Source organism: Daucus carota, chromosome 4 (genome assembly GCF_001625215.2).
Source record: "Daucus carota subsp. sativus chromosome 4, DH1 v3.0, whole genome shotgun sequence".
Classification (NCBI taxonomy): Eukaryota; Viridiplantae; Streptophyta; class Magnoliopsida; order Apiales; family Apiaceae; genus Daucus; species Daucus carota.
In genome coordinates, this window is record NC_030384.2 from 46,492,222 (window position 1) to 46,604,508 (window position 112,287).

Here is a 112,287-nt window from a genome sequence, read left to right on the forward strand (position 1 = left end):
TTCGTGTTTATATTGAGATAGAACACGTTAAAGTTAAAAAGAGTTATATGAATGTTCTTGTTAAAAGAAGATATTCAAAATTGTATATTTATAATTTTATTCATAACATCATTATAATATTTTTAATGAAATATTATATGATAATGGATTGTTATGAGTGTTTTTAGTATTTGAAACTGTTTAACAATATAATACTAATAGACTCCACATTTGTAGACTTATAGTACCAAAAGGAGAGTACCAAACCAAAAAATATAACTAAAACCTTGGACTACAAATTATACCCATGTTGGCTTATTATAGTATAGTATAGATATTTTAAAGTTACCTAATTTTATTGTAAAAATAAAATTATGATAGAATAACATGGTTTAATAAATTTTTTACTTAACAGTTGGATAAATTCTTCATAGTTAAGTCCGTCAAATGGCTAATTGAAAATTAGGTCGAACATATATATTTTAATGAGAATGTTAAAATATTTTCTTTTACCTGTTATAATTATATATATATACTAGCTTATAACCCGTGCAATGCACGGGCGGTTAACATATTTGTTATTTTATTATATATATTTTAAAGTTACCTAATTTTATTGTAAAAATAAAATTATGATAGAATAACATGGTTTAATAAATTTTTTACTTAACAGTTGGATAAATTCTTCATAGTTAAGTCCGTCAAATGGCTAATTGAAAATTAGGTCGAACATATATATTTTAATGAGAATTTTAAAATATTTTCTTTTACCTGTTATAATTTAAGGTGGCCTATAAACTCAGATATAAACTAACCAATCAACCTTTGATATTTAGTTATTAATAATTAATAATATGATATAAAACATACGCATGAACCAAATACCTCCCCATCATACTAACCTAAATTTAATGTTTTGGTTTAATTGATAATAAAAAATATACTATAACATGTTATAAATTTAAGAGCTCCGTGGGTCGAATACCAAACGATTCACCAAACTCAACTAACTGACCAACCAAGTGAATTTTTATTTTTGGCTTTAATAGTGTAATAATATATAGTATATGACAGATTTGTAATATTTCTTTTAATATGAGATCATTAGAGTATTTAAAAATAATGTTATTAATGTATTTTGGTTGAATAATATCACATGTTATTTATTAATAATTATATTTAATGATATTATATTTTTATATATATGGCGCCCGTGTTGATTGTAAAAACTCGGTTTTTTTAGTTAGAAAATCTAAAAAAGATAAAGCGTTTTGATTAAAAAGACAATTACTATGTTGCTCGATATTATTTTAGAAGATTGATTTTTTTTATCTAAAAAATATATAAAAGATAATTTATTTTAGTTAAAAAGAATAATTGGTTATATATATAGATAGGCCTGTACTTCGGCCCAAGTACCGACCGCCCGACCAATATAATAATACTCCCTCTATTTTTTATTATTTGACTTTTAGACTTTTGGCACACATCTTTACGTATAAATATGTCGCCCATGTCCGTATTAATTGTAAAAGATTAATTTTTTAGTTGGAAAATTTATAAAAAGATAATATATTTTAGTTAAAAAAGTAATTACCATGTTTCTCAATGTTATTTTAGAAGATTAAGTTTTTTAGTCAAAAATATAAAAAAGTAATATATTTCAATTAAAAGGATTATCTGGTTATATAGATAGTCCCGTACTATGGCCCAAATTAAAAAGAATAATTGGTTATATAGATAGACCCAGAATAATTGGTTATATAGATAGGCCCGTATTTTGACCCAAGTACTGACCTACCAAACTTTTAATGTTTCAGTTTTAAAAGGATTATTATTAATTGGTTATATAGATAGGCCCGTACTTTGGCCCAAATTAAAAAGAATAATTATTTGTATAAATAGGCCCAGAATAATTGGTTATATAGATAGGCCCGTATTTTGGCCCAAGTACCGACCGACCAAACTTTTAATGTTTCGGCTTTAATAGTATAGTTTTGGCCCAAGTACCGACCGACCAAACTTTTAATGTTTCGGCTTTAATAGTATAGTATAGATAGGCAAGTGCTCAAATACAAACTCCTTACAGTACAAATATACAAACAATCACTACATGTGTTGAACATAATCACTAAACAATCACTACATGTGTTGAACATAATCACTAAATGTTTGAATAGAATCACTAAATCTACCAGGCGGGTCTGATGGAGAGATAAGGGGAAGGAAGCACTTACAGAGCGGCGTAGCCGCGTGGTGATGCAGCGCGGCCGGCAGCAGCCCCGACGCCAACACGGCTGCAGTGCTAGAAACACGATTGAGGGTGAGGAGAAAAGCAGTGATGATATCGTGTGCGTGTATAGCACTGCTCAATGAAGACAAACCACCAGAGAGAGAGAGCTGCTGGCATTGGTGGTGGTGGTGGGTGGTTGAGAGAGAGAGAGAGAGAGTGTGTGTGGCGTTGGTGTGTGGTGCTAGTGGGCGGTGGTGTTGGTGATTCGAGGTGATTGTGGTGGTGATGGTGATGGATATATGTATGTATTTGTTAAATTAAAAACTGTTAATCACTAAATATTATTGTCATAATCACTGGTTTGTACGTTTGTACAGTAAGGAGTTTGTACTGGAGTAGAACCCTATATATATATAAAATAAACTTTTAAATTTGATTTTTTTATTCAAATAGGCTCATTATATCCTTGAAAAAGTAAAATTTAACTGAATTACAAACTTTATATAAAAACTTTAGCTGTGTAGCATTTGTTTGTGTTCAACTACAACAAACTAGCTAACCTTTGATTACTTTATTTAAATGTAAAAGTTTAGTGGTTGATAATAGAAAAACCCAAAGAAAATACTGGAAAATACTTGTAAGCGTGACAAAGTGGACTTGAAAAATATAAAAATAAAAATGGTATAAAATATAAGAAGCCAAAACTATCTAGGGCTTACCTCCCCTCATTCACCTCCCAAATACTCAATCGCAGATTCACACTCCCCCCTTTCCTTCTCTCATCTCTCTACACATACACACACAGTATCTATGGAATCTGTTGTATTATAGCTCTCTCTCTTTCTCTTTATCTCTCTCTCTCTCTCGCCATCTCTCTCTCTATCTTTCCGTCTTTCTCTCCCTGAAACAGCTGCGTAGTGGAGTAATTATACTATTATTATGCCCACTATGGAAACAACTGCAAATTCAAACCCCACTCAAGCTGCCGAAGAAATCAAAGTCTTGGCTAATGATGCTTTCAAAGGTATTCTTTTCTTGTTTTTGTATTTTCTTGTTTTAGATTTCTTGTCTCTATTGTTGTGTTTGGTTGGGGTGAATGATTTCGGAAGGAATGGAATGAAAAATGAACTATCTTATGGATGATTTTTAAGAAATTTCATTCCTTCCTCCATTCAATTCCCTACCTCATATGCTAGATATCACCCCTTCCATTTGAGATGGAATGCTCTATTCTCTCTCATCCTCAATTTCTTCTCAAATCTCATCATAGCAATTTTGCACTCTTTCAAATTTTTTCAAAACTTTCTTCCTATCTTTATTATTTTCAAGTATTTTTTACTCATTTCATTCCATTCCATTCCATTCTCCCCAACCAAACACAACATATGTGTTTGTGTGTCTGCAAGACTTGATTTTGAAGTGACAGAAATTAATTATATATTAGTTAGGGGAACCCATTTTGTGCAATTTACTAATTAGGTTTATTTTCTCAAGTTGTATATTATTTTAGTTTTTGGGAGTGGTAGGTGTTTGTTAAAGATTGAGTTTAATGGATGTTGATGAAAGTCTTTCAATTGGTTTTAAATATGCTGTTTTAATGTTGATGGTGGAGTATATTGACTCTTAATGCAAAGTCAACCCAAAAGATTATTACTTGTAAAGACCCATCTGATTTTTTATGTGAATTTGTGTCTTTCCAGCTCACAAGTATTCTCAAGCTATTGATTTGTATAGCAAAGCAATTGAATTAAGCAGTGAAAATGCTGTTTACTGGGCAAACCGTGCTTTTGCACACACTAAACTGGAGGAGTATGGTAGTGCCATTCAGGATGCGACAAAGGCAGTTGAGATTGATCCTAGATATTCTAAGGTATGAATTGTCTTATGAATCTGTTTTGCATTCTATCCTAATTTCCCGTTTTGTGTGCTGAATCTGTCTGTTGGGGGTTTGAACGCGTCACAGGCTTATTACAGACGGGGTGCGGCATATCTTGCAATGGGGAAGCTCAAAGATGCATTGAAGGATTTCCAGCAGGTTCTTTTACCACTCTTAAATGCCTTTTTATATAAATAAAAAAAAAGAATTTACAAATTACCCAGGCCTTTGTTATTCAAAAGTTTTGCATTAAAACAAATGATTGATTTGCTATAAATTAAATATGATATAGCTGTAATAAAACAGTATACTTTCATGTTAAAATGTTATAAATGTACGTGGCCCTGCTGAATGATAGTTTTTCTTGGTGGACTCATTAGTTTCACTGAATTCTTGTGTAAAGCTTTTCTTTTGAAGCCATTACGTGTTCAACAACTGCAATCTTGTACCTTAGTAATGTTAATTAAAATATTCCATCATCCTTCTTCTACATGTTATAAAGTGATCAAGTATATAATGCATCTGTAATGACTTATAATTTTTAATAGAGGTTGCACCCAAGTTTGCATGCCACTTCTCAGAAACATAATAGGTTTTGACATCTATATCCTGTATTCTTGTTTCTTTTCTTTGATTAGGTAAAGAAAATCTGTCCAAATGATCCTGATGCGACTAAGAAATTGAGGGAATGTGAGAAAGCTGTTATGAAGCTCAAATTTGAGGAAGCAATTGCCTTACCTGTTACTGAAAGACGTTCAATAGCTGATTCTATAGACTATCACACTATAGGTATAGAATATCAAACCTTTTCGTCTTCATTTTTCATTTTTTAGGAGTATCTGTTTTCTTATTGCTATAGTGCTTTGTTAATGGTTTTACCTTTTAAAAAATGTTAAAGAATACGTTCATCATTGCCCTGGGAAACTTTTGCAGAGGAAAAATATGGTGAAATGCATGTTAATATAATATAACTGATGGTATTTCCTCTGTTTTGTATTTCTTTCTCTATTTAAAATTGTTTGTTGCCATGATTTTTTCCCTGTACAAGTTTTTACTTCAAATGTTGATTTAGAAGCTGCTTTTTGAGTTACTGGTGCGAATGAACTGTAACAGAGTGTTGTGAGTCTAGAGAGTTGTAACTATGTGGTTTTCTTTCAAAAGAAGGCAGCCATTTGGTTTATACATATTATCAACCTTATGAATCGAGAACAAGAATCCTAGATACTTTCAGTGATATTAATCCGGCAAGTATGGTATTTGTGGTAACGTTATTGACCATTACAATACTCTATGCAATACACTGCTATGCAGTTCTTTTGTTTTTCCTTCTGTTGTATATTATCTATGTCACAAACTCCTCAAATATGAACCTTTGAGGTCTTGTCGAGCATTGAACAAACCCTGGCTCGGGTAATGCAAGAACTTAGATGATTAGAAAAATAAAGTTTTTGTTATTGGTGGTCATAGTTTGTTGTGATATAATGATGACTATGTTGACTTATCTGCTCTGCTATTTGGTTTTTCACATCGGGGTTCATTAAGGGAAGAATTTGATTAGTCAGATGGATATTGCTGCTTCGAGGGCTGTATCTTAATGATTTAGCAGATAAATAGAAACTTAACTGACAATCGAAGAGTCAGCATTATCTGCAGCCTGCTATATTTAAATCTACTGAAGTTTCACTGGTACCAAAGTGACTGTTTTCTACAGACTTTGGCTTGATATTGACCTTGCTGTAGGATTCAGGTTTTCGGTATCTATTATTGTTTAATCCTTAGGCTAGAACGTGCCTAGTAAAAATTCTGGATCACTTAAATAATACGTCTTAAGTATATCTTAGTAAAGGCATATTGGCTCATGCTAATTAATTAACTAGTTATGGTTACGAGACCGGATGCATTTAGTTATTACCATTTTACCTATCTTATTATTTTAGGGACACATCCAGAATCATCATTATTTTCCCCCCAAGTTGCTGCTGTAGCAGTTGTACTATTGGCGGTACTGGTCATAATGATGGGAACACAAGCAGCCACAGTGGTGGCGACAGCAGCAATAGCATCATATTTGTTGTTCAGGAGGACATGGTGGGGTGGCTACATGGGCAATATCTTTACGAAGAGTCGAGCGCTTAATCTAGGTGTGAGCTTTTAGAATTTAAAATGGGATATCCAGGAAAGAGGAGACACGGGTTTAAAATCTAGAACAGAACCACTAAACTTGTAATTAGAAACGATTTCCAAACCTTGCTGAAACTTTACGAGTTAAAAGATTGTACCTAGCTATGAGTTTATACTGCATGTGATATCTGATTTGTCACAAAATTACCATATTTATTAATGAGTAGCTGTTCTTCGAAATACCATTTCAAAGGTAGCATGTCGAATTGGGTTGAAATTTTGCTGTTAGTCTTCAGATCCAATAGCAATCTCCTTGAACTTTCTTATTACTTTCATAGGAAAAATAAAGTTATTTTGACACCTGAAATGGACAGATATTGGTGCAAGTTTTGAGATCATCAGAGTATTATGGTTTGTCATAGGGTAACATATGTTTTAACCTAAAATCAGATAACTTTGATAGATGCTGGGGAGTATTGTTTATGAAAAATAGAACTTCGAAAAAAAAGGGAAAGTATATTGATTATTGAACATGTGTTTGTGAAAAGAATGGAAATGAAGTTGTTGCATTTGTTTCTCGATGGATTTCGATTATGATACATATTGATGCTTTTCATTATAAGTGAATGAAAGATGTCAAAAAATAAATTGGAACTCAATCACCTTTCTATAATGCTGTTTTTTGGTTTAACCTCCAGATGTGGAATCACAGTACACTGGGGCAAGAATAGAGGGAGATGAGGTAAGTTTGGAATTTGTGAAGAATATGATGGAGGACTTCAAGGCTCGAAAGTGCTTACACAAAAGGTTGCTGGTTGAATACATCAACAACGCCCCCTCCCCTCCCAGCACAAGAACTTCAGTCATATCACTGTTCACCCACTAAAGTTTGTTTTTTATGTTACAGATATGCGTTCCAGATAGTCCTACAAACAAGAGACATGCTGCGAGCATTGCCATCGCTTGTTGATATACATGTTCCTAATGGAAAACATTTTACTGTTTGTGGTGATGTGCATGGTCAGGTAGTGACTTTATGTTAATGTTTTGGCTTACGTTGTATTATCATTTTGCTGTATGACAGAAAATCCTTTCTTTGATTGATGAAACCTTATAACTATATGATATCCAAAACCACATGTGAGAATAATACTCAAGGCTTAAGCACGCTAGTATTGTTGGATCTCCATTTATCGAATTTAGGAGCTTGGTGCCAGGATTGTGAATTTGATGACCGTCCAATAAAACACATAATTGGTGCCCTGTATTAATGAATATATAGATTCTTCCCTGACAAATTTTCTATTGTTGTCAGTAACACAACTGATACCTACATGTTTTACTGTATGTTTGCAGTTTTATGATCTAATGAATATTTTTGAGCTCAATGGACTTCCATCAGATGAAAATCCATATCTGTTCAATGGAGATTTTGTGGACAGGGGGTCATTTTCATTGGAGGTCATACTTACACTGTTTGCATTTAAATGCATGTCGCCATCTGGTAAGCCTACAAAGTTCTTGTTCAGTCGATCTTTTCTGTTTGGCATTATAAACACATTATGCAATACTGGTCTCATGAATCAAAAAAATGGAGGACTGAACAATTTTTATTTTTTTATCATTTGTGATTTAAGTTCTGGCTAAGGTATTGCTTGGTTTTTTTAAGTTACATCAATTCTGCATCATTTGTTAATATTACTACTGTATGTGCTGCAGTCAAGGTGACCTTTGGTTTGGGATCACTGCTACTGATATTATCATATTAGTACTTGTTTTTGTGTATATATCTATGTACCTTAGTTGCATCACATCACATTGAATTTTACAGCTATACATCTTGCTCGTGGCAACCATGAGAGCAAGAGCATGAACAAGATATATGGTTTTGAAGGCGAGGTCAAGTCTAAGCTGAATGATACCTTTGTGGAACTATTCGCAGAAGTTTTCTGTTGTTTACCTTTGGCTCATGTGTTAAATGACAAGGTTTTTGTGGTCCATGGAGGTCTTTTCAGTGTTGATGGGGTGAAACTCTCTGACATTAAAAAGATTGATAGGTTTTGTGAGCCTCCAGAAGAAGGTATGCATCTAGTGCACTTCTCACATGATTTACCTTCTAGTAATAAGTTGAAAGATGTCCTCAGATGGAACTTATTTTTTTTGACAAGAGGATAATATTTCCATTGATAAAAAGTATCGAGAATACAATGTCCGTAGGAACAGAGTTTCTTTCACTCAAAAAAGTATATCATCTAACCAAAAGTAAGCAAGTACTCCTGGACATTTAGACAATATTGCCCTTAATGTTTGAAAAGATAATACACCAAAATAAGGCCTCGTTAACCACTCTCATCTGATCAATTATATTGAGAGTGGTATCAAATTATGAGCCTGTCTAGATAAACTTAAAGAAGCTGGCTTGTGAATTGAAATTTCTATAATGAAATTTAAAATTTAGGTTAGTTTCCGTTTGGGCAGTTTTCTTGTTGCATAATTTAATACTTGTTGAAATATAAAAACTAAATAAATTTTATAAGTCGTACTGCGAGTGATATTATTAACTTTAGTTAAGTAAAATTATAGAAAAAATTAAATGGTCAAAAAAAGTACCTTTTTACCTATTTCTGGCTTTAAGTTGTTATTTCGACTTAAAGTCACTTTTTAACTTATTGCACAAACACATAATTTTTTAAGTTAAGTCAAAAATGAATATTAGTCTCTGGCTTTAAGCTCAGACAAACAAGCTCTATGTCTTTAACTTGTAAATTAGATAAGTAAAGTGATAATTACTAGAAATTTATATTTCACCTTCTCAAAGTTTCACTTCATTCATGGTAGTGGATTTAATGCAAAGAAAATTAGATCCTGCTCTGAGGAGCTGAGGTTTGGTACCCTAGTTCATGTTGGGAACTAGGAACGAATGAATACCCTGTGCTAGACTGGCCAAACACCAGAATTTATAGTAGCAATGGTGGAACTATGTTGGTGCAGAGAGGGGGGGGGGGGGGGGGGGGGTTCACTGGCCCCTATCATAGCATATAAATACTGTTTTAGGTGGTTAATAACATCTTTTAACTTCATATTCCATTCATGACTTCTTCAGTTGATCCTTTCTGTGGAAAACTGGGTTAGACCTTCAATGATGTGTACCAGATGAAGCCAGTCAATTCTGGCTAACAAAGAGGGTCAAATTTTAATTAATTGTTCAAGTGTTCATCGATACTTGTTATAAATAAAGCCAAATACTTCTCTTGATTAAAAAAAACTTATATACAGGATTAGCTGTTTTTTGGATTTTATAAAGTGTTACTGACGGTTGTGATTTCTGCAGGTTTGATGTGTGAACTGCTGTGGAGTGATCCACAACCTCAACCTGGAAGAGGACCTAGCAAGCGTGGTGTTGGTCTTTCTTTTGGTGGAGATGTCACTAAAAGATTTCTACAAGAAAATAATCTAGGTATGTAATTCTTGTTCACACTTCTTTTGTTGTAATGGTAGGTATGCTAATGTTTTGTGCATATGCCAGATTTAGTCGTGCGCTCTCATGAAGTGAAGGATGAAGGGTACGAGGTTGACCATGATGGGAAGCTTATTACTGTATTTTCTGCACCAAATTACTGTGATCAGGTAATTTTGCATTTTCTAGAAAAAATAATACCAAATTAATAACTATATATATATATATATATTGTTTTTTTATGGTTCTGTTTACATTCCATGAATTCTCGAGCTCCCATGTACAGTTTTTTCCTACTCTTACAACTGACATGAAAACCAATCAAAACTTTTGAACTTTTGTGACATTGAAGAACTTAAAAATATGCAGCAACCACGGTGATCAGAAAATAATATCTGATTTTTTGACTTTTGATGTCAGATGGGTAACAAGGGTGCATATATTCGTTTTGAGGCCCCTGATATGAAGCCAAAGATTGTTACTTTTGCTGCAGTGGTTAGTATCTTCTGCAAATGTTATTTCCTCTTTCACTTGCTATTTTATATTAACATTGCACTAAAGTACATAGGTATATTTGTTCATAATTCTAATTCGAAATGGTATTTATTTGATATTGCAGCCACATCCTGATGTCAAACCAATGGCATATGCCAACAACTTCCTCCGAATGTTCTCTTAGTTATTGGATTGCTAATACGTATCTGTGTCCTGTCAAGAAACTGGTTGGTCAATGCTGCTGAAACACAATGTCATCTCAGCTAGAAAGTTGATAATTGCCTATTGTGCTGTGAGCTTGATCAATATCTAAACTTTTATTGGCCGTCTCAGATGTTCCAAGACCCATTAATTTTAATTTTGTTGGTCAAGGGTAGTGTTAAAGGTGAAAATGAAAAGCACGACTGGTAGTCTATATAGTCTATAATGGATGTCTTGTCCATCCGTTTGTATTTATCAACTTGCGTTGTTATAGATTTTCTTATTAGTTGGTGCTATGATATTAATCAAATAATATTATAATTCATTGCAAGTCTCTGAAAATTGGGGAGATGCATTTCTTACTAGGAATAATTCAGGACTCTTGGTAGACAGGCACTTTGAACATTTTATACGGATATGACATGCTGGTCGGTTGTAATAAATTTTCGCGACTTGAAAATTGCAATTGGGTGGTGGTGATTGGCAATTGTGTTAAAGCAATCTACAATTGTATGATATGCTTAATTTGATAATTGTGCATGGTAATGTGGTACTAACCTTTTTCGACAAAACGCATGGCAACAGTAATATTTTTTACGTTGAAAGACATTTTATTGCAAATGATATTACTTTTTCTTTGAATAAAAACAACATTTTGTTCTCTTAAAGACTCTCTTTGTAGTTGTACGGACATATTGTTAATTTGTAAAAATTAAAAGATCTTCTTTATTTTAGAAGTATTTCACATATTTTTTTATTTTTAAATTATTTCAGACATAAATCATCAATCATTCAATATCAATATATTTATATAAAGAAGAAGAGAGAGACGTTTAGGTGGCGCCTCTCAAAGCTTCATATAATTTCAATATATATATAAACACGGATTAAATTGAGAAAAGGGAAATAACTATATATATATATTTTTTGAAATGGAAAAAGAGGGATATCTAAATCTAAAACACAAAGTTGTAATTTTAATGAATCAAGCATGTAATAAAGAATAATTTAATTGTTTCTGCTCGTCTTTATTGTATATGAAAGAGCATTACAAAAACGACATCGTTTAGCGTTTTAGAAATCAGAGAAAAAGAGTTGTTCCCAGAAGGCAAGAGCCCAGCAGCTAACTCCATTAATGGCGTCGAAGCTTCTGACCCGGATCCGAACCGCATGTCGTACCCGAACACTCCCCGCCCCGACCCAAATCTCTCCTTGCAATTCACAAACAAAGAGGCTTATTCAATCGAGGCCTTACTCGAACGATATCAAATCCGAATCAACAGCTTCTTCCTCTTCTTCCCCAATTTCTTCTCTGAATCAAACTGAACTCGTTAAATTCTCCGCCATTGCTGATTCCTGGTAAATGACTAATTTACCCCCGTGTTTGTTGTTTTTGATGATTTTGTTGTAATTATATTGATTTCTGTTGTTATGATGATGATGATGAACAGGTGGGATGCTGATGGACCGTTCAAGCCGTTACATGTTATGAATCCTACGCGTCTCGCTTTCATTCGCTCAACTCTCTGCCGCCATTTCAGGTCCGTGCGTTCGTGCCCCCTTCTCTGCGTAGTCTATTCATGTTCTGAAGATTTTAATTAATTCAGTTAACTAATTGATATTTGAAGAATAATACTTGTTAGTTGTTACTCACTTGATGTACGTCGCTCAATTAGGTTTCCTCTCTGGCTGATCGTCGCAGAGTGTGATTTAGTTTAGTATTTTACGAGAAATTTGCCTAAGTCCAAGTATACATGCTTATACCTATATTAATCTCAAGTTTATTTAGTACTAGAAAAGTTACAGCCCGCTCCCGAGTCTTAAAAAAAGGCAAGCAGGAAAACAATTAATGTAATTTGTGTTCCTATTGATGCTCCCAAGTTTTTTTTTTTTTGAGGAATCCTATTTAATGAATCATGAACAATTTTGAATAATATGGTGTAAATAGTTTCAATCTCTTTCTTCCTGCCCTCCTGTTATTGGACCAAAGCTGCATTTGCTCAATCCATGCACCTAGAACAGATCAGTTCATGTTTTCCCCTTCAGAGTTTAAAGTTGAGCCTTCTATGGAAGTTACTGATCTATCATTATCATCTGAGTCATAATTTATTGTCTTTTTTTTTTCTGTCTCTGTTTGAGGCTCTTTGACAAGCGACTAAACCCATAAAAGATCATTGGTATTGATGGCCCAGTCTCTTACTTCGTCTCCATGTCAGGCTCTCTGACTTGGTACTATTGCTGCTGTTGGCCGAATTACTTGTATTTATGTACTATTACATATAAAATAATGTTAAATTTAGATTTTTATACCTTCATACATAGTCGTTGTTTAAGAATCAAAGTATAAACTTTACTCTATGTTAAAAAGAGATCTCGAGATATTCAGTTAGTCAACAGAAACTGTAAAACCATCATTGTTTTTATTACAGTTGACATATTGCTCTGTTTCACTGGTCCTAATATTAATTATTTTTTCAGTAAGGATCCGAACACTGCAAGGCCTTTTGAAGGATTGAAATTTGTGGATGTTGGTTGTGGGGGTGGAATTCTATCTGAGGTATGTCATATTTTAAGCTATAGGTGATTCACCACTGCTTTCTTTTCTATCCTAAGGGGTCTACTTGTATTTGCAATGTTGTATATCGATTTGCAGTCCCACGCCTTGTATATGGTTTGTGCTTTGCATATACACTTATATTTACAAAATGTTTAACTCTAAAGTCTAGACATGCTAGTTTGGTAGAGATTTACAGGCAAATAATCAGCAAGTAACCTAAAGTTTCTTTGCAGAATACATTATCCACATTCTATTGTTAAGGAATCTTGTTAGGTCTCTTAATCAAAACATCTGTAATATATTCAGTTTGTCAATGCTCATTTGCTATCTTGCTTTTGGTCTCATATAATTTAGCCTTTGGCTCGCATGGGAGCTACTGTGACAGGAGTTGATGCCGTGGACAAGAATATTACGATTGCCCGCCTACATGCGGTATAATTACTAACTAAATTGCTCATGAATATATTCTTTAGCTCTCTTGTAAGTCTCCATAAACAGATTTTCTCATCAAAAAATTAGCCTCTGTCTTACTTTGTGTTAAAAAAAGAAGATAACCTTTGTGCTTTTGAGCAATTTATTTTTGAACTGATTTAGCTATGCTTGTGAACATGTATACTCCTACATGTACAGTGCTTAGCAAACTGTCTTCACTGGTGGAACGGTGGACTTCGAAACTTCTACATATCAAAATAGTAAAGTAGCTAGTCATCAATATAATTTAGAATAAAAACTGAACACTTTTCTACATTCTTGTTTCTCACACAAATCTGATGCTGCACTTTTTCTCCTTTTTGACATCTATATATATTTGCTGAACATATCACACTAATAGCTGCATGGGCAAGTGACTTTTTCTCTATTTTACAATTGACTGCATGCTTTCTGATGCTATTATCTCAATTTCTTTTTGGATTGAAAATATGTACATTACTTTATGATTATATTTCTAAAAACATTGTTTGTTATCTGTGCTTTAAAAAAGTTTTTTTTTAATGGATGATAGTTTTTACCTAGACACATTACTTCATGACCATTTTTTTGTTGTCAGCATGTTCCAAATGTATCATTTTTTATGTAAATATATGATAAACGGCCTATCTCTTATCTCTAGAGCACTAATATTGTGCTTACTTTGAATATGGCCAGGATTTGGATCCAGTAACTGCATCAATTGAATATCATTGCACAACAGCTGGTACAGAACTTAAACTTATAGAACTGCTAGTACTTGATTTGTTTACTTCTTATAGCTATATATGTTACAGTTAGCTTTTTAAGTTTCAGTTTACAGACTTAGGTTTAGGAGTTTTTGGTGTCTATTTATAGCCATTCAATACTGGCATTGATTTAACAATAGGAATTCGAAGTTGTCATCGTTTTGTCTCATAATATGTATGTGTATATATAATAATTTGACTTTTAAGAAAATTTGTAGATACTTGAACTGGAACTTAGTCTTAAGTTTTTTGTATATAACTTTGGTTTCAGTGGCTCTGGTACAGATGAACTTTCAGCTTCTGTATTCGTGTTACTATGTCTAATACAGTTCTGTTGAAATTTGAAACTAATACAGGAATATGATGCTTTGGGAGTAGACGTCATTTGCTATTGTTTGTTTTCCTTTTAACTTTATTTTTAATATTGTTAATCTGGTACATGCTTGCTTTCTTTTGAAAAATAGGGCTTTTGTTTGTTTTCCTTCCACTAACGCCAGGCTGCTTTCTTTGTACTTTTTCTAAACAGGCTTTTTTTAATATGATGTCTCCCTCACATCCTGTAATTTCTTTCTTACTACTAAATATTCTTGTCTTTCAATTGACTTTTAATGAATCTTGTCTCCCTTGTTAAACAAGATTGTTAGCGTGTAGTGGTAAAGATGATTTTCGTAATTTAGATTTTTTATATAAGAATAGTAGAAGCAATGTGTATATTATATATGTATATCCATTTGACTGCAATTTTGTTCTCTATCTGCTGGCTTTGCCTTGTGCAACTATTTCCTTAGGCGGACTCTTGTAAATTATCAAGTATTACCATTTTTAATTAATTGCTTCTAATTTTTTGTGTTAATGGTTGCTATTTATGTCTACCTATATCTGAAAGCCTTTTAAGTTTGTATTTTGGGAACACTTTTCATTCTGATTAACAGAAAAACTGGTAGAAGAACAAAGGGAGTTTGATGCGGTGCTTGCTTTAGAGGTATAGATTCAAAAGCCCCATGTAGAGTATGACTTTTTAATTTTACATTTGGTATATGTTTGTTCTGTTCTTTGTTTTACAAATACAATAGAGATCTATGTGCTCTTTTGTATTCATGGTTTCAGACTCTGATAGTTAAACTCTTTGTATTTGGAATAAAGGAAAGTCGAAAAATCTTTCTCACTTTTAGTTCAGCACCTTAATCTCAAAATTCAGACTAGTCATTTCAAAATAATTGGTGGTAGCTGTCACCGTGATTTTTGTTTGCATTCATTCAAAGGAGGTCAACAGCCTTGTATTTTAGATGAATGGTGACTAGCATTCTAGAGAAGTCATAAGTAGTAACCGAAAGCATGCTTCTTTATTATGTATTTGTCTTGACTTGATTCACTCAATGCTTGCAGAGTTGCAGTCCAGATTGAGTATATATATGTATGTAAAACATGGACTAATCGTTCAGTAGTTAAATTGAACCTCCTTAGTTCCGCTCCTGTTCTAATGGTTTAAGCTCCATCGTCTTTTCTTGACCAGAATTCATATAGAGATAGTATTTTCATTTTCAGCACTTTATATGTAATCCAAAAGTTCCCTTTTTGATGCTCTTGCATCAGTGAGATTCCTATTTTGATTTTTGAATCTAATTAGGTCATTGAACACGTAGCAGATCCTACTGAATTCTGCAAATCCCTTTCGGCACTAACTGTTACTCAGGGAGCTACTCTGATCTCAACTATCAGTCGTTCTATGAGAGCCTATGCAACCGCTATAGTTGCAGCAGAATACCTCCTCCAATGGGTAAGTTTTCCTTTCCTCATACTTGCACCTTTGTGTTTATTACCTATTTTTCTGGGCGACAAAACTCGTACCTCCTTATTTTGGTTACACAATACATAAGTTCTGTGTACTTGACTACTTGTGTATGAGCTGTGTTTGCTTTTTTTCTAAACCTTTTCAATTTCTTATTGTGTGTACATAATGATGCTCACATGTCCATAGCCTTTTACCTTATATACCTATTTACCTGGATTTGTCACATTCAAAATCGTACTGATAAACAGCCATGATCAAGTTATTTAACTATTTCTTAGTATTCTGGTAAGCATGTGAATATCATAACGGTAGTGCTATTTGTCAATTGTGTTGGATGACATTACCTTGAAATACCAGTGACCGGCCTATAATAGGTTAAAACACTACATTTCCTCAGCATAAGTGATATATTTGATTTTATCCATTTTTCTTTTCTTTTGGAACGAATTCCTGCTTGAAAGGAGCAGGAACCTATCAGATTATAGCTTCTTCACTCAACAGATAGAAGCACAGAGCAATGCTTGCATCGCTGACTAATATTGATTAGTTATGTTTGTATATACTATTTTGTGTGATTACATAGATATCAATCTAAAGTCTAGTCTCCTGTTGAGATTTATGGTTATATTGAGCTCTAACTATTACGTAAAATATAGCTTCCCAAAGGTACACATGACTGGTCGAGCTTTCTTACTCCTGAAGAACTAGTACTTATTCTACAACGTTCTTCTATATCTGTAAGTTAAATTCTAGATATATATTTGCTGTCCTCTATATAATGTCCGGACTAGTGTCTAGTGCCATTGATTGATAATTTTTTGGTCATTCTTTGCAGATCCAAGAGATGGCTGGTTTTGCATACGACCCCCTGAGTGGCCGCTGGTTTCTAACAGATGATATTGGTGTAAATTTCATTGCATATGGTATGAAAATGAACGGATAGAAGCAATAAATTTACACTAGTTCTTACTAGTTATCGTGTGATCTCTAATATTGTTGGATCACGTCGCTCACTGTTGGAATGAGACTGGAAGAAGGTTGCAGAAAGGATAAGCTTTGCAGCAAGATATGTATCATTTTTGAAGGTGTCTTGTATGGCGATGCTGTATTATACTAGTGATATAGAATGTTAACATTTGGCCAAAATTTCACTGTTTTGCAATAGAGGAAATATATATTAATTTTTTTATTTTTTATTTTTACAATTTAGGCTTATATGCCGTACAAGACTATCTGCTCTTATATTTCTTAGGTTGACCCGAGATCCGGAGACAGAGGATAAACCCATCACTTGGCTATCAAATCTCGCTCAAATATATATTAATCTTAGTTAGAAAGGTAAAGATCAAGTACATATTATCGTATTCATATTTTTTCTTTGGAGTAAAATAAAAAATACATATGATTAAACACAAAGTTTAATTTCGGATATTTACAATAACTAAAAGTAGGAGATGGTATGGAGGATAAACCATGCAGTTTGATAAAACAAAATTCACAGTGAATGTAACAGATTGTGTGTTGGTGTATATCCAGTGCATTAGAGTGAATAGTTACGTCCTAGTAAACAAGGGATTAAAGCTAAATGATATGCACGGACTTTCGGGATAAATTTTGTTAGTTCGTTCTCTATGCACGTATATATGAGCACCATTTTGACACTTAAGTTGTATGTTTATTTACAGTTCATTAAAGAAAACTATGTTAAACCAGAGCTTTATTATCCCCCTTGCTACCGTGTTTACCGTTTGGCTGTGTGTATTTACAACGTTCGGAAATGCTTCTTCCTTGCATGATGATAATGAATACACTCAATCAGCTCTAACAGCAACCAACAGTTATCCAGATCCTGGAAATATAAGAGGGTTTCCGATCAGCATTGGTGGTGGTGGTAACAGCAATGGTGGAGATGGTTGGTTACGTATTTGGACTCCTTTCGGATGGATAATCATCCGTGGTGATGGTGATAGGCAAGGCGGAGGTGGTGCTGGTGGGTTTATCCCTTTTTTTCCTCTTCCGAGTCCCCCTAAGTCTAATGTTCCGCCACCAAGTCCTTCTAATCCCATAACACCAAATCCACCGAGTCCTTTGGAACCTACACCAAAACATCCTTCTAATCCTGTAACGCCGGATCCACCAAGTCCTTTTAATCCTGTAAAGCCGGATCCACCAAGTTCTTCTAACCCAACACCGGAACATCCTCCTAGCCCGAATCCTTTAATCCCTACACCACGACATCCTTCTAACCCCATAACACCAAATCCTTTTATCCCTACACCACAACCTCCTCCAAGTAGACCCCCACTACCACCCTGGTTGGCCCCTTTTTTCGGTGGTGGTGGTAAACACCCTTCACCGCCAAGTCCTTTATATCCCCACATACCACCATGGTTGGCGCCTTACATCGGCCATGATGGTCGTCTACATATGCCCCCACCTCCACCACTCCAAACACCAAAATGGCTACTTCAATATATTGGAAGTGATGGTCGTCTACACCTCCCTGACCAACCATCACGCCCAATGCCAAAATGGCTAGCACCGTATATCGGCAAACCACCCCACAGTTCATTACCAGCTCACCTCAGAACTGAATCCGAAACAAGTGACCTTAAAAGCAGCAAGACATCATCAGAAGGCACACATCATTACTACCAATGCTGGTCAAGACTTGAAAAGGTAGACAAGTGTGTGAATGAAATTTTAACAGCCTTTTCATCCCGAAAGTTTGAGGTGCTAAGTTCAGCTTGTTGCTCAGCCATTCAAAACATGGACAAAGATTGTCATGCAAAGACAATTGGAAACTTCCATGATCACTTCTTTTCTGCTTCTGTTCACAAGCATTGCTCAGCCAACTAAATTATATTACACTGCTCTCTATATATTAGTTTCATTCGGAAATAAAGTTGTTGGTAGTCTTTTTTTTACTCAAAAAAGATCTAGCAACAGTATTTTAGTCTTTGTTTACGGAGATGTAAAATTTAATTGTCCTTAATGAATCAGCTTCTTCATCGTGTTTAAAGTTTAGTTTGGTCCTGCCTCCAGGGTTCTTACTTTAAACGAAGAGAATTTATCTCTATCACTCACAAATTAGAGAGTAATACCTCTCATTTTTTTTCACCGCATTTCTCCTTAAAGCTACCGAGTTCATCACCTCTTGGCTAGCGAAGATTGACAAGAAAAGAGAACACATTATTACTTTGGTAGTATGAACAAAAAAATAGTGTCGTCGGATAATGCGCATGTTTGGATCACCTCAAACATAAACTTAATAACTTCTGATTAATTCAGTTTTTATTTTAAATTAAATGTTGATTTATTTTTATTTTTTGAAAAAAAGTTAAATTTTGATTTATTATTCAAACAAATTGACTTTCAATTTAATATCTAAAAATAATATTTTTTATAATATAAAACACTATCACATGATAAACTTAAGGGGATGGAGTCATGGAGAGGTATATATAATTTACCGTCTCTTATTTGCTTTTATATATTTATTTGAAAATTTGGGTTCTAATTTATTTTTAAAAATCTAAATATTTAGTTAACATTTTACTAACTCAAATCATTACTTGTAATTTTTGGAAAAACTAAAATAAATAATAAATTTTTTCAGTCAAATTTCTATTAAGTCCAACCCTCTAATTTATTCTAATTTATTTTCATATCTCATAATTTCCATAACAGGATTTGAATTCTAATTTATTTGGGTTCTAATTTATTCCAATTGGCTCAATGATATTGATTCGAACTCAATCATAATCAACAATATTTGTTATATTTTCAACATGTTTGTTATGCATTCTTCACAAGTACGTTTAAGCATCTGCCTTGTTTTGAGAAACTATAAAACACACAAGTTGTATGTTATGAATCCGTCTTGTTAGCTTATGTGCCATTGTTCAAGAAGAGTGCCAGGTTTTACTCAACATAAAACTGATTGAAAATTTAGATCATTTCTTACGCGGGAATACAATATAGAGCACAAAGTTGCTAATACCTTTTGAGAAGATCTATTTTGAACTTCTTCATCAAGCTGTTTTTATAGCTGTCAATTATACCATTATGTCCCAGCTAATCATATCAGTCAAAAATCAAAATGTTATATCAAGCAAACAAAGAGTAATTGTTTGAAAATATTACATCAGCTACATCTGTTCCGAAACAAAGACATCGGTTTCAAATGATTAAAATGTAATTGTGAAAATATTACATCACCTGCATCCTCTGTTCCGAAACAAAGACATCGGTTTCAAATGATTAAAATGTAATTGTGAAAATATTACATCACCTGCATCCTCTGTTCTGAAACAAAAATGGTTAAAGTCAAAGCACACAAAATTATAAGGAAGGACTAATTATAAATAAATTTATAGGTACTCTACTCCACTATATTTATTTTATACATTAAATATTAACCAGCCCATCACTAATCTCAGCACAAAAGAATAATCAAAATTATTACAAGATATTCACTTAATAATAGAAAAGTACAATAATATTACCTACACTAGTTTTATACTTCTCGCACCCACACAGCTTTTCATACAAATCTTACTTCAAAAAAAGAAAAGAAAAGAAAAGGCTTTTCATACAAATCGATCGTGACCCTAATCTCAAAACTGCATGAATTATTGATTAGCGCTGCTAATACCAAGGTCCTAATAACTATTTAAAATATATTTATTTCATATTTTATTTAAATATATATAAATTAATTATTTAATTAATCATGTTATATTTTTAGTTAATTATGTTTTTTTGAAGAGAGTCTAGTTAATTATATATGTTATATTATTTTTGTTGTAATTATAATCCAGCATGCATGCCTTCTAATTGTGATTATAATTACTCATAATTAAAATTTTGACTATTCAAAAGCAACTTAACAAAGGAGTCCAAAACAAATGAGTGCGAATCCTCATCGCCTGCTTGTGTCTCTTTATAAGTTTTTTTTTTAAATTATTATTGGTCACTTTTTTTTACCTCTCTCAGGTGGTCTTTCTCTTAGTTGCAGGATTAATCAGTTATTTTGTTTATTCTCAGTTTACACTTCAATTTTATAAATTTTTTTGTTGCATAAAATATCAATATATTTGCTTTACAGGAAATCTTTTTGAGATATAGAGAATCTTTTTAGTAGATTAAATATTATATACAAAAAACATCTCAATATTTTAATATAATTTTAGTCATAAATAAAGTATTTTTTTTGCTTTTAAATTTAATAATATTAAAGTTTTCAAAATTTTAACTATTTATTTAATATAGAAATAAATAAAATAAAATTACTATATAATATTATATGTATATCATGCAAAAAATAGTTTTAGTATATTTTGTACTATATGAAAAATACATTTAAATAATGAAAATATTACGAATTTAAATTTGGAAAAGTTTAACAAGTTCTGATGAGGAACTATCCAACATAAAATAGATAACAAACATAGATCATGTGCTAAGTAAATATCTTACCAATAACAAAGAGGGGACATAGGGAGACAGGAAGGGGAGTATCCGGACTCAAAACAAATTTACTCTACAGCAGAGAAATAGTGAACATTGTTAAGTTTTGAAATAACAGGATTTGACTAAAACTACTCTGTGCCTCCATAGTCCATACTGGTTCCTATATTTCATGACTACCTGCGCTAAACTTAAGTTAATTACGGATATTTATAACTAAGAGTTGAAATAATATATATTGAGGATAAACCATGCAACGTGTTAAAGCCAAATTCTTATTGAATATAACAGATTTGTGCACAAATTAGGGACCAGAATCCAGTATATCCAGTGCATGAGAATGAGTAGTCATATATAACTTCCACGTAAACGATGGATAGAAGATAAATGATACATGCATGGCTTTCTGCATAAAACTTGGTAGTTCGTTTCTGTGCACACAATATATAAGAGCACCAGTTGACATTTAATTTGTGTGCTCATTCACATTTTAGTGAAGAAAACCATGTTGAGAAACCAGAGCTTTATCCCCCTTGCTACTGTATTTATTGTTTGGCTTTGTGTTTTTTCGACGTACGCAAATGCTGCTTCCTTGAATGATGATAAAGGAAACACACAATCAGCTGTAGCAGCAAGTACTAGTGGTTTTCCTGCAGGTCCTGGAAATTTCCCTGGGTTTCCGAGTGGCGGTGGTGGCAACAGCAATGGTGGCGGTGGTGGCATGCGTATTTGGACTCCTTTCGGATGGATATCCATTGGTGGTGGTGGTAATAGGCCTGGCGGAGGAGGTGGCGGAAGGTGGTTCCCTTTTCCTAAGCCTAACTATTCACCAGTGACTCCCAAGCCGTTTAAGCCAAAGCCGTGTCACCCTGTTACACCCAAACCGGTTATACCTACCCCTAAGCCTAACCCTTCGCCAAGTCCTAAGCCGGTGATACCTACCCCTAAGCCTAAGCCTAAGCCTAAGCCGGTTATACCTACTCCTAAGCCTAATCCTTCACCAAGTCCTAAACCCTTTAAGCCAAATCCGTGTCACCCGAAACATCCTTCTAAGCCGTTTATGCCTAATTTCCCAGGGTTTCCGAGTGGTGGTGGTTCATCTAGACCCATAGTGCCACCATGGTTAACACCATTTATTGGTCCCCACAGTTCAAAGCCAGCTCACCTTCCATCAGTAAATAGCATGGAAACTCAATCGGAAACAGGTGCTGTTGAAGCCAGTAAGACACTAGCAGAAGGAAGACATCATTACTACCAATGCTGGTCAGTTCTCGAGAAGGTTGACAAGTGTGTGAATGAAGTTTTAACTGCATTTTCATCCCGAAAGTTTGAGGTGCTAAGTTCATCTTGTTGCTCCGCCATTGAAAAGATGGATAAAGATTGTCATGCAAGGACAATTGGAAACTTCCATGATCACTTCTTTTCTGCTTCTGTTCATAAGCACTGTTCTGCCAACTAAATTCTATTCGATGCAAAGATAGTTAGTCTCATTTGCAAATAAGGTAGTTGGTAGATCTTAGAAAACATCAGCTTCTGCATCTTGTTTAGTAATAAAATCTTTTGGTGCTGCTTTTTGTTTACTGATATTTCAGTGTCACTATGTGCTGACTAATGTTTACTGCATACCAGGAACTAGAAATTCACAAAGGAATGAACAGTCAGAACAAGTCCTTCCATACTTAGCTGGATAGCAATGCTGACTAATAGTAATTGTTTAAGAGCAAGCAACTCAAATTTTGTGTACATGTAAATAAAGCAGAAATCTTTGTTTTTACCCAGGTTTCTGGAAATTATCAACTATTCGGGAATGGGGATGCATAAAATTTTTTTTAACATTTTTGTATCTGAACACTATTGTATTGCTATGTCTAGAAAAATCCTAAAAAAGCCTAAGATTTCCCTTGATAGCGGGGAATCCTGTGAATTGTGAAGCATAAAATGAGCAGGATGAGCTCTATTACAACTTAAAACCGGCTTTTAACAGCTGGATTACAGCATATCATGAAGCCATTGCATTTAAAAATATACTACAGATTATAAACACAGACCAAGGAGAAACTGAAATTCTATAGACCCCCGCTTTTATCTTCTTTGTAATTCTTTGCTTCCTTGGGAACTTGAAGAAGAACCATTAGAAGAAACGCCTCCATACTCCCGTATACACAAGGGCCTACAAAATTCAAACAAAACAATTAACAAATAATAAGATTAATGTTGCAGCTTTTAATAATCTTAGACACTAACACATACCTGCCATTCTTTTGAACCGCATTTTTCCTCAAAGCTTTCAAGTTTCTTACTTCTTGACTAGTGAAAATTGACAAAGGACAGATTAGACACATTATGCTGGAAGCAGGAACAAAAAGTATATGTCGTTCTATAAAGAACTGTCATAATTGATCATGTTAATTTTATTGTCAACTCGTGTGTTGTTTATTCTTCACAATTTCTAGCATCTGACTTTGAGAAACTCCAATACACACAAATAGTATGTTTTAACTGGTATAACTTATGTACACTGTTCAAAAAGAGACCAGGTTTTACTCAACATAAAATTGATTGAAAATTGGATCACTTCTTTACAACACAGTATAGAGCACAAAGAACGACCTGAAGAAGCCAAATCCTGTTAAGATGGTGATATTTTATTTCACAACCGAACAATGTTCAACTGCTTCCTATACAGAACTAATACCTGTTGACAAAATCTTCTCTGGACTTCTTCATCAAGCTGCTTTTTGAGCTGCCAACAATTCTGCCAGGTCCCCAACCTAATCATATCAGTCAAAAATTTAATTATCAATAAATATTAGAATATTACAATTGGAGGCCATGATGGATCATCATTACACAAAAGGTGATGCCATATATATTGATACCTCCATAACAATTTCTTTTGTGGCTTGAAGGTGGCACTTTTGTACACGGCTTAACTTGTCTACTCTTTTTTTCTGATCAAGCGAACAACATTCAAAATTTAAAAAAATAATAGTCAAAAGATTACATCGAGTACACGTATTCTAAAATAAAGATATCCATTCCAAACTCTGAAAGTCCAAGAACACAAAATTGTAGTGAGGCATTAGTTGAAATCCGCAGGTCTTGACTTTTGGCCATTAATCATTTCTACATGGACAATTTTGGAGCTATATCCTAAATAAATGATACATACAACATCAAATTGTTTCCTCAAATCCAAAGTGTCGACGGACTCTGATTTTTGTATTAATGTTTAAAAGTTATATAGCACTTGTTTAGTATATCAAAAATAGGACCAACACGTAGTCACTGAATACTTGAAGTACGTTTACTCAGAAACAGAATGAGGTAGTGATATGCAGGCCGGACAGGTTCGAAAATTTTGGGATTGGGAAGAGGGGGGGGGGGGGGGGGCATATAGATTGTCTTATAAATAATTATGTGATAGTACTTGATTAAATTCATTAACAAAGCTCAGAGTTTCACTCAAATAACACTGAATACTTAAATACATCAACCTGTCACCCATTTTAATCACAGAACAAATTAAACATCAATTACCCACTTATATTGCCGGAGATGGCAATCGACGGCCTGAGATGGTAGTAGAGGTAGTAGATAGTAATTTTATATTCGACAACACAATTTATTACTATTTATTATTTTCTAACTTGTCTAATTACCCAACCAAAAAAATCTTATTTACATAACATAAAGTTAAAGTCAAAGTATGGCAATCTTTTGCGATTAAAATACTCACGAGCATCTTCATTTTGATACAGTTGCCTTATTCGCTCAATTGATTCTTGTTCAGCCTGTTCTACGTTCTTTAGCTTTGCCTGCACAATAAAAATAATAGTGATAAAGCATGAAAATGCAAAAAATATTACAAGTTAGCAGTGATAATCGTTGTGATTATTGACAAAGTCGATTTTATTTTTGGATTCTTAAATTAGTTATAATTTAAATTGCAATATGGTAGCTACTGTTAAATCCTTTCTAGGAACTAACCGATTTCCATAGTAAATTTATAATTAACGGGGTATTGTAGGACCCTCGTATTACATATCTCAGTCAACGATAATTTCACCTAATGCCTCACTCTTTATCAGAAAAACTCTCTATTATATACCCTATCTGTCATAATCACACAATATCAATCGCCTGCTCATTTAGCCGATCTTCTTCTCTCCAGCCCTCCCTCATTTCACGACAATCCGTTTCAGTTTTCTTAGTCAATTGATTTCTCAACCTGGTCCGTAACCCACCTTATCCTTTCTTTTCTCTAGCCCTCCCCCCGTTTAACGAAGACCATTTCAATTCTCACAGTCAATTTATTTTTTGACCCGGTCCGTAACCCACCTTAACCTTTTTGTATAGTACCCCTCCACAATAACTCAACCTCCAGATCTCCCAACTTGTCCCACATCCAATTTTTAAATGGTAAGCTCATGATTGATTCTCTTGAGAAGCTGTGGTGGGTGTGAGAAGATAAGGAAAGATTACAGGGCATTACAAACTTGTTGTAGCCAACGCCTGACTGCTAGTGGTGCCAATGATGGCAGCGGTGGATAATTAAACTAATGATAGTCGAGAGATATCTGGATCTGGGTTGAATCACAGTCTTGATGACGTGGATGCTTATGTTTGTTTAAAGCTAAATCATTGAAAAAGGTACGTATACATTTCTTGAAAGAGATGCACAATTATTTTTTCAAAAGAGGCAGGTATATATTTCACAAATTTAAACACTGATTAGTAAGATAGCGACACAGAAGAATAATAGTACCTCGTACAAGTCTTTCCATCTGAAAGTTACATTTTTACTACTGATTTTCTCAACCACTGACTTGAAACTCCTCTGACCAAATCTCTTCTGATAGAAATTTTGCCAGAGATAGTTAGTCAAGTGGCTAAGGTCTGTTCCCTACAAAAGAAATCAAATAACATGTCAGTATCCAGCCACAACTTCTTGTTCAAATCAAATGACTTCTCTTACCTTGTTCCTCTCCTCGATGTTCTTCAACTCCTCAGCGTTGCAGTGAGGTAAAATCCGTTCCAGAAACTGGTCCGGTATTCCCGCAACATTTCCGATGTGTTTAACATTATCAATAACTTTTCGGAAACACATATCCTCCAAGGAAGGAACTTTAACTGTCTCATTTCTTTTTCTGTTTCTGTTGGGTATGGATCTATCCATTCCTTCTGAAACGTCTGTCATGATAACAAAGTAGTTATGATAACAAAGTAGTTAGTACAAATTAACTTTTCAAACAATCATAAAGCTAAGTGAGTAAGTCTCGCTGCACAAACTACTAATATTAATAGTTACTGATTAGTGATTCATAGTTCATGTTCATAATACATAATTTCATTTATTCTTGCAATGCTTATCAAAAGATGCATATACAAGTGACTGTATTTGAGTGAGAATGGGTTGAAATCTCCAATTCATGTAATATTAGTGTTATAAATTTCAATATCTAACATATATCGTTATATTTGGACCGACAGGCTCTTTATTGATTTTAATTAATCGAACTAAAAGTCTTAAAGGTGAGACCTTTTCACCCTGGGCTAAAAACATACTATCTGCCCACATGCACAAACACAAACCAACTATCGGTCACCCAAAACTTGTTCTTCTCTTTATAACTAACTACTCACTGAAGTATGTCCTAAGATTTGATTAACTCTTATATAAACACAACACAAACACATATAAACTCCACTCTATAGGGATAGAACCAGAACCAGAAGGGAAACAATTCTTTGTCTTACAAGGTTCACAAACATCATGAGGATGAACCAAATCAATAATTCAATAAATCGTGTTTCATAGACAAATTTAATATCAACATGAATGTAAAGTTTCAATCTTTATAAAAACATGTTCGACTCAACAAAGAAAATCAACACACGAAACGAAATTCAATACAATTACCCATTTCCAACAACCAAGCACTCATAAAAACATATAAACATACAGTAAATTCAATGAAAACAGAGCACAAGAACTAAACTCACCAACAAGGGGTTGATTACTTGATTAGGCGAAGAGGAGAGTGCACAATTGTTGTGAATGATGACTTGCTGCTGTGTGTATTTTCGTATTTATACTTGAATTTATAAGCCCATTTTAACTTGGACAGAGCTCTTTCTCGTGCTGGGCCTGTGACAAAGCCTGTGGAAACAGCCCCTCAAAATCTGCTTAGCCTTAACTTATATTTCTTATTTACCATTCGTCCATTTTTAATAATATTATCATCAAATGATATTATATATTTCATATTAATATTTAATTTGATTTTGTTTGTTATTAAGTTATTTTATAAACTTTTTTATCGATTTACTATTTATTTTTTGTGGATAATTCATATATAATCTTTATTTTATTATCAAAAATTATTTATTTTTCTATATTATATATAGATAAAATTAATTGTTTAATTTTTCAGAGAGACTTCTAAATTATTGAGTCTTCTCACATCACTTAATTTATTTTCTCATTAGTGCTACTTAATCTTTCATACTTATTTATTGTGTAAATTTTTAGTGTTAAAGAGGATAGCATAAAAATAATATACAAGCATGTTTAAATTAAAATTAAAGTAATAAGAGATTTAAAAATTTTAAAATGACTTAGTATGATAAATTGTTAAATATTTAGGATGACATTGTTTGGATAATTTTAATTTATGGATGTGTAATAATAAAAATAAATTTGATAAATTAATACATTTAATGGTGAGGTTAAGATAATTATAATAATAAAATGACTATGAGCTCATTCTTTCTCTAAAATTTCATATAATTTTCTGACATTCTAAAGAGATCTTCTTGTTTAGATTTTGTATCAACTATTAATATTATAATTTCTCTTGATCTAGATTTTACTATAAATTATTTTTCATGTCTTATTTTTAAAACTATACTCCCTCCGTCCCTTTGAATTCTATACACTTTCTTTTTAAACGTATATAACTCAGTGGGACGGAGGGAGTATTAATTCTTCTGGATTTTTGTCTCATTATAAATTTAATTACATATTTCCGGCCATTTGATTGTCTAGAATACTTTTCATATACTCGATCAGGTGATTAAATTTTTTAAAGAAAGTCAATCCATACATTCATGTTTCTGCTGAAAAAAGTAAGAAACTTCCTCCTAAGTTTTATTACACACAGAACATTTTTCAGCCAAGTCTCCTGCCTCAAACTTATACAAACATTTTCACCCAAGTATCCTGCGTAAAACTTATGCAAAGATTGATCTTACAGTAAAGATGAATCATACTCACTACGGCACTCTAAAGCTCTTATTCATAAGAGCTAATGACTAAAATGCTTTGGGGGCAGTTTTGAGCTTATCTTATTTTGTCAATGTGAACTGAGGATTGCTTGTCATAAATCAAGAGGAATGGGGTGAACAAATAGAAACAACAGACGATCTTTGTCACGAGAACCTGGGGCACCATGTCCATCTCCATATAAATAAACACATGAGGCTATCTTTGCAAGATTTAAGCAATTTTCAATAAAAGGCTTGGACATAGGAGACTCTGCAGACTCTTCATTTAACTTCTTCCATGTCTCAGTTATCAAGTACTTAATGTGTTCTCTGGCTTCGTCTTCCGAAACACCCTTGTCATTCATGTAGCATTGAATCGATTTTGGATTGTCCCCCCTCTCCATTTCATGCTGCAAATTCCACATCATTCAAACTTATGTACATAAATAAGATGTAGGATAACATTTGACAAGAAGAGTAAATAATTAAAGAATTTGTACCGATGAAGTTGCCATATCATCTGCAAGCCTCAAAATAGTTGCTGAATGACGAAGTATGTTTGGACAAGCCATTAAGCATTGTAAGTCTTCGTGCTTCACCGAATTTGGTTTCACGAAGTACAGATGAGTTAACAGCACGGCACCTGATATTGAGAGCCATGCTCTGTCGAGGTATTCACTGAGACTTGGTTTATATCCGCTGTGGTACCACTTGGCCTCCACCAAATAAGCTTCAAAAAGATCAGTCCACTGCATAATTGTGTCAATTGAGTCAAAAGTGATATTACTTCACACATAATGACACAAGTACACAGAAACGTTAGTTTCAGGGTCCTTTAAACTTGCCACTTTTTGAAAGTAAGGAAGGATGAAGACACCATGTTCACGTTGGAAAACATTAGCTACTTCATTGATCTTATTATACAGATCCGTAAAACAGATCTTCATAAAATCTGGGAGTTGGTCCAGCTCTGCCGCATCCCAACTAATCAAGTAACCGCAGACAGTATATGTATCAGTGTCCCAACAATAAATCATTACAAATAATTGTAATAAGTTTTCAGTATATATAATACATGCAATCAACCTTTTTGTTAATTTTGTCAACAGTTCAAGTTCCTCCAAAGTACCATACACATCATAGATATCGTCAATAGTAGTTATGAAGGCATTAACAGGAGTGAGCACGCTCCTCGCATATTGAAACTCAGGCTCAAAGTTGGAACCCAGGCTCCAGTAGAAACACTCTACTAACCTTGCCCGCGCAAAGCTTAATTTCTCTGCCCATTGTATGCTTTTCCACCATCTGCACATAAATCACGATAAGATGCACAATTCTGAAATAAGGAGTTTGCCGATTAAGGAAAAATGAGATTAAAAGAGCTACTAATACCTTGACGACTCTTTGAGTTCATCTTGATAAATCGCCTGGAGCATGTTATAGTCCAATTTTGCAAAACGGAGCAAATCAGAATAATTTGTATCTTCTGCTAGTACTGATGTCTCAAAGTAGTCAATGTACCACCTTGCTTCGTGCCTTGTCTCCGTCCAATGCAGTGGAAGTTCCAAGGCACGGCTAACAAGTTTACTAAGTTTCTCGTCTTTACTGTTGTTATTATTTACATAATCTCTCATATGTTTGGTTGTGAAATGTTGTGCCTCGTCCAGTATCTTCTCATTCGTTTTTGAGTGGTATGAGGCCTCGTACAAGTATAGCATACCCTTCATGTCACTGGTGAGACTGATCTTGAACTTACCTGATTCGTTCAAAAATCCATTGAAAGCCTCTGCATTTTCCAGTCAAAGAAGTTCCAATATCAGTTGTCATCTATTAGCATGCATATATACACTTGAGAACAACATACTCACCTTGAGGAACTTTAAAATAATGTTGCCTCAAGAGTCGGAATTTGAGAGATGTGGCATGCAAATTATCTTGGCCGTCCCACTTCTCAGTACTGTACACGGCTTCCAGAATTCTATTAATTTCATTCTTGAAGTGATAACCCACCCCAAGCCTCTGAACTGAATCAACTAACTCAAGCTTCTTGAGGCTGTCTGTATCTTCTTTGTTGAGCAGCATCCTCACACGTTCCTTCAAATCCCCTGCATATTTATTGAATATTTCTCCCTGCATGTGTAAACAATATGAAATTAAAGTTGTGAAGAACAACTGTCCACTATATTTACACTAAAAAACATGATTCTACCTTGAAATCACTTGCAAGAGATTGCACAAAATCATCATCCCAGATGGGAGGAGGATAATTCCCCGATCGACGAACAATTGATTTGCCATCGACACATGCATCACCTCTACTCACCAATGCAGCATCATTACTAGTGCTGCGGATACTAGTATTATGGATGGCCTTTGTGGATGGTGGCTTAAGAAGTGTAAAAGATGCAGCTGGTTTCACCATAAAACGAGTTGCAGAAAAACTCATACCAACACTCACAGTGCTAACTAGAACCATCACTCTAATTAGCTAGTACATGCAAACAACGCTTAAGCTATGATAGAATGGCAAGTTCAGAACCTGTTTAAATAGAGACTTGAGTGGCTTCGAACGTAGGTTCACTGTTTAGAATTCCAAAAGTCAATATCTAACAAACATGCAAATTCAACGTTCGGCTCCTGTAGACAACTAAAAAAGTGAAGAAAGAAGACATGTAAATCAATCTGAGCCTTCAATTAATAGTAAATTCAATGTTGGACTACTAAGATATTATTATTTTTAGGATTAAGTCAAAATATTAAGTCATTTAAAAAAATAATTAAGTATCTCATTTATACAAATAAATAAGCAATTTTTTTTTAAAAGCAGAACTTCTATTAACATCCAATCTCCAACGAGAGAAAGGAGAAAACATTACAGGGAAGCTGAAAACCTAACTACATAAACCTAAATTCCAGAACCTGAACAGAACTACTAAGACCGGACCTAGGAAGAAGATTCTAAATTGTTAAGCATTCATTAAAATTATCTAATAAAAAATATATTATGTAAATATGAATTTTGTCGTCCCACGAAATAAGGTTTAAACGTGCCATGTGAAAAAGACTTCCTTAACGGAACATGTTTTTTAAGTTTTCCTTTCTTTTAGTCACGATAATCTTTTAACAAAAATGTATGCATTTTAACACTGACGCGTAGCTATTTATGACAAAGACTTGCTATAGCCCTCTTTTTATTCATTTCGCGGATATTCTGTTTAATGTTTACTAGTTGAAAAACCGCGCGTTGCGGCGGCCTATAAAAATTATATAAATAATTCAATATTAATATTTGTAGAATAAAATAATTTTATGGCTGTTTATAAAAAGTATATTAATATTTCAAAGTTAATATTTGTAGGATAAAATAAATTTATATTATAAAAATCTTGTTGTAATATCAATACTAATATATAAAATTGCAAAATTGGACTATAATTCATGATGAAAAAATGAAAATAAATTTATACACGTAATTAACAATTTAAAGCATGACGAATCTTAATTTTTTTTGAACAGTAATCATGTTTTTACATTATCAACTTCCTCCAATTTTTTTGGATTTATTGTGCACAAAAACATCTAACTTAAATCTGTGAAATAGCGGTCTATAACTACCCTCTTAAAGTTGCTTGAACGGAACAAACAGATAATGCATGAATAATTTTTTCTAGTATACAAAGTGAATCGTATAAAAATTAACAACAAACATGTCCGATGAACAAAGTTTGTTGATATCAACCATCAATGTCATGTCAAGACTACTTTTCCCGTATTTGGATTTGTCGACTCCAATATAACGGTATATAACTATCTTTGCTTGCAACAACCTTTGTTTTTTTAATACTGTATAAACAGTCTTCACTTATCGTTGCAGAAAAACGGCACCTCCGAGTTAGAAATCGAGCAAGAGAAAGATAGTTCTAATTTTTGATATTTTTCATCCAAAAGTTTCAGAAAATTAGAAAAATAGAACGGAACGATGTGAGAGGCGCCACCTACACGCCCCTAGCTTCTCCTTTAAAAATCGAGTAAAAGAACTATCACCAAAAAGAGTTAAGTCTGTGGTATTGAGAGAGGAGGTTGTGTTTAGATGATTCAAAACCCTACGATCTATACGGATATTTATAGTTGCAGAGAGACTTGTTTGCTACTCTTTTGCATAATTAAATAATCTGAACAAAATCAGATTAAAATTTTCAAACTACTATATTCCATAAATAATCTGTCTTTGCCATTATTAAATAATATGAAACAAAATCAGATTAAAACTTTCAAGATATTATATTCCATAAATAATCTGAAACAAAATCAGATTCTGAAACTTGTTTCCAATATACCCGAAACTAAAAAAAGTAATTCTAATTTTTGATATTTTTCATCCAAAAATTTCAGAAAATTAGAAAAATAGAACGGAGCGATATGAGAAGCGCCACCTAGACGCCCCTCGCTTCTCCTTTATATAAGTATATTGATGCTTAAATTTTCTTATAAGTTTTTTGACAATAATTTTCCAATTATTTGGTTTAATTAAAAATTTAGAAAATCGCTGTCATTAAAAATCAAAAAATTGCGGGAGGTATAATTTAATTTATGAACAAAAATGTGGCAAATTTGAGAGTTACAAAGTCGGAAATTAGTTACCTAGAACATGTCTATACTGGGTGTCAAATGAATTTTTTTCGTCACACGTCTAAAAGGAATTTTAATTAGACGAATTTTGAATTAGAACAATCAATCATCAATCAATACACTTCGTTCTATTTTTTTAATTTTTTGAAATTTTTGGATGAAAAATATCAAAAATTAGAACTACTTTTTTTTAGTTTTGAGTATATTAGAAGCAAGTTTCAGAATCTGATTTTGTTTCAGATTATTTATAGATTATTATGTGGGAGTTGACAAATCCAAACACGGGAAAAGAATATGGTCTTGACATGATATTGATGAATGATATCAATAAATTAACTATTAGTGATGTATCTTTGTTAGTTATTCTTTTATAATATTTATTTTTTTCATCGGACATGTTTGTTGTTGTTAATTTTTATATGATTTACTTTGTATACGAGAAAAAATTATTCATGCATTATCAGTTTGCTCTGTTCAAGGCTGTTTATACAGTATTAAAAAATAAAGGTTGTTACAAGCAAGGGTAGTTATAAACCACTATCGCACGAATTTAAGTTAGATGTTTTTGTGCACAATCAATCCAAAAAAATTGGAGTAATGTGACGGTGTAAGAACATGATTACTTTTTAAAAAAAACACAAATAAAATTAAGATTCATCGTACTTTAAATTGTTAATTACGTGTATAAATTTATTTCATTTTTTCACCATGAATTATAGTCCAGCTTTGCAATTTTATATATTATAAAATTTATTTTTTATCCTACAAATATTAATTTTGAATCATTAATATATTTTTTATAGATAGCCACAAAATTATTTTATTATACAAATATTATTATTAAATCATTAATATAATTTTTTATAGGCCGCCGCAACGCGAGGATTTTCAACTAGTTTTCATTAATAAGAAAAAACTTAATGATGCCCGGAGGAAATAAACTTTTGCTTAAGCGCTTTTATATGCCCCAAAATTGTCGGGTGTCAAAACAACGGCATCAAACGTTCCCACCACACCGCAAAATGTAGTAGTTTTTAGCCCGTAAAGGTTGGTTCAGCTGGTTAAGGAGGTGAGGATCAGAGCCTGTCGCGTTTAGATGCGGTTTACCTTGGTTCACGTAGTTTGAAGGCAATTGCGTGAGCGTGGTTTATCTTGGTTCACGTAGTTTAAAGGCTATTGCGTGAGCTCGTGAGTTTACTAGTGCGCACCCGAAGGTTAGCGGCTGCGGTTCCTGCGTACCTTGGTTCACGTAGTTTGAAGGCTATTGCGTGAGCGCGGTTTACCTTGGTTCACGTAGTTTGAAGGCTACTGCGTGAGCTCGTGAGTTTACTAGTGCGCCCCCGAAGGGTAGCGGCTGCGGTTCCTGCCTTTAAAAAAATGTAGTTTTTATTTTTTGTGATGTAGTTGCGGATTTTAATTTTAACAAATCACGTGGTGCGGTACGGGACTACGGGTTGCGGTTTGACATTATATAAACGCGGTCCAAACCGCACCGTTATTTTCTAATATATAAATATTTATAAATATTTATATTATATAGATATATTATTTATTATGATGTTATCTTCTATGTGTATGTATATATATGTTCAAGTTGCTCAACAAAATTTTAATAATTTTACAATATAAATTAAGGGTAGTTGTAAGATGACAAATTAATATTATTATCATATTTTTTTCTCATAATATAATTTGTTAATGTTGAAATTTTCATCATTATCATACTTATATTTTAGTTTGTATTTTTTTTTGATAAATATCGTAACTCTAAATTTGTGTGTATATATATTATAAAAATTATTTTTAAATTCAAATAGTTTAAAATTATTTATATATTGTCTTCAAAAGTATAATTTTTTTTAATGTATAAACAGCACGAACCGCACCACACAATCCTTCTTTTTTTTTACCCAGTTTCTGGAAATTGTCAACTATTCGGGAATGGGGATACATAAAAACATTTCAAACATTTTTGTATCTGAATACGGTTGTATTGCTTTGTCTAGAAAAATCCTAAAAAAACCCTAAGGTTGTGTTCACTTGGATGGAATGGAATGAGGGGAGAATGGAATGAAACATTATATAGAAATTTTATGGAGAAAAAAGAAAGTATGAACTAATAGTGACTAGATATGAACGAGTTCAATTATTTTTGTGATCAAGATTGTAAAAAAATATGATGTAGAGATGGAATGAGCATTCCTTCCAAAACATGTGGGATAAAATTCTAGTTAAAATAGTAGGAATGGAATGATTGAAGGAATGAAAATTGTATACATTTTCTTTGATCAACACCATTTTTTAATACAAAATTCATTCCATTCTCCCTCCATTCCATTCACTCCAAGTGAACACAACCTAAGATTTCCCTTGAGAGCAGGGAATTCTGTGAGTTGTGAAGCATAAAATGAGCAGGATGAGCTCTGTTACAACTTAAACCCGGCTCTGAACAACTGGATTACAGCATATCATGAAGCCGTTGCATTTAAAATTATACTACAGGTCATAAACACAAGGGCCTATAAAATTCAAACAAAAGAATTAACAAATAATATAACGAACCAGTAAAAAGAAATCAGAACCAGTGTTGTAAACACAAACGGAGATGTGATCCATCAAAGTAAAATGTGTGAGGTCCTGGTTCATATCTAACATCAATTTTCGCGAAAAGGAAATACTAAGGAGTTATGAAGAGTACGGCTGATGAGTGATGATATCCTCGTTTGGATATATATGTACTTGCCAAGGGCCTAGACGCGGAACACAAATTTGATGCAGCTCATTATAAATAAACATGATCACATTTGTCTCCACTGAAATTTGAACCTTCGTCCTCTTGTTCCTGGGTGCTACATGCTTATAATGTACCAGTTCAGGCTGCTTATGATTCACAAGTGTGTACATATGTGAGTAATTTTTTTGGCGATTGACCTTTATAAAAAATTCTGTCTTATTTCGTTGGCCATACCATGGGAGCTTTTGTGAATGGACCATCATACTATGTTTTTAATGCAATCATGCGACTATGTCGATGAGGCATATAGCTGGTTTCTTCAAGTGTTTGAATGTTCATGACTACTTCCCTTGGGTAAAGAAGTCTAAATGGTATTAACTTGACTTTAAAATCTGTAAATGAATAGCTGTTTGATTTACTTACCATCCCATGTCTGGGATGCTTCCTTACAAGGCATAGTCGAGAAAACCCACCTATAAACACCTCCTCCCTTTCTTTACCTCAACCATCACTCTGATCAACATAGATAATAACCCTTAAAGATATATAATAATCATTGACAGATCTCCATGGCTCTGCGCCAAGCTCTGTAATCTGGGGAACCTTGTAACTTTTCAACCTGAATGGACTGAGGTCCATCAGAAGGATGAATAAACAGTGGATTTAACATATCCTGATAAGTTAGGCGTCCTGTCATGATTGATCTTTAAGAGATTTGAAAGATTTAAGATTGTTTGAAGATGAGTGAGGATATTAACAAAAAAATGCTCAAACTACTACTGCAAGAGTGGTTCTGATACCATGATAACAAGATATATGGAAGGTGAAGCAAAAACATTACTTGTAGATAGAGAATGAACAGAAAAAGAGAAATCTCATAACTTGATAATATCTCAAACATGAAAATGAAGACAACACTCAATTTTATATGCTTACCAGGAGCAACTTTATTAACCAGTGATATAGGTTCAGGTACAAATAAAGTAGCCTAACAAACTGCAGGTGCACCTAGACAAACATTAACCATTGACCACACTCAGGTTTATATGCTTACTAGGAGCAATTTATTGAATGCAAACAAACACAACCACAAACATGGACATAACATATAACATGTTGTTATGCTCCATACTAAATTCATCAACAACATAAAGCAAAGAAACTGGAAAGAGAGTGGAAGAAATGATGAAATATAAAGATGAGATCAGTCACAGCAAAACGTTCAAAGCTTCGAGGCTGCACGGTCTCGGTCACTATATATCATCAAAATCTGGATTATTTTTGGAGTGCTGAGCTTATTTCATTTTGTCAGTATTAACTGAGAATTGCTCAAAGAGGAATGGGGTGAACAAATAGAAACAACAGACGCTCTTTGTCACGGGAACTGGGGGCACCATGTCCATCTCCATATAAATAAACACATGAAGCTATCCTTGCCAGATTTAAGCAGTTTTCAATAAAAGGCTTGGACAAAGGAGACTCTGCACACTCTTCATTTAACTTCTTCCATGTCTCAGTTAGCAAGTACTTAATGTGTTCTTTGGCTTTGTCTTCCGAAACACCTTTGTCATTCATGTAGCATTGGATCGATTTTGGATTGTCCCCCCTCTCCATTTCATGCTGCAAAATCCACATCATTCAAACTTATGTACACGAATAAGATGTATAACACATTTGACAGGAAGAGTAAAATTATAGAATTAGTACCGATGAAGTTCCCATATCATCTGCAAGTCTCAAAATAGTTGCTGAATGACGAAGTATGTTTGGATAAGTCATTAAGCACTGTAAGTCTTCGTGCTTCAGCGAATTTGGTTTCACGAAGTACAGATGAGTTAACAGTACGGCGCCTGATATTGAGAGCCATGCTCTGTCGAGGTATTCACTGAGACTTGGTTTATATCCGCTGTGGTACCACTTGGCCTCCACCAAATAAGCGTCAAAAAGATCAGTCCACTGCATAATTGTGTCAACTGAGTCAAAATGAAACTACTTAATAAAATAAGTACACAGAAACGTTAGCGACAGGATACGTTAAACTTGCCACTTTTTGGAAGTAAGGAAGGACGGAGACACCATGTTCACGTTGGAAAACATTAGCTACTTCATTGATCTTATTATAGAAATCCGTAAAACAGATCTTCATAAAATCTGGGAGTTGGTCCAGCTCTGCCGCATCCCAACTAATCAAGGGACAGTATATGTATCAGTGTCCCAACAATGAATCATTAAGAATAATAGTCATAAGTTTTCAGTTTATATAATACATACAATCAACCTTTTTGTTAATTTTGTCAACAGTTCAAGTTCCTCCAAAGTACCATACACATCATAGATATCGTCAATAGTAGTTATGAAGGCATTAACAGCAGTGAGCACGCTCCTCGCATATTGAAACTCAGGCTCAAAGTTGTAACCCACGCTCCAGTAGAAACACTCTATTAACCTTGGCCGCGCAAAGCTTAATTTCTCTGCCCATTGTATGCTTTTCCACCATCTGCACATAAAATCACCATAAGATGCACAATTCTAAAATAAGGAGTTTGCCGATTAAGGAAAAATGAGATTGAAATAGCTACAAATACCTCGACGACTCTTTGAGTTCATCTTGATAAATCGCCTGGAGCATGTTATAGTCCAATTTTGCAAAACGCAGCAGATGAGAATAATTTATATCTTGTGCTAGTACTGATGTCTCAAAGTAGTCAATATACCACCTTGCTTCGTGCCTTGTCTCCGTCCAATGCAGTGGAAGTTCCAAGGCGCGGCTAACAAGTTCACTAAGTTTGTCGTCTTTACTGTTCTTACTATTATTTATGTAATCTGTCATATGTTTGGTTGTGAAACGTTGTGCCTCGTCCAGTATCTTCTCATTCGTTTTTGAATGGTATGATGCCTCGTACAAGTATAGCATACCCTTCATGTCACTGGTGGGACTGATCTTGAACTTACCTAATTCGTTCAAAAATCCACTGAAAGCCTCTGCATTTTCCAGTCAAAGAAGTTCCAATATCAGTTGTCATCTATTTGCATCAATGCATGCAGATATACACTTAAGAACAACATACTCACCTTTTCAGGAACTCTAAATTTATGTTGCCTCAAGAGTCGGAATTTGAGAGATGTGGCATGCAAATTATCTTGGCCGTCCCACTTCTCAGTACTGTACACGGCTTCCAGAATTCTGGTAATTTCATTCTTAAAGTGATAACCCACTCCAAGCCTCTGAACTGAATCAACTAACTCAAGCTTCTTGAGGTTGTCCATGTCCTCTTTGTTGAGCAGCATCCTCACACGTTCCTTCAAGTCCCGTGCATATTAGGGGTGAACACGGGTTGGGTCGGTCGGGTTAGAGCCGATAAAACGACCCAACCCAATTAGTTCGGTTTTTAAAAATTCAACCCGTTAATCCAAAAATATATGTCTAACCCAACCCTACCCTTTTTATATTGGGTTGGGTTGGTTCGGGTTAGTTTGATCGGTTTAGAATTTTTATATTGTGATGTCAAAAGAACTAAGGACTGGACTTGTGAAAAGTAATAAACAATTAATTGTTTTTGTTTTTGACATGATAATATAAAAATTTATATTTTTATAAATAAGAATAAAAATAGATACTTATTCAGTTTCAATTTACATGTCCACTTTTATGAAAGAAATTTTTTTAAAATTAGTTGTCCACTTCAACTTTCATATTTTCAAAATCAAACTCTACTTCAGATATCTCTTATCTATATTTCCTAGATCAATATGATTGCACATCTATATTTCCTACCATCAATATCATTGCACATTATGGGCATAATGAGTTACGAAACCAAAGCAATAAAATATTTATAAATTATGAATTATATGGATGCACTTAATATCAAATGAGAGTGCAAAAAAGAATTTGTATGCACTATATTGTAACATCACTAGATTCAAACAAAAAGATGATGCGAGAAAAACTAATTTATTTGTTTTGTATATAAACGGGTTGGGTTGGGTTGGTTAAGGGTTATAATATGTTAAACCCTGACCCAACCCAATTTATTCGGGTTTTTTGAAAATGAACCCATTTAACAATCGGTTTTGGACGGTTCGGTTTAATCGGCTCAAAAGAGGGTTGGTTTGGGTCGGGTTTCGCGGGTTGGGTCGGTTATGTTCACCCCTAGTGCATATTCATTGCATATTTCTCCCTGCGTGTGTAAACAATATGAAATTACAGTTGTAAAATTATGCACTATATTTACACTAAAAACATGATTGTACCTTGAAATCACTGTCAAGAGATTGAACGAAATCATCATCCCAGATGGGAGGAGGATAATTGCCTGATCGACGAACAATTGATTTGTCATCAACACATGCATCACCTCTACTGACCAATGCAGTATCATTACTAGTGCAGCGGATACTAGTAGTATGGATAGACTTTGTGGATGGTGGCTTAACAAGTGTAAGAGATGCAGCTGGTTTCACCATAAAACGAGTTGCAGAAAAACTCATACCAAGACTCACAGTGCTAATGAGGGCCATCACCATGATTATCGTAAATGCGAGCAACGCTTAAGTTATGATAGAATGGGAAGTTCAGAACCTGTTTAAATAGAGATTTCAGTGGCTTCGAACGTCGTTCACTTTTTTCGAATTCCAAATGTCAATATCTAACAAACATGCAAATTCAACGTTTGTAGACAATTGAAAAAGTGAGATCAAAACATGCAAATTAATCTGAGCCTTAAATTAATAGTAAATTCAATGTTGGACTACTAAGATATTATTATTTTTTAAGATTAAGTCACTTTTTGAGAAAATGCCCAAAATCTCACATTTTGATAAAGGAAGCGTCCAAAATATATATTATCGGGATTAGAGTCCTATTTACCCGGTTAGATACGCATAGTCCACACACGTGTATCTCCGACGTAATCGTACAAATATCATCTGCAACCTGTAGTCCTTTAACAATACATTCACACATAACATCAAACAAATAATATGCATTTTCAAGCATATATACATTAATTATAACACACAAACAGAACCCAATTACTCATACATATTTTATACAAAATCATGATATATACGACCAATTAACTTAAATTTATCGTCTAGTAGAATGCTAGAATGAAGGTGGAGGCCGCTATTTTATATTAACAAAATCAATGATTTGCTAGTGATGAGTCAAATCAATAAATTAGAAAAAGTGACAAGGTCGTGAGAAAGTTGAGAAAAATATTGGATTTGATGGGTGAATTGAATCAACCAAACCGAAAACACATGGGACAAAAATAATTTAGGCAATTTCCAACAGTGGAACCAGTTTTTGTCTAAATCTTGATCCAAATTTAGACCGAACCATCTTTCCATTCCAATAGTTTGGCCTAAATTTTGGTCCAAATCCATATATCAATATTTTATTCTTTTAACTATCTTTATATTATTATTCAAATCTTTTAACAATAATATAAGATTTCATATTAATATTGAACTCGAAAAATTAATTAAATTATAAAAACATTATATTTAAACAATGAAAATAAAAGAAAGTTTAAAATTTTACTTAATTAACTAAAATAAAAATTACAAAGATTCAATACTACTTCGAATAAATATATTGTTCCCACAAATGCTCACTTAATGCATCTCAGAGTGTAATATGAGCTTCTTTATTTTTAATTTTTCGATATTGTCCAAGAAATTATTGAAATCGAGCATTTTCATCATTCTTAGTCGTCTCGAAAGTAATCTTTATCTTATATTTAATGTATTGTTGATTTGAATTATCTTAAGAGTGTTTAATTTTATTATATTTCATATTTAATATATATAATTATTTCAATAAAACATATTAAATATAATTTATAAATATTTAATAATTATATTAACATATAATCATTCAATTAACTAAATATAAAAAGTTAATATTATATTAGTAAAAAGATTTAGGCCGGTGAATAGTGTCGGCCTAAATTTAGGCCGGTACTATTCAACAGCCCAAATTTGAACCAAGATTTAGGTCACTGTTGGGAAGATTTAGGCTGAAACTGATCCAAATGTGGACCTTTACGCCAGTGTTAGATTTGCCCACAGTGTGATTATGTGTCATGATTTCAACTAAACGATGGACAGCTAAACGATGGACACATGACAATGTACAACATGCGCATTTCCAGAACATGACTTCAAGAGTTACGCATCGCCAAATTGCGTATACAATGCTTGTCTCATGAAAAATATTCACACGCATTTATGTGATGCGTATTCATCATACATGTTTTTTTTTACTGATGTTTATTTTGGTCACGTTTAAGTGAAAATCAGTTATAAAAGGCTCTCAACCTCATTCTTTTCACAAAATATTATTTTTTTAAAAAAATAAATATTTCATTTATACAAAATAAAAACTGTTAAACATTTATTAATTATTTAATAAAAAATATCTTCTGTAAATATGAATTTTGTCGGCTCATTAAATTATAAGGTTTAAACATGCCATGTGAAAAAGACTTCCTTTTACCGAACATGTTTTTTAAGTTTTCCTTTCTTTTAGGTACGATAATCTTTTTTCTTAGCTAATCAGGAAACCCAACCGTGGGGACAAAGCCGAGAAGGCGGATGGAGAAAAAGCAACATCAAGCACATGCATGAAGGACTAGTATTTAGTTTCATTACACTGTTACTACTTACTATATCATAGTGCCGGGAAGATGCTCTGATAATGGAACTTAGTAGAGAAAAGCCGGTTTTCGACCAAATGTTTGTGTTTATGAGAGGTTTTTAATATGGAGGCAGAAATTACAAAAAAACTTGTAATTTTTTTTATCTAAAAATCTTTAAATTTTTTTTTCACTAACAACCCCAATAAATTTTATTTAAAATTATATAGAAATATATATAAAATAAATCAGGGTTAAATTTAAGTATTTTTCCTTATCTGCATCTTTTTATACATATATGTGTCACATATTAGTTTTTTCTTTAGTAATTTATAATATTTTAATTTCATAAACCCACGCTAGGGAGAAGATCCAAGGGTTTATATCATGAGTGCCAAAGAATAAAATTATTTTGATCATTTTTATAATTTATTTAAACTTAATTTATATTAATTATTCTGCTTAAGTCTCTAACTTCTACCAACCATATGTATATATATTTTACTCAAGAATAATTGACGGATGGTGATTTTATAATATGATATTTGTTAGTTTGATTTATAAAATAGCATGAAAACAAATGAAGATGTGCTTGTTTGGTGTCTTATTTTTTTTCTTTATTTTTTCTTTTATTATATTAATTTGAATTGTTATAATTTGTCAAGCAAGCTACTTAATCTTGTTAAAACTCACGGACACGAAATTTTGTATTAAAGTTATAAGTTGTACTTATTTTAGATCTTGTAATTAAATCTTCACAAAAATAATTTTTTTAGTTATTTTTACTAATTTTTGATTAGTTTTAGTCATGTTGTCACATAAAATATGTGTTAATCATGGTTAGTACATGTCAGCAATAAGTAATCTGATTAAATTTTTTTATAGATTTAGTAAAGTTTATTAGGGTTGTTAGTCAAAAAAAAAAAGTTTAAATTTTTTTGAAAAAAACCGGGATTTTTGATTAATAACTTTTTTTTCCCTTTATATTTATGAACTCTGCGAAGGAAATCACTTGATCTAACAAAAACGTTTGCATTTTAACACTGACCCGTCCCGTAGCAATCTATGCCAAAGACTTGCTATAGACGTCTTTTTATTCATTTCGACAGAATTTCTATTTAATGTTTATGCTTAAATTTTCTTATAATTTTTTTGACAATAATTTTCCAATTATTTAGTTTAACTAAAAATTTAGAAAATTTCCGTCATAAAAAATCAAAAATTGGCGGGAGGCATAATTTAATTTATGAACAAAAATGTGGCAAATTTGAGGGTTACAAAGTCGAGAATTAGTTACCTAGAACATGTCTATAATAGGTATAAAATGATTTTTTACACAGGTTTAAAATGAATTTTGAATTAGTTTGAAGTCAAAAGTCAAGACAAGGAAAAAAGTAGGAGGGTAACATTTAACAAGGATTAATAACTGACTGTAAGACACTACTAACTTTCAGTTGCTAAGAAAAACCTATAATCAACCTATCTGTGACTTGGCTAAACGAAATTAGTGTAAATAGAAACATGCATTCAGCGTCATCTATCACGTCTTATAATAGATAAAGAGATCGGACGCTTTTCATGTCATTTTCTTTCAACCCCATGGAACCGGTGCTGTGGATACGCATGCTAATCAGTAGTTTTCTGGTCATGCTGTTGCTTAAGAAATTTTGCTCACGTTTATACCAATACTTGCTGGAAATTGTGGTGATGCAAACGGTTTTCACCCAATTCTAATCAACAAACATCATAATTCCTAAAAATGTATGTAAATTTTTAATGGTCGATTTTGAAAATAAATATGGAAAAAGAAAAATATATGAGTAAATAGTGATAAAATACGGGTGAATTTAAATTTTTTTTATGAAGAAAATTGTAGAAACATAACGAAAAAGTGGAATGAATATTGTTTCCGAACACGTGAGTTATATTATGTTTTTGAGGTTTTAGTTTATATTATATTTTCGTGTAAGGGTTATTTGCAATTAAATTTTATCGAGTGTAATCTTTATTTTATGTATAATGTATTATTAATTTGAATTAAATAAATTCTTAGGAGTTTTCAATTTTATTATATTTCACAATTAATATATATATATATATATATAACTATATAAGTAAGTGAAAAATATTAAACATAATTTATAACTTCGTAGTTATATTGATAATTAATTAATTAATTATATAAAATTGAAAAACTAATATTTTATTATTAAAAAAATTTAGACAGCTGAATAGTACCGACCACAAACCTAAATTTTGATGAGATTTAAGTTATTATTGAAAAGATTTAGGCCGGTGAAATGGTCGCTTGCCTATCCAGAAACTGAAACCAAAATAATAAAATATCAAACAAAATCGTTAAAAACCGAATCAATTAATAATCCAACCAAATAAAAACTGAACCCGTAATATGGTTGTGGTAAAATTTTTTAAACGGGATGTTGAAACTAGGGGTGTCGATGGATCGGATTTGGATCGGATCACCCTTAATCCATATCCTGATCCGTCTAATTTTATCGGATTCGGATCCGGATCGGATTATAGGCGGATTTTTTAGAACATGATCCATATCCGGATCCATAGGATTATCGGATTTTCGGATCGGAGCTCCGCTCCATGTATATTTTGAAAAATAAAAATTAAAAAGCGAAGTTATATAAAGCACGCATCAATAATTCAGTACACATTAATCCATTCTCTGAAAAGTTATAACATTACAAATGTTTAAAGGAAACTTAAATTAAAATAAAACAATGGCATGCAGTCTGTAACTTCTGTGGTGAGCAGGATTGCAGGAAGCCAAGAACCAAGCAACTGGCAAACAGATACTGCAAAAAAAGCAAACAAAAAAAATAATGTTCATTAGTTACCATCAAAGCATATTTCTATCAATGATCTAATTATGCCAAAGTTGCAGACAACTAAATAATTTAGTAAACCACCAGACCAGAGCATATATTCAGCAAACTACCTATTCAGCCGCAAATAATAAGGTGCAAATTAGTGCTCATTTATAATATAAAGATTACTTCATAATGGACAAACCAAAACATATATATCCAAAACAAGAAATAAATATATAAATAATTATAAATAAATAAATATATAAATATAAAAGTCGGATCGGATTATTTTCGGATCGGATCATATTAAATCCATATCCTATACATATCGGATCGGATTTTTTTCGGATCGGATTTTTTTCGGATCGGATTTTATTTTAGCTGATCCATATCCGCTCCGTTAGCTCTTGGATCGGACCGGGTCGGACCGGATATCCGCTCCATTGACAGCCCTAGTTGAAACCAGCAAGACACTAGCAGAAGGAAGACACCATTACTACCATTGCGGGTCAGTACTACAGAAGGTTGACAAGTGTGTGAATGAAGCTAGTTAAGTTTCATATGCAAATAAATTAGTTGGTAGTCTTAGAAAGCATCAGCTTCTTTATCTTGTTTAGTTATAAAATCTTTTGGTGCTGCCTTGTTTACTGATATCTATTTCAGTGCCACTATTTGCTGCCTTATGTATACTGCATATGAGAAACTAGAAATTTACAAAGGAACTAACAGTCAGAACAACTCCTTCCATAGCTGGATAGCAATGCTGACTAATAATTGTTTAAAACCAAGTAACTCAAATTTTGCTTTACATATAAATAAAGCAAAAAACTTTGTTTTTTACCCAGGTTTTTGGAAATTATCAACTATTCGGAAATGGGGATGCATAAAAAAATTTCAACATTTTTGTATCTGTAACACTATTGTATTGCTATGTCTAGAAAAATCCTAAAAAAGCCTAAAATTTCCCTTGAGAGCATATAATGAGCAGGATGAGCTATATTACAACTTAATACCGGCTTTAAACAGCTGGATTACAGCATATCATGAAGCCATTGCATTTAAAAATATAGTACTACATATCATAAACACAGACCAAGGAGAAACTGAAATTCTATAGACTGCCGCTTTTATCTTCTTTGTAACGCTCTGCTTCCTTGGGAATTTGAAGAAGAACCATTAGAAGAAAAGCCTCCAGGCTCCCGTATACACAAGGGCCTATAAAATTCAAACAAAAGAATTAACAAATAATAAGATTAATGTTGCAGCTTTTAAAAATCTTCGACACTAACAAATACCTGTCATTCTTTTGCACCGCGTTTTGCCTCAAAGCTGTCAAGTTTCTTACTTCTTGACTAGTATAAATTGACAAAGGAAAGATTAGACACATTATGCTGGAAGCAGGAACAAAAAGTATATGTCGTTCTATAAATAACTTTTATAATTAATCATGTTAATTTTATTGTCAACTCGTGTGTTGTTTATTCTTCACAAGTTCTAGCATCTGACTTTGAGAAACTTCAATACACACAAATAGTATGTTTTAACTGGTATAACTTATGTACACTGTTCAAAAAGAGACCAGGTTTTACTCAACATAAAATTGATTGAAAATTGGATCACTTCTTTACAACACAGTATACAGCGCAAAGAACGACCTGAAGAAGCCAAATCCTGTTAAGATGGTGATATTATATTTCACAACCGAACAATGTTCAACTACTTCCTTTATAGAACTAATACCTGTTGACAAAATCATCTCTGGACTTCTTCATCAAGCTGCCTTTTGAGCTGCCAACAATTCTGCCAGGTCCCCAACCTAATCATATCAGTCAAAAATTTAATTATTAATAAGTATTAGAATATTACAATTGGAGGCCATGCTCGTTCATCATTACACGAAAGGTGATGCCATATATATTGATACCTCCATAACAATTTCTTTTGTGGCTTGAAGGTGGCACTTTTGTACACGGCTTAACTTGTCTGCTCTTTTTTTCTGATCAAGCGAACAACATTCAAAATTTTAAAAAATAATAGTCAAAAGATTACATCGAGTACATGTATTCTAAAATAAAGATATCCATTCCAAACTCTGAAAGTCTAAGAACACAAAATTGTAGTGAAGGATTAATTCAAATCCGCAGGTCTTGACTTTTGGCCATTAATCATTTCTACATGGACATTTTTGGAGCTATATCCTAAATAAATGATATATACAAAATCAAATTGTTTCCTCAAATCCAAGGTGTTGACGGACTCTGATTTTTGTATTAATGTTTAAAAGTTATATAGCACCTGTTTAGTATACAAACAATAGGACCAACACGAAGTCACTGAATACTTGAAGTACGTTTACTCAGAAACAGAAGGAGGTAGTGATATGCAGGCCGGACAGGTTCGAAAATGTTGGGATTTGTGGGGGGGGGGGGGGGGGGTTGTTTGAGGACATATAAATTGCATTATAAATAATTATGTAATAGTACTTGATTAAATTCATTAACAAAGCTCAGAGTTTCACTCAAATAACACTGAATACTTAAATACATTAACCTGTCACCCATTTTAATCACAGAACAAATTAAACATCAATTACCCACTTATATTGCCTGAGATGCCAATCGACGGCCTGAGATGGTAGTAGATGTAGACATGTAGTAGATAGTAATTTTATATTTGACAACACAATTTATCACTATTTCTTATTTTCTAACTTGTCTAATTACCCAACCAAAAAAATCTTATTTACATAACATAAAATTAAAGTTAAAGTATGTCAATCTTTTGCGACCAAAATACTTACGAGCATCTTCGTTTTGATACAGTTGCCTCATTCGCTCAATTGATTTTTGTTCAGCCTCTTCCACGTTCTTTAGCTTTGCCTGCACAATAAAAATTACAGTGATAAAGCATGAAAATGCAAGTTAGCAGTGATAATCATAGTGATTATTGACAAAGTCGATTTTCTTTTTGAATTCGTAAATTAATTATAATTTAAATTGCCATATGGTAGCTATTGTCAAATCCTTTTTAGGAATTAACCGATTTCCGTAATAAATTTATAAATAATGGGGTGTTGAAGGACCCTCGTATTACAGATCTCAGTCGAAAATAATTTCGCCTAATTCCTCACTCTTTATCAGAAAACTCTCTATTATATACCCTATCTGTCATAATCACACAATATCAATCGCCTCATCATTTAGCCGATCTTCTTCTCTAGCCCTCCCTCGTTTCACGACAATCCTTTTCAGTTTTCTTAGTCAATTGACTTCTCAACCTGGACCGTAACCCACCTAATCCATTCTTTTCTCTACCCCTCCCCCGTTTAAAGAAGACCATTTCAATTCTCACAGTCAATTGATTTTCTGACCCGGTCCGTAACCCACCTTAACCTTTTTGTATAGTACCCCTCCACAATAACTCAACCTCCAAGATCTCCCAACTTGTCCCAAACATCCAATTTTTAAATGGTAAGCTCATGATTGATTCTCTTGAGAAGCTGTGGCGGGTGTGAGAAGATAAGGAAAGATTACAGGGCATTACAAACTTGTTGTAGCCAACGCCTGACTTCTAGTGGTGCCAATGATGGCAGCGGTGGATAATTAAAGATAGTCGAGAAATATCTGGATCTTGGTTAAATCACAGTCTTGATGATGTGGATGCTTATGTTTGTGTAAAGCTAAATCATTGAAAAAGGTATGTATACATTTCTTGAAAGAGATGCACAATTATTTTTTTAGAGGAGGCAGGTATATATTTAACAAATTCAAACACTGATTTGAAAGATAGCGACACAGAAGAATAAGATTACCTCGTACAAGTCTTTCCATCTGAAGGATACATTTTTACTACTGATTTTCTCAACCACTGACTTGAAACTCCTCTGACCAAATCTCTTCTGATAGAAATTTTGCCAGAGATAGTTAGTCAAGTGGCTAAGGTCTATTCCCTACAAAAGAAATCAAATAACATGTCAGTATCCAGCCACAACTTCTTGTTCAAATCAAATGACTTCTCTTACCTTGTTCCTCTCCTCGATGTTCTTCAACTCCTCAGCGTTGCAGTGAGGTAAAATCCGTTCCAGAAACTAGTCCGGTATTCCCGCAACATTTCCGATGTGTTTAACATTATCAATAACTTTTCGGAAACACATATCCTCCAAGGAAGGAACTTTAACTGTCTCATTTCTTTTTCTGTTTCTGTTGGGTATGGATCTATCCATTCCTTCTGAAACCTCTGTCATGATAACAAAGTAGTTAGTACAAATTAACTTTTCAAACAATCATAAAGCTAAGTGAGTAAGTCTCGCTGCACAAACTACTAATATTAATAGTTACTGATTAGTGATTCATAGTTCATGTTCATAATACATAATTTCATTTATTCTTGCAATGCTTATCAAAAGATGCATATACAAGTGACTGTATTTGAGTGAAAATAGGTTGAAATCTCCAATACATGTAATATTAGCGTTATAAATTTCAATATCTAACATATATCGTTATTTTTGGACCGACAGGCTCTTTATTGATTATAATTAATTAAACTGAAAGTCTTAAAGGTGAGACCTTTTCACCATGGGCTAAAAACATACTATCTGGCCACATGCACAGAAACAAACCATCGGTCACCCAAAACTTGTTCTTCTCTTTATAACTAACTACTCACTGAAGTATGTCCTAAGATTTGATTAACTCCTATATAAACACAACAAAAACACATATAAACTCAACTGTATAGCGACAGAACCAGAACCAGAAGGACAGACAATTCTTTGTCTTACAAGGTTCAGAAACATCATGAGCAAGCAACGATGAACCGAATCAATAATTCAACAAATCGTGTTTCATAGACAAATTCAATATCAACATGAATGTGAAGTTTCAATCTTTATAAAACATGTTCGACACAACTAAGAAAAAACAACAATTTTCGGACCACGAAGTGAAATTCAATACAATTACCCATTTCCAATGAACAAGCACTCATAAAAACATATAAACATACTGTGAATACAATGGAAATCAGAGCACGATAACTAAACTCACCAACAATATCAATCAAGGGGTTGATTAGGCGAAGACGAGAGTGCACCAGTGTTGTGAATGATGAATTGCTGCTGTCTGTATTGTTGTATTTATACTTGAATTTATATAAGCCCATTCTAACGTGGATGGACCTGTTTCTCGTGCTGGGCCTTTGATAAAGCTTGTGGAAAAAAGCCTGTAACATAGGTCTCAAAATCTGGGCACCCCAATTTTCAAACTCATATAAATATATGCTTTACCTTTATTTTATTTTATTATATGGTGCGAAATAAAATAAAATTTTAATTTATATTTTTATTTACCGTCCATCCATTTGCAATAATATTATCATAAATTGGTATTATATATTTTATAGTAATATTTTAATTAATTTGATTATTATTTATTAATTTTTTTATCGATTTATTAAATATAATTAGTGATGATTTCAAAAAAAATATTTTTAGTGAATAATTAATATATTTTATTATTGTCAGAATTCACTTATTTTTAATATTTATTTATTCAGTCACGTCACTTAATTTTATTTATTATAAATAAAATCAAATAAAATATTAATATGAAATATATGATATCAATTTATGATAAATATTATTAAAAATGAACGACTGTAAATAAAAAATATAAGTTAAACATTTTATTTAAGATACAATAAAACAAAATAAAAGGCAAGTCAATGTATATGAGTTTGAAAATTGGGCTAGGCAGATTTTGAGACCTATGGCTACAGGCCTGTTTCCCCAAGCAGCCAAGCTTTATCACCGGCCCATCATGAGAAACAGGTCCGTCCAAGTTAAAATGAACTTGTACATTCAAAATTCATTCTAAAAGCAGCTCAATATGTTTTTGATTTCTACTCATATTATCATAGTATAGTACAAGTACAACAATATATACAACAGCAAGTCATCATTGACAACACTCTGCACTCTGCTCTTCGCCTAATCAACTCCTTCATTGATATTGTTGGTGAGTTTAGTTCTTGGGCTCTATTTTTCATTGAATTTATTGTTTTTTTTAATGTTTTTATGAGGGTTTGTGTGTTGAAAATGGTAATTGTATTGAATTTCACCTCGTGGTCTGAAATTGTTGCTTTTCTTAGTTGGCTCGAACATCTTTTATAAAGATTGAAAGTTTACATTTATTTTGATATTAAATTTATCTATGAAACACGATTTATTGAAATATTAATTCGGTTCATCATTGCTTGCTCTTGTAAGACAAAAAATTGTCTGTCCCTCTGGTTCTTGGGGATAGAGTTGAGTTTATATGTTTTTGTGTCGTGTTTATAAAAGAGTTGATCAAATCTTAGGACATGTTTCAGTGAGTAGTTATAAAGAGGAGAACAAGTTTTGGGTTACTGGTTTGTGTTTGTGCCTGTAGCCAGATAGTATAGTATGTGTTTAGCTCAGGGTGAAAAGGTCTCACCTTTAAAACTTTCAATTCGAGCAATTATAATCAATAAAGAGCATGTCCGTCCAAAAATAACGATATATGTTAGATATTGAAATTTATAACACTAATATTACATGAATTGCAGATTTCAACCCATTGTCAGTCAAATATAGTCACTTGCATATGCATCTTTTTATAAGCATTGCAAGAATAAATGGAATTGTATATTATAAACATGGACTATGAATCACTAATGACTAAGTATCAATAGTAGTAGTTTGTGCAATGAGACTTAGCTTTATGATTGTTTGAAAAGTTTATTTGTACCAACTACATTGTTATCATGACAGAGGTGTGAAGGAATGGATAGATCCATACCCAACAGAAAAAGAAATAGAAAGGAGACATTTAAAGTTCCTTCCTTGGACGTTTTGTGTCTCCAAAAAGCTATTGATAACGTTAAACACATTGGAAATATTGCGGGAATACCGGACCAGTTTCTGGAACGGATTTTACCTCACTGCAACGCTGAGAGTTGAAGAACATTGAGGAGAAGAACAAGGTAAGAGAAGTCATTTGATTTGAAAAAGAAGTTGTGGCTGGATTTACTGACATGTTGTTTGATTTCTTTTGTAGCTAGGGAACAGACGTTAGCCACTTGACTAACTATCTCTGGCAAAATTTTCATCGGAAGAGATTTGGTCAGAGGAGTTTCAATTCAGTGGTTGAGAAAATAAGTAGTACAAATGTATCTTTCAGATGGAAAGACTTGTACGAGGTAATCTTATTCTTTTGTGTCGCTATCTTTCAAATCAGTGTTTAAATTTGTGAAATATATACCTGCCTCTTCTAAAAATATAATTGTGCATCTCTTACAAGAAATGTATACATACCTTTTCAATGATTTAGCTTTGAACAAACATATGCATCCACATCATCAGTGAATACCTCGACAGAGCATGGCTCTCAATATCAGGTCCCGTAGGACCCGTACTGTTAACTCATCTGTACTTTGTGAAACTTAATTCGGTGAAGGAAGAAGACTTACGGTGCTTAATGATTTGTCCAAACATAATGCGTCATTCAGCAACTATTTTGAGGCTTGCAGATGATATGGCAACTTCATAGGTACTGACTCTTTAATTTTACTCTTCTTGTCAAATGTTATACATCTTATTTATGTACAATATAGTTTGAATGATGTGGATTATGCAGTATGAACTATGAAATGGTGAGGGGTGACAAGGGTGTTTTAGAAGACGAAGCCAGAGAACACATTAAGTACTTGATAACTGAGACAAGGAAGAAGTTAAATGAAGAGTGTGCAGAGTCTCCTTTGTCCAAGCCTTCTATTGAAAATTGCTTAAATCTGGAAAAGATAGCTTCATGTGTTTATTTATATTTGTAATTTCTGTAATTACAAATATTTCTTACTATTTGTTCATCCCATTCCTCTTGAGCTATGACACGCAATCCTCAGTTCACATTGACAAAATGAAATAAGCTCAAAACTTCCATTTCTGATGTACCAGCAGGATCCCGTTTGAGCAACTTTGCGCCCAAGCATTTTAGTCCTTAGACATTATGAATAAGCTGAGCTTTAGAGTGCAGTAATCAGTATCATACAAGTTTTATTATTCACATATAAACTTATAAGCAGGAGACTAATGTGAAAATGTTTGTGCTTGTAATAAATTTGTTTATCTAGTAAACTTTTTTTTTTCAGGATCTAGTAAACTTCTTAATAGAATATGAATGTGAAACTTCTTTTTGATGGACAGAATATTTTTTCCCCAAAATTTATCATTTGACACATATATATGAAAAAAGTAGTCTAGACAACGAAATGTATGAAAATAAAAATTATATAATTAAATTTATAATAGGACAAAAATCTAGAAGAAATAATAATTTTTAAGAATATATCAATTTATATTAAAAGAAAATTATAAAATTAATAGTTGATACAAAGTGTAAAACTAAACAAGGAGATCTGTTTACTTTGATGGGAAAGTTTGTATGAAATTTTTAGAAAAAAAAGAGCTTATAGCTAGAATTCCTTGAGGAGTGCTTCTGCTGATAATAATAAATAATTATAATAAATAATTAACTATGAGCTCTATCTTTATCTAAAATTTTATATAACTTTCCGATTAATTAACGAGATCCTTCTTGTTTAGGTTTACACTTTGTATCAACTACACATTTTGCTATAGATTATTTTATTTTTTATTTTTAAAACCATATTAATTCTTCTGGATTTTTGTTTTATCATAAATTTAATGACATGATATTTATTCGACCATTTGATTGTCTAGAATACTTTTCATATACTCGGATCAGGTGATTAAAATTTTAAAAAATTACTTCCAAGTTTTATTACACACACAAGCATTATCAGCATAGTCTGCTGCTTCAAATTTATACAAACATTTTCACCCGAATATCCTATGCGTAAAACTTATACAAATTGCACTGCATCTATGTGCACTGATGCGAAGATTAATCTTACAGTAAAGATTAATCGTCATGTGTACTTATATACAGGTTACATGTAAATAATAAAAATTCATCATACTCATTACGGCACTCTAAAGCTCTTATTCATAACAGCTAATGACTAAAATGCCTTGGGGGCAGTTTTGAGCTCATCTTATCTTGTCAATGTGAACTGAGGATTGCTTGTCATAACTCAAGAGGAATAGGATGAACAAACAGAAACAACAGACGCTCTTTGTCACGAGAACCTGGGACACCATGTCCATCTCCATATAAATAAACACATGAAGCTATCTTTTCCAGATTTAAGCAATTTTCAATAAAAGGTTTGGACATAGGAGACTCTGCACACTCTTCATTTAACTTCTTCCATGTCTCCGTTATCAAGTACTTAATGTGTTCTCTGGCTTCGTCTGCCGAAACACCCTTGTCATTCATGTAGCATTGAATCGATTTTGGATTGTCCCCTCTCTCCATTTCATGCTGCAAAATCCACATCATTTATACTTATGTACATGAATAAGATGTATAACATTTGACAAGAAGAGTATAATTAAAGAATTTGTACCGTTGAAGTTGCCATATCATCTGCAAGCCTCAAAATAGTTGCTGAATGACGAAGGACGTTTGGACAAGTCATTAAGCACAGTAAGTCTTCTTCCTTCACCGAATTTGGTTTCAGGAAGTACATATGAGTTAACACTACGGGGACTGATATTGAGACCCATGCTTTGTCAAGGTATTCACTTAGACTTGGTTTATATCCGCTGTGGTACCACTTGGCCTCCACCAAATAAGCGTCAAAAAGATCAGTCCACTGCATAATTGTGTCAACTGAGTCAAAAGGAAACTACTTCACGCATAAGTACACAGAAACATTAGCCAGGGTACGTTAAACTTGCCACTTTTTGGAAGTAAGGAAGGATGGAGACACCATGTTCACGTTGGAAAACATTAGCTACTTCATTGATCTTATTATAGAGATCCGTAAAACAGATCTTCATAAAATCTGGGAGTTGGTCCAGCTCTGCCGCATCCCAACTAATCAAGTAACCGCAGACAGTACTATCAGTGTGCCAAGAATAAATCATTATGAACATTAATAAGTTTTGAGTTTATATAATACATGTGATTAACCTTTTTGTTAATTTTGTTAACAATTCAAGTTCCTCCAAAGTACCATATACGTCATAGATATCGTCAATGGTAGTTACGAAGGCATTAACAGCAGTAATCACGCTCCTCGCATATTGAAACTGAGGCTCAAAGTTGGAACCCAGGCTCCAGTAGAAACACTCTATTAAACTTGCCCTCGCAAAGCTTAATTTCTCCGCCCACCCTATGCCCTTCCACCATCTGCACATAGATCACGGTAAGATGCACATTTCCAAAATAAAGAGTTTGCCGATTAAGGAAAAATGAGATTAAAATAGCTACTAATTAATACCTTGACATCTCTTTGAGTTCATCTTGATAAGTAGCCTGGAGCATGTTATAGTCCAATTTTGCAAAACGAAGCAAATCAGAATCTTTTATATCGTCTGCTAGCATTGATGTCTCAAAGTAGTCAATGTACCACCTTGCTTCCATTCTTGACTCCGCCCAATGCAGTGGAAGTTCTAAGGCACGGCTAACAAGTTTACTAAGTTCCTCGTCTTTACTGTTCTTATTATTTATGTAATCTGTCATATATTTGGTTGTGAAAAGTTGAGCCTCGTCCAATATCTTTTCATTCGTTTTTGAATGGTGTGATGCCTCGTACAAGTATAGCATACCCTTCATGTCACTGGTGAGACTGATCTTGAACTTACCTGATTCGTTCAAAAATCCACTGAAAGCCTCTGCATTTTACACTCAAAGAAATTCCGATATCAGTTTGTTAGGTACAGGAGCGAATCTAGACACAAAATCTTAAGGAGTACCAAGCAAATTTTCGAAAAACACCTATATATTTTTAAATTGGGGGGGGGGGGGGCACTTCTATAGTTTTATAAAATTTAGAATGATGAAAAAATGTAAAAAAAAATAAATTAGGGGGACACGTGTCTCCCCTGCCTCTTCCTAGACCGTCCCTGGTTAGGTGCCAGCCATTACAATCGTAGTATGAGCTTGGATGATCCAAAATATATATGGATAAAAATTGTTTGTATGAACAATTATTATAAAAAACATATCTGGTCATAAAGAGAAGCATTGTTAGGTATTAAGGCGGTACGAATTAGAACCATGTATTTCAGAATTAAATTATGATTTAGTTTAGGAATCGCTTGATAGTGGATACTTGAGTCTTGTTGGGCTTGAGTATCCAAGTTTGACTAATTGTATTATTAATAAGAGTTTTGATTATTAATACATGTCGGCCCTCAATTTTTCACGTCATGTATTGTTGTGTGTACTTTATATTTTATATTAGAAGATTGAATCTCGTATTTTTATTCCTAATACAGTTGTCATCTATTTACATGAATATGACAGTTAAGAACAGCATGCATACTGACTACAGAGTAGATCATGAACTCACCTTGAGGAACTTTAAAATAATGTTGTCTTAAGAGTCGGAATTTGAGAGATGTGGCATGCAAATTATCTTTTCCGTACCACTTCTCATTATTGTACACGGCTTCCAGAATTCTATTAATTTCATTTTTAAAGTGATAACCCACTCCAAGCCTCTGAACTGAATCAACTAACTCAAGCTTCCTGAGGTTGTCTGTATCTTCTTTGTTGAGCAGCATCCTCACACGTTCCTTCAAGTCCCCTGCATATTTATTGCATATTTCTCCCTGCATGCATGTGTAAACAATATGAAATTAAAGTTGTAAAAAACAGTTGTCCACTATATTTACACTAAAAAACATATTCTACCTTGAAATCACTGGCAAGAGATTGGACGAAATCATCATCCCAGATGGGAGGAGGATAATTGCCCGATCGACGAACAATTGATTTGTCATCAACACATGCATCGCCTCTACTGACCAAAGCAGCATCATTACTAGTGCAGCAGGTACTAGTAGTATGGATAGCCTTTGTGGATGGTGGCTGAAGAAGTGTAAGAGATGCAGCTGGTTTCACCATAAAACGAGTTGCAGAAGAACTCATACCAAGACTCACAGTGCTAATAATTAGGGCCATCACTATAATACTATTAGTGGTAGTAAACAGTATACTAGCTATAGTACATGCATGCGAACAACGCTTAAGTTATGATAGAATTGGAAGTTCGGAACCTGTTTAAATACAGACTTTCGAGCGTAGCTTAATTAACTTTTTCGAATTCCAAAAGTCAATATCTAACAAATACGATTCCAAACATGCACATTTAATATAATGTTCGACTACTTTGGACAATTAAGAAAGCGAAGAAGCAGACATGCAAATTAATCGATTTGCACCTGAAATTAATAGTAAATTCATTGTTGGACTACTAAGATAATGAATTGTTAATTTTTTTTCTAGAAACAAAATCAGTAATTCAGAAAATAGTAATATTTTTTAAAATAATAGACTCGTTTTTGTAAATAAAAATTGTTAAAAATTCTTGATTCCAAATTTCACAATTTGAATTGATATTGTTTTTTCATTGATTTCTTCTAAATTGTATCGATTGGTTCTCAAGTTTACGCTTCAATTGGAATTTGATTATTATGTACCCAGCATCCAAGAAGATCAGTGCTAAATATTCATAATTGAATAATTAAATCCCGCAACCCATAATAGCAAATTCATAAATTTAATTTCTACACCGGAGGCACACTAATAGAGACTACAAATTTATTAAAATTGGCTTATATTGTAAGCACGTCAAGGGAGACTAGCTACAAATTTATTGAAATTGGTCTACACTAGATGAACATCAATCGGCTATCAATTAAATACTTAATAAAAATATACTCCCTCCGTTACGCTTTACACGCACTTTGTGTTGGGTGATTATTTAATTTAAACATATCTAAATAAAATATAGCCGATATGTGCTATATATTAGAGATATAATTAGTTTTATTGGAGCGTAGAAATAGGTGTTTTGATAATAGTAGCGCAGTAGAAGTAGGAGTCAGATAGTTACTGATTTATAGCTTGTATTTGTTTTCAGTTTAAATAACTCTGGACCTTGCAGTTCAGTTCACATACTTCCATTTATACACAGTGCCTGTGTAGGTGTATTAGTGCTTCATTTGGGTTATTATAAAGTATAGTTTAATAATATTTTTTTAATTATTTTTCTTAAAATAAAAGTTCAAACATCAAAAAATTTTCCAGAATTATTTTTATATAAACTATTTTATTGATGTACCAATTTTTTTTTGGATAATTCATATATAATTTTTATTTTATCATCACAAATTATTTATTTTTTTCTATATCATATTTTGATAAAATTAATTATTCAATTTTTCACATAGACTTCTAAATTATCGAGTCTTCTCATATCACCTAATTTATTTTCTCAAGAGTGTTACTTAATTATGCACACTTGTTTATCGTGTAAATTTGTGTTAAAAGTTATTACTTTAAATTACAATACAATTAAAGTAATAAGAGAACTTAAATTTTAAAATGACTTGGTGGGATAAATTGTTAAAATTTTAGGATGATATTGTTTGGATAATTTAAATTTATAGATATGTAACAATAAAACTAAATTTAATAAATTAATAAGTTAAATGGTGAGGTTAAAATAATTATAATAATTAATGATTAATAATTATAATAATAAAATAACTATGAGCTCTTTCTTTTTCTAAAATTTCATATAACTTCCCGACTAACTAAAGAGATCTTCTCGTTTAGATTTACACTTTGTATCAACTATTAATATTATAATTTCCCTTGATCTAGATTTTACTATAAATTATTGTTATTTTATATTTTTCAAACAAATTATTTCTTCTGGATTTTTGTCTTATTATACATCTAGTTACTGTGATTTTTATTTCCGACCATTTGATTGTCTAGAACACTTTTCATATACTTGGGTCAGGCGGTAAATTTTTTTAAAAAATGTCCATCCATATATCAATATTTCTCCTAAAAAACTTAACCCTAAATTTTAATACACACACAAACATTAGCTAGTCTCCCTGCTCGAAACTTATACAAACATTTTCAACATGAGTATCCTGCCTAAAACTTATACAAACTGCATCTCTGTGTAAGAATTGAGACACAGATGCAAAGATTAATCTTACAGTAAAGATTAATCATGTGTACATATATATCCACAGGTTACATGAATAATAAAATTTTTGTCAATGTGAACTGAGGATTGCTTGTCATAACTCGAGAGGAATGGGATGAACAAAAAGAAACAACAGACGCTCTTTGTCACGAGAACCTGGGGCACCATGTCCATCTCCATATAAATAAACACATGAGGCTATCTTTGCTAGATTTAAGCAATTTTCAATAAAAGGCTTGGACAAAGGAGACTCTGCACACTCTTCATTTAACTTCTTCCATGTCTCCGTTATCAAGTACTTAATGTGTTCTCTGGCTTCGTCTTCCAAAACACCCTTGTCATTCATGTAGCATTGAATCGATTTTGGATTGTCCCCCCTCTCCATTTCAGGCTGCAAATTCCACATCATTCAAACTTATGTACATGTATAAAATAAATGTAACATAGATTTTGAAAAGAAGAGGATAATTAGAGAGTGAGTACCGATGAAGTTGCCATATCATCTGCAAGCCTCAAAATAGTTGCTGAATGACGAAGTATGTTTGGACAAGCCATTAAGCACTGTAAGTCTTCGTGCTTCAGCGAATTTGGTTTCACGAAGTACAGATGAGTTAACAGTACGGCACCTGATATTGAGAGCCATGCTCTGTCGAGGTATTCACTGAGACTTGGTTTATATCCGCTGTGGTACCACTTGGCCTCCACCAAATAAGCGTCAAAAAGATCAGTCCACTGCATAATTGTGTCAATTGAGTCAAAAATGAAACTACTTCACACATAATGACACAAGTACACAGAAATGTTAGCGCCGGGGTACGTTAAACTTGCCACTTTTTGGAAGTAAGGAAGGATGGAGACACCATGTTCACGTTGGAAAACATTAGCTACTTCATTGATATTATTATAGAGATCCGTAAAACAGATCTTCATAAAGTCTGGGAGTTGGTCCAGCTCTGCCACATCCCAACTAATCAAGTAACCGCAGACAATATATGTATCAGTGTCCCAAAAATAAATCAATAAGAATAATAGTATTAAGTGTTCAGTTTATATAATACATGCAATTTGCAATTAACCTTTTTGTTAATTTGGTCAACAGTTCAAGTTCCTCTAAACTACCATATACATCATAGATATCGTCAATAGTAGTTATGAAGGCATTAACAGGAGTGAGCACGCTCCTCGCATATTGAAACTCAGGCTCAAAGTTGGAACCCAGGCTCCAATAGAAACACTCTATTAACCTTGCCCGCGCAAAGCTTAATTTCTCTGCCCATTGTATGCTTTTCCACCATCTGCACATAAATCACGATAAGATGCACAATTCCAAAATAAGGAGTTTGCCGATTAAGGAAAAATGAGATTAAAATAGATACTAATACCTTGACGACTCTTTGAGTTCATCTTGATAAATTGCCTGGAGCATGTTATAGTCCAATTTTGCAAAACGGAGCAAATCAGAATAATTTATATCTTCTGCTAGTGCTGATGTCTCAAAGTAGTCAATATACCACCTTGCTTCGTGCCTTGTCTCCGTCCAATGCAGTGGAAGTTCCAAGGCACGGCTAACAAGTTTACTAAGTTTCTCGTCTTTATTGGTCTTACTATTATTTATGTAATCTGTCATATGTTTGGTTGTAAAACGTTGTGCCTCGTCCAATATCTTCTCATTCGTTTTTGAATGGTATGATGCCTCGTACAAGTATAGCATACCCTTCATGTCACTGGTGAGACTGATCTTGAACTCCCCTGATTCGTTCAAAAATCCATTGAAAGCCTCTGCACTTTCCAGTCAAAGAAGTTCTAATATCAGTTGTCATCAATTTGCATGCATGTGTACACTTAAGAACAACATACTACTGAGTACTGACAACAGAGTAGATGAACTCACCTTGAGGAACTTTAAAATAATGTTGTCTTAAGAGTCGGAATTTGAGAGACGTGGCATGCAAATTATCTTGGCCGTCCCACTTCTCATTATTCTATTAATCTCATTCTTGAAGTGATAACCCACTCCAAGCCTCTGAACTGAATCAACTAACTCAAGCTTCTTGAGGTTGTCCATGTCCTCTTTGTTGAGCAGCATCCTCACATGTTCCTTCAAGTCCCCTGCATATTTATTGCATATTTCTCCCTGTAAAAACAATATCAAAAGTTGTAAAGAACAATTATACTCCCTCCGCCCCTTTCTAGTTGTCGAGTCTTGACTTTCAGTCTCTAATTGACGGGGAGCACACTATATTTACACTAAAAACATGATTTAATTACCTTGAAATCACTGGCAAGAGATTGGACGAAATCATCATCCCAGATTGGAGGAGGATAATTGCCCGATCGACGAACAATTGATTTGTCATCAACACATGCATCACCTCTACTGAGCAAAGCAGTATCATTACCAGTGCAGCGGATGCTAGTAGTATGGATAGCCTTTGTGGATGGTGGCTTAAGATGTGTAAGAGATGATGCTGGTTTCAGCAATATTAAACGAGTTGCAGAAATACTAACACCAAGACTCACAGTGCTAATTACAGCCATTACTATGATACTCTTAATGGTATTGGAAGTACACAACCAGTTTAAATAGCGACTTGAGTGGCTTCAGACTTGAGTAACAAACATGATTGTAAACATGCACATTCAATGTTCGACTACTTTAGACAATTAAGAAAGTGAAGAAGCAGACATGCAAATTAATCTCCACCTGAAAATTTCAAAATAAAAATAAAATCTCCACCTGAAATTAATAGTAAATTCAATGTTGGACTACTAAGATAATGAATTGTTAATTTTATTTTTAGATATAAATCATTTTATTTAAGAAAAAGATATATATTTTTTAAATAATTATATATTCATGTTTGTGAATAAGAAATTCAAAAAATTTCTCGATTCAAAAATTCAGAATTTGAATTAATGTCTTTCCATTGATTCTTCCTAAATTACATTAATTGATTCTGAAAATTTTGTTTCAATTGTAATTTGGTTATTATTTATTCGTCATATATAAGGATCCCAGCTAAATATTATGACTAAATAGTTCTTTTTTTAAGGAAAGACTGAATAGTTAAAACCCCCATTTATAATTGACGAATTTATAACTTCAATTCTTATTAGATAATTTCTACACTGACGCACGCCAAGGGACACCATAAATTTTTTGGTATAGGCTATTAAATATTTCATAGGAAAATATAATATGTATGGTCAAAATAGGTCCTTGTTCCGTAAAATAAGGGTCAAACATGCCTCAAAAAAGGACTTGCGGGTTAAATAGCATTTTCGTCACTCAACTGACGCCCAACTTGTGGGTCATCGAACTCAAAAAATTTTCAAACGAATCATTAAATTCATTATAACTTTCAATCCGGTCACTAAACATTAACAAATTTTCACGGCCGTTAAGTCTCCTTTGACTTTAACAGAATCTGTTAAATTGTTAAATGACCAGATCCAAATAAGCAACCACCTCAGCAGATACCTAAATAACTTGACCTAATCCACACCATTAAATCAGGTGCCAAACTCTAAACCATCAGATACTATAGTCTCATCCGAACTAAAACTATACTGCCTTACTATCCCGATCATAATGAGCCAAACCATATATCATCAAATTCCAAGAAACAATATACTCAAAAACAATATCCACAAAACCTCAAAAACAATATCCACAAACACAAGATAAAACAAAATAACAAAAGTTAAAGATGATGAACCCCGAAACCCCCTTCTTCCCCACCCATCATCCTCGCTCACCCCGAACACCTTCAAAATCTCCGCAATCTTACTCTCATCAAGTACCGTACTTCTCATCTCTAGCAACATACAAGTCTTTGTCGATTCACTGAAATTTTTGGGGCCGTGGGATCGGTCTTCATGATCTCAAGCTTCTTGGAGGCTTCACATAGGATGGTTGTACAAATTCAAGGCCATTTATTTATAAGTGTGAAGATGATGATGGTGTAGATGTATATTAATTAATTTTAGTTTACTATGTGTTGTTAATTAGAAAAAGGGTTCATATATAAATAATTGGGTTATGGGTCGGGTGAAAATACATAACTGATGTGTACATGACACCTGTACTGATTTGACCAACTCATCATGCCAACTCATCTTTCCGTCGAGTTTTTAACGTTACTAACGGCAAGTGACCTAATTGAAAGTTTTAAAGAATTTAGTTATTTGACTGAAAGCTTTTTCAGTTGGATGACCCAATTGCAAGTTCGTGGTCAGTTGAATGACCAAACTGCTATTTAACCCTTATTACCAAATATGATTTTTAAGTTTTCCTACTTTCAATTATGACAATCATTTTTTTTATAATTATGAACTCGGTCATTTAAAAATATGTATTTCACTTCAAATAATGATTTTCAGATTTGTACTAATATTTGAATATTTGGATTTTAAATGAAATTCAAATCCTAACTACATTCCTAAACAAATTATATGATCAATTTCAGAATTTTAAATGAAATTGAGAGAAAATCACTGGGACTAACAAAAATATATGCATTTTAACGCCGACCCGTAATCAAAGACTATGACGACAAAGACTTGATATAGATGTCTTTTTATTTAATTCAATGGAATTTTTGTTTAATGTTTATGGTTAAATTTTCTTATAATTTTCCAATTATTTGGTTTGATTAAAAGGTTAGAAAAATTCTGTCAAAAATAACTAGAAATTGGCCGAGGCATTATGTAATTTATTAACAAAAATTGTGGCAAATTTGAGAGTTACAAAAAGTCGGAAACTAATTACCTAGAACATGTCAATAATGGGTATAAAATGATTTTTTTTTTTGTCACAAGTCTAAAATGAATTTAGATCTAGTACAATTGTCAGATTTAAAACAAAAAACTTAATGATGCTCGGAGGAAATTAATTTTTGCTCAAGTACGTTATACTCCCTCTGTCCCCTGAGTAGTATACATTGGGACTGTGAGTCTGTGACGCGGCACGAACTTTAATACTGGGCAATCTATTTTTAAAATTTTTCATTCCTGAATTAAAGTTTGGATGTTATATTTTTATACAGAAAAAAAATCTCAAAAATAAGTTACGAAAATTAAAAAGAAACATATAGAATTAAATGAGACAGAACCACTGGCCGATTAATATCGATCACGTATTATAATAGATCGAAAGATCGGTTACTTCACATTTTTATGTCACTTTCTCTGAGCCACCGACTTGCTACGTTGCAGGCTTGCAGCCCCGTGGAAGCGGTGCCGTGGATACGGGGTAATAGTTTCGTGTTGATGCTGCTGTCTCAGAAATTTTGCTCACGTTTATATCAACACTCGCTGGAAATTGTGATGGTGCAAAATGGTTTTCACCCAGGTGTAATCAATATCATGATTCATAAGAATGTATGTGATTTTTTTTCTTTGTAGATTGTCGGTTTTGGAAATCAGTAACCTAGAACATGTGGTACGAATTTATTAGCAATATACATGGTCCTCACAGGAAAGGAGCAAATTAGGGTTGTTTTGGAAATGAGCAAAAGTGTATATAAATAGTCATATGATTGAGTTCAAATTATTTTTTTTGAAAAAAATTGTAAGAAAATATAATGAAAAATGAAATAAGCATTTTTATCAATATATGTGGGTTATATTTTTAGTTTCCATAATTTGGAATGTAATAAATGCATGGATGAATGAAAATAATATATTTTTTGTTTTATCACCTCTAATTCAAAGTAAAAATTGTATTTTAATCGATTTCGAAAGAACCCAACCCAATTTTACTTAGTCATTTATAACAATATTTTTTTTAGTTTCAAAAAAAACAATTTTTTTTTATGTTTTTGATTTCATATTTAATCATCTAAATGGTGGTGCAGGTAATTAATTGTTTCCAAAAATATTCCTAATATATAGTGATATTAAGCGTAATTTGGTTCACGTGAGTAATCGAGGGGAGGGGAGCATGAGATAGAGGGATGAGAATCAATTCCATTGAGAATCAATTTCATTTTGAATTTTTTTTATTTAAGTTATTAAATATTAATATTTAATATAAAAATACGAATATATATAATAATAATAATAATAATATTTATATTTATATTTTAATTAACATAAATTAATAACTAATTTTTAAAAATTAAATATATTTATTCTCGTTCCAACCATGACTCAGCCGCTGATAAACTCCTGCTAGACAACACACGTCAGATACACATATTTTCATCCATACATTAGTTACCAGACCGACGACCGAAATCTAGGCAATAGGGAATATTATCCATCCACACAAGTTCTGTCCCTTCCATTTTTATTATTTTATTTATCAACACCTTGTATAATAAATATAATTTCCTATATTTTAATACTTTATATAAATAAAAAAATTAATATTATAATTTCATAAAAATATATTAAACTAAATTTATACTCACCTTAAAATAAAAATAAAATAGAATCGTGAGTTGGCAGTCCTTTTTTTTTTTGTCAGGGTGAGTTGGCAGTTTTATACTCACTAAATTTTATACTTTAAGGAAAGCCCAGCACCCACGAAATATCAAAAACTTATATACATCCGCCAAGAGGCCCACGACTATATATTTGAGTAGCTCAAAAGTTCCTAATGAAACAAGTAAATGCCCATAAGTTAGTGGGCTGTACCTGCGACCTTGGGCCATGCCTGCGAGTTGGACTTGGACACCGACAGAGCTTCAAGGCCCAAAAACGGGTTAACGTCTCTCTCGTCACCGTCTGTAACAATAATAATATTATTATACACTATACTATAGTCTATAGAGTAAATGTATAACATAATCAATTTATCATCGAAAGAACATTCGGGCTGTCTCATCTAAGCCCTCCTTCTCAATACCCTTGTCTGTAAGTTCAATTCTCACGCTCTTCTACCTTGCTTCAATCGCTCTCTGTTTTTCATTAGATTTACTGTTTATTTATATGTTTTTATTTGTGTTTGTGTGTTGAAAATGAATAATTGAATTGAATTTTACTCTGGGGTCTGAAAAATCCCTGCTTTTCTTGGTTGGAATTGATCTTCTGTAATAGGATCCATGTTTTTGTATAAAGATCCAGACTTTATATTTATGTACAACCCATTTCATTTTAATTTATCTATGAAACGCTGTTTCTTGATTGATTATCTGTATAATTGTTGCTTGATCGTAATGTTTTTGAACCTCAAGAACTAGAATTGTTTGTCCCTCTGGTTCTTGCTGAAATTTGAGTCTGTGTGTGAAGTGGTCAAGGAAGAAAATTAAAGTTGTGGAGGCTAAATTAGGAGAAAAGTTTACAAGTAATATATCATAATTGTGGACGTGCGAAAAACTTTTAGCACGGGGTTATCAATACGATATTGAATATGATGGTTGATTACGGGGCGAGTTTCATTAATGATGGCACTCGGGCTTCCAAGATTACTTTTACCGTGGTCTGATAATTAGAATTACTAGATTTGAAGATAACGGTAACATTCTTGAGTAGGCTGGCGGTATAGTCTGTGGTCTTGTAGGTTTAGGCTCTTGTCATCGACTGCATGTATACAAGTACTAAATGTGTAAAACTTATATGCATATAGTTGCGTAAAACATTTAGCTGACGACTAGAGCCTAATTATAGAAGAAGAATATATTATTTTGTGCTTGAGGAGGCTCATGTCATTTTTTATTTCAGCCACTGTGCTCACTTGATCACGATGGTTGATGATAATGCTCTCTTCCTCTTTGCCCTAGTAGCTTCCACATGTTCTCTTCCTGCTTGAGTGGATAGCCAATAACTGGTACCTGCAAAACAATGCTGAGCCGGAGGTTGGAGCCGGAAAGCGCCTCTGGTGCAAGAATCAGTACTGGGGATATTTATTCTAGTGAGGAGTATTTTTCTTAGTTAAGAATCACTTACCTTTTCTTTCTTCCCCCTTCTATATATAGTTGGCCTTGTTTCGCTTCGCTCACTCACTAGAGGGCCCCTTCATCACGTTCCTGGCGTGCCTTCTTTTTAGCGGGTGTTTGACTATGATGGTAACGGGGCAATTCTTTCCGCGGGCTTCAACGGTGACAGGTAGCGGGGTTGTGAGATTTTAATCACCCTGTTTTAATACTTGTGGGCCCGAGATTATCGCTTTGTTGGACCCAGTGAGTGGTTGACCTATCAGTTGACATGAATCTTGAACATCCGAGTGTTTCAGCTTCTGCGTCATAAATTGCTCTTCATGTGATTAAGAGTAACTCCAAATCATTTTGAAAAACTACCATTTTTCTTTTCAAAGTCTGGTGTGTTAGTGTTCCGAAAAATCGTCTCCTTCATAAATTTGAATCATGTTGCCTCCGCAACCATTTGCATAACGAAAAGAAAAAAAAATTAGCCTGTACATTGCCCCGGTCTGCTTTATGTTTTTGTATCTCGAACACTGTTCTGATGGCCCCGTCGAAGTTCAGAATTCCTAATGCACGGTTTCTTTGACTTTTATCGGCTCTGGATTTAGGTACCTTCATATCTGGTGGTCTAATTGTTGAACCACGAAAAATTTATCTTGGCGGTCGAAGAAGTATCATTAAGGAAACCTGCACTCAAATTACTATTATATCTAATATTGTCTTGATATTCCTATACATAGAAGTTTTTAACATCCACTTCTGAGGTCACCCACGGTGCGTTGCTAATTTTGAGGTCTAGATTAATATATTCGGCTTGAGCTAATAGGTTGATTTACGTTGATCGTAAGACACAAGCTTTTGTTAGGGCTTCCACTGCATTGCACACCTTCTCAGGAACTTGAGTACCTTGTAACACCATTTTTAAGTTTAAGTGCTACATTGGGCTTAGGGTTTTACCGATTTCTTCATCTTCTAATATTGTTAGTGTATGTTTTTATAAGAGCAATCAAATCTCAAAAAACTCTTGGTTAACTAGTTACAAATAAAATAACAAGTCTTGGATGACTCCAGTCTCCAGGTTTGAATGCTTGACCAGACAGTTTGTTTTTAGCCCAAGGTAGAAAGGTGTCATCTTTCAGAAATTCATTTTGATTATTCATAACCTCCAAAAATAATGATTTGTGTACATATATATTTGGTACTATAACACTAATATTACGGATATTCTAATCATTGTGCATATTTTTGATTAGCACTGCTTTTAGAAAATGGAAATATAGATATTATAAACCTAAAATACGAACCACTAAGTATCATGCAAGTGGTTCTTGCAATGAGAATTAGCTTTGTGATTGTTTGAAAAGCTCATATGTGCTCACTATTTTGTTATTAGGACAGAGTCGTTATTCGACAAAAACAAATTAGAAGGAATGGATAGACACATGCCTGACAAAGATAGAAAGGAGATGTCGAATGTTCCTTCCTTGGTGGACTTATGTGTACAGACAGCCATTGACAATGTCAGATATCTTGGAGATGTTGGGGGAGTAGGTGAGCAGTTGTTGGAACGAATCTTACCACACTGCGATGTTGACCAATTAAAGCATATCGAGGACTGCAGTGAAGTAAGAGAGTCAAGGCTGAGGGTTTATTTCTTTGAACAAGGAAGTTTTGGTTGGATTTATTGTATATTTTCTTTTGCAGGGAACAGACCTTAGCCCGTTGACGGATTATCTGTGGAAAAACTTCTATCACAAGAAATTCGGCGAGAGAAGTTTCAATACGGTGGTTCAAAAAATGAAAAGTAGAAATGTAACATTCCAATGGAGAAAATTGTATGAGGTGATCTTCTAGCAATTTAATATTAAAACTTCTGAAATTTAATATTTGCCTCTTTTAAGAAATAAATGCTGACATCCCTCTTATAAGGATCTTGCTTCGAAAAATTGATGATAATAAGCTTCCACAACATCAATACTGTAATTTAACCCACATCCTGATATGTCTCTTCTAAGATGAACCTAGTTTACCTGTTTTGGTCATTGACACTACTTCTTGTTAGCCCTGAAGTCTATGATATTCCCTATACTTCTCAGCCCCACCACAACTTCTCAAAATCAGTCGTGACCTTACTATCCCAAAATTGCATGAATTTTGGGATATGAGACAAGGTGGGAGGTAATTTGCCGAGGTTAGGTAGCTGCCACATTCATTTTGAATTGTAACTCTAATTTGTGTATCAACAAGACTCCCGACTTTTGCAATTATGGTGTAAATTGTGGTCACCAAAATGCATTGACTCGTTCAGATGTTACTACTGACTTGTAGTTTTCTTGCTTCTAATGCATTATCCCATTGATTTTATTGTATATTATAGGCGAAGGTGAAGGACATGGAAGAGGCTCAACAGAAGTCAATTGAGCGAATGAAGAAACTTTACCAAAATGAAGATGCTCGTAAGTATATATCAAAAGATTGACCTTCAATAAATTTTATGTTCTATGTAGAAGAATTTTGTCGGGTAATTGGGAAATGTAGGAAATTTGAAATTTTGACCTGTGATGCCAAATATAAAATTACTTATTGAGGGCGGAAGCAGCAGCGAATCCGGGATGAAATTGTCACTTGTCCAAAAGTCGATCAAGTATTAATTGAATCACATAATTTAGAATTTCATATAGACACATAGATACACTTTACTGTGTGAATCCATAATAGTTGTTTAAATTATGTTTTAGTTGGATTGATGAGATCATGTGATTAATTAGTTGCTTTAAATTGTTCGAAAGTATCTCAGGTTGTCTATTGTCATCTCCAGCAATAAAAGCGATAAAAGTGTGTAAATGTGTAATGGAGATGATGTTATCTTTTAGAATAGACAACCTGAGATATTTTTTGAACAATTTAAAGCTGATTAATCCCATCTTATGTTGTAATCAAGCTCATGCTGCTCATTATCCTGTTGTAATCAGACTGTTCACACTATGGATTTGAGGAATTGATAATATTAATTTGATGTCGAATATATAATGTATTTAGGATTGAGCTCCAAACATGTACATTTTGAATCATCGATGACCAAAAGTCAAGGCCGACAGATTTCACTGTCTGGAACTAATATCTCTATTTTAGAATAGATGCACTCAATGTAATCTTTTAAATATTACTTTTTCTAATTCTAAAAGTTTGCTTGATCAGAAAAAAAGAGCAGACAAGTTAAGCTGTGTACAAAAGTGCCACCTTCAAGCAACAAAAGAAATTTTTACGGAGGTATCACTAATTTATCATGCCGCCTCTCTTGTAATGATGATCCAGCATGCCTTGAAATTGTGAAATTTTAATTTTAACTGATAATTAAAATTTTGAACAATCTGATCAGGTTGGGGTCCTGGTAGTATCGTTGGCAGCTCAAAAAGCAACTTGATGAAGAAGTCCAAAGTAGATTTTCTCAAGAGGTATTATTTCTATAAATGAAGTTGTCATTATTTTTTGGTTCTGAAATAAATACTGTTAAATTAGAATTGGCTTCTTCAGATCCTCCTTTGTGCTTTCTCCTGTACTTTAAAGAAATAATCTTGTTTTCATCAGTTTATATTTGAGTAAAACCTGGTCTCTATTTTAACAGAGTTACATGAGTTATACAATACGGATCTAAAACATACAGTTTGTGTCTATTGTAGTTTCTCAAAACTAGGCAGATGCTCGAACTTGTGAAGAATACAGAACGTGTTAAACTAGTCAGATGCTCGAACTTGTGAAGAACACAGAACATGTTAAACATGTTGATAATAAAAAACAATCATGGTCAATCGTGACAAAGTTCATTAAATGAAAACAATAGCCTGAGTTCGGATCCTTATTGAAACAACAGTCTGTTATTTTTTAATTGTATCTAAACTTTCCTTGTCAATCTTGACTAGCCAAGAGGTGAGGAACTTGACAGCTTTGAGGAAAAATGTGGTGCAAAAGGATGACAGGTATGAGACTCTGATTTGCGAGTTTCAAAGACTATTAAGAGCTGCAACATTAGCCTTTTTAGTTAATCCCTTGATATAAATTTTGTAGGCCCCTGTGTATAAGGAAGCCTGGAGGCTTTTCTTCCAAAGGTTCCGCTTCAACTTCCCAAAACATCAAACCCTTTCAAAGAAGATAAAAGTCGCAGTCAAAAAATTTTCAGTTGATCTGCCATGATGAATCTCCAAAGGCTTCATAGTATGCTAAAATCCAGCTGATTAATCCCATCTTATGTTGTAATCAAGCTCATGCTGCTCTTTTAATACTTCACAACTCAGGATTTCCCGTCCATAAAGAAATCTCAGGTTTTTTAATTAATTTTTCCGGGCTCGCCAATACAATTGTGTTCAAGTACAGCCTTTTTTGTTGAATCTGTCTGCATATCACCAAAGGTTATAATTTTTGTATATATTCTCTGATCTGATGGGGATATCAGTAATTTTAAGTTAGTTATATATGCTAGTGCCAGTAGTAACTTGTGTACTGTAACTGATAGGTTTCATTCCAGCAGATGTGAAACCAATGATTTAGTTATAAGCACCAAGTTTAAGTCCCTAGTTACAAAGTATTTGTTAGCTTGACTGGATCTGACTGTTGGTTCCCCTTTGAGTGCCTAGTTCTGTTGGTTCCCCTTTGAGTACCTAGTTTTGTATATGCAGTGAACATTAGGAAGCAAAAGATACAAACATAGAAACGACTTGTAGTAATGTATGTATTGTAAACAAGATGAAGCAGCTTATACATTATGGAAAAGATAGAAGAGTAAAATTATGACTACTTTATCTGCAACTGAAACTATCTAGCTAGGCATTCCAATTCAGTTGGGGGAACAATGCCTATGAGTGATCATGAAAGTTTCCGGGTGTCCTTGCATGACAGTCTTACTTTTCAATGGAACTTAACACTTCAGATTTATAGGATGGAAATGTCTAAAAAGTTTCATTGACACCCTTGTCTATCTTCTCACGTGGTGCCTGCATTTGTAGTGATGATCTTTTTATGTTGCAGATAGACTTGAGGTTTTCAACAATACTTGATTCAGTTCGAGTTACCATACTATTTCTTGCACTAAAATACTTTCGGCTGCAATATTCCAGTTTTTCAAACTGATTTTCGGAAATTTTGGCCTAATGATGAATCACATGCGGTCCTTGTAGTAACACTCAACACCTAAAACTTAAAACTCAAGATGAGATTTAAGCAAAAACCCCAATATTCCTTTTAGTTTATTTTTTTCATTCTAAAGATTAATAGTAACAATTTGGCAGAATCTTTTGTTTATCAAAAAGTTAAGCCGACAATTATTTTCAAGAAAGTCTTGAGTTTCTTGACCACCAGGTTTGACGCTTATAAATTTATCACTGAGTTTGAACAGTATATATAGTTTTTGTCTGGCTATGATGAATATTAAAAGAATAGAGTTCAAAATGTCTAAATCCCATATATTTGTCGAAATCCCAGAATGGAGTAGGTGTTTAGGCTTACATTTGGACGAGAAACTTTTATTTTTTGAATTTTTAGCTTGGCTACCGAGAAGGAACTGGTCTCATCTTTGAACCTGCTAGTTCTTTTTTCCCTCTGCTAATTTAAAAGTGTTAATTTCAGTGAAAGAAAAATTATACCAATAGTAAAATTAATGCAAATATATTCTTTTAAAGTGGGATAGGTCATAATATGTAAACTTATTGATTGAATAACAATATAGTATCAACGTTAGAAGAATTTGTGGATAATCTTCTACATATTTTAATTTTGTTTCCAAATTATTTGTGTTTGGTTGGGGTGATTGGAATGAAATGGAATGGAATGAGCATAAATAATAGAAAATAATAAAGTGTAGGAAGTAGGACTTTGAAAAAAAATGAGTGAATGCAAATTTTGTATGATATGATTTGGGTATAATATAGGTATGATAAGGAATGGAGCATTTCTTTACAAAATTGAGGGTTTGAGTTTAATTAAGAGTTGATAGGAATGGAATGATGAAAGAAATGAAATTATTACACATTCAACTATATTATACTTCAAATCTCATTTCATTCCCTCCGTTTTCATATATTCCAACCAAAAACACAACAAACTTTTCAACATGTTTTGCATCAAAATACATGGACGGTCACAAAACTCGATTCGAACTCTAACCACGGTTTTGACCAAAATTAATTGAAAAAAAATCTCATTTATGATTTTAAGAAGATCAAAGTGCATCTAAATATGTAATTTTCCGACGATCACAAAAAGAGGTTTTTACTTAAGATATAGTTCATTTGAGATTTTTAGTTAATATACAGGTCATTTGAACTTTTTGACATGCACGTTTAAGTCTTTTGACCATATAGTTGAAATTAATATTATTAATTTATTTTTAGAAAAAATATATAATTAATATTATAATTTTAAAAAAGAATTTTTTGAAAATAATAATTTCATTCATACGATCAAAAGACTTAGAAACGTGTGTCAAAAAGTCAAGTAACCTATATTTTAAAACAGAGGGAGTAATTTACAATGCGCGGTGTATTTTGTTAACGAGCAAATTTTTATTTTATTTTATTATCTATTTGTAAAAAAATGAATTTTGCTATTACCACTTACCAGGCCTGCAAATTGCAATTGCATGCATGATGCACCCATGTTCCAAATGTAAAAAAAACTCCATAAATATCTCATAACAAGAGCATACTGGTACAGGTTTATTAACTGCAGGCTTCAAATAGGTTTACAAATGTATACATGTAACATGAGCTACACTTGAAAAGTTTCCACTGAATGGAGGAACAAAAGACCTGAACAAGCAGTCTGATACGAAAAGTTTCTCTACAAATTGTAGTAGCTGACTATCAGCTGCCACGGATGAACGAAAGAAACTTAAAGACTGAAGAGTTTGCTGAAAGATATGCCCAACTTTAAGCAGCTCCTGCAGCAACAATGGACAAACTTAATGTTGCATGGATCAAAATTGCTTACGATATGTCGGAGCAATTTTAACAGGTCCACGTATATATATGATTCACAGAATTTTATAGTTAAGTAAATATTTAAATCCATAAGAAAATCGTATATCCCATGATTCAATTAATAATTCTTTTGACCTGTGGCAGTTTCATCCTGGATTTGCTGCTGCTTCCACTTGTTAAAGTATAAGATCCATAAAGGGGCCTCCTCTAACACCTTAAGATTTTAGAGGGAATGGTTCTCTACATGGTATCAGAGCTTATAAGATCCATAAAGGGGCCTCCTCTAACACCTTAAGATTTTAGAGGGAATGGTTCTCTACACCACTATCAATAAGTAATTTTGTATTTGGTAACATAATATACCAATATTTCATATTTCCTACATTGTCCAATCACCGAACAAAAGTTTTTTTCTAAGTTCTAACGTAGAACATAAAACTTTTAAAGAACGTCGTCAATCAGTCAAACTTTTGAGTCCAAAAATACTTACGAGCAGATCCGTTCATATACTGTCGCATAACTCCCTCAATTAACCTCTGCAGAGCCGCTTTCACTTCCTCCAACTTCTCCTACAAAAAAGTAATTATCACTCTTATAACACATGAAAATGCAAGAATATACAAATTCGCTAGAAATATCTGAATGAGTCTAATGCATTTTGGTGGCCATAGTTTATAAATTTACTGTAAATGCTGTATTCTTTGATTTCCAACTTATACTTACAATCTAAATGATAATTTGGCAGCTACCATCAAATGCTTCTTCTGGCCACCAAATTCCGTAAAATAATTATTACATGTAATCGATATATTAGGACCCTCATATTAGCGATCCTAGTCAATATTAATTTTGCCAAATTCTTCACTCCTCTTCAAAAACTCTCAATTTTCTCTAATATATACCCTATAGGCCTACACGTCATTATCACAATACCAATCGCCTTCTAATTTATAGCTGATCTTCATCCTTCCATCCTTCCCTTGTTTCACGAACACCCGATCCATTTCAATTTTCACTTTGTCAACTGACTTTTTGACCTAATCTATATGCCACCCTAACCTCTTTGAATTTCCCGTCCACAAGAAATCAATTTCCCATTCCCAAGTTGCCTTATATCACAAAGTTTATGTGAGTTTTCGATAGCAAAGTCAAGATTGATTCTGTTGAGAAGCTGTGGTGGTGGTGAGAAGATCAGGATTAATACAAGGCATCATGGACTCAACTCTGGACAGTGGCTGATTAACAACGGTGCCGATGACAGCACCAGTTGATTAGGGTCGTGATGGTGGCGCCATATCTTAAGCGGACTTTATTAATGGTCTTGATGTTTTGGATTCTTATTGCCATAATTTGTTTAAACCTAGATCCCGAAAAGAGGAATCTGTGCATTCTTGAAGGGAGACATGCATTTGTTTCGTAAAAGAGGCAAGCATTAATTCCTCATATAACACCAAATTCCTGAATAGTGAAACAGAAGTAGAAGATTACCTCGTACAGTTTTTTCCATGTAAATGTTACATTACTACTGTTCATTCTACGAACCACTTCTTCATAGCTCTCCTCACCGAAATTCATCTGGTAGAAACGTTTCCAAATTTTGTCCGTTACTGGACTAAGGTCTCTTCCCTGCAAAGGAAAACCAAAATAAAGATACAAAAGATCCCACAAAAATTTCCTGTTTAAAGAAGTTGACCAACCCTCAGACTTGACTCTCTTACTTGAGTGGAGTCCTCAACATATTGTAGCTGTTCAACACTACAATGGGGTAATATTCGTTCCAAAAGCTTTCCGTCGATCTCCCCAACATCTCCTAGACAATCCACGTTGTCGATAGCAATTTGGACACATAAGTCAACCAACGACGGAACATTCCGCGTCCCATCTTCATCTTTCTCACACATGTTCTTTTCCATTCCTGCTAATTCCTGCATATTAAATAACTTCCCCATCAGATTAGTAATAGTAAAGTAGCATGGTACATATGAATTTCTCAAACAATCATAAAGATAATTCTCAATTGCCAACTAGTCCTAGTAAAACTTAGTAGTTCATAGTCCATATTTACAACATCTATGTTTCCACTTTCTTCCAGAAATGCTAAACTGCTAATACAAAAAGTTGTATATGCATGTAACTATATTCGCTAATAAATGACTATGGATTAAATTCTCCGATTTCATGTAATATTAGTGCGATCAAGTTTAAAACCAATTATATGTATTAACATACTATCATTGTTTTCAGCCTGACATGCACCTTATCGATTATCACTAATCAAATTAAAATTTTGAAAGGTGACAAATTTTCTAGCTCGGGCTAAAAACCTACCCCCCCCCCCCCCCCCCCCCCACAAAAAAAGGTCATCCCAGACTTGTTCTTTGCTATACAACTACTAAATTGAACATGCTCTATGATTTGATCAACTTTCGTAATTACACAACCACATAAAAACTTATTTTTCTTTCAGCAAGAAGCAGAGGCACAAAGAATATCAAGAAATTGTGTTCAATAGATAGATTTCAAACAAGATACTAAAGGAAGTATAATGAGTAGTACTTATGGATCCTGTTAAAGAAAAATCAATTCGAACTAAGAAAAGCAAAGATTTTTTCAGACTTCAATGTAAAAATCTATTCAATTATTCATTTCCAACATATGAATATACAGTAAATATAATGAAAACACAAAGGCAAGCATGGGAGCATGAGAACTCAACTTACAGACAAGGGTTTGGTCGCGAAAATGAGACTGCTCGTATGTTTCGGTGATGTTTTTGTGATCAGTGTTCGAAGCTCTGTCGGTATTTAAAAATGTGCGGCCCACTAGTTTGTGGGCTTATTCCACATTTTAAGCAACTCTATAACATATGGGCTGCGGGGTTTAGCCAGATTATTTGAAGCGAGTATTGCAATTTACAATGGCCCTGTTTCGGAAGTTTTTTCTAAAAATTTAAAAGTTTATTTTTTTTAGAAAATAAATATATTTATTAATTTTTTAAGATATATATATATCAAGAAAATGTTTTATATTTATTATTTAGTGAAAAAATAAGGATTAATTTCAGAATTTAATTTATAGAACATATATGTTTTATAAATTTTTTTAGATATACATATCAAGAAGGTATTTTATATTCACTGTATGGCGAAAAAACAAGGATTTATTTCAGGAAAAAATAAAATTATATTAACCATTTTCTAGAAATAAACTCTTATTTTTTAAAAATAAATTTAGCCAATCAGACACAAAGGTAGTCTCGAGGCTTTTAAGAAGGAATAATTTTTATTTCATTTAAAGATGAGATAATAATATAATTTTAACTTTTCATGCATAAATAAGTCAAATTTTATCGTGATAGAAATTTAGTGCGTCATATTGTAAATAATTTCGATAATAAAGTTTAATTGTGGTCTTTCGAGAACAATATTTGAGATAATAATCACTGCGCAGCATGCATCATAGTCCGAAAGTAGAATGTTCTCACATGTTGATCTCATTACGAATTTCTACTGGTATAGGTTCACAAATATATTTTTCAAAACTTGTGGGCATCAATTAGCCACTGGAATAAATAATACTCCCTCCGTCCCATTTTAGTTGTCACATTTGGTTTTGTGCCGGTCAAATTGACCAAAGTTTGACTGAAATTTATTAATATTTTATCAATTGAAAAAATAAAAAAAATATGTCACCGGAAATAACTTTTAATCTACTTTAAGATGTAATTTTTAATTTTTTAAAATAATGAAAGAGTGACTTGTAATCCTTGGTCAAAAATTAGTCAATTTGACCAACAAAAAAGGAAATGTGACAACTAAAATGGGACGGAGGGAGTATATTCCATAGTTCTGTACAGAATTGCAAACCCTGCCTATCCATTTTAACCCTAAAGATGTATACATCAACTACACAGTCTACACTCTAAAGTTCCCCTGAGCCGCGGCTAGTCAATATGAAAAAAGCTTCTCTGCAAACTGTGACTGCTAATTATCAGCAGCTATCGGAGGAACAAAACAACAATCCTGAAGAGTTTGCTCAAAGATATGCCCGACTTTAAGCAGTTTCTCCTGCAGCAATAATGGAAAAACTTAATCTTGCATAGCTCAGTATAGTTTACAGTAGACACTCCTCTTCGGCGTCTCAGTCAATTTCAAACTATCAATAAGTAGTTTCAAAATACCAGAATAAATGAAGGTGTTTTAACTTTTTTAAGCAGTTTTCATGCTAATCAATACTAATATAGGTTGATCTCAAAGACGAGCATGTTAAGTTGTTTCTGACCTCATCAAATGCTGCGCCAATCATCTGAAGACCAACAGGGAGGCCAGCAGGACCACCTTCAACTAAACCACAAGGCAACACTAGTGCTGGTAGACCTGCTAAATTGACATTGACCTGATACAGGCATTGCTTGTCAGGTCAGATATTACAGAGTCATAATGGTCCTAAAAGTGAAACCATTACTAATTACTGATATTAATGAAGGATACCAATGTAGCTTCAAATAGGTCAGTATTTTCAATATGACCCCAACTTCTTACCAGTACTCGAACGGAAGATGTTAAAACTTGATAAATTTCAGGTTTCACGAAAAAATATTATCAGAAGCAAGACAAATACTTTAGTCATGGACAGGGTGTAAATGAGCTGAGCTGAATCGAATACTGTCATGCTCAAGCTCGACCAAAAAGTTCGGGCTCATGCTCATACTTGAGTTCAACCAAACCATATATTTAAGCTCAAAGCTTGGATCGAGTAAAGATCAGGAAACTTGAATTCCGCTTGAGAGCTCAAACTAACTGTCTAAAGTATTTACAAAATCTTGAATGGATTTCAGCTTGATTTATCATTAAAAATAAATTTTAATTTTTAATATGCATAAAAGTAGCTTAAAATTTAGAAATAATTAAAAAAATGACAGCTCAATTTGGCTCGTCAGCTATTCCAGCCTATTGATTGGAAGCTTGAGCTTAGCTCAATAATACGCTAGCATAGCTTGAGCTCCGCTCGACTATTTGTCGTGTTGAATTCAATTCAAGTATTTTACAAGTTCATGAAGCATGTTGGACCTACCAGTTTCAAATGCAGTATATTTGAATACATGAGTCATGAGGTAGTAATTTGGTTGTAAGCAGTTTTTACCCGGCAATGTAGGTATCCGATGGAAACTGGAAAAATTTCGAAACAACAACAAAAAAAGCATCACTTACTGTCATGATGTCACCTGCATACATTGCCAAAGGATCATCTTTCTTTTCACCTGAAATGATGTTAGTGTCAGGTAACAAGTTCTCTTCTTATTGCAGGTGGTCAGAAGAATAACACTAAAAGGTAACAATAATCCCTTAATATCATATACAGTAGTAAATTACTAACACAGCTATTTATGAAGACAACATACCAATCTTATAAGCTGCAGATGGTGCTGCAGGAGAAATTAGGATATCATTTTCATCCAAAGCTGACTTGAAGCTTTTCCGAACTAGAGTTCTGACCTAAGACACATGTCAGAATGAATTTTAATCTTGACTTAATAGCATCTAATGCACAAACTTTCTAATATATATCGAACAACATAGTATAAACTAATAGGTGATATACTCAGAGTGGCAGGCAATGATGTCAAGTTACCAGCTCTTCTAAAGACACTGAGGTACTAGGACTTGATAGAATCATATAATATATCTTGGCACTCCTCATCACTCAAAAATCCATGTTTAGTTTAAGAGGGGATCACTAGGAACCCATATCTTTAAGCAATATTTAACCTTTATGTGTGAATTGAACCTGTGCGATAATACCATGTTAAGTTAGGAGGACTTTATAGGGACATATATCACATCTTGACAAATGGCAAGAGTCACATGCACAAAAGGCCTCTATTAATCAATTTATTTCTGATGGGTAGTCAGTAATTACTAAATTAAAAGACATCAAAGGGGATGTTAACGAAGATCTCATAGATGTAAAATGATATTTATGTGAGGATACATAACAATGATGTTAGCACCAGAATAAAATTTGCACCAGACTACTACACCAAAAAATTGCAAATTATTATAGGTCGTAGTTTTCACATTGTGACCCCCAATATAATAAAGCGTTCATCCGAGCCAAAAACAATAGTAAATTACTTTGCAGTAAGTGCTATACCTGCTGAGCACGCTTGTAATAAGCATCATAATAACCAGCTGAAAGGGCATATGTTCCCATTAAGATCCTCCTCTTTACCTGTAAAAGATGTGTGATAAGGTATTAAACTACATTTGTACATCCTGCCATCCTGGTACCCACTTCAAGTTCGTACCAAATTTATTGGAAATCTAAGTAAATGTTTCTGGCAGCAGTTGGAGTCAAACTATTAAACAATATAAGAAAACTGTATGTAAAGGTCAGATGCTGCATACCTCAGAACCGAAACCATGAGCACGAGTATTCTCATAAAGAGAATTCAACTCCTCAGATTCACATTGGTTGCCATATCTAGAAAAACATATGTACCACTTAAATTACAAGTTTATAAACATGACAGCTATAATTTTTGATTTTAGCAACTCAAATTTACTAAAAATTGTAAACCAGAATCAACAAAAAGTAAGACCCATGGCAAATAACTAGCTACTTTATAGCTTAATCATTCTGTACATGCTTGGCGCCAAAGCTTAACAACTGCACCAATTAAAACCCAGCTCTGGAACCTCATAGATAAGAGAATAAGAAATGGAAGAGGGGGGTGAAATCAAAAAAGATTAATGCTGTAATTCACCTAACACCATCATATCTAGATAAGTTTGAAGAAGACTCAGATGAAGCAAGTATGTAGTAAGCTGGCAATCCTAAAGAAAATGATGGCAAGGACACCTGGCAATTACAAGCTGTTAGAGATTCGCCAAATATTTCATCCAAAAAACAGGAAAATACAAGGTAAATGAATAGCTATAATTTAAGGAAGAAAATAGGCTTATAAAAACATGGGGAACAATACCTCGGTTACAGTACATCCCAGTTCTTCTAGATGAGAAACAGCAGCACGAATGGACATCACTATTTCTGCATCAACTCCTTCATCTAGTGTTTCACGAATCACCCCAACACGCAATCCTTTTAATGGCTTGGAGTCTAATATATCTTTAGAGATGAATTGGGACGTGAAATCAGGGACTTCCTGGACAACAAAATATTCATAAAGACTACGGCAAATTTTTTTCCGATCAGACTGTTTCATATCTTGCTAGATTTTAATTTGATATCCAGTTTGAGAATTTATAATTTTAACAGTTAATTTTTATCTATTTAAACCAATAAGAAAGGTCTATAGATCATAATTTCAGTTACAAATTGATATTGAATTAAATCTATAATATATTTATTTATTTAAGGTAAGATAAGCTCAACCCATAGTAATTAAGTTTTACGAGTGAAAACAGAGCCAATATAAAATATCTGCTTTTAGCTCAATTTTTTTTCTGCAAAATCCCTATAAACTTTCATAACCTTGTGACATAATATCAAACTTGTAACGGGTTATTAGTTCAAAAATGGAATTATAAGGAATACAAATACCAAACACAAGATTCGGAGCAGAGAATAAAGATTATTTTGTAATTGATTCATGTTATTATAAAGACTTTCCTAAAAAAGAGGTTTCTATCTTTAGATAGTAGAGTGATAATAGGGTTTGTTGTTCATCATGGTATTAATTATTATTTAGAAACTAACATGGCTTTAAATAATATAGTTATTATCTTTAGACTTGATATAGTATTGAAATTTGAGACTCATCTCTTGTTATAGTCTAAGATCCATAGAACTCGTCTATTAGGCGGTTGAGAGATCCAAGGGTATTGGTTCTTCTGCAGCTAATCCAACCAAATTTTTCCGTTTCTTAATTAGAGTCCTACATTAATAAATAGATTTGTGTGATAAAATCAAATACTACAATTAGATTGCATAAGCGTAAAATCTTACTCGACGGCTACTAGTGGCATCATGTCTATCATGACCAGAAATAGCATTAAGGAGAATCCCAGTGTCAGAAACAGATGAACCAAAGCATCCGATAACATCTAATGATGACGCATATGCTACGAGCCCATATCTTGAGACACGCCCATATGTTGGCTTCAGACCAACTACACCACAAAATGATGCTGGTTGCCTTACACTTCCACCAGTGTCACTTCCCAGTGATACTACACATTGTCTGGCAGAGACAGCTGAAGCCGAGCCACCTGAGGACCCTCCAGGAACCCTTGACAGATCCCAAGGATTGGCAGTCACCTAATGAATTGTAAGATGCATTGGTCAAGTAAATAATGGTTCCTAACAAGAAGGTAATTTGGACTAAAAACTTAGGAGTATTTACTACAATTTAACATTGCAGGGAAATTAAAAACTATTAAACCACCTTTACTCAATATTGAAAATTCACAACTCCACATTTAGGAGAAAAATTTCCACTCCAAAAGAAAAAAGCATGTAGTACGGTGACAGCCAATATAAGTAAGCGAAGGCCCAGAACAAGTACTACCAATCGAACATTGCCACCAGCTCAATATTGAAGCACCCCCTTGTGTTTTATAAACATCCAAGAAGACAATAATAACTAAAAGACAAATGAGTGTCAAGCTTAAATGAAAGATATGTGATCCACAATCATCAAAGATATACATCAAAGCAGACCATGTCTGTCTCATAGAAACCATAACAACTTTATTAGTAACCTTTGTTCAGCACAATAATCAAATGAAATTCACATTGTTCACACAACTTGAGTATGAGCAGGATTTAGGTTTTACAACTTATACACTTCCTGTTCCTATCACTATTTCTTAAACAAACTTGACAAATGCATTCATTCTGTATTTAACCCCAAATCCAACTAGTAACCTATATTTAGCATTCTCAACTTCCCAATCACGCACACAAATTACATTAGCACAACACTCAACTAAAGTTCAAAAGTAAGTGAAATTCGTTAAAACCCAACAAGAACCAACTTGTAGTATTATTAACATAGAACATTAACACTATACTCCACCAAACTTCAGGACTTTGCAATGCAGCAAGTTAAATTATTAAAACTAACAAGAACCAACTAACATCAAAACAATACACAACTAATTTCATAACTTTACAATGCGAAAGTAAAAATAGTAAAAACCCGAGAAGCCAAACCTGATAAGCTGAAGCTTCAGTACTACTCCCCATACCAAACTCATCCATATTAGTCTTCCCCACAACAATAGCCCCACTCTCCCTCATCTTCGACACCGCAGTCGCATCGTAAGCCGGTTTATAATTCTCCAATATCCTCGACCCAGCAGTGGACGGCATATCAGCCGTACAAATATTATCCTTCACGCCGACATAAACTCCGGCGAGGGGCCCCACCTCCTCATTCCTCTCAATCTTTCTGTCAAGTTCCTCAGCCTCTCGCAACACAGACTCCTCGGACACATACAGGAAGCTCTTGAGTTTCGGGTCGGATCTTTGGATCCGGGTCAAGTAGTCTCCAGCGAGTTCTACGGCGGTTTTTTCGCGGGAGAGAAGGGTTTTGCGAATATCGAGGATTTGAGAAGTGGGTGGGGGAGGGGAAGGGGTTAGGGTTAGGGTTTGAGAGGTGTGGAGAGATGATTTGATGCGGAAATTAAAGTGGGATAAGCGAGATTGGAGGTATAGGAGACGTGGGTTTTGTACTGAAGATAGCAGCATTTCAAGATTTTTGTTCAACAATTTTGCAGAAGAAAGAAAGTGGGATTGGAGATGTGTTTAAATTCAACAGCTTTCTTCCACTGGTTTGTAATCCGGGAGACAGCCTCAAACTGTCTGTTCCGGTTCGGATTTTCGGGTTTTTAGTTCTCGTCGGGTTCGGATTGAATTTTCAGATTTTTAATTTTGGTTAGATTTTCGGATTTTTGAGTGCTGGTTGGGTTCGAGTTGAATTCTCAGATTTTCAGTTTCGGTTGGATGTGAGTATAAATTTCAGGTCGGGTCAATATTAGTTTGATCAAATTGATTAAATTCAAATTTCAGTTTTGTTCGGCACAATAACATTCGCTTCAATATTTTGACAAATTAAGTTTGAATTTGAATGCTACACAGATTTAATATGAATTCGAAAACTTATACAAATCGAACTGGATTCAACAAAATTCAAAACTATACTTACATAATAAAAATTCGGCTTAAATTTCTTCTGCAGCACATTTTAGTTTTGAATGGATGAGAAATTATTGTTTCATCCTGGTCTCCGAGCAATTTGAACAGTAACGGTTACGTTTCTAATCTTGAAATGGCTTGCGCCACTTCTGTGTACAATGGGAGTCGTACTGGAGATTTTTTTATTTTTATTTTTTTAAAAATGAAGTTGTACTGGAGATATAGATATATTCACATTGTGTAAAGATTGTCTAGTTGTTGATATTTACAACCATCTAATTAATCTAATATGACTGAATCATCTGCTTTATCTACATTAGAAAGAGATGATGCATCAGCAAGGGGACCTTCAGTCGACATACTTACTGTTTGAGTCGGGTTCTCCCAAAAGTGGTTCCGTATGGCTTTAAGTTTCGGGTTGATAGTTGAGAATCCAGGATCACTGAGCAACTCTTGAACATTAGTCCGACCTTCCAGCATGCTCACTGCTTGAGACATTGTAGGCCGAAGCGTCGGAGCTGCATTGGTACACATGAGGGCTACATTTAGGAGTACCATGGCTTCCTCGGATGAATATTCAGACCCTAATGCTGGATCAACCAGCTCCAAGAGGTTCCCTCTTTCTTGCAGCACATAAGCCTGAAAAAGCAACAGATTACTGAAAGTCCTCGCTTAATATTAATTTTTAATGATAGATACGAAACTTTTAGTTACATGCAACTATGCAAACGAGGCCTGTCAAACTCTCCTCTCAAGGGAGTGACCACAATATTAAGATTGTACTGGGAATCTTATGACCTATATTAAAATAAGAATGAAGCGGAATTACAGAGTTGGAATTATATTTACCCAATCAAGGAGGTAAACAAACTCCTCCGTTGGCCTGTAGTTTGTGTTGCTTTTACCGCTAACAACTTCTAAAGCAACAACTCCAAAACTGTAAACGTCTGCTTTGCTGGTCAAGTAACCGCGCATTGCATATTCTGGAGCCATATAACCTCTGCAGCAGCACAGATCAGTATTAGAAGCTTCAGTATAAGATGTACACACAGTATAGATAGGTGTCCAGAATACATAAACTTGCTGCTTTACACTTAATATGTATTTCAATTTTCAAGAGAGAGGTCTCTAGAGGCAATGTTGAAGGATAGTAGTGGAAACTTACATAGTTCCTGCAATCCGTGTACTGATATGAGTATTGCCATCTTCATTAAGTTTTGCCAGGCCAAAATCAGATATCTTAGCATTCAGATCCTTATCAAGAAGCACATTGCTAGTTTTAATGTCTCTATGCACAATTTTTAAACTCGACTCTTCATGGAGGTAGCACAACCCTCTAGCTATGCCTAGACATATTTTCCACCTTGTAGGCCAATCTAACTTTAACCTAGCTGTTGAGTCTCTTCCTGTTAAAGTATAGAAAAAGAGCATGAAAAAGTTTTTTAGCAAAGACAAAGCTATATCTTCCGGTGGCTTTTACATGGATTTTGGCATTTTGCACTTGAATAGACAGCTTACCAAATAGTGCATGCGACAAAGAATTATTTTCCATGTACTCATATATCAATGATAACTGGTTGCCCTCAACACAACAACCATACAACTTTACGAGATTAGGATGCTGCGATGCAGATATCATGCCTATTTCAGTGATAAATTCATGGTTCCCTTGTCTAGACTTCGCTGAAAGTTGCTTAACTGCGACTACTGTTCCATCCGGCAAAAAACCCTATAGAAGATAAATAGCAGTAAAATCAACTTGTTGAAAATGAAGTGAGTGAATTCTAGAACCTATTACATAACAATCAAGTACTGGTATAAGCATTTTCTTCATCACAAACAAACCAAAGCTTTTAAAAGAAAGCTGAAGTAGAATTCTTAGGTGAGTGGGGGGTCTATTTCTCTAGTTCATTGCTTCCATCTCCTTTTTTCTTACAAACAAATTAATTTGGAAATATTCTAAGTTAATATATTGCACATATCCCAAGAAAAATAGAAACGTTAGTGTTAAAATTACAATACCTTGTAAACTGGACCAAAACCCCCTTCACCCAGCTTGTATGCCGGATCGAAGTTTTTGGTTGCAGCTTTGATCTGTCTTAACGTAAATAGCGCAATTTGTAGGTCTAGGCCTTTGAGTTCTGCATAATATGCAGTCATATAAAAATCAGTGAAACATATGTTGATAGTGAGATGCACTCATAGGGGAACATTCTTCCTCCAAGAATAACTTGACAAACAAAGGGATTGACCATTTACTATTTTTTAACGTAAACTAAAATTTTTAGAATAGGCCTTTAAGTTTTGCATAAATTGCAGTCATCCGAAATTAGTAAAATGTATTTTGATATTGAGATACACTCATAGTTGAACATTCTGACTCAAAAGAATAACTTGACAAACAATATATATATCAGTACAATATAATATATATATATTAATATATATATTGACTCAAAACAATATTAATATGTTAATATTGTTGGAGTGCCGTGGAGATAGAGCAAGTTGAAAAAGATTTGGCACGATATTATAGATCAGTACAATTTTCTATGTTTTGCGAGACATGTCTAATCTTAACGATTTTTAAAAGTATCAGACATATATATAGTGACACCAGTCTCTAGACATACTAAAATCATGATTGCAGCCATTATGAATTAAAGACTGGACTTAGAGGTGCAGAATTACTATAAAAAAGCTGTTACCACTGTCGGCAGATATCTTTCCTCCCAGACAACCTTTCCTCCATAAAATACACAGGATGATAAGGCAAAGAGATAATGCTCCCCCAGCAACTTCAAGTACTAGAGCAACATGCTTCTTTTTTCCATTAACTTTCGGAGGTTTAAAGTCTGGATCGAGTGAAGATTTTGAAAGTGTTAAAGAATTAAAGTGAACTTACTTAACTGACTACATGATAGAAGAAACTGAAAACGAATAAGATCAGGTCCTCCGCATGTAACATGTATCATTATACAAAATAATTATGTCATCAAATGACAATAGGATGCATGACATGATGAAAATAGATTTGATACAAAGCTTGGGGCATGGATGAAATTTTTTAATTCCCTTGGCAGAATGTAGATGAAATTCAAACATGTGTCTTCTGACTTAAATAACGATGGACAAATTTTCTTATGAACAACATATCATAGAACCTTAGTAGTTATATAAATATCAAAAGACTGTAATAGTTGTATTAATTCTATAAAAATATTAATTTCAATAGACCAGAGTGAAGAATAAAAGGGGAAAAAAGATATTATTAGCTCGATCATATAGATGAGAATGAAACAATATATCCTAACTGCCCAAGTCCATAGACCCGAACAGTTATGTTTCAACACGTCAATTAACGTTGTTTCTACTAGTCGTTCAAAATTATCCACAGACTGAGACATAGGCCTGATCCATAGTTAAGATATACTATATATTGCATGACATAAAAAATTTATATAGTTCCCTGAATAGGACATTTTAATTAAAATTGTATCCTAAAGTTATCTACACAATAAGTAAGATTGAGATCTCTTATTGTTGAATCATGGCTCGTTAATTTTTGACATGATGGACATTAATGATTGACCAAAGAAGTCAAGAATCATTCCTTTTATAAAATTTACTGATAGATCTCATGCATGTTTTAACTTATGAAGGAAGCAGCCAAACAGGAAGAGAAGAACAGCGATGCACTTGACGAATATATAATTAGACTTACTAGGCTCCACTGCTATGGCTGATATAAGAGGACCATAAACTCCTCTGAGTGGGATTCCAGTAGTGCCTTTCCCAGCCCAGTAAAAGTGAATCTTCAGTGTGTGGCTTGTTACAGCTACAGTAAAATTCTTAATAATGGGCTTCCCATCCCCACCAGCTTCAGCTTCAATGTTAAAATCCTTGAGCACCAACTTTTCCTGTAAAAAGAGTACAGTAGATTTAGCAATCACGAAAAATCTCTATTTCTCCCTTTATTTATATTCTCTGCATAAGAATATCTTGATTACCTGAATGTAGACATCAAAGATACGCTTCCCAAGGCTGTTAAATGATCTGTCATTGGTGAAAACAATTTCTGCAAAATGGAGGCTGACAGTGTAGTTCCCATTCCCAAGACAGAGTCCATAGTAAGTAAGAGAAACGGGAGATGTACGTGCTGTTTTGTACAAATTTAATAAAGATGCAGAAACATTTTTTAGTGCAGAAGTGTTCGTCGTAATATAGGCATCAGCATCAAGATCATTGTCCATAAATATTCCCGTACTGCTGAATGCCCAATTCTGTCTTGAGTAGAACATTGAAGCTCCTCTGAATTCCACATCAGCTTCGAACCTGGTGTTATTGTTGATTACTACATCCTCCCCTCCACAATTGATGTACAGGAAATACTTGTCTGTTCAAAGTTGATAAACCTCACAGAATGTAAACAAAGATATATAATAAAAATAAAGAAGAAGGAAGCATTGCATGGCAAAGATGGGAACTTCCAAGTCAAGCATATAGAACAAACACTTATACTCCATTTAGTAGGAAGGGATGGAATAAGGTAGGAATTAAATAAATCCTTGTGACTAAGTTGGAAGATGAGAGAAAATGTAAGAGGGAACAATGGGAGGGAAATAATAGTGTGCAAATTTTTTGTTAGAATATAATATGTGATCCTTGGTAAGCCCTCCTCCCAACACCTTGAGGTTGTGGGAGAACTGGTCACTTAACATGGTATCAGAGCTCATGCTCACGGGAGTGAGGGGAAATGTTAGAATATAATATGATCCTTGGTAAGCCCTCCTCCTCCCAACACCTTGAGGTTTTGGGAGAACTGGTTACTTAGCATTTTTGTTCTTAATCAAGTAAATCAACTCCTTAAACTCTTTGTCACGGGATGCGGGTCTCCCTATTTCCAACTCTACATGTATGAACATTCAGAACTTGGCTAACACACACTCTATTCTGCACTTTACGATTGCTAGGCAACTTCCTAGAGATTCTTTTAGAATGAATAATCATAAGAAACTGTTTAACTGTAAACTATCAATTATAAGTCTTTTCAGGGTACACCAGTAAGCCGGATCAATCTGCTAATATGACTTGCGGTCAAATAGTCACCCCCCAACCTGTACTTTAATGACTTATCCTAAGACCTTTAAGGTTTTGGGATAGTTTAATTAACATGGTATCAAATTTAGTTTATCCAGATATCTCATTTGACTCCTGGGGACCCCCATCACTTTCACAGTTTATATTGCACCGCTGTTGTCGATTCGTAAGGATACCAGCTATGTAACTAACTTCCTGATTACCTGAAGAGAACTTTACAATTGTAGATTTTAGAATTACGAGAAATATACTTTCTGCCTGATTATCTCAAAAAATATTAGTAAGAAAAAAATCTGGCCTAGTAAAATCTGTTATCTGGCCTAGTAAAATTTGTATCAAGATTTGACTTCACCTTTGGTCATATACTTATATTTCTAAGGCCGGGATACATCACTTACGACCTGTCTATAATTTATTATAGCCTACATGAAAATAAATAGGAGGTCCGGGGTCTGATTCTTCTGAATAAGATGATATGTAGGTAGTAATGGCTGGAATATGTTCAGGGCACTTCAGGCTGATAACAAAACTGGATTTGTATAGTCACTATCCCCAGTATGTGTACTGGTTTTGTTTTTCATGATGGAACTGCACTGTATACAGAATTCGTGTGTAAAGAAGTGTGGGTCTGTTTTCTGCTAGGAAACTTGATAGAAGCACTCACTTCATATATTATCTCTATTAAATTTTCTGGAAAATGATTTAGTTATTTGCTCCCAAAAAGCTCTATCTGCATGCTCTTGCATATGAGAGACTATATTTCATATAATATTACTGTTTCTGTTTGCATACCGTTAAGTGGACTGTAATACAACATTTTAATAATCATGCAAAATGTTTAGGCCAACTATGCATACAAGCAACTGTATGAAATATTACATAAATGGTCAGATGCTTAGCAAGAAAATTACTCACAATCACGACTGGGAGCAGAACAAGGAAAATTTTTCTTCAGGCATGAATGAACTTTATCTCTGTAGGAAAACACACAAAGCAAGCACTATTATTAGTCAGGTTGAAATAATCTTATCCCCTAAACTATGTAAGTCAGAGAATTAGATCTTTCATTCAACACAACACTAGGACAAATGATAAAAAATATATATATAATTACTAAAAGTTGAGACCCTAGTACAAGGATTACATTTTATCTGCTGATGAAGAATAGCTTTCCACTAAGTTCCTGGAGGAACAAATGAAGACCTTGTTATTACAATATACATACACTGGAAAGTTTGAAGTACAAATAAGTCTGCACTTACACACTTCCTCTAGGACATTCAAATGGACTTGAGACTTCTGCATTGAAATTGTTGTACGAGATATCTCTGCACTCCAATATGCAAAATGAAAACAACAATGGTCATCAAGCCAAGTATAGGCATACAACGACTAAATGATTGTGATATTTTTCAGCTGTGTATGACACTCTTCGCTAAAGAATAAAATTATCTTACAAAGAAGATAACTTGTTATGCCTCAAATACATTAATTTATAACTCTAATTAAATATGGCAAAAGTTCATACGCATTCTTATTCCGAGATAATATCCATTCAGGTATGGGCCCACTAAGCTTGTTACCTGTCAAATAACTTAAAAACAAGCATAACTTAGTATTTTGAAAGAAAAAAACTAAAATGTGAGAAATATCAGGAGTGGACATAGACTTACATGTAATCGGCTTTTGCTAAATTGACAAAATTTGATGGAATATCACCAGCCAAGTTATTAAAACTGATGTCTCTACATAAACAAAGCAATTGAATAAGTTTCTAGTGGACTCTGTAAATTAACTTGTACAAAAAGGAGTAGCTATATTAAATATGAAATAAAATAGTGCTACACCGAGATTGACCGAACATTTCAGAAAACATAACAACTTTGTAGCACCTAGATGCAAACATGTAAAATAATATATGTGTGTGTGTGTGTTTTATCATTGTTAGTTAAGAACTTTCAGACACAGCATGTGTAAAGTTTCCTTTATTTGAGAAAGTCCCTTCTGTCTAACCATGCTTTCTTGCAGAAGGGCATTTAGATGTAATATGCTTAGAGGGCACGTATATATAAGGCTGGTTGAGCCAGGTCTTCATTTGAAAAGGCACTTAAACTTATTCTCGGTTTCAACTTTTAATCACATATTTCATATCACGAGCTTAATTGCAATAACAGGACCTTTAATCTAACATAATTGCACCCATAAGTGATAAATTGACAAACATTTCTGACTCTTCTTTTTAGATAACAATATATGGATACGAGCCAATGGAATGTTGTCAGTACATACATGATACAACCACAGACCATGACAGATTCTATAGTAAGAATTAGAAGCTACGTACATCGTTTTCAGATTTTTTGCCTCGCCGATGTATGAAGGAATCTCTCCGCTAATTAAGCAACTTCTTAGTATCCTGCATCGCATATTCTAATTTTACCATTGTATTCAAATATTGATGGTGTATTTTCTAAAAATGAAGGAAAACAACTTACAAAGTCTTCATCGACTCCATGCTTAATGTGGGAAAAGAGAATTCTTTACCTTTTAAGTCACTGATCCTCCTAAAAATTTGGCCAATAAAAGGAAAATGGAAGATACATTATATACTATATGGCATATGCAACCAACAAAAAACAAGAGAAGGAGAAACAAGAGTAAAATTGCATACAAATCACTTAAGCTTTTTAAGTTTGAAATACTGTCAGGAATTGGGCCCTCAAGAGAGCAACCTTGCATGTGCCTGTAATATAATATACAAAAGCGCACAGGATTGTTGAGATCAAATCACTCTTCTCGACTTTGTGCACATGAATTCGGAACAAGCTTTAGGTGCAGTACTTACAGTTTCTCAATTTGTGACCATCTCTGAATGAAATCAGGTATCTTGCCAGTAAAATTATTGTCACTTATTCTCCTGCAGTTTTTCAAAGATTTAAATGTCAAAATGAAATTTCCAGCAGAAGTGGAACTGCGATAGAAGCAGTAATTACCTAAAACTGAAAGTTGAATAGAAGAATCCTATGATTATATATTGGATTGTAAGAAAGAATGTGTAATTGGTTATAAATACTATCTATTTGGTTGGCCTTTTTTTTCCTGACCAGTAACTTCATGCTCTGAAATGATAAAGAGGGTTTTCGATTTTGAGTAAGTGTTCTATACAGATTAAAGCTTTCCGCGTCTTATATTAGTGTTTTTTTTGTTCAGAAACCTCTCACAAGTGATTATTTAGAAACCGAAAAGTAAGTAGAGGGCTACATTTTTATTTCCTCTTCAAGCTCTTACAAATAATAAATTATATAAACATTTTAACTTGGGGTGATTATTAAGAGATGTACATACCAAGTACCAAGCAGGGTAGGCAGCAACAGGCATTCATAAAATATGAAAGGAAATATATACTTACATATCAGTCAAGTTGGTCAGATTAGAAAGTTCTTCTGGCAACTCTCCTGAGAATGAATTTGATGATAAAACACTGAAAGTGAAAGTGAAGATGCGTTTGTATTAATATTTTAATTAATTATGTTAACACGATATTCACATCTCTGAAATTTCTAGTAAAATATGTGTATGACAAGTTCAAAAAAAATTACAGCTTTTGTAATTTGACCAAGTTTCCTATATCTGTGGGGATTGCTCCAGAGAAAGCATTTCCTTCTAGGCTCCTGCAATATTCAGATGTTAATAATTTGTAGGCAAATTCAGCCTCTCCGTCACACCAGCCATAATTTTCATTATGAAGCTAGTATAAGTTATAATTAATACTAATTTATCTATGTATAAAAAGCATAGTGTATGTATTTCTTATATATATGGATACTACACATTTTAATCTATTGCCTTGTACATAAAGAGTGCTTTATATGTATTCATTTAACTTAATCTGATATCACCACTACACACAGTTAGGCTGCAGATACTTTTTACCTTGAACACATTGTATAACAAAATTTTACATTGTACAAAGTTCTGAGCATACTATATCCACCATTAACAACAAGCTCTAGGAAAAATATCAGTCATGAAATCTTAAGAAGAGATTCAACATACAGGTTTGATAGAGTAATGATATTGGTAAGCGCCTTTGGAAATGGACCAGATAATCGGTTTCCCATAAAAGAACTGCATATTCAATCATCAGTATATTTAATTATGTGATGTTATACAGGAATACAATACTGTAATACTGGTAATGTGGTGCATACAGGCCAGTCAAGTTCATAGAAGCCCATGTCCGTGGAATTGTGTTATTTAGATAGTTGCGACTTAAATCCCTGGAAAAAAAAAGTGTACAATTAGAAGTGCATTCAAACTGAAAAAAAAAATTAGTTTCTAAGCTACTACAAGTCTACATTGCTGTTAGCAATAAAAAGTATGCAGGTGATTACTAACATTGCAAGTAAATCTTCTTTAACAGTTGCATAAACGCAGCTCCTAAATACTGTGCAACAAATATTGTAATAAAAGAAACTTCGGAATATATTGGATTTTTGCTTACAAGTTTTTGAGGTGGTGTAGCTTGGAGAACTCAGATGGAACACTTCCTGACAAGTTTTGGGATTTTAAGGCTCTGCAAATATTTTCTGCACAATTAAGCACTTGCAAGCAAAAGCACATTGTTAAACAGATTCTAACATAACTAGATTGATTTAATAAGCTTGATATATTTGCTTCGATTTACATTTTGTCCAAGAAATGTCCAGCGGCCAGCGGGACATGAAATAAAAGTTTCCGTCCAGACTTAGTAAACTGAGGACTGAGAGGTAGTGTTTCTTGAGGAAAAGAAAATCATAATTAAGCTGCTGATCGAGAATCAGATTATCACACTCTTGTCTTCAAATTTCATTATCAGTAGAAAACGTAAGTTCATTGAAATTCACATTTTTCTCTTTTTGATAATATTAGATAAGAGCATTACAATTATAACTTCTATATCTGGCATGAATGCTGCACTGCAAGACTGCGGAAAGTATTGCAATGTGTGATCAGGCACCAGCTATATCAGTCTAACAGGAATTTCGACAGAAGCAAAACAAAGTATAAACAGGTAAACGAGGGATGAGGCCAACTACTACATCCGATACTTAAATTATACATGATCCTGATGATTCGATATTTTGATTAATATGTTTAATATTTAAAATATACTATGGACCCCATGGCCGACCTAAGTGTGAAGGCATTCAAGTTAGCCTCCATGTACAGCTGGTGTCTGCTGATATGGCTACAAGTCATAAGATAGCATCCTGCCCTAGATTTATAGTGGTACTAAGTATTAACATCTTGACTTCGTCAACATTTCACATTTTCTGAAAACTACAGCAGTACTATTTATAATATTGAACAATTAAAATCAACTTAATTGTCAAAACTTAAACTACTGTATGCATTATCCATCGTGCAGTTAGGTAAAGGCCACCATCAATTCTCAAACTATGAAATGGAAAGAGGGATGGACTAACTTTACCAAAATAGTACAGAGGGAATCAAGCTACAGTGGATTTTAGTAAGATGATGATAAGAACAGAGAGGGAGAGGGAGAGAGAAAGGAGGGGGAGGGGGGAGAGAGAGAGAGGGAGGGAGGGAGGGAGGGAGGGAAAGAGAGGGAGAGGGAGAGAGGGAGAGAGAGGGAGGGAGGGAGGGGGGGGAGAGAGAGAGAGAGAGATGTACATGGCAATAACATGACAGGTGGTATTGGCGTCGAAAGAACAATCACAGGTAACAGAGCTCTCAAAACCCTTCCTCACAATCGGAATACTCCAATTGCCCTCACCGCTACACGGGTCCTTGCTAAAATCCCAATCATTCTTCCCCAACTTCTTCCCAATCTCTTTCAAGGCCCTCACTGCAGCATTATCCCAATCAATCAATACATAACTCAACCAAACACTAAACCTCAAAACACATGTAATTTACCTTCATCTTGGTGGAGCTTGGCAGTAGCCGCTGACACAAAACTAGTCCTACTGAAGATAATTAACACAAAGTAACAAATGACGAACACGTGAAAAAGAAAAAACTTGGTACTAAAACCACAAAAGTAGTCCATGTAGTTAGTTGCTGTAAAATCCACCAATATGCATGGAGATTTAAAACTACTTTCTCTACATAGAACTCTAAAGAGACGCAGCCACTAAATAAATAAGATTTGTGGGGATAGAATGAAGTAAGTAGTTTGGAGCTCAACTGTAAGTAAGTATGTATAATGTATGTAATGTTGAATGTAGATTGTACAGTTTGTCGCATTATTGCCATTCCTTGGATTTATTACGACTCACATGATCAAGTGGAGGACCACTGCTATTATTTGACGTTATTCCTTGTAACAGTGAACATGAGTACTCCCTCCGTCCCATCAGGTTCTTTACAGTTTCCTTATTTGGCCGTCCCATCCATTTTTTTATATTACAAAACTTTTCTAAAATAGTTAATGGGTCCCACCACTTTCCCACTTTTTCTCCTTTTTCACACTACTTTTACTCCACTATCTCTCTTTTATATATTAAAAATCAGTGGGTCTCACCACTTCAATCACTTTTTTTTCTCTTTTCTACTACTTTATACATATTTCTTAACCTCCGTCATGTAAAGAATTGGGTGGGACGGAGTGAGTATCTTTTTTACTAAATTCATCATTCATGGTTAATAAATAAAATTCTACGGCTCTTTAGACGGACATATCCTCTGCGGGTTTTCTATATGCTTTTAACCTTTATGGTTAAATTATAAAATAGGGGCTTTTAATCAAATTTTCAAGTTTATAGAATAATTATATATTTATGATTTAATTTATCCTATTTTCTAAAAACCATATCGCAATTTTAAAAAATCATGAATTAGATAAATTTATGATTTAATTATCAAATAGGTCATCCAAATGTAGGAAGTGAGTCACTAATTACAAAACTGACTCTCATTAGTTACTCATTTAAATATTGGTATAAAAGATATCACTCGATTATCAATCGAAATTCTTAAAAATATTATATATTGAGTTTCACACATTTTTTATAAATGTTATTACATCCAAATGAAAGGTTCCAAACTCTACTAATTTAGATAATATTGTTAGATTTATAAAATTTAATCAACTATTTATTCTTAATTTTTTTATTGTTTTATTCAGTTTAAATAAAAAAATAGTAGATAATTTTTTAAAAATTTTAAAAATATTATCTAAAATACTAGAATCGGAATCTTTGATTGAGATGTGATATCATTCAATAAAAAAAGTGTGAAACTTAATATATAATATTTTAAGAATTTTAACCAACGATAAGGTGATTATTTTGCTAAAAAATTTATGATCCATATCTCACTCAGTTTTGTAATCATCGACTCATTGATACATTTGGACGCACTACTTAATACCGACAAATTTGTGACTCTCAAAAACCGTATCATATGACCTTATTATATATCTCATCAGCATTTTGGTTTAGAAATTCTCATAATATATGATTTTATTAATTCTTTAGAAAATAAGTATTTTTGACATTTTTTCCGGAAAGATAAATAATTAAGGCCCTACATGTAGCTAGGGGTGAGCAAAACCGGATATCCGGTCCGGTTATGAATTATAAACCGGATATCCGGTTTTTCGGATCACTATATTTTTATTCCGGTTCCGGTTCCGGTTTAACCGGATATCCGTGAAATTCGGATATCCTCTTAATTCGGATCGGAAAACGGATTATCTGGATCCTTTTTTTTCCTCAAAGAACATATATTATTTTCTCACGTTAAAGTTTAACTTCACTCTGCAGCTTGCACAAGTATAAAAAGAAAAACAAGCAAGACAAGTACAAATCAGATCCAACAGAAAAACAAACAGCCATTCCACTTCTCGAGTGATTAATAAGTATGTCAATTTTATTTGATAACATTTAAATTTCAATGTACCACTAACAAAGTCAAAATACTATGTAAAGATACACCAAACAGCTTCAAAAATGAAGTTATGTAACTCTAATGTAGGAAACCTAATGTAAGTATGTAACTCTGTTACTAACAGAATATTTGCAAACTTAAATAATTATTAATTACTATCTATAAAAATATTTTTTTAATTAAATATAATAGAACCGGATCGGATCCGGATATCCGCTTTCTTATATATATGTGATCCGGATCCGAATCCGAATTTATAGGAAAAAACCGAATCGGATATCCGGTCCGGTTTATTCGGATCAGATATCCGAATTTCCGGATATTTTAAATCGGATACCGGATCGGAAAATCGGATAATCCGGATTTCGGATTTTCATGCTCACCCCTACATGTAGCCGGGCTATCCTCACGTTTAGCAGGTGGAATGTGGAAATAGGGAATCAAGAAACAAGATGCAAGAAAACGGAAATCAAACTCCAAGACGCGATCATAAATCTAATAAAAACAAAATAATTAGTTTCAAAAAAATTAAATAATACTTTATTTATAAAGCAGTGTTAAGAAAACTTAATAAAATTATAATCATTAATAAATATTCCCTCCCTCCCCTATGTAAAAAGAAAATAAAATTGTCCCAAAAAACATGTTTCATTTCACCTTTCAAAATAATTTTTTGAATGTTTTCCCAAAAACTATCTTTTGAATACAAGTTTTCACGTTTGACTACCACACATTTACATATAAATCAATTTAATTTAGTGCATTTATTAGGAATACTCAACTAATTTTTCTTAATGTGCATAATTTTTTCAAAAGCAACATGTAAAATGCGACGGAGAGATCGACATAATCTATTTAAAATTATAGGATATATAACAGGAATTTTTTTTAATTTATTAAACTATTATATTCGAACATTAATTTTAGAACAAGTTAAATTTAATATGGAGATGATAAAAACATGATAAGGGAGTATAATTTATGACAGATACGGAGAGCTGTTTTAAAATGAAAAATATATCAGAGTCAACATTACGACATATTTAATTTGACGTGCATACTTTTTGGCTATAAAAGTCATAATGTAACTTTATTTTAATTTTATGTAAGCATCCTTTTCATTCATGCATGCAGGGCAAGTTCTACGCGTTTATGTAAACGCGAATAATTTGACCCATTTTTTGGAGTGGATCCTACCGGGCCCGGAGATGTAGATGGAACTTGCATTTGATTTATCTGGAGAGGAAGAAAGTAATATCACACATGTCACTCTCTAATATTTGTGTCAAAAGTCAAAACGTTAAATAATTAAAAAAATAAAGAGAGTAATTATTATAAAAAAAAAGCATTAATTAAGTCGGTTCTGTACTACGAACCTCTGAACACCCTACTTGAGAGTTGAGATGGCTGAAAATGTGAGAGTAATCAATGCCCATGCTTGCTTGTTTGCTTCCTCCCGTCCAAGATGAGCGCCCAACCACATCACCGGTTTCCGTAAAAACCCAATTCTGTAAAATGGGTTGTCACAAAACAAAGTTATGGCATAATCACAGGATTTAATCAAATAAGTATATCATTAAAATAGTTCGGTGGGTGTTTCGATAATTAGAAGGCATATTTTTCTCTTTTTTATTTGTCAAAATACACATCCTGGAATTGAAAACTAATTATACAGTTATACTGTATACATTTAACATGCTCTAATAATTAAATATCTAGAATTTGTAATTTCATAAGCAATCATTGCATAATTAAATGTAGCAAATAGATGGCTCAGTGCTCGGATAAATTTATACAGTATGTCAACTAGTATCTGAACCATAAACAAGAATTCAATATATTAACGAGACTTATGCTTCAGTTATATTAGAAATGTAGTATAAGGGAGAAGGTATAGTTGATACTAGGACAGCAGTGGAGCCAGCCAGCCACATTTATGCCAGTCAATATCATACGGTCTAGATAAGCAGGGGAAAAAAAACTCATGATTTATTGTACCAAACGCGTCGAGAGTTTGCCAGCTAGCTGCAAGCATTCATCAACCCAGTAGTCCATTTCAATTTTGCTTCTGTGGTTTTAATTTTAGACAGCAAATCTGTTTATTAAGATTCAGGAGTAGCCATGTCTGAGCTCTTTGATTCAGACTTCAACCTTCATTAAAGATTGTAACAAGTGCCGACCTTTTGATTCTAAAATACATTTTTGCTATCGCTATATTCGAATTATTCAATCCATTCCAAAATAATAGTCGTTTTGATTTTTCGAATTATCCCATCCATTCCACAATAATAGCCGTCTTGACTTTCTTTTTTTTTTTGCATGTACTTTGAGTAGTGTGTGATTAAAATTTATGGGGTCTCATAGAAAAATATAGCAGCAACTATAATCAGTAAAATATTCTGCCAACAGGCACCAACGACTTTTTTTTGGATTGTAAAAGTAAAATTGATCAAGTTTTGGCAAATTTTATTGATGGATGTTGATTAAATTTGAAAGAGATATGTGTAGAGAAGCTGGTTCCAAACATCAGGGAGTCCAGGCAGACACCAGTGGCTGCAGTCAGGAAACTTGGAGCCTCCAAATCCATAAGCTGATGGGTGTGCATCTATTCTGAGTTCTGATAAGCCTGTTATGTCCAGCAAATACACTTCCTTGGCTCCACTCAACACTTTTTCTAGCACTGCTTCTGCTGGATGGTTGGTTCCTTTTGGGCTTGGCCCAGGTAATGGTGCCTCTGCGCCCACACATGTTTTGGGTGGACTGTTCCATCATTTTATAGACCATTCGTCAGTATGTAATATTTATCCATTTTGTAAACACAGTCTTGTTTTTTTTAAATAATTATTGGTAGAAAACAGAGTTACCTTGCATGATCAGGAGAAACACCTTGAAAGATTAGTCTGTTTTTTGCAGGATCAGCTCTGGAATTCGCCCATTTGGCCCAGGTGTTGATTGCTTTCTCGTACGCGACTAGACGGTTCATGTCTTTGTATGTTGCATTTCCTTCTCGAATAAAATCCCAACTGCCAAAACGAAATTAAGAACTCGAAAATTTTTGGATAAATTTGGATACATCGTATTTAGCTTGAGGCATAAATAGGATGGCCTTACAGCTGGTCACTTCCGGTATGAGTCCACCAATGCCACGAGTCGAAAATCAAGAAGTCCATTCCCTCCCACAGTCCACGACTATATTCTACGGACTCTATGTACATAACTCGCCCAATTATCTCGCTTCTGATGTCAACAAGATAGGCATTCCGAGAGAACAAGAAGGAAACCTTGTAATCCTGCAAGTATTGAACGCATTACGATTCAAGAGCTAGCGAGATTAACACAAAAGCAGTTGTATAGAGAGTGAAGAGGGATGATGGTCTCACCGGAAATGTAAAATTCGAAAGACCACCGATCTTATTGGAAATATACGGGGCTTGGGGCAGTGATGTGTGGATCATGCAAGTGAGAGACTGCCACTGGTTCAGACTCAATGAGTCTCCTACAAACATGAGTTGTTTTCCTCTGAATCTCTGTAGAAAATCATGTGCATCAAACCTACAGAGTGAAAGATAGAGAACAAAATCAACATTAGATACGTAAATCGAGCATGTAAAATGTCATGCATGATGCAACCAATTATATGATGATGCAACAGCATTTAAAATAGAGTGCAACTTTATGATTATAAATTGTAATAATCTGTAATAAATAAAAAAGGGACAAAATACAGCTAACATGGAGTATATGCATACAAAAAAATTGAAAAGCATAAAAACAAAAGCGGTTAGAAAAATGATGAACCTTGGTAAATTGCAACCGGTGGGCTGCCATCTGTAATGGAGATAGTTTTTATCAGGACGGCCATTTTTCTGGCAATCGAATTCTCTGCTCTCCAGGAAAGGGCAGTCAGCGGGATTGTAAAGTGGATACGAAGGATCATATATCCAGTTTCCTTCGTATATGTTACATGTTCCTGCACCACCGCCGCCTTCTATTTCTTTTGCAGCTAATATTGTTAGTACCACAATAGCCGAAATACTAAAGCTGGCCATGAGAGAGAGAGAGAGGGGGGGGGGGGGGAGGGGAGAGAGAGAGAGAGGGAGGGAGAGAGAGATAGAGATTGAGAGGGGGGAGAGAGAGAGTGGGGAGAGGGAGAGAGATAGAGAGGGGGGAGAGAGAGAGGGAGAGAGGGAGGGAGAGAGAGAGATGTGAGGAAATCTGAGTTGAGTACAAGTATCTGGTTGTCTATAATTATAGTGGCTGCATGAGGAATGAGTTGAGTACAAGTATCTGTTTGTTTGTATATAATTATACTGGCTGCATGTGTCCAGTCCCTCCTCGTCAATATAGAGGAATATAATCAGATGCAGTGAATTCGATCAGGTGTATATTAGATATTCCTGCCAGGTGGTAGTTTTTGCATATTCTCATTTAATTTTATTTATTCTGCTTTGGAATATTTGAGAAGCGATCTGATATCTTCTAAACTATGCTTTTAATGTAAAAGAAAATCAGGCATAGATATTCCTCTTTTTGGGTATATTATGTTTAAGATATCTGGTATAATTAATATTTTGATTTTTCAGGTAAATTATATGTTGGTAGAATTTATTTTTACCTGAAATATTACATGATTATCACGTGCATCCACTAGTATATTACAGGAAGCTTTTTCATTTTTTCCTATTTAAAATTAATGACTGATAAATTGAAAGCGATAATTTTTAAGTTTGTATGGCTGTGAAACAACGGTTTGCCTTCAATTCTGGCTCCTCATTCATGTAAATGTGCATAGAAAGTGCATTAATCTACTTGTTGTAACCCCTTCTTTACAATGAATGTACTTACAAATATTGCAAAATATTGTCAATGTCATAAACAACTTTGGATTAAGAAAAACAATACAGCAAACTATGTGCAATTATGCTGCCAATCACAGAGAAGTGATTCTTATTTGTTGTGAAAGAATAATTACTATATTTCTTGGTAAATTTGTATTGATGTATGTCGATTCCTAGGGAAGCAGAGCTGTGTAGAGAAGTTGGTTCCAGGTATCAGGCAGTCCGGGCAAACACCAGTGGCTACAGTCTGGTATTCTGGAGCCACCAATTCCGTAAGCTGACGGGTGGCCATCTATTCTCAGTTGTGACAAGCCTGTTATGTCCAGCAAATACACCTCTTTCCTCATTCCACTCAACACTCTTTGGAGCACTATTTCTGCCGGATTCACAGTTCCTTGGGGGCTTAGCTCATGTAACGGTACCTTTGCACCCATACAATTACTTCCTTTCGGTCCACTGTTTTATCATTCAAACTCTATATCATCATTTTCATCCATTTTGTTGTATAGTATTTGATTAGTACATATAAGAGAGTTACCTGGCATGATCAGGAGAAACACCTTGAAAAATGACTTTAGTTTTTCTAGCATCGACTCTGGTGTTCACCCATCTGGCCCATGTGTATAATGCTTTCTGATATGCTACTAGGCGATTCATGTCTAGGTATGTGGCATTTCCTTGACGAACAACATCCCAACTGCAAAAAAAGAAAAGAAAAGAAAACTAACATCAAAACTTGGAAAATATTCCGCATCATTTTCAGAAAGAGAATCCTTATGTTCCTTGAATAATAGGTGGTCTTACGGTTGTTGCCTTCCAGTGTGAAGCCACCAGTGCCACGAGTTAAAGATCAACACGTCCACCCCCTCCCACAGTTTACGACTACCTTCTACCGAGTCCAAGTCAAGAACCCTTCCAATATTCTCGCTTTTAATGTCCACAAGAAATGCATTCCGGGAGAAGAGCAACGATACTTTGTAGTCCTGCCAATTGTGAAATGAACCAAAAGTGAGCTTATTATTAAGCTAGCATTAGCATTTTATGGTTTAACATTTTCTGTTAAACATGGTAATTCATATTATTAATAGAAAGTGAGGATTATTGTATAACCGGAAATGTGAAATTCGAAAGACCCCCAATCTTCCTGTTAACATATGAGGCTTGCGGCACTGATGTATGAATCATGCAAGTCAGAGATTGCCACTGGTTCAGACTCAACGAGTCTCCTACAAACATGATCTGTTGTCCTCTGAATCTCATTAGAAACTCTCTACCGTTGAACCTGAAGAAAACAAAACTAATAAATTTTACTCCGTACGAATAGTGACAAAGTCTCAAATAACATATTTTCACTCGTTAGAGGAACACAAACCAAGTAAAATCTGTAAAATGAGGTGCAACGAGACAAACTCAATGAATGGGGGAATAGCTTTCTGGTCCTGTTAATTTGGTACTATACACCGTGCAAATTTCCCTTGGCATGTCAGAATCTTTGACATAGAAACAAGGTAATTTATAGCGTCGGTCCACAACAGGTCAGGATTTTATGAAAAATTCAAAACGTGATTCGAGAAGGAGACGCCACTCCTACACAATTGTTTCTTGCGAAAGACAGAGACACTGTGAAAATGTGCTATCAGAAGAAAACAACTTGCTCAAACTGTGAAATGCTTGTTGCGCATTGTCAATCTGTTGGGTCTTTTTATTATGTGCCCAACAACAACTTTTTACTTAAGACGAAAGATTTTGATTCATTGAGATTTTTGTGCATGCACGGGATCATAAATAGAAATTCACCATCTAACTAAAAAGTGGTTGATAATGAAAAAATTTAAATATATTTATGGGAGAATATTATACCCCTGTCATCTTTGAGCATCTATTGTCATTAAGGATGTTGTACACCACATAAACGTTTTGACACCGAGATGCAGTGGGAAATATGAAAGAAACGTTGCCAACTAAGATAAGAGCCTAGTGCTGCGAAAATTACATGTGGGGCGTCGAAAACTTTACATCACCAAGGCAGTGACATTCAAGATTAGCACAGCCACCATCTAACATTATTAATCATATTTGCAAGTGCAAATAAACGACAAGTGTTTGTATTCATCGGTTCTTATCTCTAATAATCATAGGCGTTGAAGGATCAAGTTTCTTATCTCTAAATTAAATAGTTTTTTTTTTTTGAAAAACATTAAAATAGTTCTTGTTCAGCCAACTTACATTATCTACACACTCACGGAACTATAATACTACATGAACGCAACCTTATCCCCGTCCCAATCATGATCATGAATTTAATTATGAAATTCGTCTAACTGAATAACACTTGATAAATAGTTTTAATTTTAAAATTTGATGATTTTATGATTACCGGGAAGTTTGATATTCTGAGTATATATGCAACAGTAAGATTACATGTTCTATTTATACAGATCTGTGACAAGAATGTAAATAATAATTAAAATAAATTACAACTCAACCAGCAGTGTCAGTGCTTCAACCAGTTGTCTCCAGCAAGCATCTTAAGATGGCAAACAATAGATCTAGCCTGACCAATAATGCTGAATACTTGGCAATAGTTAGCATCTCTCAACCAATTCCGACACCAGTATAGTGTTTTTTTTGTAAATAACATTCATTTTAGTCGTTAAATATGTATTTTCTCTGTTTCCACTTTTTGGCACACAATTCTAAAATCACTGAGGGCATATTTAAAATTATTATTTTTCCGAATAAAATTTTTAAATTTATGTTTAAATTCAAAAAAATATTATGTCTAACTATAGAGTCAATGTACTTAAATAAATGTGTCACGAAAAAATTAAACATCAAATATTTGAAAAATATATTAATTAACCGGGATCAACAGTACTTGGAGTAAAACTTATGTAATCGTGTATGATGATTGATTTATCATTCATGGTACGAAGCAGCTTAGAACTAGTATTACGTAGTGCCTTATTAAGGTTGCTGTCAACCTAGTTGATGTTCGCCTTTAGAAAAACGTAGGACCGGTCTTCGCAATAACAAAGCACAAAGTAATTACGAGTATTAGTGTACGTCAATCACAAACCTATTAAATACACCGACGACGCCTGTTCTTTCTCAGAATGGCACTCTGTATGATGTACGACCCCCAAACTAATATACTCATGCTATTCAACAACTTAAATTATAGTTCATCCTAAAACCGACCACGAAAAATATGAAGAGACGGAGGGAGTACCTGGGTAAGTTACAGGCAGTGGGCTGCCATCTGAAGTGGAGATAGTATCTATCAGGACGACCGTTTCTCTGACAATCGAACTCTCTGCTCTCCAAGAACGGACACTTTGCAGGATCATAGAGTGGATACGAAGGATCATACACCCATTTCCCTTTATAGATATCGCACGTACTTCTTGGAACCACAGCTTGTGCTTGTGCTTGTGTTGCTACCACGAATGATATTAGTATTGCTATGCCAGCAATACTAAAGCCACCCATGAGAGGAGAAAGAGAGGGAGAGATGCGTGAATGATAATATTCGAGGACAAGTTATCTGTTTCTATTTATACTCACGCTTGTGCAATTATAGTAGTATCATGTATAACTAGTGAAAAAAGCCGCGCTTCGCGGCGGTGTTATAAATTTTGATATGAATAACATAAAAATTATTTTGAGTCAATCTTCCTGTTAAACATATCTTTAATAAAAAAAATTATAATTAGTATAAAAATTTGTATAAGTGGCCATCATGTCAAACACAATACTGATAATAAAATTAGCTCGAACTTCCCTCCCGTCAAAGACAATATTAATCAATAATTATTATTTTTAAGATAAAATTAAATATTATAATTTAGATCAAAATTAGTTTGAGTCGCTTTCTTGTCAAACACAATACTAATAACAAAACATTATAATTTAGATATTAGTTTGAGTCGCTTTACTGTCAAACACAATACTAATAAAATTATTCTAATTATGATAAAATTAAAGATTATAACTGGATAAAAATTAATTTGAACCGCGGTACCGTTTTAACAAAAAGAATATATTATAACATGGACAAAAAATTATTTTAGCCACTTACCCGTCAAACATAATACTAATAGAAAATTTATTATTATTTAGATAAAAATTAGTTTAGGCCGCCTCCCGTGCCCGTCAAACACAATACTAATCAAGAACCATTTACATTATTATAAGATCAATATATGATTCCTATTTTATATATCCTATTTTATTTTGTAATTATTTTGCCGTTTTAACCAAAAAAAATTATAACATAGATAAAAATTATATTAGTCACTGTCCCGTCAAACATAATACTAATATTATATTAGTGAAAAAAGCCGCGCTTCGCGGTGGCGTCATGATTTTTTTTTTTTAAATTCTGATATGAACTAATGTTATAACAGCTTAAAAATTCTTTAATGTTATAATAGCTTAAAAATTCTTTTGAGTCATTTCCCGTAAAACATATCACTGATAAAAAAATATTATAATTAGTATAAAAATTTGCTTAAGTGGCCCTCATTTAATATTCAATCAGACTATCAAGAATCTTTGGATGTATGATATATTAAGGTGTATTGTCGTAAAAATTTGTTTGCTTCATAAAAGCCGTTTGATATAAAGTGTGATTACTTGGCGGCGGCGGCGTGTAATATCTATTCATAAATTATGAAATAAAATAATATATGAAACTTGTAATATTAAAAATTATAATTGGATAAAAATTATTTTGAACCGTGGTCCTGTTTTAACAAAAAAATATATTATAACATAGATAAAAAAAATTATTTTAGCCACTTTCCCGTCAAACAAAATACTAATAAAAAAATTATTATTATTTAGATAAAAATTAGTTTGGGCCGCCTCCCCTACCCGTCAAACACAATACTAACAGAAAATTATTATTATTTAGATAAAAATTAGCTTGGGCCGCCTCCCGTGCCCGTCAAACATAATACTAATCAAGAATCATAAAATCAATATATGATTCCAATTTTATATATCCTATTTATTTATTATCATTTTTATTTAATGATTCCTATTTATTAGTTAAAAAATATTATTCTTTTATTATTCTAATTTGTGTGCTATTAGTTTTTTTAATGATTATTATCTTTATAGTCCTTAATTTTCTACTCGAAATTTAAGAAAATTATAAGACTAAATCGAAAATAAAAATTGTACGTATTACCTTACAAATTTTAAATATAAATTGTATTTTTTTGATTGTTAGTTTAAATAAATAAAATCCTATTTCTTTTAGGATTCCTAAATAAGAAGATCCTTGAATTTGGTTTTTTGAATTATAATTTTTTTTTGAAACCAAATTATAATTTAATTTATTATTGGAAATTCAAGAAAATTATAAGACTGAATGAACTATTGTCGAGATTGGTCGTAAGTCCATACATACTATTTGAATGAGGTTGTGAAGATGTCAAAATGTTTTATGTTATTTTCTTGTTGATTATTATGGAACGACGTGAGTTTAGCGCTACGAACATGTTTAGACAATGTAGATTACGGAAGATGCTGATTTTTATTTTTTTAAATATATAATTTGAAAAAAATTAATAAAATAAGATTATAAATTTCACAACTTTTTTTGATTATGATTCGAACATATTTAGATTATTTTTTCAATATATCTTATCGAAAATAAAATTTTATAATATAAACTCAACTACATCTTCAATATATCTTATCGAAAATAAGAATCGTATATATTACTTAACAAATACTAAATACAAATTGTATTTTATCTATCGAACAATTCTAGATACGCCAACTTTATGATTCGAACATATTTAGATTATTCTTCTATATATCTTATCGAAAATAAAATTTTATAATATAAAATTCAACTACATCTTCAATATATCTTATCGAAAATAAGAATTGTATATATTACTTAACAAATATTAAATATAAATTGTATTTTATCTATTATTATCAGTTTGAATAAATATAATCCTATTTCTTTTAGGATTACTAAATAGAAAAAAAAATGTATCATCTTTAGAATTCAATAAGAAATATTATTTTATCATCTTTAGAATACAATAAGAAATACTAAATATGAAAAGAATTGTATTATATTTAGAATTCAATGGGAGAAGAATTGTATTACCTTTAGAATTCTTGAACCTGATTTTTTGAATTATAACTATATTTTCTCTCCGAAATTTAAGAAAAATCAGCCGCGCTTCGCGGCGGCGTTATGAATTTTTTATAAATTTAGATAAAATATTGTTTTAGCTACTTTCCCGTCAAACATAATACTAATAAAAAAATATTATTATTTAGGTAAAAATTAATTTGGGCCGTACTCCCCTTAAACACAATACTAATAAATATTCTTTTTTATAAATTTTGATACGAAATAATATTATAATTCCATAAAAGTTATTTTCAGTCGTGTTCCCGTTAAACATATCTTCAATATATTATATATTATCGAAAATAAGAATTGTATATATTACTTTACATAACTTAAATATAAATTATATTTTATCTATTATTATTAGTTTGAATAAATATAATCCTATTTCTTTTAGGATTACTAAATAAGAAAAGAATTGTATCATCGTTAGAATTCTATAAGAAATACTATTGTATCATCTTTAGAATTTAATAAGAAATACCAAATAAGAAAAGAACTGTATCATCTTTAGAATTAAATAAGAAAAGAATTGTATTACTTTTAGAATTCTTGGACCTGATTTTTTGAATTATAATTATATTTTCTCTCCGAAATTCAAGAAAATTTAGAAGACTGAATCGAACAATCCTAGTTTGAGCCGCTCTCTTGTGAAACACAATACTAATTACAAAACATTATAATTTGGATATTAGTTTGAGTCGCCTTACTGTCAAACACAATACTAATAAAAATTATTTTAATTATAATAAAATTAAAGATTATAATTGGATAAAAATTATTTTGAACCGTCTACCTGTTTTGACAAAAAAAATATATTATAACATAGATAAAAAAATTATTTTAGCCGCTTTCCCGTCAAACATAATACTAATAAAAAATTTATTATTATGTAGATAAAAATTAATTTGGGCCGCCCTCCCCTCAAACACAATACTAATCAAGAATCATTTGCATTATGATAAAATTATAATTATAATTTGATAAATATATCCAATTTCATATATTTTAACTATTATTTTTTCTTTAAGATTCCTATTTCTTAATTTTTTAGAATTATCTCTTTTTTATTTTAAGATTCCTATTTCTTAACTACTTAGAATTTCATAGATTATAGCTTATATTGTTTAGAATTGTATTACAATTATGATTTCTAAATAAGAAAAAGAATTGTATTACTTCTAGAACCCAATAAGAAAAGAATTCTATTATTTTTAGAATTCTTAAATATGATTTTTTGAATTATAATGATATTTTTTATCCGAAATTTAAGAAAAATCAGAAGACTGAATCGAACAATCCTAGAGACGCTAAAGGAGTTATATTATCTTTAGAATTCTTGAACTAAATATAAATGATATTATATATTTTAAGATTCTTAAATAAGAAAAGAATCGTATCATCCTTAGAATTCAATAAGAAAGGAGTTATATTATCTTTAGAATTCTTGAACTAAATATAAATAATATTATATCTATGATCCTTAGATTGAATAAATATAATCTTATTCCTTTTAAGATTCCTAAATAAGAAAAGAATCGTATCATCTTTAGAATTCAATAAAAAAGGAGTTATATTACCTTTAGAATTCTTGAACCTGATTTTTTGAATATAATTATATTTTATATCCAAAATTCAAGAAAAATCATAAAGTCCTTTTAGGATCCTTAAATAAGAAAAGAATCTTATCATCTTTATAATTCAATAAGAAAAGAGTTATATTACTTTTAGAATTCTTGAACCTGATTTTTTTTTAATATAACTATATTTTATATCCGAAATTCAAGAAAAATCAGAAGGCTGAATCGAGCAATTCTAGAGAAGAAAAATCAGAAGAAAAATCAGAAGACTGAATCGAACAATCCTAGAGACGCTAAAGGAGTTATATTATCTTTAGAATTCTTGAACTAAATATAAATGATATTATATATTTTAAGATTCTTAAATAAGAAAAGAATCGTATCATCCTTAGAATTCAATAAGAAAGGAGTTATATTATCTTTAGAATTCTTGAACTAAATATAAATAATATTATATCTATGATCCTTAGATTGAATAAATATAATCTTATTCCTTTTAAGATTCCTAAATAAGAAAAGAATCGTATCATCTTTAGAATTCAATAAAAAAGGAGTTATATTACCTTTAGAATTCTTGAACCTGATTTTTTGAATATAATTATATTTTATATCCAAAATTCAAGAAAAATCATAAAGTCCTTTTAGGATCCTTAAATAAGAAAAGAATCTTATCATCTTTATAATTCAACTAGCTTATAACCCGTGCAATGCACGGGCGGTTAACATATTTGTTATTTTATTTTATATATCTTAAATTTATCTAATTTTATTGTAAAAATAAAATTATGATAGAATAATGTGGTTAAATAAATATTTTATTTAGCAGTTGGATAAATTCTTCATAGTTAAGTCCGTCAAATGGCTAATTAAATAGTAGGTCGAACATATATATTTTAATGAGAATGTTAAAATATTTTTTTTTGCATGTTAAAATTTAAGAAGGCCTATAAACTCATATATAAACTAACCAATCAACCTTTTTAATATTTCGTTATTAATAATTCATAATATGGTATAAAACATATTATAGTTTAAAGAGACGCATGAAACCAAATACCTACCGTCCGACCCATCATACTAATTTGAATTTAATGTTTTGGTTTAATAAATGATAAAAAAAAATATAGTATAACATGTTATAAATTCAAGAGCTCCGTGGGTTGAATACCAACCCATTCACCAACTTTACTAACTGACCGACCAAGTGAACTTTTTATTTCGGCTTTATTAATATTGTAATAATATATAGTATATGATAGATTTGTAATATTTTTTTTAATGTGAGATCATTAGAGTATTTAAAAATAATGTTATTAATGTATTTTTGGTTTAATAATATCACATGTTATTTATTAATAATTATATTTTTAATATATATGACGTCCGTGTTAATTGTAAAAACTTGATTTTTTAGTTAGAAAATCTAAAAATGATAACCCGTTTTGATTAAAAAGACAATTACTATGTTGCTCGATATTATTTTAGAAGATTGAGTTCTTTTAGCTAATAAATATATAAAGATAATTTATTTTAGTTAAAAAGAATAATTGGTTTTATATATAGATAGGCCCGTACTTCGGTGCAAGTACCGACCGCCCGACAATATAATAATACTCTCTCTATTTTTTATTATTTGACGTTTAGACTTTTGGCTCACATCTTTACGTATAAATATGTCGCCCATGTTCGTATTAATTGTAAAAGATTAATTTTTTAGTTAGAAAATTTATGAAAAGATAATATATTTTAGTTAAAAAAAGTAATTACCATGTTTCTTAATGTTATTCTAGAAGATTAAGTTTTTTAGTCAAAAATATAAAAAAGGTAATATATTTCAATTAAAAGGATTAATTGGTTATATCGATAGGCCCGTACTTTAGCCCAAATTAAAAAAGATAATTGGTTATATAGATAGGTCCAGAATAATTGGTTATATAGATAGGCCCGTATTTTGGCCCAAGTACTGACCTACCAAACTTTTATTGTTTCGATTTTAAAAGAATTGTTAATTGGTTATATCAATAGGCCCGTAATTTGGCCCAAATTAAAAAGAATAATTAGTTA

General features: G+C 33.1%; 13 protein-coding genes, 1 long non-coding RNA gene and 1 pseudogene across 22 annotated transcripts; 4 read left to right on the forward strand and 11 right to left on the reverse strand.

Moving 5' to 3' along the window:
- The first annotated feature begins 2,912 nt into the window (after positions 1 to 2,912).
- On the forward strand, positions 2,913 to 10,687 carry LOC108217601 (serine/threonine-protein phosphatase 5). 2 transcript variants are annotated; one of them, XM_017390439.2, is made up of 13 exons: positions 2,916 to 3,236; positions 3,913 to 4,082; positions 4,176 to 4,247; positions 4,727 to 4,877; positions 6,026 to 6,229; positions 6,908 to 7,016; positions 7,117 to 7,234; positions 7,566 to 7,713; positions 8,041 to 8,289; positions 9,541 to 9,666; positions 9,736 to 9,836; positions 10,087 to 10,161; positions 10,286 to 10,687. In XM_017390439.2, the coding sequence occupies exons 1-13, from the start codon at positions 3,152 to 3,154 to the stop codon at positions 10,343 to 10,345; spliced, it is 1,668 nt and encodes a 555-aa protein (XP_017245928.1). In that variant the 5' UTR covers positions 2,916 to 3,151; the 3' UTR covers positions 10,346 to 10,687. The 2 variants fall into 2 exon arrangements, with proteins under 2 accessions (XP_017245929.1, XP_017245928.1); XM_017390440.2 differs by lacking the exon at positions 6,026 to 6,229 and having other exon boundaries at positions 2,913 to 3,236.
- A 741-nt stretch (positions 10,688 to 11,428) lies between these two features.
- LOC108217606 (ubiquinone biosynthesis O-methyltransferase, mitochondrial) lies at positions 11,429 to 17,117 on the forward strand. Its single transcript, XM_017390445.2, has 9 exons — positions 11,429 to 11,721; positions 11,814 to 11,903; positions 12,841 to 12,919; positions 13,274 to 13,351; positions 14,066 to 14,114; positions 15,069 to 15,118; positions 15,764 to 15,913; positions 16,585 to 16,665; positions 16,764 to 17,117. Exons 1-9 carry the CDS (start codon positions 11,498 to 11,500, stop codon positions 16,869 to 16,871), a joined length of 909 nt encoding a protein of 302 aa, XP_017245934.1. The 5' UTR covers positions 11,429 to 11,497; the 3' UTR covers positions 16,872 to 17,117.
- Positions 17,118 to 23,233: 6,116 nt separating this feature from the next.
- Positions 23,234 to 27,877, reverse strand: LOC108217610 (uncharacterized). The gene is made up of 8 exons (XM_017390450.2): positions 27,407 to 27,877; positions 26,379 to 26,593; positions 26,169 to 26,306; positions 25,140 to 25,218; positions 24,280 to 24,351; positions 24,096 to 24,171; positions 23,651 to 23,707; positions 23,234 to 23,570 (listed from the first exon to the last, which is right to left on the reverse strand). The coding sequence occupies exons 2-8, from the start codon at positions 26,577 to 26,579 to the stop codon at positions 23,483 to 23,485; spliced, it is 711 nt and encodes a 236-aa protein (XP_017245939.1). The 5' UTR covers positions 26,580 to 26,593; positions 27,407 to 27,877; the 3' UTR covers positions 23,234 to 23,482.
- A 655-nt stretch (positions 27,878 to 28,532) lies between these two features.
- LOC108217598 (terpene synthase 10) lies at positions 28,533 to 31,188 on the reverse strand. 3 transcript variants are annotated; one of them, XM_064092426.1, is made up of 7 exons: positions 30,879 to 31,188; positions 30,538 to 30,799; positions 30,062 to 30,455; positions 29,924 to 29,974; positions 29,515 to 29,653; positions 29,170 to 29,418; positions 28,533 to 29,079 (listed from the first exon to the last, which is right to left on the reverse strand). In XM_064092426.1, the coding sequence occupies exons 1-7, from the start codon at positions 31,143 to 31,145 to the stop codon at positions 28,783 to 28,785; spliced, it is 1,659 nt and encodes a 552-aa protein (XP_063948496.1). In that variant the 5' UTR covers positions 31,146 to 31,188; the 3' UTR covers positions 28,533 to 28,782. The 3 variants fall into 3 exon arrangements, with proteins under 3 accessions (XP_063948496.1, XP_017245926.2, XP_063948495.1); XM_017390437.2 differs by having other exon boundaries at positions 29,756 to 29,974; XM_064092425.1 differs by having other exon boundaries at positions 29,515 to 29,974.
- Positions 31,189 to 36,887: 5,699 nt separating this feature from the next.
- LOC108217617 (terpene synthase 10) lies at positions 36,888 to 40,578 on the reverse strand. Its single transcript, XM_064092427.1, has 8 exons — positions 40,287 to 40,578; positions 40,189 to 40,213; positions 39,105 to 39,343; positions 38,618 to 39,012; positions 38,311 to 38,529; positions 38,077 to 38,215; positions 37,740 to 37,988; positions 36,888 to 37,652 (listed from the first exon to the last, which is right to left on the reverse strand). The coding sequence occupies exons 1-8, from the start codon at positions 40,557 to 40,559 to the stop codon at positions 37,362 to 37,364; spliced, it is 1,830 nt and encodes a 609-aa protein (XP_063948497.1). The 5' UTR covers positions 40,560 to 40,578; the 3' UTR covers positions 36,888 to 37,361.
- Positions 40,579 to 46,383: 5,805 nt separating this feature from the next.
- Positions 46,384 to 50,742, reverse strand: LOC108217469 (uncharacterized). The gene is made up of 8 exons (XM_064092439.1): positions 50,568 to 50,742; positions 49,541 to 49,755; positions 49,331 to 49,468; positions 48,320 to 48,398; positions 47,444 to 47,515; positions 47,260 to 47,335; positions 46,815 to 46,871; positions 46,384 to 46,734 (listed from the first exon to the last, which is right to left on the reverse strand). Exons 4-8 carry the CDS (start codon positions 48,348 to 48,350, stop codon positions 46,647 to 46,649), a joined length of 324 nt encoding a protein of 107 aa, XP_063948509.1. The 5' UTR covers positions 48,351 to 48,398; positions 49,331 to 49,468; positions 49,541 to 49,755; positions 50,568 to 50,742; the 3' UTR covers positions 46,384 to 46,646.
- Positions 50,743 to 50,778: 36 nt separating this feature from the next.
- Positions 50,779 to 53,642, forward strand: LOC108217619 (uncharacterized). Of its 3 annotated transcripts, XR_001806184.2 has the most exons (5): positions 50,779 to 51,536; positions 52,313 to 52,524; positions 52,599 to 52,740; positions 52,872 to 53,090; positions 53,178 to 53,641. It is a non-coding gene; the product is annotated as an uncharacterized LOC108217619 (long non-coding RNA). The 3 variants fall into 3 exon arrangements; XR_001806183.2 differs by having other exon boundaries at positions 52,603 to 53,090; positions 53,178 to 53,642; XR_010291412.1 differs by having other exon boundaries at positions 52,599 to 53,090.
- A 937-nt stretch (positions 53,643 to 54,579) lies between these two features.
- On the reverse strand, positions 54,580 to 57,648 carry LOC108217470 (terpene synthase 10). Its single transcript, XM_017390300.2, has 7 exons — positions 57,327 to 57,648; positions 56,983 to 57,244; positions 55,909 to 56,302; positions 55,599 to 55,817; positions 55,364 to 55,502; positions 55,030 to 55,278; positions 54,580 to 54,944 (listed from the first exon to the last, which is right to left on the reverse strand). The coding sequence occupies exons 1-7, from the start codon at positions 57,594 to 57,596 to the stop codon at positions 54,648 to 54,650; spliced, it is 1,830 nt and encodes a 609-aa protein (XP_017245789.2). The 5' UTR covers positions 57,597 to 57,648; the 3' UTR covers positions 54,580 to 54,647.
- A 1,893-nt stretch (positions 57,649 to 59,541) lies between these two features.
- Positions 59,542 to 62,201, reverse strand: LOC108217471 (terpene synthase 10-like; annotated as a pseudogene).
- A 4,198-nt stretch (positions 62,202 to 66,399) lies between these two features.
- Positions 66,400 to 71,974, forward strand: LOC108215582 (uncharacterized). 3 transcript variants are annotated; one of them, XM_017388083.2, is made up of 8 exons: positions 66,400 to 66,504; positions 68,905 to 69,136; positions 69,216 to 69,353; positions 69,889 to 69,967; positions 70,710 to 70,781; positions 70,891 to 70,966; positions 71,432 to 71,488; positions 71,577 to 71,974. In XM_017388083.2, the coding sequence occupies exons 2-8, from the start codon at positions 68,942 to 68,944 to the stop codon at positions 71,662 to 71,664; spliced, it is 705 nt and encodes a 234-aa protein (XP_017243572.1). In that variant the 5' UTR covers positions 66,400 to 66,504; positions 68,905 to 68,941; the 3' UTR covers positions 71,665 to 71,974. The 3 variants fall into 3 exon arrangements, with proteins under 3 accessions (XP_017243572.1, XP_017243573.1, XP_063948000.1); XM_017388084.2 differs by having other exon boundaries at positions 66,403 to 66,504; positions 68,910 to 69,136; XM_064091930.1 differs by lacking the exon at positions 66,400 to 66,504 and adding an exon at positions 67,544 to 67,695 and having other exon boundaries at positions 68,910 to 69,136.
- A 2,195-nt stretch (positions 71,975 to 74,169) lies between these two features.
- On the reverse strand, positions 74,170 to 77,246 carry LOC108218011 (uncharacterized). Its single transcript, XM_017390933.2, has 5 exons — positions 77,203 to 77,246; positions 76,201 to 76,407; positions 75,971 to 76,108; positions 74,973 to 75,051; positions 74,170 to 74,442 (listed from the first exon to the last, which is right to left on the reverse strand). The coding sequence occupies exons 2-5, from the start codon at positions 76,393 to 76,395 to the stop codon at positions 74,432 to 74,434; spliced, it is 423 nt and encodes a 140-aa protein (XP_017246422.1). The 5' UTR covers positions 76,396 to 76,407; positions 77,203 to 77,246; the 3' UTR covers positions 74,170 to 74,431.
- Positions 77,247 to 78,195: 949 nt separating this feature from the next.
- Positions 78,196 to 84,333, reverse strand: LOC108217664 (glutamyl-tRNA(Gln) amidotransferase subunit A, chloroplastic/mitochondrial). The gene is made up of 10 exons (XM_017390534.2): positions 83,660 to 84,333; positions 82,451 to 82,762; positions 81,468 to 81,647; positions 81,249 to 81,343; positions 80,890 to 80,965; positions 80,636 to 80,713; positions 79,884 to 79,977; positions 79,693 to 79,742; positions 78,764 to 78,877; positions 78,196 to 78,549 (listed from the first exon to the last, which is right to left on the reverse strand). Exons 1-10 carry the CDS (start codon positions 84,194 to 84,196, stop codon positions 78,466 to 78,468), a joined length of 1,620 nt encoding a protein of 539 aa, XP_017246023.1. The 5' UTR covers positions 84,197 to 84,333; the 3' UTR covers positions 78,196 to 78,465.
- A 518-nt stretch (positions 84,334 to 84,851) lies between these two features.
- On the reverse strand, positions 84,852 to 95,986 carry LOC108217663 (probable LRR receptor-like serine/threonine-protein kinase At1g07650). Of its 2 annotated transcripts, XM_017390532.2 has the most exons (24): positions 95,666 to 95,986; positions 95,420 to 95,594; positions 94,248 to 94,319; positions 93,955 to 94,023; positions 93,800 to 93,871; positions 93,343 to 93,414; positions 93,153 to 93,224; positions 92,589 to 92,660; positions 92,415 to 92,486; positions 92,239 to 92,307; positions 92,088 to 92,159; positions 91,417 to 91,488; positions 91,272 to 91,337; positions 91,006 to 91,071; positions 90,888 to 90,926; positions 90,659 to 90,717; positions 88,654 to 89,039; positions 88,368 to 88,563; positions 87,352 to 87,498; positions 86,666 to 86,784; positions 86,162 to 86,372; positions 85,809 to 86,049; positions 85,493 to 85,643; positions 84,852 to 85,282 (listed from the first exon to the last, which is right to left on the reverse strand). In XM_017390532.2, exons 1-24 carry the CDS (start codon positions 95,796 to 95,798, stop codon positions 84,923 to 84,925), a joined length of 3,063 nt encoding a protein of 1,020 aa, XP_017246021.1. In that variant the 5' UTR covers positions 95,799 to 95,986; the 3' UTR covers positions 84,852 to 84,922. The 2 variants fall into 2 exon arrangements, with proteins under 2 accessions (XP_017246021.1, XP_063947818.1); XM_064091748.1 differs by lacking the exon at positions 87,352 to 87,498 and having other exon boundaries at positions 95,666 to 95,926.
- Positions 95,987 to 99,995: 4,009 nt separating this feature from the next.
- On the reverse strand, positions 99,996 to 101,839 carry LOC108217668 (protein trichome birefringence-like 43). The gene is made up of 5 exons (XM_017390539.2): positions 101,438 to 101,839; positions 101,020 to 101,191; positions 100,751 to 100,929; positions 100,504 to 100,662; positions 99,996 to 100,399 (listed from the first exon to the last, which is right to left on the reverse strand). The coding sequence occupies exons 1-5, from the start codon at positions 101,686 to 101,688 to the stop codon at positions 100,123 to 100,125; spliced, it is 1,038 nt and encodes a 345-aa protein (XP_017246028.1). The 5' UTR covers positions 101,689 to 101,839; the 3' UTR covers positions 99,996 to 100,122.
- A 606-nt stretch (positions 101,840 to 102,445) lies between these two features.
- LOC108217667 (protein trichome birefringence-like 43) lies at positions 102,446 to 106,037 on the reverse strand. The gene is made up of 5 exons (XM_017390538.2): positions 105,710 to 106,037; positions 103,588 to 103,759; positions 103,282 to 103,460; positions 103,016 to 103,174; positions 102,446 to 102,933 (listed from the first exon to the last, which is right to left on the reverse strand). Exons 1-5 carry the CDS (start codon positions 105,967 to 105,969, stop codon positions 102,651 to 102,653), a joined length of 1,053 nt encoding a protein of 350 aa, XP_017246027.1. The 5' UTR covers positions 105,970 to 106,037; the 3' UTR covers positions 102,446 to 102,650.
- Between the last annotated feature and the right edge of the window lie 6,250 nt (positions 106,038 to 112,287).

Bases quoted from the DNA above. Each gene is read 5' to 3' on its own strand.
- LOC108217617 (XM_064092427.1), bottom strand. From the start codon at position 40,559: ATGGTGATGGCCCTCATTAGCACTGTGAGTCTTGGTATGAGTTTTTCT. The intron at 39,344-40,188 runs TAGGGGTGAACA...CCTAATATGCAC, and splicing joins AATATGCAATGAATATGCAC to GGGACTTGAAGGAACGTGTG. The intron at 38,530-38,617 runs GTATTTGTAGCT...TTTTATGTGCAG, and splicing joins GAACTCAAAGAGTCGTCGAG to ATGGTGGAAAAGCATACAAT.
- LOC108217664 (XM_017390534.2), bottom strand. From the start codon at position 84,196: ATGCTGCTATCTTCAGTACAAAACCCACGTCTCCTATACCTCCAATCT. The intron at 81,648-82,450 runs GTAAGATTTTAC...TTTGTTGTCCAG, and splicing joins ATGCCACTAGTAGCCGTCGA to GAAGTCCCTGATTTCACGTC. The intron at 81,344-81,467 runs GTATTGTTCCCC...TGTAATTGCCAG, and splicing joins TGGGATGTACTGTAACCGAG to GTGTCCTTGCCATCATTTTC.
- LOC108215582 (XM_064091930.1), top strand. From the start codon at position 67,650: ATGATGGTAACGGGGCAATTCTTTCCGCGGGCTTCAACGGTGACAG. The intron at 69,137-69,215 runs GTAAGAGAGTCA...TTTCTTTTGCAG, and splicing joins ATATCGAGGACTGCAGTGAA to GGAACAGACCTTAGCCCGTT. The intron at 70,782-70,890 runs GTATCACTAATT...CAATCTGATCAG, and splicing joins CAAAAGAAATTTTTACGGAG to GTTGGGGTCCTGGTAGTATC.
- LOC108217668 (XM_017390539.2), bottom strand. From the start codon at position 101,688: ATGGCCAGCTTTAGTATTTCGGCTATTGTGGTACTAACAATATTAGCT. The intron at 101,192-101,437 runs GTTCATCATTTT...TTCACTCTGTAG, and splicing joins ACCGGTTGCAATTTACCAAG to GTTTGATGCACATGATTTTC. The intron at 100,400-100,503 runs GTAACTCTGTTT...ATGATGGAACAG, and splicing joins GTTTCTCCTGATCATGCAAG to TCCACCCAAAACATGTGTGG.
- LOC108217598 (XM_064092425.1), bottom strand. From the start codon at position 31,145: ATGGTTCTAGTTAGCACTGTGAGTGTTGGTATGAGTTTTTCTGCAACT. The intron at 29,975-30,061 runs GTATTAGTAGCT...ATTTATGTGCAG, and splicing joins GAACTCAAAGAGTCGTCAAG to ATGGTGGAAAAGCATACAAT. The intron at 29,419-29,514 runs GCAAGTTTAAAG...ACAATTATGCAG, and splicing joins TTCCTTACTTTCAAAAAGTG to TGGACTGATCTTTTTGAAGC.
- LOC108217601 (XM_017390439.2), top strand. From the start codon at position 3,152: ATGCCCACTATGGAAACAACTGCAAATTCAAACCCCACTCAAGCTGCC. The intron at 7,714-8,040 runs GTAAGCCTACAA...TGAATTTTACAG, and splicing joins TAAATGCATGTCGCCATCTG to CTATACATCTTGCTCGTGGC. The intron at 10,162-10,285 runs GTTAGTATCTTC...TTGATATTGCAG, and splicing joins TTGTTACTTTTGCTGCAGTG to CCACATCCTGATGTCAAACC.
- LOC108217667 (XM_017390538.2), bottom strand. From the start codon at position 105,969: ATGGGTGGCTTTAGTATTGCTGGCATAGCAATACTAATATCATTCGTG. The intron at 103,760-105,709 runs GTACTCCCTCCG...TGTTTTCTTCAG, and splicing joins ACTGCCTGTAACTTACCCAG to GTTCAACGGTAGAGAGTTTC. The intron at 103,461-103,587 runs GTTATACAATAA...CACAATTGGCAG, and splicing joins TTTCGAATTTCACATTTCCG to GACTACAAAGTATCGTTGCT.
- LOC108217606 (XM_017390445.2), top strand. From the start codon at position 11,498: ATGGCGTCGAAGCTTCTGACCCGGATCCGAACCGCATGTCGTACCCGA. The intron at 11,722-11,813 runs GTAAATGACTAA...GATGATGAACAG, and splicing joins TCCGCCATTGCTGATTCCTG to GTGGGATGCTGATGGACCGT. The intron at 13,352-14,065 runs GTATAATTACTA...GAATATGGCCAG, and splicing joins CGATTGCCCGCCTACATGCG to GATTTGGATCCAGTAACTGC.
- LOC108217663 (XM_017390532.2), bottom strand. From the start codon at position 95,798: ATGGACTACTTTTGTGGTTTTAGTACCAAGTTTTTTCTTTTTCACGTG. The intron at 93,872-93,954 runs GTATGCACCACA...TTGAATATGCAG, and splicing joins TCTATGAACTTGACTGGCCT to TTCTTTTATGGGAAACCGAT. The intron at 90,927-91,005 runs GTAAGTGCAGAC...TTGTTCCTCCAG, and splicing joins GAATGTCCTAGAGGAAGTGT to GAACTTAGTGGAAAGCTATT.
- LOC108218011 (XM_017390933.2), bottom strand. From the start codon at position 76,395: ATGGAAAAGAACATGTGTGAGAAAGATGAAGATGGGACGCGGAATGTT. The intron at 76,109-76,200 runs GTAAGAGAGTCA...TTTCCTTTGCAG, and splicing joins ATGTTGAGGACTCCACTCAA to GGAAGAGACCTTAGTCCAGT. The intron at 75,052-75,970 runs GTAATCTTCTAC...ACTTTTTTGTAG, and splicing joins CATGGAAAAAACTGTACGAG to GAGAAGTTGGAGGAAGTGAA.
- LOC108217469 (XM_064092439.1), bottom strand. From the start codon at position 48,350: ATGAGGCAACTGTATCAAAACGAAGATGCTC. The intron at 47,516-48,319 runs GTAAGTATTTTG...TCGCTTGATCAG, and splicing joins GTATCAAAACGAAGATGCTC to AAAAAAAGAGCAGACAAGTT. The intron at 47,336-47,443 runs GTATCAATATAT...TGATATGATTAG, and splicing joins CAAAAGAAATTGTTATGGAG to GTTGGGGACCTGGCAGAATT.
- LOC108217610 (XM_017390450.2), bottom strand. From the start codon at position 26,579: ATGGATAGATCCATACCCAACAGAAACAGAAAAAGAAATGAGACAGTT. The intron at 25,219-26,168 runs GTACTATTATTC...TTTATTGTGCAG, and splicing joins GATGGAAAGACTTGTACGAG to GCAAAGCTAAAGAACGTAGA. The intron at 24,352-25,139 runs GTGAGTATTTTA...TCGCTTGATCAG, and splicing joins GTATCAAAATGAAGATGCTC to AAAAAAAGAGTAGACAAGTT.
- LOC108217470 (XM_017390300.2), bottom strand. From the start codon at position 57,596: ATGGCCCTAATTATTAGCACTGTGAGTCTTGGTATGAGTTCTTCTGCA. The intron at 55,503-55,598 runs GTTAATCACATG...TTACTTGATTAG, and splicing joins TTAACAAAATTAACAAAAAG to TTGGGATGCGGCAGAGCTGG. The intron at 54,945-55,029 runs GTACAAATTCTT...TGGATTTTGCAG, and splicing joins ATGATATGGCAACTTCAACG to CATGAAATGGAGAGAGGGGA.